General features: G+C 41.5%; 1 protein-coding gene across 2 annotated transcripts; it reads left to right on the forward strand.

Moving 5' to 3' along the window:
* The first annotated feature begins 589 nt into the window (after positions 1 to 589).
* Positions 590 to 62,013, forward strand: ACTR3 (actin related protein 3). 2 transcript variants are annotated; one of them, XM_020779617.3, is made up of 12 exons: positions 590 to 775; positions 37,742 to 37,797; positions 44,070 to 44,194; positions 45,619 to 45,729; positions 48,712 to 48,807; positions 50,470 to 50,577; positions 53,815 to 53,958; positions 54,539 to 54,712; positions 55,852 to 55,944; positions 57,690 to 57,815; positions 60,069 to 60,152; positions 61,080 to 62,013. In XM_020779617.3, exons 1-12 carry the CDS (start codon positions 732 to 734, stop codon positions 61,173 to 61,175), a joined length of 1,257 nt encoding a protein of 418 aa, XP_020635276.1. In that variant the 5' UTR covers positions 590 to 731; the 3' UTR covers positions 61,176 to 62,013. The 2 variants fall into 2 exon arrangements, with proteins under 2 accessions (XP_020635276.1, XP_078233319.1); XM_078377193.1 differs by lacking the exon at positions 590 to 775 and adding an exon at positions 2,239 to 2,388.
* The last annotated feature ends 65,795 nt before the right edge of the window (positions 62,014 to 127,808 follow it).

The raw sequence follows: 127,808 nt of genomic DNA on the forward strand, positions 1-127,808 counted from the left end.
AGTGCCTGGAAAACGCCACCATAACTTAGAATTTACTTGATCACACATGAAAAAAAATGAACTTTTTGTTATTTTTGTTCCCACAAAGTGACAGGGGCCCGTCCATGGAAATAAAGAACAACGTCCCGAAGTTAAAGCCTTAAGGTTACTTTATTAATTCATTTAAGATATTTTTACCCCGCCTTTCCCCTCGAAAGGAGGAGTCATCAGAATAAAGCGAGACAGCGATCCGCGCCCTTTCAGACCAGCTGCTTCAAAAGAGAACCTTCTCATGAGGAAGCAGAGTTCAAGCAAGCTCGGGTGCCCGCCCACTGCAGTTTTTCCTCAACCGCCCGCTTCCTGAACAGCGAACACCACCCTGTGCTTCAGTTTGACGCGCCCGCCGCCTCTTCCTCTTTCCGTTTCTCGGAACCCCTCCCTCGGCGGGCGCTTAGGGTGGGACGGAAGAGGCGGCCATCTTGGGCTCGCTCGCCGGGGCTGTGCGTGCGCCTGTGTGTGCGAGCGGGCGAGTGAGCGAGAAGGGGTGGGGGGGAGGGAGGCAGGCCGGCTGGCTGGCTCCAGAGGTTGGAGCGAGCAAGCAAGCAAGGAAGGAAGGAGCGAGCGGCCGGCTGCTTTGCGGAAGTGGGTGGCTTCACTCCCCCCGCCCCCCATAGTGGAAGCCGGAGAGCGAGTCCCGCGGGTGTCCTCCGCACCTTTCGCCCACTCGTGCCGTCTCTCTGGAGCCGAGGAGGATGGCAGGGCGGCTCCCGGCCTGCGTGGTGGACTGTGGCACCGGGTGAGTGGAGCCGGCAGCGGGAGGGAGGATGATGAATGGGCCGGCCCGCGGGGAAGAGGAAGCGGCCAGGCTGCTGCTTTTGGGCTGCTGCTGCTGCTGACAGTTTGCTTGCAGGCAGTGGAGAGGGCGGGGAAGGGGAAGGTGGCCGGCCGGCCGGGCAGCCAAGCCTTGCCGTTTCCCTTTCCGCTGGCCTGCCCGCCGGGGGTAGTCATTGCCTTGCTTTACCGGGCCACCCCCCCTCCCCACCCACCCATAAAAAGAGGCTTAGGTGCCATCTGTTCTCCTGAGTGCATTCCTTCCCTCTTCCCTCGCCTCCTGTCGACCCTGCCTCTCCTTTTTCCTGGTTATGCTCCATTTATCCTCCCAAGTTGGGAAGAGGATCTGTCTGTCTGGGGAAAGGGCTGGGTGGGTGGGTGGGAATTAGATAAAGAGGTGTAGACGTCTGTACCTTCCTGTGTGTATATATGTCCGTCCACCCACCCAGCCTCCCACGCACATAATATAGGTAGGTGTACTGTATTTGGCTGATAGCCCCTTCAGTCAAAGAGGTGTTTCTCCGGCTTCCACCTTCGGAAATCTGGCTTTGTTGGGAGGAGAAAGGAGGGGAGGGGGTGTCACACCCTGAACCAGAGCAGCTCCCTTCTCCACCTTCCACTTCTCAAGATGCGAGAGGAGCCCCTTTATATTCGCTCTTTCGAAGCCCGGGCCTCTCTTGGGAGGGAGGGAGGGTTTATATACGCCTGTCTTTCCATTATAAAGTCACCGCGGTTGCCGTCTGAAATCTGTCGTTAGCAGATTTTCTAATTCATTGTGTGCTTGCAGGGTGGTCGGTCGAACATCCTTGCACTCAGGAAATAGGGGAGCCTCTGAAAAATGGGCGTTTACTCCCCACACGAGTATTCGCTGCTTCCTCGGCTTCGGAGAGATCTCTCTGTATTTTCCATTCATTCCATTGGCCTGATAATTTCCCTGCATAGCTCTTCCAAGGAGCAATGCTTCCTCATTTTTTAATTCTTTTTTTGTTTGTTTTGTTTTTGGACTTGGGGATGTACGCTTAGGCACAGAATAAAAATCTGTAGATCTTTTTTAAAATATATATATTTAAATACATATATATATTTCCAAATCAAAGCTGGGTAAATTGTAATTTTTAATATATATATATATATGTACATCTATATATATAAAAATTAGAATTTACCCAGCTTTGATTTGGAAATATATATATATATATGTTTCACAATGGTGGCTTCCAGGAGCAATGCCATGATTTTTCCGTATGTGTCATTTATTCAGCTTTACTTCTCTCTGTGTGGGTGAAAAAAAAAAGAGTCCACCCTCTGGTGAGCAAGCGCAGAGGAACTTCCTTAGTTTTGTCAAAGGCGCTTCCTCCTTTCGGGCTTTTATACCTTATAAGGCAGTTTTCGGTGTCAAACTTTAACCAAATCCGTTTTAGAAAGTACTTTTCTTATTTAGCACTTGCCAGTTGGTGATAAGGAAGAACATAGTAATGCTTGATTGCTAATGTTTGTCTGTAGAAAAGAGCTTTTTGAAACGGTGGCAAAGGTTCTTTTGGCTGTTCTTTTCAGCAAGCTGTGAAGAAAGCGTTGGAGGTATAAATGTTGGAAGCAAAGGCTTCTTGAAATGGGGCTTTGTTTTGTTTTTTGGCCCTTTGTGTCAGTGCCTTAAAAACAGAGTGTGAGGGAAATTAGTTCTGCGTTTGCATTTTGTTCTGAGGTATTTCAATACATAGATTATATTTACATTGCCTAAGACTAAAATGGCAATCTCCTAAGGCTGACAGTACAGTATAGCTTAGTAGATAAGCAAATATCAGCCTTTATTTAAAGATGGTTAATTACACTCTCCTTTTCTTGTTCGAAAGAAATTTACTTCTTGATTAAGTTTACCTTCATAGCACTCTCTTTGTAAATCTGACCTTGCCCTTCAGTCTAAAAGAAAACATCCCTGTCTAGATGAGGGGTGGCGGTGGTGGGGACGACACTGGGAGGCAGTTGATATTTATGGAGTACAGTGTGTTTCTGCCACACAGAAACTGTAATGAGAATACTGTGTTTCTTTACTTTTGTGCTGTCACACTTTTAGGACATGTCCTGGTGTGGTAAGCCTATGATAATTCAGTGTAATGTACTTCATAATGACACAAGACACAAGTCACATTTTTCTGTTTTGAAAATGTAATGTTGCAGAGATTCAGATTTATGCAATTGTAGGAGGCCCCTTTTTCTTCTCTGGGGATATACTGTCAGTTGGAAAGTTAATGTTGTGTGTGAGGGAAGCAGAGAGTTAGCCACATGAGAATTGAGATAACTGTGCAAATCTGTGGTTTTAGACTATAATTTTCAGAATTTCTCAGGCTGCCTGGGGAATTCTGGGAGTTGTAGTCCGAAAGTACAGAAATGCACAACTGTCTATGAGGCTTAATTCCAGATTCCTCCAAGGGCCTTTTCAGTGAACATGGTATTCTCTGACCACAGAGCATGCTGTCTCTTGATTAGCTGCTATGATTTGAATTTCAGTGCCTAGTTTTCGAGAAACTAGTTTATGAAGTGGCAAGCTTTATTTCCCCATGTGCTTCAGTTGTTTCAAATTTTCTCCTGACTTCTGTGACATGCTTTGTTGTCTAGAGAATCCCCCCCCCCCCAGCACGGGACCTTCTGTACATATACTGTATATAAGTCCAATATACACCAAACACATATTGCTCATCTGACTTTTATTATATGTGGGTTATTACATTCTGCATTTGTCTTCCTTGTAGATGGGGACTGGTTGCAGGGGTAAAAATAGATCATTGTTTTGCTGATACATTATGCAATGCTGACATCTACATATGCTGTAGAAAACACCTTTCTCTTTCATGAATGTGTGAATGGCTTTGGAAATTTAAAATGAGCTATGAAGGCTTGTGTACTGACTCATTGGTGATCAAGATTATTTGTGGTAGTACACAGTTGCAGTTGCAAAAGCGTGCTTAAATCTCCAGTGAGACAGTGCACTTGTGACATAAAGCTGCAGTACCTGCCTGTTGTTCATAAGACACATATCTCCATTTTCTGCACTAAAGACCGAAGTACAAAAGTAGTGCGGCCTTGTGTCCACTGGATCATAGTAAGCTAAATGTGTTTCCATGTAACACACTGTCAGCTAGAAAGTGAATCAGATTGGTTTACTTCAGACATTGCTCCAAACTAATGACTGTGCTAATCATGGTTTGAGTCTTTTTATTTATTGGTAAATCCTGGTTTAGGGTTTTTCTCTCCCCCTCTCCCCTTGCTGAGTACTGTATGTCTGTATGGCACAGGTAAGTATGATAGCTCAGTTTAGAACCCCTGCCAAATGAATAGGCCCATTGAATCACTGGGGATTTGGTGACTCAACTCTTTTTATAAACTATTGATTTAGCAGGCCTGCTCTAATTGCAACTTAGTACTGGATTCCAGCCAGTAACTTTATCATAATACTCAAGTAATCATTTTTTGTGGTGAAGTGCATTTATAATTCCATTGATCAGGATATCTCTTTTTAAAAAACTATAATACTGTACCATATTTTAAAAATGATTATCTTAAAAAAAGCTTAATATTTAAAACATATTGATATGTTCAAAATGGTAATTTTTGTTTCAGATTTTGTAGTTTGTAAAGATATGAAGTATTTCTTTTGCTACATATAACATGGTGTAAACATTCCATTAAATAGTTTTGGTAATGTCATATATCATGTCATGTGTAGCATAAGCATCACAATTCTGTGCACTTGAGAAGCACTGAGATTAGGTACATGGATTGGTGCCCAAGTGTTCAGGTCTAAGTTCTCATGTCATCAGTGCTTCTCTGGTACAGAGAAATTGGTACAGAATTGTGATGTTCATTGTTGTATAGAATAGATGTTTTTTGCTAGAGAACAAAGGGAATTTGGATATAAAATTTAAATTTCCTGAAGTTTTCTTCCTCTGCAAAGGCAGATTTAATATTTTCTGTTCAGTGTGGTGAATGCTGTGTTTCATCAAGCTTTATCTGTACAGTTGAGTTCATACAGCTTCCCTTGAGAGCAGTCCTGAATGAATTCAATTCCTAAGAGTGTTTGTGTGAATATACTGGAAGAATCAGGCTGCTTTTATTAGTGTTCTAGTTTTTTTTTGTAGTTTTTCTGTAGTTACCAATTATAAGTGAGAACTACCATAGGAGGGTCTTATATACTGTATAGGTTTTGGATCTTTAGGTCTCATATTTTAAGAGAGAAGTTATTCCATATAAAAAGAGACATGTCTATTTTTCAAACTACAATATGGACCATCTAACAAAAATCTGAGAGAGAAGGTGTTGGGTGAAATCTTTTTGTACTTATCTGCTGACCAGACAGATATTCCTTTCCCTCAGATCTGCACTGGAGTGTTGGAGAACCATCAAAGCAGATTATGGGGAATGTGAGCAGAGGCAGGGGACAAGGGAGGGAAAAGATACATTAGGAAAGATTCCTTATGTAAACAGTGGTCAGGAAACATTAGATCTAGTATTGATATCATATGAATTTCTTAGTTCAGAGTCCTGTAGCATAGTTGTCAGGTACACAGAAGACAAAACAGAACAAACACCACCCACAACTTTTAAATACTGTATATATTATGCTGTATATGGACTGTAGATGAATTAACTTTTGCTGGTTTAAATTCTATAATAATCATTTATACTGTTAGTTCTACAGTGGAAACTTAGGAAATTGCCACTTTGTTCAGTGTTAAGACACAAACCATCAACTCCTTAAGCCATGTTGCATGCTTGAAAATATTTTATTGGATGTGTTTTACGTATGATTTTTTTTAGATGAGCTACAGTTTGTGCCAGTGCTGAATATTGTTTTGCTTGGTAGTAAGAGATGACCCAGTGCTGAACCCTTTGTTGTCAATGAATAACTTCTAGCCTGTGCCAGGTTTTTGTTAATGAGAATACTTATGGTAGTATAGCTGGCTGAAAGCACTGGATGCTTGTGTGGTATGTTGGATTTGGTAATTTGTAAGCTATCTTCAGCTCTCAATTTATTAAAGAGAATTGTGTAAGTAGGATAACGCCTTATCTTACCTTTGTCCCTGTTTTCTTTCCTTGCCAATGGCTATTAATAGTTAATTATAAAGTTTCAAGTTGTTTAAGCTACTGTAATAAAAAAATTATAATAAAAGTTACGTCATTTAACCAATATGGATTTTAACTGGATTTTTTGATCCATACTCTAGTCATATCTACAGTAGACTGAAGTCAAGGTATGTTGGGTTAGTCCTAAGTCCTGTTGATATCAGACTGTTTGCTTTAGGTATGACTAAATCTGAATTCAAACTTTTATGTTTTATTTACTGCAAAACCAGAAGAAATATTACTTTTCAGTATACAGTGGATTTGAAAATGCATTCAGTGACTGAAATGACTCCAGTTTTAAAGTGTTACAATGTTGTTGGATAAAGAAAAAGAGTTATTTGTTTAAGGATTTCTAACTATATGATACAGATATGGTGGTAGTGGTAGAATACAATAAATCACTTTAAAAGAATCCAAAACAATTAAGAGCTCCTTAAAATAAAAGTTTGAAACAAAACCATGGTTTACTGAGTCCGAATCTGAGTGTGCAACCATGTTTTAGTTGGGTGTTAAAATGTTGGCATCGGTAGGGCCTCCCAAGGGGATGACACTTCTCAACCAGGGTGTCGAAGGCCCCCTCTCATCTAGCTCCACAGATGTACTGCTCCCAATACTTGGACCTGGAGGAGGGACATCCTACCATGATCAGGCAGGTAGATATGGGGGAAGTAGTCTGATAAATATCCAGGTCTCAAGATGCTCATGGAGTTGAAACTAGTTACCAACATCTTCATTTCTATGAACTGGAAACATATAGCGCAATTTCTTTAAAACTGTATCATACAGCTTCTGTATGATGCACTTGCCTCCAATCTAGCTGTTGCATATTGTGCTAGCTGTATCCTCTGTGTCAGCTTCCAGGGTGTCTCATGTAGAACACATTGCAGATAATTTTTTAAAATTTCTTTAAGTAGTGCCATTTGTGTCTTTTCTCCCAATGAGAGGACTTAAGGTGGCTCACAATGCTGAAAAAAGTAAAATTAAAACCACAATAAATTATACAATTAAAAAGCAATTAAAGTATAATAATTAAAATACATTGTGATTAAAATATTTTAAACTTTAAAAACAACGCTATTTAGCTAAAAAGCAGCATGCAAAACTCAGTTATTAAAAACCTGTCTGAAAAGATGAGTCTTCAGCTGTCAGTGATAGGATAAATGGGAGCGGGGCAATTTAATCTCCCAAGGGAGACTATTCCACAGTCTGGGTGCTGCCACATATATGGCCCTCTCCCACGTCCCCATCAATTGTACCTGCAATGGACTATGAGGAGGGTCCCTTCTGAGGATCTTAAGAGCAGAGAAGGCTCATATGGGGAACTACGGTCACATGGAGAGATTAATTCTGTACCTATGATACAGCATTGATATCTAGTTTATCTTGGCTTTTAAGTACTATGCTCTAATTAATTGTTACATTATGTGCTCCCACCAGACAGGCTGTTCTTTGGTAGGGTATATATTGTGTGTCAGAACACTCTATTGATCAGTGGCTTCCTTCTGACTTTGGTTATTTAGCTATACTCAGGTTGAACTGTATTTAATAGGTGTGCATTTTGAGAGTATTCTGTTTAAATTTTTTAACTTCACACATTGCACGGATTATAACTCTTGTAATACTACTTTTCAAATTGTGCATAACTCATGTAACTAAGCTGTAGTATCTTCCTGTGATGACTAAGGTTAGTGTGCATTTGGAATCTGCACATCTCGTTATGTGGGAGGGAGTCACGTATCCCAATAGGGGAAATACAAGTAACTTGTACTTCCACTCTCTTGCACATTATGCAAAAATACGAGAAAAACTATTTTAAGATGACATTATGTATTTCTTCGATGGTTGTTAGATCAGTCTGTACTTCTGTATTTTTTAAAAAAGTTTTGCATCTAGCAGCTTGACAGTAGCAAGAATAATAATCACATGTCATTGGAAGAATTGAAATCCCATCACAAGTGGTATGATGACAGGAATGTGGGAGGTTGTCATTATAGTGAGGCAAATCATGTGAACTTTTAAAAGAAAAAAGTAATTCAGAAGAAAGTTATTGATAATGCTCTTTAGAATTCTGGAATGGCAGGGAAGAAGTCACGATAGATGGGTATAATTTTTTTTAAGATAGATGGCAGTGGAGTTGAATGTACAAAGCATGCCTGTAATGACATACATCAAAGTCATATGGAAGCACAACTGGTTGAAACAGAAGGCATAATTTTAATTCTTTTATAATAGTCACCCGTTGCCACAGAATGGTTTTGATACTACAGCTTTGAAGTCAGTATTATAAAAGTATAAAACAAAATAGGGTTCATGTGCCTTTTTTTTTCAAAGAATCTGATTTCACATAAAAGATTGATTCAGTGTGAAATTCAGTATATGTACACTCTGTACAAGATTCTGTACTGGTTGACTGAAATTCTTTTGGACCAAATCATGCTTAACCTGGATAATCATTCATTTCTTAGGTCATTGTTGGCAACGTTTAATTGTCATTAATTAGACTTTCATATTCTGCAGTATTATTGCATGGCTTGTGTTTCAGCTGTGTTTTGAAGGTCCTGTCAGATTAGTGTGTCTACATGAAGGTTAAACAGGTGACCAACTAATACGCTTTGTTGATAGTGATAAACTTATTGCTACTTTCTAAGTGGAAAATTAGAAATAGGGATGTGTAATTTGGAATTTTTGGAGTACAGATTTCATAATTTTCCATTCTGGGAATTCTGCCTGACAAACACCTAAGGTGGCTGACCTGGGAGAAAGGCCTAAGCTGGAACACCTTGGGGCCTAGCTAAACCTAGCTCCATTCAAGCTTGATGTTTGGGAAGGAAGCTGCTTGAGAAAAGCTTCTTTTCTGAGCACGAAGTTTAGATAGAGCTAGGCCTAACTAAGCCACAAAAGCTTCCAACTTAGGCCTTTCTTCCAGGGCAGCCACATTCAGATATTCATCAGTGGAACTCCCAGAATAGAGAATTTTATTTGTACTCCAAAAATTTCAAATGGCACATCCCTGTTTCAAACCTCTCGCTTAGTGCCACTTGATAAGTTTGTCACTATTAACAAAATAATTATTTGGTCACTTGATTGATGTGTTTAATAGTCTTCATGTGTGTGCCTTGATTTCATAAGGGCCTTCAAAGTGCAGCGCAGTACAGTGGTGCCCCGCTTGACAATTATCTCATTAGATGAGGAAATTGCTTAATGATGAGTATTTTGTGATCGCTATAGCGATCGCAAAACAATGTTTGTATGGGTTTTTTTTTGTTTAACGACAAAAATTGCTTCGGGAACCAATTTTTCACTTAACGATGATCAAAACAGCTCGGGTTTTCAAAATGACCACCTGCTGTGCAAAATGGCTCCCCGCTGTGTTTTAGGATGGATTCCTCGCTATACAGGGACCGGAAAATGGCCACCCTATGGAGGATCTTCGCTGGACGCTGAGGTGTTTTGCCCATTGGAACGCGTTGAACCGGTTTTCAATGCATTTCAATGGGTTTTTTACTTGACGATTTCGTTCTGCAGCGATTTTGCTGGAATGGATTATCCTCGTCAAGCGAGGCACCACTGTATTGCTTTAGAAAAAAATTGCAGAGGCAATAACTGTGTTCAAATAATTATGAATAAATCTGCAAATGTAATCAATTTTCAATGCAGCATTAACTGCTGTAGTGTGTATGTGCTCTTATTAGTTCTACATTCATCCAGCCCTTCCTGTAAGGAACTTAGGGTTGTTAAAAGCTCACTATTTTACATACACAGCATTCTTTGAAAGAAATAGATATGAATGTGGTAATTGGGTTTATAAACCTAGGTCTCTCAGTCTTAAGTCCCAATAATAAGTCCACTGTGCGATGCTGAATTGGTTACAGAAAAGTATGCCAGAAGGTGCATTAAAGAAGAAGCATTGTGGCAGTGGTAGTATAAGTAATCTTATTCCAAGTGGGATTTCTGATCATGTAGCATTTCTTAGTTGCAGCTTTTTAAACTCATGCCTTCTGTGATACTTCAACAGCAACACTCATTTATGCCCACTAGGATTTTTATGTGGGTTAGAAATCGAGGGAGATTTGTATACTAAGAAAAATGTGAAATGAGACAGAAGTTTGAACAGTGTTTTAAATTGTTCCACTAGTTGGCTCTCTGTAGCAGTGCATCCTTGCTTTATTATCTTTCCTAATTCTGGAAGTGATGTGTGTAGAACAGTACCTAGATTTGTACCTAGATTTGTAGTGTAGAATAGTGCACAAACTTTTCTTTCTTCTGCTGTTCAGTGACTTGTAGGAGAATACTAGCTTTGTTCTTCTTTACTGCCTGTGATACCAGTATTTATCACCCTTTAAATAAAAATTGTGGAGAGTGTTTCCTGTAAAATGCAGCTATAGTGGTGCCTCGTATAACGAGTGCCCCGTTTAACGACGAATTCGCATAGCGATGACAAAAATGCCATCGCTTTTGCGATTGTATAACGAAGGTGCCTATGGGGAAAAATCGCTTTGCGATGTTTTCCCCATAGGCACCATTTTCCCCCAGCTGAGTGGCGGGAGCCTCCAAAGGAGCGCTCCCGCCACTCAGCTGGGGGAAAATGCCTGCGGTGGCCTTCGAAGGACCCTTCCGAAGGGTCCTTCTGAGGCCACCGCGGGGGGAGGGTGGGGGGATCCGATGCCTGTCAGGCATCCTGGGCTCGGATCCCACCTGCCGCCGGTTACCCAGCCTTGGGTAACCGGCGGCGGGTGGGATCCAAGCTCGGGATGCCTGAAAGGCATCCAGATCCCCCCACTCTCCTACCCTCCCCCCGCGGCTTGGATCGGACCCGCGGGGGCTAGCCCTGCCATGGCTGGACTCCCAAGAGTCCAGCCATGGCAGGGCTAGCCCCCGCGGGTCCGATCCAAGCCGCGGGGGGAAGTTGGGGAGATCGGATGCCTGTCAGGCATCCTGGGTTCGGATCCCACCCGCCACCGGTTACCCAGCCTGAAAGGCATCCGGATCCCCCCACTCTCCCCCCCCCAGATTGGATCGGACCCGCGGGGGCTAGCCCTGCCATGGCTGGACTCCCAAGAGTCCAGCCATGCCCGGGGTAGCCCCCGCGGGTCGGATCCAAGCCGGATCCAAGCCGCGGGGGGAAGGTGGGGAGACCTGATGCCTGTCAGGCATCCTGGGCTCGGCAGCGCGGGGCGGCGGGGACAGGGTGGAGGGGTCCCGAAGGCTTCGGGATCCCCCCCACCCTGTCACCTTCGCTGGCAGCCCCCCCCCCCGCCGCTTTCCCCAGCCTGGATCGGGCTCCTGGGAGTCCGATCTCGGCTAGGGAAGGCAGCGCGGGGCGGCGGGGACAGGGAGGAGGGGTCCCAAAGGCTTCGCGATCCCCCCCGACCCTGTCCCCTTCGCTGGCAGCCACCCCCTGCCGCTTTCCCCAGTCTGGATCGGGCTCCTGGGAGTCCGATCTCGGCTAGGGAAGGCAGCGCGGGGCGGCGGGGACAGGGTGGAGGGGTCCCGAAGGCTTCGGGATCCCCCCCCGTCCCCTTCGCTGGCAGCCACCCCCCCCCGCCGCTTTCCCCAGCCTGGATCGGGCTCCTGGGAATCCGATCTCGGCTAGGGAAGGCAGCGCGGGGTGGCGGGGGCAGGGTGGAGGGGTCCCGAAGGCTTCGGGATCCCCCCCACCCTGTCCCCTTCGCTGGCAGCCACCCCCCCGCCGCTTTCCCCAGCCTGGATCGGGCTCCTGGGAGTCCGATCTCGGCTAGGGAAGGCAGCGCGGAGTGGCGGGGGCAGGGTGGAGGGGTCCCGAAGGCTTCGGGATCCCCCCCCTGTCCCCTTCGCTGGCAGCCACCCCCCGCCGCTTTCCCCAGCCTGGATCGGGCTCCTGGGAGTCCGATCTTGGCTAGGGAAGGCAGCGCGGGGTGGCGGGGACAGGGTGGAGGGGTCCCGAAGGCTTCGGGATCCCCCACCCACCCTGTCCTCTTCGCTGGCAGCCACCCCCCGCCGCTTTCCCCAGCCTAGATCGGGCTCCTGGGAGGGAAGGCAGCGCGGGGCGGCGGGTACAGGGTGCATCCCGAAGGCTTCCAGGCTTTTGCCTGGAAGCCTTCGGGATCCCCCACCCACCCTGTCCCTGCCAGTTTTTAGTCCATTGGAATGCAATAACCAGGTTTTAATGCGTTTCAATGGGCTTTTTAATTTCGCTTTACGATGTTTCCGTATAGCGACGTTAATCCTGGAACGGATTAACGTCGCTATACGGGGCACCACTGTACTTTCTGTTGAAATATATCAGCCATTTGATTGTGCCAGTGTCAGTTGCAAGGCAGCTGAACCCTTGAACAGGGGAGAAAATCACTGGCATCAGAGGGATATGAAAGGTTCTAATGCCTGCAGGACTTCACATGCTAACGTTTTTTGAGTCAGATATTTCATAGGCCCTGTCCTTCTGTTCCACCAAACCCACACAGACGATACAGCTCATTGGAGACCTGGAAGCCTTTTTCTGCAGACTACGACTCAAAGAATTTTTCCACAACAACAGCCAGAATGACAACACTCAAGCCTTGGCCTGCTCTCCACAACAAGAGGAGGAAATATCCCAACAGCATAAGGAGGAATTATATACTGCCACACCTATGCCACAACACTACAAAAAGAACTCCACATGGACTCTCCCAGACGTTTGAAACAAAAAACTTGATATTTACACTGAGTGCTTTTGCCTGGACTGTGATAATCAACAAGAAACCAGACTTAACATATAACCTCACCCAGACAGAGTGTGCTGCTATACACAGCCTCAGAAGTAATCCCAGCATAGTGATCAAAGAAACTGACAAGGGTGGTGCTATGGTTGTCATGGACAAATCAAACTACACACAGGAGGCTGAGAGACTGTTGTCCAGCACTAAATTTTACCAGCCCCTAACCTTGGACGCAATCACAAAATACCAAAAAGAATTACAGAACCTCATGAAAGACCTCCCTGGAGACATATGTGAACAAATCCTGCTGAACACACTACAGGAACCTGAACCAGCAGCCTTTTATCTATTACAAAAAATACACAAACCAGGAAACCTTGGTAGACACATCAACATCATTAGAGCGGGGGTATCTGAGTAGTTGGACTCCATCCTCAAACCTTATGTAACCAATGCACCTAGTTAAGAGGTACTACAGACTTCCTAAGGAAACTTCAGTCCACACACAACCTTCCTCACAACACCATCCTAGTTACAATGGATGTTGAGGCTCTCTATACCAGTATCCCAAACAAAGACGGACTACAAGCTATCACAAACACCATCCAAAACAAGGAAGAAGCCCACACAATCACCACTTTCTGTAACTTTGTACTGAAACACAACTGTTTCACCTTAAAAAACCTACTCCAGATCAGTGGAACTGCAATGAGCACTCACATGGCTCCACAATATGCAAACATATTAATGGCTGACCTGGAACAACACTTTCTCAACTCCACTGTATTTGAGGTACATTGATGATCTTTTTCTGATCTGGACCAATGGAAAAGAATCTCTAGAAAAATTCCACCAGGATTTCAGTAGCTTTCACCCAAACATCAACCTCATCCTGGAACAATCTATGCAACAGGTATATTTTCCAGACACCACTGTGAGACTACAGCATGGACATCTTAGCACAATGCTATACTGGAAACCCACCAATTGATAAACCTACTTGCACTCTTCCAGCTTCCATCCTGAATACATAACAAAATCCATTGTGTACAGCCAATCCGTTAGATACAATTGCATCTGCTCTGACCCATAAGATAATGAGTCCAAAATCAAGGATCTATAACATACATTCCTGAGACTACAATGCCCACCCCATATGATTAAGGAGCCAATCAACAAAGCAAGACACATACCTAGAAATAACTTATTGCAAGACACAACTGGGAAGACAAAATGATAGAACATCACTAGTTGTCACAGTCCACAATTAAGACTGCTCACATGCATCCTGATTTCCAACCCATCTTTGACAAGAACACTTCACTCTCCAAAGCCCTTGGTGGGAGACCTGTACTTTCCTATGGACAACCCACCAAACTCAAACAAATACTTACACACAATAGAGCACAAAACAACAATACAGGCAGGGGGACTACACCTTGCCACAGACCCAGATGCCAACTCATCTGTTCTGGCAACACAATCACGGGTCCTTACAATGCCACATACAACTTCAAATGCAGCTTCACTTGTTCCTCAGCTAATGTGATCTACATCATATTTTGCTGACAATGCCCCTCTGGGTACATAGGACAGACAGGACAATCTCTACAGAAATGGATCAAAAGCCAAAAATCTAACATCAGAAGTCACAACACACATTATTGTACTGTTATCCACTGCCATTTTCTTCACTGCTATCATGCCCATCACAATGTTCTAAGGTAAAAACTATTCCTTACATGAACATATATGATTGATCTGCTAACTTATTTCATTCTTTTTTATCTCCTTTTGGAGTTTACTGCATCTTCAGCTCCCCAACCCCCCTTTTCTTCTCTCTCTACCCCCACCTCTCATCTCTGCCCAGACCTGATGTCTGTTTTCTGTCTTTCTGAAGTATATTTACAACATTTTAAAAGCAAACATAAGTCTAATTACTGCATGTAACCAGTGAACATTTAGAATGTGAATCTGCTATTTCATATATGTTTCATTTCATTCCATCTCTTAACATTTGACAAAGTGTGGATGTGTCCACAAAGCTTACATTAAAATACAATAGTTAGGTGCCACATGTTTTTGTCTTTTGTTTGTTTGTTTGTTTGGATTTTGCCTGATATACCTTTCTTAGAGTTAGAGAAAACCTTTTAAGCCATTTAGTCTACTCATTTGCTTGATAGAGGGAAACCATTAGCTAGAGCCACTCCAAGCAGATGATTGTCTGTTGTATGGTGGCTGAAGTACTGTACACTTCTTCCTTGAATTGCACAGGTCTGAGCAGCATGGTTTTAGTTATACTGTACATGGATTCCCCCCCCCAAAAAATAAATGAATGAATATTTCAATAAAGAAATAAACACTCAATAAATACTATGCCCCGGTCACCTCGAACCAAGGCCATGAGTTCAATACTAAAGGCATATCATAAGGGTCTTATAACCTCATTATACACAGTATGGAAAAGATTGTCAATGCTATGGAAGAGAATCCTGACAAAGATAATTTTGTGTGCGCGCGTGCACGCCCCTAACCCCAGTGTTGTTGAAGGGAGAAGTGCACTGTCCATTAAAATACACAATTCTTACGTACTTCTTTGTTTGTATCAGAAGTGGCACAGTTCAAGGAATTGATATATCAGATAATTTTCACCCGGTTATGGCATCAAAAACATTTCTGGCAGCTAACATCAACTCTTTCATGGTGAGGAGCATACAGTGGCATAGCTGTGCAGTTATGTGTTCTTCTCCTCACAAAGTACTCTGTCAGTGCAAAAAAAAATACACACCCTATTTTCTTAGAGACTTCCAGGTAACCCAGATCTCCATGTGATTGGAGGTTGGACTTTTCTGGGATTCCATCCGTTTTAAGAAGTGGGAGTTCTTTTCTTCTGGGTAATTAGTTTTGCTGTCAAATTATTTTTGTTGTATTTTTTCTTCTTCTTCTGATGTTCATCTGAAATAAACTGCCTTGTACCTTAAGTCTACTAGACCTAGTCCTGCCTTTGGGGGCAGTAGAAAATGGCCCTTCAAGTATGTGAACATTCTGGTGTGACTTTCCTCAGGCTTTTCTGTGCTAAACATGATCAATTCCTTCAACTGCTTGACATGCAGCGTACCGTATATTCCATGCCTCAGATTTGAGTTAACCTCTGAACACATTCTAGTTGTCCTTGTACGTCTGAAAATGCGGTGCCCCAATCTGGGAACAGTACCGTAGTTGAGATGTAGCATGTCCAAAACAGAGTAGGACCAGCGTATCTCACTTGCTTGGGACTGTGGTTATGTTAGTGTACTTTTTTTTACGGGTGCATCACACAATTGCTTCACATTAATCTGTGGTTCAATGGCAGTTCTGTGATCTTTTTTTAGATGTACTGTCTTGCTGCTAAGTCATTTAATAATAATTTTGTGCTTTCAAATTGATTCCATTTTATGGTGACCCTTTCCAGGATATTCTAGGTGTAGAGTATCGAGACATGGTTTACCATTCTTTTCTTTTGAATAGATTCTCGAATCATGTAGTTTGTCAAAGCCCACACAGGCTGGTTCTTCCCCTAAAAGCACCGTGATTAATTGAGCTCCTAATATCTGACTCTTTAGCCAAGTGCCCCAACTCATTGACCTATCTTGTGAGCTATTTACTCACCATCTTATACACGTGTTCTCCTTAGCAAGGAGAATAAAAAAGGAAAAGGCAGTGTGATAGCTGCCTTCAGATTTTGCAAGGTTCTCATGAAGAAGATAGAACATGTTTGTTTTCTGTAGCTCCAGAGTGTAGATAAATGGATTCAAGCTGCAAGAAGGGAAATTTCACCTAAATATTGAGAAGAACGTCTTGACAGTAGGAACTGTTTGACAGTAGAATGGATTAGCAATGTTTTTTTTCAGGACTACAGATATCATCATTCTTAGTTTTGGGAGTTCTACCTACCTTAGTAGGCCATTCAGACCATTTCAAATAACCTACCTTACAGGTACTTTCTCAGTAAGAAAGTTTCCAGCTGGCACTGGGGCAGGAAGAGAAAGCTTAGGCTAACCTTCAAAGCCTGCTAATTTAGGCCTTTCTATGAGGTGCAGCAGGGACATGGTGGCGCTGCAGGTTAAACTGCAGAAGCCTCTGTGCTGCAAGGTCAGAAGACTTGGAGTCGTAAGATTGAATCCACATAATAGAATGAGCCCCTGTTGCTTATCCCAGCTCCCGCCAACCTAGCGGTTCGAAAGCATGCAAAATGCGAGTAGATAAATAGGTACCACCACGGTAAGAAGGTAACGATGTTCCGTGTCTAGTCGCGCTGGCCACGTGACCACGGAAGATTGTCTTCGGACAAACGCTAGCTCTATGGGTTGGAAACGGCAATGAGTTCTGCCCCCTAGAGTCGGACACGACTGGACAAATTGTCAAGGGGAACCTTTACCTTTACCTATGAGGTGCAGCACTTTGAGGTGTTCAAAAGATGCCAGAAAGAACTCCCAGAATGGAGAATTGTAGCATTTGTAGTTCAGAAAATATGAAGATTTCATTTCAAGAACCTACTGCCTTCGAGCTCTGCCGTTTTTGTAATAGAAGATAGATGGTCTCTAGAGCAGGGGTGCCTAACCCCGGCCCGCAGCCGGTCTGTGGCCTTTGCAGGACCAGGCTGTGGAGACAAATCTCCCATCCCCTCACAGGCACTTCCCCCATGCACATACGGTCCACCCAGCTGCACGCACAGGTGCCCTGCCCACCCACACGTGCATGTGAGTGTACCCCACTCACCCATGAGTATGTCACGCCCATCCCCCCACACACATGCAATTGCACCACGCTCACCCGCAAGCACACCATGCTCACCTGCACATGTGCACGAGTGCGCCCCTCACCCACGAGCACGCCATGCCCACCTGTGAGTGCACCCTGCTCACCCGCACATGCACGTGAGTGTGCCACGCCCCCATGTGAGCACCCCGCATGCGCATGGACCCCGCCCCCAACCAGTCTGTGGTTGGGAAAAGCTTGGGGATGCTTGAGCTGTGGATTTGCTGCTTTGGCAGGTGGTTGGACAGGGCTATACAGTTTTATGATTGTTTGCAACTTGATTTTTCATGGATGACATAGAGGCGCTTTGTATTAATCCATGAATACTTTTGAAAATATTCTTTGTGTTGTGTAAGAACCTGAACAATCAGATGCATGTTTTCCTGTTCTAAAGGAAGCTTTATTTACTTGAGTAAGGAAAGTCATGGATAGAAACTGACAGCTGCACATTGTCAGTTCACTGATAGAGGTGTCCTGCAATGTTTTGTATTGAAATGTGATGGATACGGTGTTAATAAGGCGTGGTGTTTTTTTCTGTTTTAAGTTATATTTTGTAATTAGAGTAACTTAAGATTTATGGGTTTTATATCAAACCTATTGAGACTTTAACTTTCGTACATACTTGTTGTCCGTTTTCTGTTGTAATTGCAATAGTTATATTTCTCTATCTTTATGTAGCAGTCTGTAGCAGAATCATGTCAGTTGCTTTAGTAGCAATCATGATTATCAAGATCTACCAAGATATATTTGCATACAGAACTCCTTGTTGTACCATAACAGACAGAATCAAATCAGTTATACTAGAGAACAGTGATTGTCTAATTACTTGTGCAATATGATAGCTACACACTGAATTGGAAACAGTAAGAATATTTTAAGGTTACAATTTTCTCAAGGGACATAACCTGTTCCTTTTAACTTGAGCTTAGCAAGAAGCTGAAGTAAAACCGAGAGCTGGTGTCTGAACAACTCTTATGATTCATACATAAAGGTTTATTTCCCCTAGTGTGGTATCCATAGATTTAATGCTAGCTTCTATGATGTACACTTCTCCCTTGAATTGCATGGGCCTGAACAGCATGGTTTTCAATAAATAAAAAAAATATTCCAATGAATGAATGAAAATTCAATAATCAAATATTAAATAAATACTGTGCCCCTGGATACCCTGAACCCCAGGAGTTCAACACCGAAGACGTCAGAGTGGTCTGCTTGTCCCCAAATTCAGCCTCTGGATCAGGGGATCAGGACCTTTAAGATTCATGACATATGGTGCTATATGGAAAGGATTGTCAGTGCTATGGAACAGAACCCCAATAGAGAGAAACTTTCTCTCTCTCTCTCTTTCTTGCTCTCTCTCTCTCTGTGAATCGTTGTACTGTATATTGATTTTGAAGTACATGGGGTTCCAGCGCCCCTAACCTTGGCGTTGTTGAAGGGAGAAGTGTACTCTCCAGTAAAATACAACACCATTCTTACTTTGGCAAACTGTGGGAATCAGCAGGATTTCATGCATGGTGCCATTGCTTGAAATGATGTACCAAGGTGTAAAGCCATTAGTAGGAATATGGAATTAGTGCATTGCTGATAACAAGATTTGCTCTGTAAGTAGCATGATTGTTTGCTACTATAAATTGAAATTAAATTTAGAAGGTGTGTCATTCTAATTCATGAACAAGTTTAATTTTACACTGTGACTTGAAATACTCTTTCTACCCATTGCAAAACAGAGTTTGCTCAAAATTGATTCTCAGAGGAAAATCCTCTTAAGTATGTTTAATTCAGTTTCAGATTCCCAACCCCCTGGCCCTTAAAAAAAATTGAATCCATGTTTAAGATGAGTATCATTTCCCCCTTGTCTCTTCTTTATTTACTTAATGGCTTGATGATCTTACTACAGCTCTGTTTAATTTTAGGTTTAGCTCTTCCAATAAGAATACAGTAGTAGAGTTGAAACAATCAGGTTTAGTACTGAATGGTCAGTGTCTGCCAATAATTTTATTTTGTTTCATGACTCATTCGTCTGCATTTTTGCTAAAGTAGCCAAAATTATTTTTAGATATGCTGAGATGTACAATTTGAGTTTAAACTTTATTGGAAAGACATCTTAGCATTTTCTTTCCAAACTTCAGGATGTAGTTATATGGAGTGGTTCATTTCCTGCATAAGATACTAAGCAGCAGTCTGAAATCTTGAATGGTCTTCTGTTTTGTTTTTGTTGTTGTTGTGTGGTATATTTTCTAAGTCTCTTGGCATTGCTTGACCTCTGTGTTTTTTAATTGAACTTGACACTTTTGAACTAGGATTTTGATCCTGTACATGTGTGACGAGGTTCGTCTTTGGCCGGGGGGGGTTGGGTGGTAAAGGCGGGAAATAAACGCGGGGGCGAGTTCGAGTCTTGAAAACTAACAACTTTATTAGCATGAACACTTAATTCCACGGGATCGAACGGATCCTTCAAAACATCATCGGTTAACAGGGCGTACTTCTTCGGCCTAACCACAGGCTGACCCATCTCATCATCTACCATGGGGCCGGGCCAAACCGCTCGCGATCCGTCGGGGTTCTTAAAGGTGCACTCCGGACGGCGCAGATGGTCCCACAGCAGGGGTGGCGGGCCCAATCCCCCTCCAAGGGTTTCTGTTGGAACTCGGGGCCCGGGCGGATAACCCTCCGTCCCCCACCATGGTAGCCCACTGGGAAGACCGAAACCCTCCATTCTAAGGGTTCGTAGGTCCTACCGCGACCGCAAGTTATGAGAGGTTCAGGCAGCAGTCCACCTCCTTCCGGTAGGCTCTGGGTACCTGGGGACCCGTCCGCTAAGCTCTTGGCATCTTTCAACCAATCTGTCTGCACCCCTCTCGTGGTGCATCTGCCCAGCTCGCCCTCTCCCAGCCAACTGAACTCCCGCGCAAAATCTCCTTCCCCTTTCACCTCCTCCCACATGATCAAGTCCATCTCGGCTCCGCCCTCATCCACCAAGCACACTTCGGTAGGCCTTCTCTGTAGCTCTTCCTCACTCTCTATTTCTACCAGTATCCCTTCTGTACAGCCACTCGCGTCTTTCGGGCTTTCTTCTTCTGGGGACGGCACACTGGGTCCCACTCCTTCACACGCCCCCCTCTCTGAGTGGGCCGTCCTCCAGGGAAGGTTCTCCTTTTCCCTTTCCTGTCGAGAGAAATAGTCGGCATTAGAGTGTGCCTTCCCCTTCCTATACTGTACCTGAAATGAGAATGGTTGTAAACTGAGATACCATCTGGTCAGGCGGGCGTTGGTATCCTTCATGCGATTAAGCCACTGTAAGGGCGCATGATCTGTCACTAGTATGAACGGAGCCCCTAACAAATAGTACCTTAGGGCGTGCACTGCCCACTTCACCGCCAAGGCCTCTTTCTCGATTGTCGCATACTTTTGTTCCCGACTACTCAACTTTTTACTTAGGTACATTACCGGGTACTCCACCCCATCTCTCCTTTGAGATAAGACCGCGCCAATCCCCCTGTCAGAGGCATCCGTCTGTACCCAAAAAGGTAACTTGAAATCCGGAGCATACCTAGAAGGTAACGTTGCCAAGATCTCCTTAAGCTGTCTGAACGAGTGCTGTTCTGCTACACCCCATATAATGCCTTTCCCTTTCCGCTTCCGCGTCAAGTCCGTGAGGGGAGCTGCCACCTCCGCAAAATTGGGCACAAATTGTCTGTAGTATCCGGCTAGCCCCAAAAATTGTTGGACCTCTTTCTTATTTTTGGGTACCGTCCATGATACCACTTTGTCTACCTTATCTGACACCGGTTGTATTTTGCCACCTTCCACCTGAAACCCTAAGAATTGTACCCCTCTTCGCGCGATCTTGCACTTATCCGGATTCACTTTCAGCCCTGCCTTCTCAATCTCCCCAAGCACTTTTTTTATGTGTTCCAGATGTTCTTCCCAAGACCTACTATAGATCAAGATATCGTCGATGTAGGCCCCCGCGAAATCCCTAACCGGGGCTAAAACTTGATCCATCAACCTTTGGAACGTTGCGGCGGCGCCATGCAACCCGAATGGCATTTTTTTGAATTGATACAACCCCTGGGGTGTCACAAAGGATGCTTTCTCTTTGTCCTCCTCCCTTAAAGGAATCTGCCAATAACCTTTAGTAAGGTCAAGCGAGGTCAGATAGACTGACCCGCCCAATTTTTCCAAGAGGTCGTCCACCCGGGGCATGGGGTATGCGTCAAATTTGGAAACTTCATTCAATTGTCTAAAATCCACACATAGACGCATCTTCCCATCAGCCTTTGGCACCATCACTGGGTAGCTACGCCATGGGCTCCGCGAGGGTTCTATAATACCCAGGTGCAACATTTCCTCAACCTCCCTACTGATAGCCTCTTTAAGATGGTACGGCCAGGTTCTGTTCCCTGATCTCGTCACAACCCCCGCTGGAGTGTGTATCTCATGTTGTATCAGCCGAGTTTCACCAGGTACCCCTGAAAACAAATGCTGGAATTCGCTCTCTAGCTGCAATAAGTCCTGTTGTTGTGCCGCAGGTAAGGTCTCATCAATAGGTAACCGGCCCTCTATCCGTCCCCAAGAATCAACTTCTGGCCCAAACTCCTGCTCCTCCACTTCCCCCCACAACGCCTCTCTTTCTTTCCACTCTTTAAGGAGGTTGACGTGGAAGATACCCTTCTTCTTAGTCTTGTCCGGCATATATATTTCATAGTCGACATCTCCTATTTTCTGTACCACCTCATACGGGCCCTGCCAAGTCGCGAACAACTTGGCCTGTTCAGAAGGCATCAACAACAGAACCTTTTGCCCTGGGGCGAACTCCCGCGCTTTCACTTTTTGATCGTATCTCCTCTTTTGCCCGGCTTGGGCCTGGCCAAGGTTGGCCTTGGCCAGTCCCACTGCTGTTCTTAGGTGTTCCCTCATTTCAATCACTTGTTGGATAGTGATCCGCGCATCATCTGGACCTTCCTCCCACCTTTCTTTCACCAGGTCCAGAATGCCTCTGGGGTTCCACCCATACATCAGTTCGAACGGAGAAAATCCGGTAGAGGACTGTGGTACCTCCCTTATGGCAAACATTAAAGGGGCTACTAACAAGTGCCATCGCCGGGGTTTTTCCATGACCAATTTCCGCAACATGCCTTTCAGGGTCTTGTTGAAACGTTCCACCAAGCCGTTACTCTGAGGATGATACACGGCGGTGTGAATGGGTTTCACCTCTAGGAGGCGCCACAATTCCTTCAAGGTTTGGCTCATGAAATTCGTGCCTTGGTCAGTAAGTATTTCCTTGGGGAACCCCAGCCTTGTGAATACCTGCATCAACTCCCGCGCTAGCACTTTGGCTGTGGTCGACCTCAGGGGGACCGCTTCAGGATACCGGGTGGCGTAATCTATGATCACTAATATATGAGTGTGCCCCCCTTGTGACTTGAGCAGTGGTCCCACAATGTCCAATCCAATCCTTTGAAAGGGATGATCCATAAGAGGCAATGGGATTAACTCAGCCCCCATGGGTGGCTTCCTTTGGGTTTTCTGACACTGTGGGCAAGTTTCACAGTACTCTTTCACCCCCTTCCGCAACTCCGGCCACCAGAATCGCTGCTCTATCCTTGCCCTCATTTTCTCTTCTGCCAAATGTCCTGCCAAGGGAATATCATGAGCCAATTCCATAACTTTCGACCTCCATTTGGAAGGTACCACCAACCTTCTACTTGCATCCTCATGCACATAATACAACAGGTTGTTATCCATTTCCCACCCCCTTTGTCCTCTTACAATGGTTCCCGATGGCTGAGCCGCCAGCAGGGGCTCCCGCAGCGACGCGTCATCCTGCTGCATGGCTCTCACTTGTTCCCGCGACGTTTTCTGCAAAAAATCGGACTGATCCTTACTATCCTCCTCATCCCCTTGCAGCCCTTCCTTAATCGATCCCACATTGCGGGAGCCCACCCAGTCCCGGCCAAGCAACATTTCACGCGTCAGTCCTGGAACGACCCCGATTTTCATATGTCTCTCGTCGTCCCCTACTTTCACTGTAGCCCACATAGTTTGGTACTTTTTAAGGTCCCCGTGGATGCATCGCACCGATAGTCCTCCATCCGTCTTATCGCCCGGTAGATCTCTCACCAGGGTCGTCCCACATCCCGTGTCTATGAGGGCTCTTTTCTTCACCCCATTCACCCAAGCGTCTATTTCCCATCGTTCCGAGGTCGGGCCCTTAGTCTCTACCGCGCGCGTTAAGCGCCCCACCCACGAACAATCAATCCCGGGGCAATTCCTTTTCACGTGGCCCGGAACCCCACAGGAATAACAGACGATCCTCCCCTCTTTGTTGTCCTTCCCTACCACTCCTGGGGTATAGAGGGGCCGTCCGTCCTTGCCCTCTTTCCAGCCCGTGCCCGGCGCGTAAATCCTCTGATCGACCGTAATAGGCCGGACCGGCTTGGGTGCAAACGGCTCGAAACCTTTTCCGCGCGCTCTGGCCGATCCGCTCATCTCCGTGCCCGCCTTCGCAGTAAGGTTGGAAGTTGAAAGCGAAACTTCTCCACCTCGTGGTCGCTGTCTCTCCGCCCACGGGGCGGTCACTTCCTTGTTCGCTTCTTCCGTGTTGCTGTAGTCCTCCAGCAGCGTAATCGCCCTCTCTAGCGTTTTGGGATTATTCTTCTGCACCCAGTTTCTCGCGCCGGTTCCTAGGGACTGTACGAGCTGTTCAAGTACGACCGCATCCACTAACTTCTCACCATCGTTTTCGGCTGGTTTCAACCACCTCATCGCGTTAGCTCTCATTCTCTGTGCGACCGTACGCGGGTGGGTTCCTGGCTTCCACTTCAACTCCCTTAGTCTCTTTCTATAAGTTTCCTCCGTTAAGTTCAAGGTGTTCAAAATAGCGTTTTTCACCGCGTCATACCGCGTCGCCTCCTGGACTCCCAGGGTATCAACCACCTCCTGTAACAGGCCGGTGAGACACGGTATGAGCACCAGAGTCCACTGGTCCCGTGGCCACCCCGCAGCCGTGGCCACCCTCTCGAACGTGTGCAGGTACGCCTCAGGGTCATCCGTGGCGGTCATCTTCTGTATTCGGATTGGGGCCGGTCCCGCCACTAGGCTGCCCCTGACGCTAGCCAGATTCCTGCCGCCTCTCTCCTCTTCACTCCCTCTCCCGCGCATCTGCCGGGCCATCAAGATTTGCTGCTCCGTCAGGTTTTCTATAAGTCGGGCTTGTCTCTCCATCGCTTCTCGCAACCGGTCCACCTCTTGGTTTCCCGCCATTTCCGTCCCCCCGGCCCCACGTTGGGCGCCACTGTGACGAGGTTCGTCTTTGGCCGGGGGGGGTTGGGTGGTAAAGGCGGGAAATAAACGCGGGGGCGAGTTCGAGTCTTGAAAACTAACAACTTTATTAGCATGAACACTTAATTCCACGGGATCGAACGGATCCTTCAAAACATCATCGGTTAACAGGGCGTACTTCTTCGGCCTAACCACAGGCTGACCCATCTCATCATCTACCATGGGGCCGGGCCAAACCGCTCGCGATCCGTCGGGGTTCTTAAAGGTGCACTCCGGACGGCGCAGATGGTCCCACAGCAGGGGTGGCGGGCCCAATCCCCCTCCAAGGGTTTCTGTTGGAACTCGGGGCCCGGGCGGATAACCCTCCGTCCCCCACCATGGTAGCCCACTGGGAAGACCGAAACCCTCCATTCTAAGGGTTCGTAGGTCCTACCGCGACCGCAAGTTATGAGAGGTTCAGGCAGCAGTCCACCTCCTTCCGGTAGGCTCTGGGTACCTGGGGACCCGTCCGCTAAGCTCTTGGCATCTTTCAACCAATCTGTCTGCACCCCTCTCGTGGTGCATCTGCCCAGCTCGCCCTCTCCCAGCCAACTGAACTCCCGCGCAAAATCTCCTTCCCCTTTCACCTCCTCCCACATGATCAAGTCCATCTCGGCTCCGCCCTCATCCACCAAGCACACTTCGGTAGGCCTTCTCTGTAGCTCTTCCTCACTCTCTATTTCTACCAGTATCCCTTCTGTACAGCCACTCGCGTCTTTCGGGCTTTCTTCTTCTGGGGACGGCACACTGGGTCCCACTCCTTCACAACATGCCTCCTCAGGTTTAAGCTATTGTAGTTAATTGTAATTTATAATACTGGAGAAAATATGCACAATAATTGCATCCTGAATTTTTAATTTTTAGGATATATTCAAACCTATTACTGGTAATATGTGTAAGTAGTTTTTTTTGTGATTTGCATTGGGATTTGAAGGCAGCCTTGTTCTACTTTGACTTTGTTTATTGGAGGTAAATAACTATGATGAATCAAGCCAATGTTAAAATGGCAAATATACATTGCCTAGAGTGGTGTGCCCTGAACTGCAGAAAGCGATTGTTATTTTAATATAATCTTAATATTAATTCTTCTTAAAGAATCCAGTCATGGAAAATCTTTCAGATTATCTACATGAGAAGGAGTGTCCTTTGATATTAAAAAAAAACTGCTGAAACTCACCATCTGCAGTATTTTTGGCAGACCGTAATTTTTGTAATGCAGCATTAATCTATGAGTATCTCTTGTTCGTGATCACATTTATTAGTACCGTGGAGCTCTCTTTTGGCCTAATCCATGTTCATGTGCTAGTAAGAAAAACAGTACCTACCAGCATATTAATAATTCTGTATCTACCGTATTTTTTGCACCATAAGACGCACTTTCCCCCCTCCAAAATGTGGGTGGGGAAGTCAGTGCGTCTAATGGTGTGAATGCAGCAATTTCGTCGCTGCTGGCCCCATGGGGGGGAGCGTCGCAAGGGTCCGGGTGAGCCTTCCAGGACCCTTGCGAGGCTCCCCCCCCCACGGGGCCAGCACCGGCGAAATTGCCAGCTTCCAGGTGGGGGGAACGTCGCAAGGGTCCTGGGAGCTCACTCAGATCCTTGCGACGCTCCTCCCACCCACGCACCGGCCAGCACTGGCAAAATCGCCAGGTTCTGGGAGTGTTTTGAGGCTTCCCAAGCCTCAAAACACTCCCAGAACCTGGCGATTTTACCCCCCCCCGGTCCCATGGGGGGTGGGTGGAGGGTGGCAAGGGTCCAAGGGAGCCTTCCAGGACCCTTGCCACCCTCCCCCCACCCCCCCGCGGGGCCAGCCCTGGCGAAATCGCCAGGTTCTGGGAGTGTTTTGAGGCTTCCCAAGCCTCAAAACACTCCCAGAACCTGGCGATTTTACCCCCCCCTGGTCCCATGGGGGGTAGGTGGAGGGTGGCAAGGGTCCAAGGGAGCCTTCCAGGACGCTTGCCACCCTCCCCCCCCCCCGCGGGGCCAGCCCTGGCGAAATCGCCAGGTTCTGGGAGTGTTTGGAAGCTTGATAAGCCTCCAAACACTCTCAGAAGCTGGCGATTTTAAACCCCCCCCCCCGCTCCGTGGGGGTAGGTGGAGGGTGGCAAGGGTGCAAGGGACCCTCCCTTGGACCCATGTCACCCTCCCCCCACCCACCCCCACGGGCCCAGGGGGGGTAAAATCACCAGCTTCTGGGAGTGTTTGGAGGCTTGGGGAGCCTCCAAACACTCCCAGAACCTGGCGATTTTACCCCCCCTGGTCCCATGGGGGGGTGGGTGGAGGGTGGCAAGGGTCCAAGGGAGCCTCCCAGGACCCTTGCCACCCTCCCCCCACCCCCCCACGGGGCCAGCCCTGGCGAAATCGCCAGGTTCTGGGAGTGTTTGGAAGCTTGATAAGCCTCCAAACACACTCAGAAGCTGGCGATTTTAAAACCCCCCCGCTCCGTGGGGGTGGGTGGGTGGAGGGTGGCAAGGGTCCAAGGGACCCTCCCTTGGACCCATGCCACCCTCCCCCCACCCACCCCCACGTGGCTAGGGGAGGTAAAATCGCCAGCTTCTGGGAGTGTTTGGAGGCTTGGGGAGCCTCCAAACACTCCCAGAAGCTGGCGATTTTACACCCCCCCGGTCCCATGGGGGGGTGGAGGGTGGCAAGGGTCCAAGGGACCCTCCCTTGGACCCATGCCACCCTCCCCCCACCCACCCCCACGTGGCCAGGGGGGGTAAAATCGGGAGCTGGCGATTTTACCCCCCCTGGTCCCATGGGGGGGGTGGGAGGCTCCCTTGGACCCTTGCCAGGCTCCCACCCACCCACCCCCACGGGGACAGCGGGGGCAAAATCGGGAGCTTCCAGGACCTTTTCTGAGCCTGGAAAGGCTCAGAAAAGATCCTGGAAGCTGCCTATTTTGCCCCCTCTGTCGCTCGGGGGAGGCAGGGTGAGTCTCCAAAGGGTCCTAGGGTGTGTTCTAGGACTCTTTGGAGACTGACCCTGCCTCCCCTGGGGGCCAGAGGGGATGAAATCACCACCTTTGGGGGCTCTTCTGAGGCTTGGGAAACCAGAAGAGCCCCAGAAGGTGGCGATTTCACCCCCTCTCGCCCCCGAGGGAGGCAGGGGGAGGCTCCAAAGGGTCCTGGAACACACCCTAGGACCCTAGGGTGTGTTCCATAAGATGGACCTCTCCATAAGGCTCACCAAATTTTAGGAGAAGAAAGCAGATAATTTTTTCCTGTTTTCTTCTCCTAAAAATTTGGTGCGTCTTATGGAAAGGTGTGTCTTATGGAGCGAAAAATACGGTATTTTATATGTCAAGACTTTTATTCCTTCCACTGCACACTCCAGTATCATTTCTGCCCTATGTGCAGCCACTTGTCCATATCCTGGCTTCATATTCTCCCTACTCCCTTTGCTTTACAGATGTAATCACTTCAGTTTCTTAAGTGGCTACCAGACTTCCCTTGTTTTCCTGTTCGCTTGTGTCCCAGGCCCAGCTGGGAATGTTCTTCATCCTTTCACCTCCATGACATTCAATCACATTTTGCGGCTAGTCTTCTTCAACTGTGTGGCTCTGCTTTTATTTGACATATGAAACCCTCCCTTTTCTTCCTCTTCTGTCCCTCACAAAAATTATGTTTACTTCTGTTCTTTTTATTCCATAGTGGAACTGCTGTCTAGTCAGTGTTCCTTTTAATTTTCAGCCTGACTGGGTGGGGCTCTGTGTCTCACACACGATTATGACTAGAACCAAAGGGGCTGAAAACGACTGCTATTGATGCATGGAGGAGGAGAAAAGGGTGTGTGTGGCGGTCAGAGTTATGCATGCAGGCATGCAGCTTAGAGGGAACTTTGGTCCTAATGCATCCTCAGTTCATTCTTTGATCCCAGTCTCCTTTCCTTCCACAGTGATATCTGCAGCATTTCAGCAGTTAATTTCCATTCCCATTTTACAGGCCGAGATCCTACTTCGTGCTGGTCAAGCAAAAAAGTGTGGGAGTGGCAAAAAGAGAGGGAAGAGGCTTTGGCTGGTGCAGTAAGCTTCAACTGCATCTGGCAATGGCTGGTGGAGGAGGAAGAGCTGTGCTGAGCCACCCAAATGGCACAACAACCAGCCTTATAGCACCACCTGGCTGTTCTTTTATCATCTGTAAACCATTTATACGAGGAGAAACGGAATGCCTCCTTGCAAAAGCAAGGAAAACTATGCACATAGCAGGAGGCTGCATAAGAGTTGTGGCTTAATAGATTTCTCACTGTGATGGGCAAGTTAAAAAAAAGGTCCTTACTGTGGAGAGGGTAGAGCAAGATAATGATTTTGTCATGATTTTATATATCTTGATTCAGTCATTAATCCTAATGGCGACCACAGCCAAGAAAACAAAAAGACTTGAGACTAGGAGCAGCAGCAATGAAGGAATTAGAAAAGATCATCAAATATAAGATGATTCATTAGAGACCAAGACCATCCACACTCTTGTTTTTCTAATCACTATTTGTGGGTGTGAAAGCTGGACAGTTAAGAAAGCCGACAGGGAAAACAATGAGTTGTTTGAAAGACTTCCAGAAAGATGAGCAAGTGGGTCCTAGAGGAAATCAAGCTTGATCTATCTCTAGAGGCAAAAACGTTGAAGCTGAGGCTGTCCTACTTTGGGCACATAATGAGAAGGCAGGATTCTCTGGGGAAAAAAAGATAATAATGCAGTGCTGCCTCGCTTGACGACTATAATGCGTTCTGCTAAAATCGCTATTAAGCGAAATTGTCGTCAAGCGAAATTAAAAAACCCATTGAAATGCATTGAAAACCATTCAATGCATTCCAATGGGCGAAATACCTCATTGTGCAGCGAAGATCCTCCATAGGGCGGCCATTTTCTGGTGCCTGTATAGCGAGGAATCCGTCCTTAACACAGCGGGGAGCCATTTTGCACAGTGGGCGGCCATTTTGAAACCCGACGATCAGCTGTTTTTAGATCGTTGTAATGCGAAGAATCAGTTCCCGAAGCAGGGAACTGATCATCGTGAAGCGAATTTTCCCCATAGGAACATCGTTTTGTGATCGCAATAGCAAACGCAAAAACCCGTCATTAATGAGGTAATCGTTAAGCGGGGCACCACTGTACTGGGAAAGGTGGAAGGCAGCAAGAAAAGAGGAAAACCAAACATGAGATGGGCTGATTCTCTAAAGAAAGCCATAGACTTAAGTCTGTAGGGGCTGTGCAGGGCTGTTGATGACAAAACATTTTAGGGATTGGTCATTCATAGGGTCACCCTAAGTTGGAAGCATCTTGATGGCACATAACAACAACAGTAGTTTAACCACATTTCTTTAAGACTGTTTTAAGTTTTTCAGGCTTCATGTAAAATGTTAAGAATATATCCAATAAATTCAGTTTGAAATACAGTGGGCCCTCAGCTTACGAATGGCCCTAGTTGCGAACGTTTCGGATTATGAACCCGATCTCATAGGAAACTATAGACCCTACTTGCGAACACGGAATTGAGTTACAAAAAAAGAAAAAAAATTGCCCCTAGTGGTAGGATCAGATTAAGCAGCTTTGCATTAGTTCCTATGGGAACTAATGAATCGACTTGCGAACCACACCTTGACTTAAGAACCAAAAACAGCCGGAATGGATTAAATGGTTTTCAGTGCATTCCTATGGGAAATGCTGATTTGAGTTACGAACTTTTCAGGTTACGAATGGACTTCCGGAACGGATTAAGTTTGTAAGTCGAGGGCCCACTGTAGAAGTATGTAATTTTGTTGCTTAAAGCAGAGTTCCATTATTGACCTTAGGCAGAATTCTGTTTGAACTATGCAGGGATCCTGAGATTTGCAGTCTCTCATTGCACTAGTGTAAGCTATGTTCATTCCAGCAGGGTAGTCTCTGGCTGGTGTAGCAGCAAGCTGGTGATCACACAGAATTCCACTGGTAGGGTGCAAGTATCCCATCAACTCTTAAAAGGATTCTGCTCATTTAAGAATTTTGTACATCATCCAGTTGATCACACTCTTGGAATGGCTTGCAGATATAAAAATAAAAACAATTAATAAAATTACAATTATGATTGGAACAAATTGGCTGTGTAGTCCAAGAATGTTGAAATGTTGAAAACCAGCAATAGAACAATGGAAACCATCAACAGCATTTTATAGAACTTCAGGGCTGAAAAGGACTATTTGGAATAAGTCCAGCCCCTGTCAAGAAGGTACAGGGGTAAATTGAACTGCCAACCTCTGGCTCCAGAGCCAGATACGTAAACCATGGAGTAAACCATACATAAACCACTATCCAATGTTAGCAGTTAGCATATAAGAGTGAGTACCTGTTTGCAGGAGGATGTCTTAGCATGACTGCCGGTGAGGCTGCTACCAAGCAGATATCTCTTGAGGAGGTATTCCATAGATTTGGAAAAAACATTTTTGTGGTAGCCTCCTGTCACATTGTCTTGGGGGACAGGCAGCACACAGAGAATACCTAAAGCTGATTTCAGTCACCAGTGATATATATTTCATTTAAAAAACCAACAAGTAATATTTCTTTTAAAGAAAACTTTGTATGTCCCACTTTGAAGCTGGTTTATGAATCCTGGCTTGCTTTAATCATTATGCCAGACTTCAAAATTCTGTCTTATTCTTGGTTTGTTTCTATGCTTCACTTCACCTGTTGTCAAGTCACAGATGTGCAAGGCAAAAATGACTTTAGAAGACTAAATTGTTTTTACTTTCTTTTTCCAATGACATGAATCATAAGAATCTTGTCTACTAAGTCTCTCTACATGGGCCCGTCCATGCATTAAATCATGGATGATGCAACGGTCATTATTATAACTTTCTGTTTTTGGTGGTAAGAAAAGATCACCAATGGGGAACAAGGCCTCTTTATGGCAATACCTAGGAATCTGAGGATGGCAGGTAAGCTTGTTTGGCTTTTGTTGATATTTGCCAGATATCTTCAAGGGAGTTTCAAGCCCAATTTTTGCAATTCCAGCCAATGTGAAGTGGTCTTTTCATGGCAAGACTGTGTTTCAGATGCTGTCTGCATACTGGTTGAGAGAATGGGGAAATCTAAGTAGTTGTTTACCAAACAAACGGAATTGTTTAAATAAGCCATAGTTATAGAGCCTGTGTCCTGAGCACACTCCTATACTGCAGCGAGTCCTGGACCCTTTGTGCACGGCAGGAGAGAAAGCTGAACACCTTCCATATGCGTTGTCTCCGACGCATTTTTGGTATCACCTGGCAGGACAAAGTTCCAAATAGAGTAGTCCTAGAACGAGCTGGAATTTTCAGCATGTATACAATATTGAAACAGCGCCGTCTACGTTGGCTTGGGCACGTCGTGAGAATGGCTGATGGTCGGATTCCAAAAGATCTCCTGTATGGAGAATTAGTGAAGGGAAGTCGCCCCCGAGGGAGACCACAGCTGCGTTACAAGGACATCTGCAAGCGGGATCTGAAGGCCTTAGGAATGGACCTCAACAGATGGGAAACCTTGACGTCTGAGCGTTCAGCCTGGAGGCAGGCGGTGCATCATGGCCTCTCCCAATCTGAAGAGACACTTGTACAGCAGACCGAGGCAAAGAGGCAGTCCCGAAACAAGCAAAACCAGTGAGCTGGACGGGACAGATTGGATTTGTCTCCAGTGTGGAAGGGATTGTCACTCTCGAATTGGCCTTCTCAGCCACACAAGACACTGTTCCAAGACCTCCATACAGAGCACGATACCATAGTCTCTCGAGACTGAAGGATGCCTACAAGAATTACTCCACTTTTATGAGGAACTCTTGCTGACTGAGTGTTATATGAACATTCAGCATTGTCATAAGCATGGAAATAGTGGACACGCCTGGTAGTTGCTACTGTGCAGATGCAGTTAATAAAGCCTTTGTAGTTACTCATTAAAATGTATCCAAGCTACATTTGACCCGTCAGTTTTTCAAGTGTAGGTATATCTTTCAATTACAGATTGGGTAACTGTTTAATGTAAACCTCACTGAGAAGTTTGTTTCTGGGGGAAACAACCAGTTCCTCAACTCTATGTCCTCCAAAAGTGCATTTTTCTGAATTCACTGTGTAATGAAGACAGGATTGTTATGCAGGCTGAGTGTTCTGTAAGATCCAGTAGAAGCCCAGACCCACGGTCTGAAAATGTTAAAAATATTAGGAAAAAATGCTAGAAATACACATTTCTAAAGATAAAATTACCAGAATTCACCACTAGAGGAAGCCATAAACCACGATATGTATAGTGTTTGATAGCAAATATATTTCTATGATGTCATTACGAGAACTGGCCACTAGAAAGAGTGGCCAGTTCATTATTTGCTATTAAAATACATTATTTGCTATTAAAATAATGTTCAGTATAATCCCCTTTTTTCAGCATTCACAGGGGGATTTGGAACAGATACCCTGCAGATATGGAGGTCCTACTGTACAAACACTTTTAAAAGTAAACTTAATGTTGATTTTCTAAAATCCATATTTGTGGAATTGCATTTTCTTTCCAGAGAAGAGTTCTTGATTTAACACTGTAACAGGATTGTATACATTAAGGCATATTTCAGAATCTATAAATCACAATGGCTGAAATCCTGTTGGTGTTGACCTAAAGTTTCTCTAATTTGCTGCACCTGATGAGATGTGCAACCGAGGCACACACCACTATATCCTTAGTTAGCCAGGCAAGTTACCCAAATATTATATGGACACTCTATTTTTATAAATTTATTCATGGTTTTATATCAGTCCCATTGCATAATTATTTCTCTTGACTAGATTAAATTTAAGATAGGCAGTTCTTTGGTCTCATGTACCCCTGTTTATTTGGTTTGGGATTCACTACTACCACCATTTGAGTTAACATGTACTATTCTTGACAATTCTTGTAATGAAAAGTTGTTCTTTAAATGTCTACTTACTACCATATATTGAGTGAATGTAGTACCATACTGCAGAATTCAGCACACAACAAGCCCAGTGTAGTGTCTTGCGTCATCACACTTACATTAATGACAGTTCTGGTTACTTAGTTATTCCTGAACTGATTTACTGACATCCCTGGACTATTCCATAATTAGGCTCCTTGCTTGAAAGAAAATCTGCCATAGCTATACAAATGGTGTAACATTTGGAAGTAAATTGCCCCATGTTTAAGAAATCACTGTAAATATTATCAGTTGCATGCAGAGTCACACAATTCAATGTGTAACAGATAATATTTATGGCGATTTCTTAATTTAAAGCGATTTGCCTCCAAACATTACACTGTTTGTATATTGCCGGTGTAACTTGAAAGAAAATTTGGATCAGAGAATTCATTTACTAGCTGGAAGAGATCTTCTTCAAGTCATTTGTATCTCAGTCTTATTTGGAATTGGACATTCCTAATACCATTAATTTTCATGGGCCTTTGCTGATATGAATTCTGAATATCTATCTGTTTATCTATCTGTTTATCTATCTGTTTATCTGTTTCTGTCTGTCTATCCATCCGTGTATCCATCCGTGTATCCATCCGTGCATCCATCCATCCATCCATCCATCCATCCATCCATCCAACCAACCAACCAACCAACCAACCAACCAACCAACCAACCATCCAACCATCCAACCATCCAACCATCCAACCATCCAACCATCCAACAAACAAACATGCCACCCACTCTACCCAAAGGTCATTGGGTGGCTCACAACAATTAAAACATAATTAAAATACAATAAAAAGATAAAACAATTAAAATACAATTAAATTATAATGATGGTGTTGGTTTCCTCCAACCGTTCCCTTATTAATTTGTTGTACAGAGAATTTATTTTATGGCTACGAGTTTTCCATAAAGGGCTTCCTATTGTTTTTGATAAAGATGCTTGTTGGTTTTTACTGACAGAACAGTGATGATCAAAAAATCATTGGACTTACATTTGCAGAGCCTGTGTTCAAGTCTCACACATCTACTGTGGATTCATTTTGTGGATCTGTGCACATTGCTGTGTCTCAGTCTTGATTGAAAACTGTAAAAGTGGAAATAGCACCAACGTCTTTTATGATTTTTTTAGGTAGTTAAAAAAATCTTTATGATGCTTTAGTTGAATGAAAAGGATTATAACATTAATTAATGAAAGTTGAACCCAGGTAATCATTCTAATGTTTAAATATTGTCTCTAAAACTGGGTGGTATGATGTTGGGCTACAATTCTCATCACCTTGTAGGTCTCTAGTATAGTCAGTAGTGATAGCTTATGGGAGTTGTAGTTCAACAGGTCTATACATCCACAAGTTCCCTGCAATGACTCTGAATCATAAGTCATGCATATATTAAGCCATGAAAAACACAAAATTTGAAGCAGGAGATGGCCAGAAGAACACCTGAAGTTTTGAAAACGGGGGTTTCAGGGTTTTATTTTCCCTTGGACCTATTTAAAAGGTGAATTGTGCTTCTGGAGCTATCTTCTTCTTCGTCGTCGTCTTCTTCTTCGTCGTCGTCGTCTTCTTCTTCTTCGTCTTCTTCTTCTTCTTCTTCTTCTTCTTCTTCTTCTTCTTCTTCTTCTTCATTTTTTGGCTAGAAGAAAAGACTGAGATCTGCAGAAAATTGCCACAGTGTATGGCATGATCTCCCTGCCTGCAGAACATTTTAGAGCTACAGAATAATTTGGTGGAATGTTTTGTAAACCTTTTGATTTACAATATTTTTCGTTAATCCTGGCTTCATTATCAGAACCAGTGGCATATAATTAAAAAGATTAATTCAAGGCCCCCCACTAGTAGTATTTGTACTGAATTACTCCAGATTTGATCAGCTCTCACTCCTTGTTGCAGCAGTTAATATTTGATCCAATAATGTTTATTTTCTTTCTCCACTGTTGAGGTCCTACTCTCCCTTCTGGTCTAGCACATTGGTAAACTTTTTATTACTCAGTGACAGCCTGTGGATGATGCAGCTGTTTTCACAGAGCTTCTTGGAGAAGAAAGTGCATCACCTAAGCATTTTGAAGATCTTTAGAAAGGAAGTATGGCAATACCATGACCCTACTTTTTTTAGTAGCATAGTTAAAACAACTAAGTCTTCTGTGCCCCCTTTATGTGTTATAACCTGAAGAAATAAAAGAATGAAACAGAAAGGAACGAAGTACCCAGGCGCAAAGGAAATTGCATTGATTGCCAGATGGCGAGAGCAAATTGGATTCTGAAAAATATGATACAGGAAGGAATTTTAAAATCTCCCTAAAAGCCTCAGCATGTAATTAGGAAGTATGGCAAATGGGAGAAGGAAGACCAAGACCAATCAGTAGTTCAGCAGCTGATAAAGAACAGAAGTTTGAAATTAAGAGAGTTGAGATATTTTGCAGAGATTAAGAAGAAATGAATTGCCAAATCTGTGTGTGACTATTAAAATTGGTGCTTTGCTACATGTTAGAGCACTAAGTGTGACTGCTTGAATTTGAATACGTCAAGTGGGTATAATTCAGCAGAGAGAGGTTAATTGTTTATAGCCTAAAATAGCTGTACTCTGTGCTTGAAGCTTGGTTTATATTGTGCACTATTTAAATCTCAAGAAAATCTAGAAATGGATGGAATGTGAACATTCATGTTCAAAATATAAGTCTTTTAGATATTTCTCAGCAGTGGCCTTGCTGAACACCACTACAGAAGAGAAGCTTTTGTGCTTGTGGACTAAAACATTGACACCTTTGACGGTTCTTTATGAATTATTGTACAAGAGAAAAGATATTTGGAAACAGTAGTATGGAGGTGGGGTGAACATGCATATGTGTATGCTGTCAGGTTGGAACTGACTTATGGCAAACCTAATAGGGCTTTCAAGGTAAGTGGAATGTTTAAAGAGTAGTTGTACCAGTTTCACCCAGCAAACCCTATGAGTTTCCATGGCCAAGCAGGGATTTGAACCCTGTTCTCCAGAGTCTTAGTCTCTCACTCTATCCACTACATCATAGTAGGAATCAGATGTGCATGAAGTGTGATGAATTTTGAATTTTTTTACTGGAGCTGACCAGGAGGCTCAATAGGCAGGCAGGTTTAAAGTGGAAAAGTAAAGTAAAATATAAAATGTTGTCTGCTCTTGTGCTGTTGCTGTTTTGGATTATCTAGAAAAATACCATTTTTTTATAAGATGCCCCCATGTATAACCCCCCCTCCCCAATTTTGACCCTTTTGAGCTCGAGTGCCCAGATCAATGGGCACCCTCCGGGCCGGCACATCCTCTGGAGGGCAGCCAGGGGGTGCCTTTCCTCCCTCCCCAAATATAGCCCTTCACCCGGACTTCCTGCACTGTGCTCCGCTGCACTCGCTCTACTGTGGCACTGGAGTCGCAGTCAATGGGCAGCAGCAATTTCGCACTGAGGGGCGGCCGGGGACAGCTCCTCCTTCGCCTCCACCTCATCTTGCTGCTGCTGCTGCTGCTGCCTTCTGATCACCGCTTCCAGTGCCACTCACAGACTCCCTGCGGGTGGAGGGAAAAGGCAGCAGAGGGAGCTTGAGCTGAGCCCTTGGCAGCGAGTGGCGCCGTACTCTGCACCGGGCTGGCATGGGCAGCAGCATTGCTCGCATGCCCACAGAGAAGGCTATGTGTGCCAGCTGTGGCATGTAGGTTTGGCTTACTTCCATGTATAAGGCAACCCTCAATTTTAACTCTGTTTTAGGGGAAAGTAGCATACATGGAAAATATGGTAATATTGCACTGTACAACCTAAATTTTAATAGACTGTATCCCAGAACTTAGAAATCAAATTCTTGTAGACTGTATCCGAGATAACTTAGAAACAAATGTCAGAACATTTGACATTTGTTTCTAAGTTATCAGGAAGGTAATCACATTTTACTTATGAAAGTACTGGGATTAGTCTGGTGTCTGGTGATAAAGATTTATGGTATGAACTATTATGCATGATATGCATTAGTAATGAATATTTTTGTATATCAGCATTTATGTGACTTTGATCTGTTGTTTTTTGTTAAGTAATTGGTAAAGTTACTTACTGATGTTGTTTTGTTTTTACAGGTATACCAAACTGGGATATGCTGGTAATACAGAGCCACAGTTCATCATTCCATCATGTAAGCTTTCTTTTATTTGTTTTAAGCAGACATATTCAGTTGCTCTGCATCATCAACTAATTTTAGACCATGGTTCCAAGAACACATATATATTTTTTACATTTCATTGAAATTAAGATATCCTCAGTGTGGTGTATTTTTAATGGAAAATGGGAAGCTGTTCAAATTTCGATGAAGACATTTGATTCCGCTCCCTTTAGAATTTCCAATAATAAATAACTAGTGCCATTAATTTTCTGTTCCTATGTAAATTTAGATGGGAGTAGGCATCAAAACATGCAAAAAAATGGATTATGTACCATCTTTATTTTAAATGAATTGTTAGAAAGGGAGATTCATGCAAATGAATCATTGGTGATTTATTTGTGCTTTCAAATAATGCTAGTAATGTGATACTTTATTTCTTCACTGAAGAAGTAGAATAAAGTGTTTTTTTTTTTTTGTTATATTCATGATATCTGATGACAGAGTTCAGTCTAGTTTTCAAATGTTCCCTTGGAAAATATTTGGTGGATTTCATAAGCCCTTTTTTGGGCTTTTCATTAAAGTCTGCTTTTTTTAAGTGAACATTGCTCTGATTAGACTGTTGAAATCAATTAACTTGATCTTGGAAATCTGTTGTCTCCTGACCTTTTCAGTAACATGGCACTACGTGACTGATTAGTTCAGCCATGTCCTAGTAGGAAGTTTAATTTCACTGATTAGTAAATAGAAGCAGCTGCAATAAGATCAAAAGGAGTTTAATGGAGAAAACATTATCAATTGGCAGGATCCAGGTTACGACAGTGTTCTCTTTCTCTAAAGTACCAGTCCATCCTTAGAGGTCCTGCTGTGTGCAGCCTTTTCACACAGTTGTGACATTTAGATCCATACTTGGGAAAGTTATTATTGAAGTCTTAATGAGCAATAGATTTTCTTCTAGGCGTCTCATTAATACTCTTTCTTTTCTTTGGGGAAGGACGAATCACACCAATTTCTTCTTAAATCTGAAAAGAATTGCTGTACAAGGGTTTGTTATATCAGGTGATAAAATGAAAGCATTTATTGCTCTACCATACTTAATGTAAAATTTATGAATGAATATGCTAATTGTAATCTCATGTTGCAAAGGCAGACAAACTGACTGACTGACTTTATTATGGCCAGTGACCAATATCTGATGTACAAATAAACCATAAGTACATAAGATATGTTATTCCAAGGATCACATATTGTAGTGTGTGGCCCAGTCTAGAGTTATTTAAATTTCATCTTTATTAGACAACTAGTATTTTAAAAAATGATTCCAAGCTGTTACTGAAATGAAAATATTTCAATATTTCTGTAGAAATCAACATGTTTGTCCCAGTTCTGACATGTTTTTGACATTTGTTGGTGTAACTCCAATAACAGATTCAAATTTCTTGTTTTGTTCTCCCCCCCCCCCCCCGGGCCAGTCTCCTTGCTGTTTGTGTCGACTTCTCTTATAACCTGATGCAGATATGGCACTGTCTAATTTGCCAGCCGCAGGTGATGATTTGACTTAACCATGGCTTCCTCTGACCTATTTGGTTTGGTCATGGCTTATGCATTCCAGGCAGAATTTCTAATCTAGAGATTTCAAGTTGGGTGGCAGCTGTAGCCGTTCAGATGCTAATAGACTGCAACACATGTCAGATTTATCCAGGGTAGTTAGTTGTCAGGGATACTGGCTTACAGTCCAGCAATATTAGGACGCCAACAGTTAACTCACCTCTGGCATAAATAAATCACATGCTGCCAAGTTAATTCCTCTGAGGGTTCTCTTGGGCTGTGTAATTTGTCCAAAACCATGCAAGTCTGACTCTTTTCCTTCAAGATACAGTGAGGAATTGAACTTCCAAACCCCGGCTTCAGCTCAGTGACTTACCCAGCCGGCACCTAAAGAGGACAATTTCATATATTTTTTTTCTCCCCCACTCCACATGCCTCTCCAAGTATTCTTAACCCCAGTTGTTCTCTCCTTCTTTCCCACAGCCATCTTCTTTCATCCCTCCCTCCTGCAGCACATATGTTCATTTCCACATAAAACAGCTTTCTTCTCTTCTCCTCCTCTCCTGTATTCTTAGTTTTAGCAATAACAACAACTGTGTGAACTGGTTGTTGTGGGTTTTTCAGGCTCTTCGGCCGTGTTCTGAAGGTTGTTCTTCCTGATGTTTCTCCAGTCTCTGTGGCCGGCATCTTCAGAGGACTGGAGTAGGAACTCAGTCCATGCTCTGTTGAGTTCTCTGGAGAACTCCAGTCCTCTGAAGATGCCGGCCACAGAGACTGGCGAAACATCAAGAAGAACAACCTTCAGAACACGGCCAAAGAGCCCGAAAAACCCACAACAGCCATCCGATCCCGGCCGTGAAAGCTTTTGATAATAAACTATGTGAACTGTACCTCTCTCTCATAACTCTTAATTTCCTTCATAGCCTCCACTGCCTTTTTCCCTTAGCGGAAGAGTCTTTTTTCCTCTTTCCCCCAAACGTTTGTTCCTCATCACCTTACTTAGTTCCATTTTCTCTGCTCCCTCTCATCATCAGGTGAGGGTCTCCAGTGATGTGTCTCAGCCCCACAGTTCAAGAAACCCTGCTAGTACTTTGAATGGCAGTATTTTAGGAATGGTGTTCTTTTCCGGCTAGGGATGAGGGTTTATCATTTCAATTTACTGTAGATTCTGCTGTTTCTTATATGTAAGCCTTTTTACTATACAAATGGGCTTTTATATGCATTTTGAGGAAATTGATATGCCCAGATCTTTGAGATATTTAACTATCTTTCTAATGCTCAGTACTGAGTAGTCATACACATGGCATTGTATGTAGTCTAGTGTATCTTTTAAAATATTACTCTTAAAAGTCTTCATTATATTTTCTTTAGGTATCTGACTTGTAAGACTTTAAGCTAATGGGCTTTAATCACTATGAGTCCTTAGATTTGATGCAGGACAAATCCCTCTATATTTGTTTTCAAAGTTTTTTATTCATATGCAGCACAGTTCCAAACCAGCCACTTATGTTTTATTAATAATAATAATAATTTATTGTCATTGTAAGTATATACACAATATACCCATATAACGAAATTCACAGACACCCAGAGACCAGACACATGCACACACATAAAATTCCCCAAACACTCTCCACCTACTAAAAGTCCCCCACTAAAAATACAAACATCTACACCGCAGGCCAAGTAACACAGTTCATTGCTAGAACAGTTCCCATTTTTTAAACTCTATAGCAGTGATGGCGAACCTTTTTGAGCCCGAGTGGCCAAACTGCAAAAACAAAGAAACAAAAAAAACCAGTGGGCGGCAGCGGTGGCGGCGGAAGCAGGAATCCCAGGCAGGGAGGTGCCTCCAGACCCCACTCCAGATCTGCCTCTAGTCATGCCCAACCCTGCCACTACCTATAGCTTGGCTGGCCCACCACCACCATCACCAGCTGCTCCAGATCCTGGCCCGCCACCTGCCGGGGCGCTAGCACTGCAGCTGGAGCTGCCTCCTCAGGTTTGGCTGCCGGGGTAGCGATCCAGCGACTTACGGCTCATGTGCCCACAGAGATCCAGCTGTGGCACACATGCCATAGGTTCGCTATCGCTGCTCTACAATAATCTTAATAACCTACTTTTTTTGGGGGGGGGGTACTCAATTGCAATTTCCATTTCAAACTATCAAAATACACCATACTTTTAAATCACTGTTGTTTTTCTTTTATATTTTATATTTGCCCTATAATGCCTATACAGTAATTATATAGCTTATATATGACAGTGATTCCGATTTGTGCACCCAGAATTGGAAATCTGTGCTAAGAACATAAAGTGCTCTAGTTAGAGTAGACCATTGGTCTAGATGGGTGGAGTATAAATTGAATTATTATTATTATTATTATTATTATTATTATTATTATTATTATTATTATTATTATTATTATTATTATTATTATTATTATTATTATTATTATTATTATTATTATTAGTATTATTAGTATTAGTATTATTAGTATTATTAGTATTATTAGTATTAGTATTAGTATTATTAGTATTAGTAGTAGTAGTAGTAGTAGCAGCAGCAGCAGCAGCAGCAGCAGCAGCAGCAGCAGTGTTAGTGTTAGTGTTAGTGTTATTAGTATTAGTATTATTAGTAGTATTATTAGTAGTATTATTAGTAGTAATTGTAGTAATTATAGTAATAATAGTAAATGAAATTCAGCAGTATCTATCTGCCTCTGGAATGATTATTTCCCCCCTGCTAGCTCCCTGTATATGTGATCCCTCAAAATATGCTCTGGAAGTTTGGGGACTTTACAGAACAGACATGTGTGGGAAGAGGAAACAAAAATCATGGTGCATAAGTGGAAGCATTGCATAAAACACTAATGATTGTTATTTGATCTGACTAGATCAGATCTGTCAACCAGTGTCTCAGAAGTCTGCCTATGCCTGGATTCTTGGTTCTAGGAAGACCTTGTTTGCCCTGTAGATTAGTATGTGTCCACTTGGAATAAATGTCTTCCTGTATTGGCATTTTAATTACAGGTTTATGATTTGGGTGACACAATGCCTTGCTGTTGCATATTTTTGACAAAGAAAAATGAGTTCATTTTTAAATGTGGGAAGGCACCTTCAAACAGTGCCCATACATTTTATAATTAAACAGTATGTTAAAATGTGCCTAAAATTTGTAAAAGTGAATTTGCTGAAGAAGTAGGTTGTAATTCATGAAAGCTCATACAGATGTGATTAAACAAATCTAATAGTTTTAAAGGTGCCACAAGCCTATTACCTTTTTTGTTTTGGTAACACATGCTAAAACAAGCTAACATAGCTAACTCCTTGGAAATTGTCCAAAGTGTCCATTGTGTCGCATTATATAACCTCATCATTGTTTCTTCTGATGGAGACTCTCATACTATGTTTCATTTGCGCAAGGAAACATTCTTTAGTGAATAGTACAAAGAAGGGCTGTCCGAGTTCCTATTCTCCCCATGCTTCCTACCTGTAGCAGAGATAATCTGTTATAATGAGTGGAATTATTAGAAGTAGTTCTATTGCTTTTTGAATTGGAATATTTTCTGGAAAATTTTCTGATGCTCTAAACAGAATATATGGTAATTTAGCGTGTTCATTTGACTTGTATTTTGGACGTTTTATTGCCCGAAAAGCCCATAGATATTTTAGCTGATATATTTGATCAAGGGAAAAATATACAGCACAGATAATAAGGTTTAAATATTAGATTCAAGCAGATTCAGAGATTTATGTGAAAATAATTTTTGTTGGAATGCTTTGCATTTCTACAACACATAGTTTTCCTTATATTTTTTGTTTAGAGTTAAGGGAGGAAAGCACTGAAAACTATTGACACACTAATCTAGCTGTGTGTGATATGCTATGGTTGTTCATTCATCTGCTCCCACAGACTAAGATCTGAGATCATTGGAGTAACTCCAGTTTCACTGTCCTTGTTTACAGTGCCATTTGGACAGCTTAATAAAAGATTCAAGCAGTTCTGATACAGAACCATGTGAACAATGTTCTCTTTTGCTAAATTCTTTTTCCGTTTTCAAGAGACACTTACCATGCACAGTAGGGTTTTTTTTTAACATGGAAGATTTTCCATAGAAAAATTCAGAACTAGAAATATTACATTAAAAAGTTCTGCATTACATCACTGGATAGAAGCTGTTAGTGCCTTTGAAAAATAGCTTTCTCTAATTGGCCCAATACTGCCATTTTCTAGTTATAATCTGTTTTTTCCCTTTTGCATTTATAGTCCAGTTTCTCTTTGGGAAGGGAATAAAATTCACATTTAGAACGTGAGCTACACAGATTTGTGGAGGAATAGAGTGAGTGCTTTCTATATTTTTAGTACAAAAGGAAGTCAATAAAATTAAAAATTTGGAGCTAAATAAGACCAGGAAAGCTTTGATAGAATAATAAAATTCTAGTAGCTTACTAGATGGAAGTGGAGCCATTTAAGTGTAATGAAGTTACATATATGGTATAGAGTGCTTTCTCATTACTATAAGATCAGAGAGCTCTTGTTTGGTTTATGTAACAAAAGCAGGCTGTACTTGCATTATGCCAGAAATTGGCATTTGAAATGCAGGCTTTCTAGAGAGTTGGATTGTGGCCCTGCTGAACACAGGAACAGAAATTTCTTCCATTGTTGGCAGTACTGCCAGCAGAATCTATGTGTATTTTAAATGGTGGAGACAAAATAGTGCCTATAGTTTGATCGTATTCTATTCCTTGCATTGCAGGTATTGCTATTAAGGAATCGGCCAAAGTTGTCGATCAAGCACAAAGAAGAGTTATGAAAGGTGTGGATGACCTAGACTTCTTTATCGGGGATGAAGCAATAGAAAAACCAACATATGCAACGAAGGTATTTAAAAGTAAAAGTGTTCATTCTTAAAAATAAAATGCTGTATCCTATGGATTTTCCTCTGTTTGAGACAAGCTATACAAAGATCGAATAGCAGGCTCACCGTCTTTGGTCTAAGATGTGTAAAAACAGTATACTAGTGCTTAAACTCAAATCTTCAGATAAAATTAAAAGATGTATGAAACAATGCCTGTTTGAGAATTCAGGTTTATTGTTTATGTTTCTGCCCTGTTAACTCAGTAGAAGAATTTCTTTCAACACCTTGAGTGTCCTTTCTTTTTGCGTGAGAAAATGCTGTGGTCCTGTAGTTATTGTACTCCTTGACATATTTCTTTGCAATTGGGATGTACATTGAATATTTCCAGTCTGTGGACCGTTGTTTTATTTTCCATATTTGTTGGCATATTCTTGTTACAATGTGTTGAGTTCTGTCTCTATAGCTTGAAATAGTTCTATCAGTATCCTGTTTACTCATGATGATTTGTTTCTTCCAAGTATTCTGATAGCAATTTTCACTTTACTTCCTACAACTGCACATTTTTCATCATAAGATTCTTCTTTAAAGGAATCTGTCATACAAGCATTTCTTTTGTATTCTTCAATATGTTTTTTATTTTTTCATTTTGTCTTGATCAGATATGTGTTCCCCTGTTGGTCTTTTAACGTCTTCATGTAAATTTAAACTTACCTTTGATTTCTTGGGACTTGTGGAAGAGTTGTGCTTTTGTTTTTGCTGTTGTTCTTTTTTTATTTCTTTGCACTGCTTTGCACTGTATTTTCACTTTTGCTTCTCATCTACTGTTAAGAATTCTAAGCGTTTCCTCATCTTTCTATTCTTTTCTTTTAATTACAGGAGTATTCTTTTTTCATTCTTACTCGATAAAATATCTGGTTTCCATAGTTATTCTCTCTCTCTCTCTCTCTCTCTCTCTCTCTCTCCAATTGAGTTTAGTAATGCAATTCTAAAATGTTGAACCTAAGGCTATTCTACTTTGAGCACAGGCAGGATTCTTTGGAAAAGAACCTTTAAACGGGGTGGGCATCTAAAGCAGTATTGAGATTACATTAAAACAGCACACATACTAAAACAGTGTGAAGAATATTAAGCAAATAAACTGCAGTATTTCCAAGTTTAAAGAAACTGGCAAACAAAAATACTGAGAGCATTGAAAATATAAAGATTTGCTGCTAGGAACAGTATTCCAAAAGAAGATAGTCTTCATCATCAAGATGCTGCCTGCCCCTCTTCTCAGTGAAGAGAAGAGAGTTCTCTAACCAAAACAATCCTATGTTGTTATAATGCTCCATTAGGAAATTCAGCACATCTTAAAAGCAAGTAGTTACTGCGCATGCATTTTGGAAATGAATATTCTCAAATATAATATTATTAAATTGATTCGGCTCTTCTTAATTATTTTTAATAGTGGCCTATCCGTCATGGTATTGTTGAAGACTGGGACTTGATGGAGAGGTTTATGGAACAAGTTATCTTCAAATATTTAAGGGCGGAGCCAGAAGATCATTATTTTCTATTGGTGAGTACAACCTATCTTTTATTTTTAAGTTCATTAATATGATTATTACTGCTGCTACTGCTACCATTTGGAACAGCACGCTCTCGGAGCATAAAATTGAGTAAAGGTAGTAACTTGCAAGGCAGATGTGACAAAAGCAGTTGTTGTTTTCATTGTCATTATCATAAAAAACAGCGTATGTGTTCACCTATCAACAAATATTACTTCTTCAGCTTATGATCTTGTTCCGTTTATGATGCAGAAATTTAAATAACATATTTAAAATACGAGGCACAAAGGCAACTAGAAAATAAAAAGGAAGCATAAGACTCCCTTTCTAGAATATAATAAGTCACTTAAAAACCTGCTACGGCTAAAGAAAATTTGTGCTCTTGTTCTTTTAAAACCAAGTCTATAAGGAAGGTGCCAGTGTCGCTGCAGAGGTTGTGCAAGGTGGTAGCTATTGGTTTAAGTTGTTTTATTTTGTAATTGTTAGATAACCCACAGAGTTTCTGTGTGAAGTAATTCGCTTCTTCAATTTCTCTTTCCCAACTTGCACAAGCTGTCTGAATTGAATAATGGTGTCTTGGCAACTGCATTTTAGATAAGGATTTTTCCAGTGATACAGCAGAAGTATATGTGGTCTTTGAATAGAACTGGGTGTAATGAATCAACTCCTGTTGCTTAGATACAATACTGACATTTTGTTTCTTCCAATTTTATTAACGGAATTGTTGGGCTATAGAACTCTTGAGGTTGACATTTGAATGTGGTGGGCCCAGAATATATGTGGCACATAAGTTACATTTCAAAACCATATTCATTGTTTAATTCAGATTAGATTGGGAAATGTCTTATTATATAGGAGTCCTGCTTAGTTGAAAACTGGGACTGCATTAGGGAGAAGTAATGCAGAGAAATGCATCAGTTATTTGCATGACACATTAATAGAGAATCTTTTTGTCTAATAAAAGGTATTCTAAGTATGAGAAGTCATCGTCTTGAAAATAGTGGATGAGATGCTAAACATGTTTACTTTAAATTGTAATTGGGTTATGATAGAATGCTTCCGCATAAAAAGAGATTGCTATGCATGGTAAGATCTCACGTTGAGGAGAAGGCTAAATTCCAGACCTTCTCCCTTGCACACAATACTTTGTGTACTAGGTGTCTGTGTAAAGTTACTCAATTAGTGGAACTTATTTGTGGTCTGTAGTGGCATAGTAAATTCAGAGTACAATTGCAGGCCTCTAGAAGCAGCATATTTTGCTTTGTTAGCTTGGAATGTTCTCCTAAACTCCCACCCCTTTCATAAAATCAAAATGGAAAGTAGCTGTCCTGGCAGTTTTGGCTTTGCATTTCCCCTCCTTATGTTTCAAGAGCATTTGGGATTATGTTTGGATTTAGTATGGCCCTTGGCGGGTGCTGATCCACAAAATCTGGACTTCAGGCTCGCCAGAATTGCCTTTCCCTCTTATAATTGTATGATGCAATAGGCACATGTACAGGAGCCTAAAATTTGAATATGTACCTTTTTGTGATAATCCTAGTAAGTACAGATTTAATACAAAAATACTACCTTTATTTATTATTTTATTTATTTATTTGGCTTTTACCCCGCCCATCTAGATTCAAACGAATCTACTCTAGGCGGCTTATAGTCCGAGCAATAGAAAAAGAAGAATTAAAACAGAAAATATTTTATTTATTATTTATTTTATTTATTTTATTTATATCCCGCCCATCTGGTCTGGTCGACCACTCTGGGCAAATAAATACGCAAACAAAAAAGAGAAGTAAGGAAAGTCCATGATGGGAAAACACAGGGAACTAAGTGATAGAAGGGGGGAAGGCCTGCCTGAAGAACCAAGTCTTCAACTTGTTCTTAAAATCTCCCAGCGAGGGTGCCAGGCGAATCTCAGGGGACAAGATGTTCCAGAGGCGAGGAGCCACCACTGAGAAGGCCCGGTTTCTAGTTCTCTCCCTCTGGGCCTCTCTCAAGCCCCTTAGCCACCCAGCCTATCTAGATTGGGTGACACGAGTAGAGCTAGGTGGGAGCAGGCGCTCTGCCAGATATCAAGGTCCTAAATCGTTTAGGGCTTTATATGTAAGCAGCAATACCTTGAAGTCAATGTGGAAACAAATGGGCAACCAGTGTCAGGCCTTAAAATATTTCTGTTACCTTAAAGTATTTCTACATTTTACTAATCTGAAACATGTGATATGAACTTAGAAACAATGGGGAAGCAAAGAGAATTTCTATTGTGAAGAGCCCCCATGCTAACTGTAATGGTTTTCCAGGGTTTATTGGCACCAGAAAACTTGTTTGGCAAAACAAGGAAATATGTGTTTACCTGCTGAATTTGTATTATTTAGCTCACTGAAGGTCACTGTTCTTCAGTGACTTCCCTTGATTACAACCTGCATTTTAATATGTAGAGATATAAAGGTATCTATTCCTAAATTCTGTCATTGGTACTTTGCTGCCTAGATTTTTAAAACTGTAATATCCATGAGACATTCCTTAAAGTTTTTGCTGCCCAGCAGACAGGTGCAGGGGATGATGAAACAAATAAGTTGGCACTGAAATAGCTTTAAAATGCACAGTTACATCACCTGGAAGGTCCACTTGTTAATTTGGGGATTTTTTTCCCCTCATGATGAAATCTAAGGAGGTTGTTGTGGGTTTTTCGGGCTGTTTGGCCGTGTTCTGAAGGTTGTTCTTCCTAACATTTCTCCAGTCTCTGTGGCCAGCATCTTCAGAGGACAGCACTCGTGCTCTCGATCTAAGGAGCTTTGACAATCTGTTTCAAACTTCCTAACCCTGGTCTTGATTAAAGTACAGCAGTGTCAAGATGCAGAATTGTAACAGGTTCCATAAAAATGTGCCTCAGTTCATCTTCCAAGAGGTTGTATTAGAAAATGTGAAATTATATTTTTAATACCTGAATAATTGCATTGCATCATCTTTAGTTGAATTGATAATATGCTTTTGTTTTGCAGACTGAACCTCCACTAAATACTCCAGAAAACAGGGAATATACTGCTGAAATTATGTTTGAGTCATTCAATGTTCCTGGGCTTTACATTGCTGTTCAGGTGAGAGATAATTCAGTTTATAGCTGGGATGAGAGTTTTTGGTAGTTTTGCTTAAATGATAAGCTGTTCTGCAAAAACTGAGATTGGGGATTGCTACTTGGTGTTCTTATATGCTATATGATCCAAATGACCATTACAAGGATGTGGCCAATGCGACAATTGCTAAGAGAATTCACCTAGTTTAAGAGCTTGGCGTCCTAAGATCCATGTGCAGTGTTGCATCTGCAACCAAATGTTGCTACCATTTGTTAACATGTTCACTTGCTTGTGAGAAGTGTTTCATGCTTCTCTCTTCATTTTTCATTACCTTATAAATACGTCAGAATTGGCATGATGGCACACAATTATTATTGTAGATAATGTGTGTGTGTTTTGTGCTGTCAAGTCAGAACTGACTTACAATGACCCTAATAGGAAGGGTGCAGATTTACGAGTTCCACTCCCCCAGTGAGTTTCCATGGCTGAATGGGAATTCAAACTCTTGTTCTCCTGAGTTATAGTCCATCTGTCCACTACACTGCACTGGGAATCGTTACCAAATCAAACTGGTACAGATTTTATGAACTTGCCATCAGTTTTGGTAATTAAGAATATGCATCTGACGTGCTCTGTCAATGTCTAGTCTCACTAAGAATATTTTAATTGAAAAAGTACTTTTGTAGGGACTGTATTTCATCTCAAAACAGGGTTTTCTTAAAGAAAACAAACACGTAATGCCTGGTGTAATAAAAATGAAAAGCAAAACCATTTTCTTACCAAGGACAAAAGCAACACTGGCACAAAGAACATCGTTTTTATTTTTCTTAGTTTTGATCTGTAATCACCTATGAAATAAGATGCACTTTACTTCTTAGAATAAAGTCCTGATAATGAGTCACTCCTTATAATAATGTTGCCATGGAAGTCTGCATATAGGGTTTACAGTAAAGGCTATTTTTGCTGCTCCTTTCCAGTAAACAGCTATCTTCAAAGATTCTCAGGATTGGGAGAGGGGCAGTATGACCTTTCTGGGCCCAACTCTACAGTAGAATCTTAATCCTGAGTGCATTAGGTTGTGTCTGTGCTTTTCCATATGTACTTCATCTTTTAAAAAAAGTTTTTTTACAGTACAGTACATTTTTGCTTAAAAACAGATTTCTCACAGATCTTACCATTGCTCCATATAATGTCTTTGGTTGTCATACTAGAAAAGCGGAACAGCAAGAGGGCCACAGTAACACTGTGACTTCTGCAGGAAGAATGACTGTAGGAGGCACCTCTCACATGCTGAATGGAGCTGTGTTGCAGTATTTTCTGTGTACAAAAATAATATGTGGAACATATGTTTCCAGTCATTTTAAAATTATGATTGCTTCAGTTGGATAGTACCAATATCTCTCAACTTGCATATGGAGAGTGTCCCACAGCAAAACTTCAGAATAGGGATGGGGAGGGGGGGGATTCGGTTTTCTTGTCAGTTTATAGAATTCTGCTGCCAGAATGAAGCAAGAAGAGCAATATTCCTTTTTTATTGTTTTCAGTTTTAATTTTTGGTTCATTTTCTTCTATCACCAAGTGCAATGTAACCATTTGCATAGTTTTGTCTCATGTGGTAGTAGTATTGATGCGTATGCTTCTAGAGTGGTTGTAAAGTACTAAAGCTCAAATTGTTTCCTGAATAAGGCCGTCCTTGCCTTAGCTGCATCTTGGACATCAAGACAAGTAGGAGAACGAACACTGACTGGAACGGTTATAGACAGCGGAGATGGTGTCACTCACGTCATTCCTGTGGTAAATAAATGTTAATATGACTTTGGTTTGTTGAACTTGAGTGGTAGTATTCAGGGACTCTCCCCCCCCCCAAAGAGTGCATTTAACATCAACTTTTAATCTGTGTTTCCCCCCTCTTGATGAAGGTAAGAGAAATTTGCTGTTTTATACTGTCTTTATGGTATATGCAAAAGCCCATCTTTAAGAACATAAGAAGAGCCCTGCTGGATCACGCCAAGGGCCCATCTAGTCCAGCTTTCTGTATCTCACTGTGGCCCCCACCAGATGCCTCTGGGAACCCATGAGACAACTAAACCCTTGCAAGTGCTAACATTTTGAATTTTTGTTCAGTTTGATTCTGTTGTTTTTAGAGAAGGCACATTGAGTTCTGTCTCTCTGGAAGTAATACTGATGTGGCCACCTCCATAAATGAATTGAGAGGGCAGAAAGGAGTTGCTTCTTTTCCCTTCTTGTCTTCCTCGTCCCTGGTTTATGTTCAAAGATGAGAAAAAGGAGGAATATGTTTGTGCCAAGCTGAATAGTAGTCTGAATCAGTATAGCTTGCCACCCTCCCATTTCCCTGTAGATGATTACCTATATTGCTGCCACCTCCATACTGTCTCAGCATGGCCAAGATTTCCCTGAATAACAGTGGGTGGATGGATTTGATTCTTTTAAGAGCATTGCTTGATTCAGTATGGTGATGGAAGAAGGAACAGCTGGGAGCCTTGATTCCCCTTGATTCCATCTTTATTCTGCCTTTCAAACTAATGAGCTGTAGTTGGTGATACAGAACAGTGTTGTAAAGAAATGAATGTTTTATGGCTAGTAATAATCTTGTGGAGTACCATTTTGTGTTGATACACAAATTTTGCATTTTATTCTTTTCTATATGAAGTCTTACTGGCTTCTCTTTTTAATGGACTACAGCCAAATCTTCACTACCTTTTTCATAAGGATTGATATTATTACTGCTGTGATTGAGGCTTTATAGCAGTTTTCTTGAGCAATAAAATATAGTGGAGTAGTTAATACAAATATTCAAATAGGCCTTTTTTGCGATTAATCTGAGTGTTTGAATTTTCATGTACTTTTCTTTCCATGTTACCCACTCCTTATTCATTCTTTCACAGAAATATGTTTCAAGTTTTTTTTTGTTGAATTATGTTTAATGAATTGCATAATACATCTGTGTTGGCTTTTCGTACTGTTGTTTAGTTATTAAGTCGTGTCCGACTTTTTATAGAAATATCCAACTTTTCATACAAATATCTAGATATATGGCTTTTCATAGAAATATCTAATACACAGCTTGATAGTAGATTGTCATAAACCACTGTACCTCTACAATATGTTAGCTGTTCTTTCTTCTGTCTCACTGGCTATTAAAGATAGTGTATCTATTTCTAAACCTATTCAGTATATTAAATATTGGTGTTTTGGAAATTTAATAAAAATTGCTTAGTACTAGATATTATCTGGCCTAGCTTTCAGTACTGAAATAATAAGGCTTCAGGATACACAGGGTTTCAGGATAATAGTAAAACTATTTGAAACATTTTGTATTGGTATCTTTTATGGCTATATCTGTTATAGAAATCTCTTTCGTTTGGCTACAGTATTAGGTTGTGTGTGTGTGTGTGAGAGAGAGAGAGGGGGGGGGGAGAGGGAGAGAGAGAGAGGGGGGAGGGGGAGGAGGAGGGAGAGATAAAACTAAAATAATCACAGCCAAAGTACTGCTAGAATCCCTGATTACATGAATACAGAGATTCTAAAATATATATTAAAAAGATTTATTTTAGAATCTCTATTCATGTAATCAGGGATTCTAGCAGTACTTTGGCTGTGATTATTTTAGTTTTAGTTTGAAAATTCACCCTTACAACAGTAAGTTAAAGAATGAATTACCTGAAAGGCAGGAGTTTAAGACCTTGTGGAGAAGGGGATAGGGCACAGAGGCTCATTTTGATGGGCATCGTCTATCTCCCCAGGGCTGCTAGAGTTCCACATTGTCTCCCAGTAGATGGGAGAGAGACCATAATAGAGTGTGATTTCCCAGGAAACCAGAAGATCAGAGATACCATGGAGTCAAACAGGAGGGAGTGTTGGGTGAAGCATAGAAGGAGGCAGGACGAGAGGGGAAAAAAACCTGGGAAAGAAGGAAAACACAAACAAGAAGAAAGCCAGGGGAAAGATTTCTGGGCAATGGAAAGTACAAAAGTGGGTTTGGAAATGATAGCGGGGGAGAGTATCAGAATCAGAGACAGAAAGAAAATAGGTCCTTTCCTTGGAGGGAAGAGGGAAGGATGAAGAGGAAGTTTGGGAATATGCGGTAGAAGATCCCAGGGAGGAGGTATACCATTTAGATATTGAACTCTCAGAAGACCCCAAGATCCTGAGAGAATTGGAGTTTGTAAATAAAAATCCAATAAGACTTGGAACTGTGGGAATATCCCCAAGTCCATGAGTCTTCTCTATAAATACCCATGAACTTGGGATATTCACATAGTTCCAAAAGAGCTGCCAGAGAAACACCTTAATTGTCAACCCCCTCATAAGCCATTTTACTGGCAGGAGAGGGAAGGGGGAGAGAGGCATTGTTTGGCTCAAGAACAATGGCTCCAAGGACAGTCCTTTCAGTTAGACAAACCCTGGTGAAAAGAATTGCCAAGAGGAGCGAAGATTTAATCTTAATGTCCAGGAGAGAACAAGGGACGAGAATGCACAATGTCCACAGCAAGGTGTTCCTATAAACTAGTAGTTCCCAACCTTGGGTCCCCAGATGTTCTTGGACTACAGCTTCCAGAAATCCTGGCCTGCACGCTAGCGGTGAAGGCTTATTGGATTTTTAGTCTAAGGACATCTGGGGACGCAAGGTTGGGGACCACTGCAATAAACCATATCTGTGCAACACTTCATGCTTTAGGCAAACAAGATATATGGCAACATCCCTGAAAATATATCCTTCACCATTAAAAGGGGATAATGGAGATATGTTTAGAGTTGTTGGTGATTCAGTTCTGGGCCCCCAAATAGTGAAGAGAACCGTTTCAGATAATGTTGGTGTTGAAGTTGTTATGAAACCTATTTCGGATTTAATGAAGCCCGGTTTGCTGCCAGGTAGTTCGTTCGCTTATGCAAAAAAGTGTTTGACTGTCTCTCTGAGAACTTTTGCACCAGTTTTACAAGCAGTTTTCTACTGTGTGAACATTGAAGTTTACTCTTGAAGTTCATATAAGGCATTTCTTGTACTTTCAGGCTGAAGGTTATGTGATTGGCAGCTGTATCAAACATATCCCAATTGCGGGACGAGACATTACTTACTTTATTCAACAGTTACTAAGAGAACGAGAAGTAGGAATACCTCCTGAACAATCACTGGAAACTGCTAAAGCAGTGAAGGTATTGTTTTAAAATTGGTATCGCAGCAATTTATTTTTTGAAAATGTGTATTGGGAATATGTTATGGGAAGGCAGGAAATAAATTGTAGTAAATGTATTTTTATTTTTTTTAAAGGAAACTAAGATGCTAACTTTGTACTATCAACTAACAATCTTCTAATTTCTCTTCTCATGAAAGGAAAAATAGTATAGATCTAAAAAGGTTTGTACTTGTTCTACATAATAAAAAGCTGTAATTACTTTTCTTGACATTCTTAGTGGATTTTTCCCTTGAGCAAATCTATTATTACTGACAGATTTTAAATTCTGAAGTATATGATTGTGCAATGTTACTATGGCAATGGTACATTTGAACTTATGTTTTTTTTACGTCTCCTGGAAAAAAAGATAATCCTAAAACATTTCAGGCTGTCAGGACTTTAAATTTTTTTGTCTTGTGGTGCATAAAAATGTATCTGGATTAGCAGCATCATGTGCTAATTGCATAAACTTAAGTAGTACTAGCTCAACAGTATTAAGACATTTAATTCATGTATTGTATCTTTGTGTTCAAAGAAGCTTTTATCCCTCTGCATTTTAGGAACGCTTTAGTTACGTTTGTCCTGATTTAGTAAAAGAATTTAACAAGTATGATGCAGATGGTACAAAGTGGATCAAACAATATACTGGAATAAATGCAATTTCAAAGAAAGAGTTTACTATTGATGTGGGCTATGAGAGGTTCTTGGGACCAGAGATCTTCTTTCATCCTGAGGTAAGTTGGTACAGATTGCAAGAACATGCTAGAAGCAATATTCCTGGTGTGTTTTCTCAGAAATAAGTGCTGCTGTGACAAATAAGGTTTATTTTTCAGCAAGTGAGATTTAGAAGTATAACCTTAGCTTCATAATGTAGGCCAGATTGTCTTATGAATTTGGTTGTAAACTTAGTCCCTTTGAAGTTGAAATCAAGTGTCAGCGTTTTTGTAAGTCATAAGAACTGTAGCATTCACTTGAAGCCAGTTTTCAGAATGTGGTTTGCTAAGGCATTTTCCTTTCGTCCTACTAATGTTCAAAAGCAGAACAGAGGGATGTCTGGCTGTTACCATTTAAAACCCACAGCATGCTTTATAGGAAGTCTTTTCTGCTCACATTTCAATTGGGTATCAGCAATTTTTTGTGTGAACAGAGAACAGAAATAAATATTTCCAGCTGATAGCCGGTTTTTCACACTGAATTATACTGCTTGATTCAGTACTTGGCATCTGAAATGTGTGGGTGGACTCTGAACTGTTCAGTACAATGTAACAGGGACAAACAGCAGGCAAAGTGGAAAGAAGAAAGCAATTTAGATGATCTGGATTCTCCTTAACTCCTCTTTTTAGTGGATTACGTTGAAATAGAGTTCTGTTAATGTATCAAATTTCTCCTGTCCTTTCAGACCCTGCCATATATCCCAAAATGTACTTTCTCTCCCCCTAGGAGTCAGTGTAGCAGACATAGCTATGTTATTACTGAAAAGTTATTATGTTATTATTCAAACACACTGTCCTTTATATAAATCCAATTGTTCAACCTGTAGCCCTAGGGTTGGATAAGGACCCTGGCTGTTCCCTTAGTGATACCCAGTACCAAGCATTAAAATATAATTATTAAGAATAAATACTGATTTTCAATTTAAACGTATTTTCACATTTTTTGTAAATTAAAATATACACATAGCATTTGTCACACATTTTATCTGTTAATTTTTTGTACTTGAGAATGTCAGAGTAACTTGTCCTTGCCCTTAATCAGTCAAAGATAGGACTGATCCTACTAGTACCAGAGATCAAAGCAATTTATGTGTTTTTCATAGTCTTGTGATCAGATTCTTGAACCTCAGTTCCATACTAATGTCTGCTTTTCTTTTTAGTTTGCTAATCCAGACTTCACACAGCCTATCTCAGAAGTAGTAGACGAAGTTATTCAGAACTGTCCCATTGATGTTAGACGTCCATTATATAAGGTTGGTAAAACTGGATAAGTTGTGTGTAAACTTCTGTCAACAAACGGCGCAAGGTAGGCTTGTCTTTTCCTAAGGATATCTCTGTTAAAACAGAGCTATATGTCCTTCATTGAAAGCCCTCAAAATGAATGCCATACAGTTGGTTGTCTAGTTCCGTATTGGCTTCACTGAAGAGCAGTGGCACTCTAGGTGCTTCAGGCAAGAGTTCTTCAAGTCCTGTTTGGGGATGACAGTTAATGGACCCGAGACTTTTCCCTGTTCAGAACATGAACTTTACAATTGAGATATGATCATCCCCCCAAAATTTAAAAACTAAATCCTCAGATATTACGTGCCTTATGGAATGAAAAATGTTTATTTATTCAATTATTCATTCTATTTATATATACACCGACTCATAGTGCCTAGTACACTTTCTTTACATATAAGTGAAAGTAAAATTTGAAAAGATCGTGTTTTTGCTGTGTTACTTCTTGAAAATAAGATTTAAGTCTGATCAAATGCAAGCTGGTTGTGCAGAATGATTAATTTTGTATAGGTTTTATCAAACTGGTGCCTTCCAAATGATGTTGCCATATAATACCCAATGCTCCTGGCCATTGGCCATGTCGGCAGTCCAAAGAGAGAGAATACATCATCCACTGTCCACTGCTTTTAGAGTCCTGTCAGATTGCAATCCCAAGAGAGAGGTTAGATCATCCACCATCCACAGGGTGGGATATAGCAACCTTTTCCATCACCCTCTCAAATTTTCTCTTCTTTTTTATTGGTGTTTATTGTGGGGGGGGGGAGGGAAAAATACTACACCCAAACATATTACACCAAACTGAATCTGGCATAATTTGTGGCTATGGAACTCCTCTGCTCTACCCAAATAGCACTTCCGCCCTATCCTAATTCCTTCCTGCTAAGCCTGGTTTAAGATTGCTCTGTCATACAGCTAAAATTGTATATGCCAGTAAGTGGAAGATGACAGAGATCCCAACAAAGAAGGAATTTATTGAGAAGATTTTGGAACTAGCAGAAATGGATATTTTGACAGATACATTAAATGACAGGCTGGATAATAATAAATGGGAACCTCTTTATACTTGGATGAAATCTACATCAGTTTAAGTAGAATAGATTAGATCAATACTATGTTAGAGAATATAAGATAAGATTAAATGAATGGAATATATTGTAATAAATCACTCTTGTTGCAACAGATCATAAAGTAGAAAAAATAAAATAAAAATATTTTTTTTTAAAGTTTGTCATAAACATTATTAATAGAATAAGCTTCCAATTGAGATATGTCAGGATTCTTCCTGCCTGATATTCAGAAAATTAGTGAAAACAGAACCATGCAAAATTGCCTTTCAATAGAATATGCCCTGAGTGCTTGGTTTGTCTGAGAACAATCCTGTTAAATAGTTCCGTGCTTTAGTGGAAGCATATTTTGAAGATCTAAATATAGTTATGATTGATGATTTTCAAGAAAGCTGAAGTGGAAAGAAAGCTGTTCTGGAAGCTGCTTTACATCATACCTGTTACAGGGCTATAAAATTCTCAGCAAGTCTGAGTATTTTGGTTTGTAAATTGCTGGACTGTTGAACCAGATACACTGAGCTGAGCTTGTTTTTCTCTTGCAACTCTTTCTGTCATTGCTCTGTATTTGCTCATTTTTCTTCTGAAAAAAAAAATCATTTAACCTTCAGTGCTGTACAGTATAAGCAATTTAACTTTGCCCAATTTTATTTCAGAATATTGTCCTCTCTGGCGGCTCAACAATGTTCAGGGACTTTGGTCGTCGTTTACAAAGAGACTTGAAAAGGACTGTTGATGCCAGACTGAAACTCAGTGAGGAACTGAGTGGTGGCAGACTCAAGGTTTGTTTGTTAGATCATTCATTACTAGAGCTTCCCTGCCCCGCCTCCTCTGGGCGCTGCCTCTGATTGGGTGCCCACCACAGGAGGTGGGGCTAGGAACCGCTGAACACATGGTTGGCTGAAAAAAGGAACTGACACAAACTGCCACACTGGCAGTTTGTGCCCATCACTCTTCATTACATTATTGTGGGTTATATGCATTAATTTACCTATTTGGAATAGAAGTTGTCGATGAAGTCTGATGCATTGTGTTTTGCCATTCTTGGAAAGCATTCACCAGCTTTTGGGAGCCATCCTAGTTCAAGTTTCTTATTTTTTTCCTGTCTGGCGTCTTGAAATATTATCCGCAGGGTTGATGAAGAAGCAGCTTTTGCCAGAAATGTGAGGAAAAGATGCATGTGAAAAATAAGAAATTAATGCATTTGAAACATGGACCCTGATAACCTTCCATCTGTTTCACAGCATCCTGTCTTCCTCGTCCTCCCTCAATTTCTTTTTCATTTGGTTCATTCAGTTTCATTTTTAATTGACTTAGTCATTATTTTGCTTCCTAGAATCATTTACCAGTATGAAGTGAGAAGCTTCTCTGTAGGTGTTTTTTTTTTTTTTTTGGACAGAGTCTCTTTTTACCTATTGTGATGCTGGCTTAGGACTAAGTGAAGAATTGTCTTACTTAACTGAGTAGTTCAAAATGAAATTGCTCTTAATTTTTCATTTATCGGCGCCCTGATCCTACTGACTTTCTTATTTCGACTAAGGAACACACACAGAGAGAGATGCTGAGTTGCTCTGAAGCAAGAGAATCTGCCATTTTCCCACTGTTTCATTGGGCTTGATTATACCTTTTTTAAAAAACTATTATTATTTTTTGGTGCTGTCAATCATTCATACTTTACTCTGAGGAGATACTTCAAAGTTAAGCATTGTGAGCGAGATTGCCATGGAATTTGCCCGATCTGCTCCGTGGCAACAGATATAGGCAGCCTTCAGAATTACCTTTCCTACAGTAGAAATTACCTTTCCTGCACTCAGAGGGAAGACTTTCTCATTTTCCATGCTGTATATAATGAGAGGGTACATAACAGGACTCATTCATCTGATGCCTTGTTTTGAGATATTCTTGTCACGGAGCAAGTTATTGGGTTTTCTGGCCATTCTGGACAGCTACACTGCCCACTTTTTCTGCTGTGGCATTTGCCACTGCATGACAGCAAGGGTGGCCAACTCGTGCCTTATTTTGAGCAAAGGCTCCTCAAAGCAACGCATTGGACCTGGCAGGTGCACTGTGATGGGCAGATTGTGGCAGCAGCAACCTTTAAGCCAGAATTAATACAACCAAGAGTATAGATCAGTTTCTAGTTTGCCACAGTAAATAGATAACAAAGTACCTTTTGGCAGTTTGCTTAGCAAACCACTTTTTGTTAAATAATATCCTCTTGATAAAAGGAAAGCACTTTTCTTCTTTAAGACATAATTTCAATGCCATAGATTCTGTTATCTGCATGTCAAGAAGTGCTTTCCATTGGCAGCTGTCTTCTGTTCCAACTTTGCTGTGTGCTTTGCTCTGCTCTGAGTCATACAGTAGATCAAAAATATCTAGAGGTGTAAGAGAGTGACTGCTTTGAGAAATATGCGAATGTGATGAGATTTGTTAGGATTTAGAAAGGTGGGCTGAGTAATTTAGGGAACAAGTAATTGCTGGATGATTTCTAACTCTATTGCCATGGAAATGTACTGAACAATGTGGCATTTCTGGAGAAGAGAAAAGTTCAGACACCCGTAGCATAGAGAACTGTTTGTAGAGGAGAAGATGGGGCACAGCCTCTCAGTAAGCCAGACTGTTTCATAATATCTAGTCAAATACTATCCATTTTGGTGGAGTGCAACTTTCCAAGGCCTCAGGGAGGGCCATCCTCATTACTTCTTATCTGATCCTTCTAAAAGGAGACATTCCCCATAAAGGGATTGAACACCAGGGCCTTCTCTGAACAAAAAACTTAGACAAAACACTTTTGAAATACTCAGAAAAAAACATTTCTTTTCTTTGTAAGTTAGAAATGATTAAAACTGAGAAACACGTTGTATTCATTTTTTTGGACAAATTGTGGCATATATTGTCTTTTAGACGCTTACTGTATTAATTCATGTCATTTTATTCTTTGGACCAATAAATATTGATGTACAGATAGTCAAGATGTGTTTGCTACCTCAGTTTTTTATATTTACATGAATTTTTCTTTCTTTCTGTTGTAGCCCAAACCTATTGATGTACAAGTTATTACACATCATATGCAAAGATATGCTGTCTGGTTTGGAGGATCAATGTTGGCTTCCACAGTAAGTTCATTAGAAAGAGAGGAAATCTGAAATTATTTTTTCCCCACTGCTGTTAACCTTAAGGACTTTAAATATGTCATCTAAGCCAGTGGTTCTTAACCTTTGCTACTCGGATGTTTTTGAACTGCAACTCCCAGAAACCCCAGCCAGCACAGTTGGTGGTGAAGGCTTCTGGGAGTTGCAGTCCAAAACTCCTGAGTAACCCAAGGTTAAGAACCAGTGATCTAAGCCCCTTTTAAAAATTTTTTTGGTGGATTCACTTTCAGCAAATGAGCATAGGATTACATCTAGCCTTTATGGAATTCAGAGGCTAGGACATTACAGGATGAAATGCAGTGTGTGACTTCACAGTAAGCTGCCTAGAGTGGTCTTAATCGACTAGATAGGCAGGATATAAATAAAATAAATATAAATAAAAATTCATGCAACAGAATGTTCCCTTCCTGTCTTCTCCCAACCCCAACCTCCCACAGTTGCTCTGGAGAGTCCCCAGTCTAGTGGGGTAAATTTTGAGAAGGTATGTAGGTGGTTTGGGAGAACTTCTGTTCTCAAGAAAACTTAACTAGATAGCATCTATTGTACAATTAAAAATCACTTTATTTTATTTTTTGGATACTGCATGGAACTTTTAGACTTGTCTAAACTTTGTGTCACTTCTGACCATAATTTAGGAGTCTTAAACACACAAGAAGAGAGCCTTTTTCTTTAATTATTGCTTTATCTGTTTTTTCAGATATTCAAAACATTTATCTTTATATGGGTGGCTGTGTCTTCTGTTAAATAGAAAATGGCAGAAGCACAAAACTGAGATTTGGGGTTTTTTGAACCAAGTATGTCTGCTTTTCTAGTAAGTTACAGGCTCACCAGAATAACAGCAAAAACTGCAATGCGATAGCTTGAGTTTTCCCTTTTAATTCTCTTTTTCAGCCTGAGTTCTACCAAGTATGCCACACCAAAAAAGATTATGAAGAAATTGGTCCTAGCATCTGTCGTCACAATCCAGTTTTTGGAGTTATGTCTTAAATCTGACCTTCCATGGGTCAGGTCTGGCGAGACAGGGAGATGGTCTTTCTCAATACTTGTTTGTCTGGATGGCTGGTATTAAGATAACAAAACATGACTTGAAAGTAAGAAAACAAAACAAAAAGACCAAACACAATTAAACAGGAATATTTTAATAAGTGTGTCAACATGCAGATGTAGTTGGAAGCCAAAATGATTCAAAGTGGTTTTTTCTTTCTTTCAATTGAATATTTGAGTCTGTGCATAAACAAAACAAAAGAAGTGGGTTTTTGTTCTTTCTGTGCCCTGATATTTTGTATATTAATGGAATATCCATGATTTGATGGGATTTGATGGCGTGTAGATAGTCAGCTCTATAATTCTTCAATTGTACTCTTAATGTGTACAATGCGAGAGCTTGTTTATATTTCATACTTTTTTATACATTGAGAAAAAAAATATCAGTGAAGGAAAAAATGTAATATTTGACAAGAAATTTCCAGTGACCAATCTGCAGTAAATTTTAAAAAAGAATGCCCACCTTAAGCTTAATCATTTGATTCTCTAGTAACCTCAAATTATGATGAATCTTAAATTTGGGTTCCGCACACAGTGCAACTTGGCAAGTGCTTTTGGAACTAAGGAGCTAGTATCTTGGATTAACTGATGCCTGCTAGTGCTTTCTGATTACTCGGTGCATTTTCATTCTGTTTCTTGCTTGGGGGGAGGGGAGTAAAGACACAACTGTTGGACCAGTATTGCAGTTCTGTAGTGTCATTTCTGATTACAAAGAAATATTCCAATTATCAAAATGGGTGTATTCCGCCATTCCAATAAAGGCACAAAAATTCTTTTTTCATGTCTGTGTGGGGCTTTTCAGTCTCTTTGATTAATCATTTGTTGAAGTCTGTATGATCTGCAATGGCAATACATCATTCCTTCATTCTGGAAAGACAAGGGGAGGGTACACATGCAGTGGCACAAGAGTGGTGCCAATATGTCTGATTGTAGTTACCAATTCATATTCAGGTTTTAGCAGCACAGTTTTTAGGGCTTTTTCATCATGATTATTTTTTCTAAGAAAGCTGTGCACACTCTTTGGGTCTTGTTTCTCCTCCTTCTGGTTTGGAGAGTGAAGCATGCAGGAGCTGTGTTCATTACATACCTGGTAAGTGCTGGTATGCTAGGCTGAATTCGTAAATATTTAAAATGAAAAAGTTCACACTGGCTTATTGTGGTACATATGAAGTGGCACACAACTGCCATCTTGCCCCTTAAGAGAAGACCACCCTGGGTCTAAAATTCACTCTCTCAGCATTGCAGAGCCAGGGTGGAAAGACATATTAAAACGTTTGACTTCTTTTTATTGAAATTGGACAAGTTTTAAAAAATTTAATTTTGTACTGACTATCTTTGTATATCATGCCAATTCAGGAATTCCACCTTAATATACAGTATGTTGTGAACAGAGAGCTGTGATATCTAAAGCAGAGATTATGGTTAACTGCAGGGGGGAAAAAGCTAAGAAGATAAACCAGCTTGAAACCAGGCTTTCCTGATTGCTTATGAATGCTAGCTTGTTTGGGTATATCTAACCATAATTTCTGGTCAGAGCATTGCAAGAAGCTTCTCTGTTAGTTTAGCCAGTTGTTTGAAAGGAAAGCTGGAACAAAGGGGCAGCGTACAGGAACATGCAGGTCACTGTGGTTCATGAAGACAGGATTCCTGGCCTGTTATGTGTTATTTGAAAGATTCAAAATCATTATGGTCTATGCCCATGAAAGTTTGATCAGAAATAAAATCTCATATTGTGCTATAGCCTCAGCTTTTTGAACTAGCCTATATTTCATGTGCATCTGTGGTTTTGAGTTGTGCAGTGATCTGATACAAAGAAAGAAAGTGAAATTTGCTCCAAGAGACATTTCTGCAGGGCTTTGGGTATCATCTTAGCTGTAAAGAAATTAAAACATATAGTATTAGGTACAGCAACCCATTATTCTTGTGTTCTGATATTTGCTTTGCTTGCTTGTACAAAAAATAATAATTAGAAAAATGGACTACAATCATTGACAGTGTTTTCATGATTATTTAAATCACTTTGCCTGCACGAACCCATTGTACAAACATTAAGACTAAGATTTTAATGTGTTCCAAATAATCTGTACTAAAATGAACTCAACTCAGGCATTTTGTTTTCAAAGCATGTAGAAGGATTTGTGATTACAGTTATAAAGTGCCATCTGATGGGGGATTCTTGCCTTGTGAGTATTGCTGATGTCAAGGAACTTTTGAACCATGCACATAAGGCAGTTTTTGTGTTTTTACAAATTGTCAGTGTCAGCTTGTTAGGACTGAGATAGCAGGGAGTAAGTTTAGAACTTATGTCCTCACTGTCTTCTCCTTGCTTTGAAAATACAACACACAAATCAGGCCTGGATTACTACTTAGTCTGGGTATTTTGGAGGAATACTTTTAACTGAGTGTACTTAATTAAAAGGAGTTGATTATTAATTTTTAAGTGAACACAGTTGCAGTGAAATACTTCAGTAGCATATCTTGTAGAATGCGATTCCTGTGGACTTAACAACATGATTGTATTTCCAAGTCTACTAAGGAAGTTGTGTGGATTTCTGGTGTTTAAAATAAAGTTCACTGTGAAGAAGGATCTGAAAATACTGTGTCCTGCATAACAGTAATAAAAGATGACAAGTTGAATTAGCTTTTCATGATACTGATGAAAGGTGATGCTGCAAATAATAAGGTGGTAGATACAGCAGCTTTTGACCCTACTCCGGGAGGCAGTGGAAAACAGGAGGGCCTGGCATGCTCTGGTCAAAGGGGTCATGAAGAGTTGGACACAACTAAACGACTAAACAACAAGATACAGCAGCTAAGTGTTAGACAACTTATATAATGCAAAATGTTTTAACCATCAGGATATAACATTTAGCTTCTAATAAAAGTTGTTTTTTGCTTTCCACAATATCTGTTGCTAAGAGAACATTTTAATCATAGCTGCACATCACTTTGTCAACATCGGAGTGGATCATTTACATGTACAAATCCCCTACATCTTGATTTGTCCTGATATGGAACACTACTGATCTTTTGATCCATTGCATTTTATTTTCTTTGTAATATTGGCATGCAACTTGAGATACCTGGTGTATTCATATACAGTCTTCAGCCCCTGCTGTAGTGCTGTGCCATTGGAATGACCTGTACAATGGGTTTATAAAGCATCCTGGAACAATTAATGCCATGGCTGTTTTATAACTTCACATGATTTTGGAATAGGCATTACAAATTCCTTAAAAGAAACTTAATGCATAGATACAGTGCTTTCCAAATTAGGATGTGTGTTATCCAGATAATTGACTGCACTCCTACAAAGTTGACATTGGGTGTCTCTCTAGAAGTAATGTTGCCTTTTTTTTCTGTGTTGATAAACAAGTACAGCTGATCTTTGGCAAAATATTTTCTTCAAATAGATGTCCAAAATTCTGACATGGAAATTTTCCACTAAATTGTATATTTCAAAATTGGCCTTGTCTGTGATTGTTGATTTGGTTCAGCAGTAAAATTATTTTGGAAGAGAGAATGAAATCTATAAGCGTTATCTTCTTAAACTGCTATTATGCTGTGAAACTAAAAGTATGTAATAATTAGTAGGAGAGTAAAATATTGAGGCAGAATTCAGAAAGACTTTTAATGTTCTCCAGTATTCTGAATTTTTAATTTCTGAAAGAAAAATACTTGGAACTCTTGTTTTTTTAAATAAAAATACTGTTTTATTAGAAAATGTTTTGGTTCAGGTATGGTGATCTGTCACCCTTTTCTCTCCAAGTCCTTTCTGCTGTCTACAGATCAGTAAGTTGGATTATTTCAGTGATTTCTAAAATGTTAACATTCATACTTCATACATTATGCCTTCAGAGACATATTATTAACAGATACATTGTCTAAACAGATATGTATTTTGCTGTGATTTTGAATCTCAACCAGAGCCAGAGAATCTCTCCTATTTTTATTTAGTAACAAAACAATTTTTTCCACATTCTGATCTGTGACAGGAATGATCATGGCAACCTTAATGAAGTTGCCTGCTTGTAAGCAAGGATTGTTCATGATTAACTTCCACAATATCCATTTTCTCAAATCTGGTAAGTCGTACGTGGCATGTCAATAGCACTAGTATCTTATCTTGTGTCACCATTTTTGGCTGATGTTTTAATGGTTTTCAAATAGAAATGAACACATCTTCCATTTCTAATGATATATATGGAAAGCAATTGAAACAAAATTCCAAGTTCTGAAACACTGATAAACCTGTCTTGGTTTGCAACTTCTATTTTTACATTATTTCCCATCATATCATGCCTAATTGGACAAACAATGTAGTGATTTAATGTTTAGGGATGATCTGGTTATCAAAGCCTGGATCCTTACTTAATTTGGCATCTCTTGTTCTGGTTTCAGAGAGGAAAGATTTGATTCCATAGCACGCAGCCAGTACTTTTTTGTTTCTTTCATCCAGGTTTACTAGAGTGCAAGTCTCTGCATTGAAAGCAAAAGAGCTTTTTAGCTGGTTTTTTCAAGTGAAACTTAAACATGAATTTGTGGGAGGCCATTCTACAATAACCTGTTCTGCAGCCTGATCTATGCATCGACCTCTTGGCTCTCAATTACATTTTCTGTTTTTATTATCTTTCTGGATAATAGTTTAAATTTTAAACAGTGTAAATCTATGGAGTGTATAATTCTAGAATGCTTGCCAACTTGATTTCAGTTTTGTGTTTAACTTTGTTGTGTTTCTTTACATGTCCTGTTTGAAGGGAAGTATGGTTCAGCTGTGTTACTGTTGAAATCTCTGTTGTTGTTTTAACATTTGCTTTGCATACCTTGTTCGTCTGTCAAAACAGAACCCTCAGACTGCATAAGGAAACTTCACTTGTGTAAGGCTACCACCCAAATATTTTGGGCAGTTATGTTTCTTGAGCTAATACATCTACCTCAACAATCCAACCAATTTTGCAGTCTTATAAATCTTGTGGTAAATTAAAATTTTATTAGGCTGTGCTAGAAGTGGGGAAATCCAGGATCATTTTCTCAGATCCAGAGTCGTCTACTGCTTTTTAAAAAAATGTTGTTTGCTAAGATAAATTGGGAGACAGTGGAAGACAGGAGGGCCTGGTGTGCTTTGCTCCATGGGGTCACGAAGAATCTACAACAACGAAGATAAATTGAATGAGTGGTAACCTGATACTTTGTTTTAGAGGAGAATTCCTTGTCTACAGTTTGCCCAGAGCTCCTTTGTATTTTTGCAATTTTCAGGAGCAGGGTCTTACAGATGGAATTGTTGCATATGGAGGGTCTTCCTCAGTGTAGACTACCAAAATGCATCAGTTCAAATTTTGGATAGTTTGAAAGTTTTTATTTATTTCTTAAGTGCTTTTAAACTTGCTGCTCTTTTTTTATGTTTTGAGCTATTACAATAACAATTTATGCCAACTAGAAGCAAGTCATTCTGTATCCACCGAGACTATGTGAAGCTGTGTTCTAATTCTACTCTGTGTAGGAGTAACCCCATCAAACTCCTTCTGAGCATAACATTGCAGTGCTCATGTATTAACATGGTTGGTATTTTGCTGTTGGTGAAGGTGTTTTTGTGCTTTTAATATTGTCTGTCTCCTCCTACTCTTAATGTTTCAGATGGCTATTTTATCTTGTTAATTATGTTGTACATTGTTTTGGTGCCCTTGTAATGGAAAAGTAGCTTACAACAATTTAAATGGGCATAAATCTCTTAATGCAAACCTTGAAGAAATATACTGATGAACTTGTCAGATTCTTAAAGAAATTACTGTACAGGCCTATGTATGGATTACTGATTTATGAAAATGGATTTTTTTTCAGGGTTAGTACCAACAGGAAGACTATATGAGATGCTGGTATAGCGTTCTTCCTGTGTCTGAAGCAGCACTGGAATAAACCAAGAAGGAGGCAGCGTTTTCCAAATTTTGTTGCTTCTCCCAATGAAAATATTGGCTTCAGGGTTAAGGAAGTTCAAGCCGTGGTAGGAAGGAAGCTTTATTGCCATCTAGGAGTCTGTTGTCAGTGGCAGCTGAGGACTAGGACCAAGTGTGGAATAGAAATGTTCACAGTTTCAGCAGGTAGTGGAGACCGGTCTCCACTCCATTTGAAGCGAGAAGACAATATGTCAGAGTAGATACGGCATTGCGTACATTTAAACACAAAACACAAACCCAAATAGCCAGTGTTTAAAAAAAAATCCTGTTCACTGCAGGTAAATACTACTCTTTCAGTGAGAAAAATTACTCTTCTGAATATTTGCATTGAGTTCATATCCCTGGTTGTCACCATGCAGTTTTCTTCTAGTGCAAGTAGGAGATTCAATGTTGATCTAAATTCTGTCATCCAGGCCAAATGCCACTGAGGATCAAAGATACTATAGAGTTACAGTTTTTCGTCTTGTCAGATTTGATAGGACTCATAGTCTACAACGTAGCAAGCCCTGGGTTGCAAGAAGCTGCTCCACAGTCTCATTGAAGATATTTTTCATATTGATATTTCCATTCTCATAAATATAATTGATACACTGTAGAAATATACGTAACTTACATGAGTGTTTTCAGGATGTTTTTTATTGCTGAAAAATACATGGTTGAGATTGAAAGGATTAAAAACAAGCCTAAGAGAAGAATTTTGTTCCAGTGCATCATTATATGTTGTAAATTTTACTCGTAGTTCTCATGAAGTTTTAATACATCTAAAATTTTAATTTGATTGGTATTGCTTGGGCTAAAGGGATTTTTTTGTCAATTTGCAGATGCACACGCTATACGAGAGACTCAAATGCAACAGTATTTTTTAAAAGTCAGACGTTTATTACAAACACTACAAAACAGAATGGAATACTCTTTGCCTTTTTGAAATGGCGTGTTATGTGTATGAATCAACTTTTAAAATGGTTAAAACCCTGAATATGAATACTATATTAGCATATTATCCATTTCTCTGCATAAACTTAACCAAAGAACCCAATGCTTAGAGGCAACAAGGCAGCAGTAAATGGAGGGATAAGCCTTCAATCCTTAAGTATTTGACTTGAGAAAGCAATGGCAACTATAGGCAGAGCCAGCCCTACTGTTTGACATTGAGGCTTCCATCTCAGGTGAGAACTTCTGTAGGAATTATGGTTGCCCACTGTGACAAACCCAGACCTACTGGGATCTATCACACAGTTACTAAGCTGCCACCAACCATTCCCTATAATAAGTCACACAGACCAGGGATGGATTTTTAAACAACAAAAGAATAAGGTTTATTTTAAATACAAACAGGGTAAATAAAACAATCAGGTGAATAAAATAAAGTAACGTGGCTTATTCTCACACACACAAGCATACAGTTTGGTTCACCTAGAACCTTTAACTTAAAGCACAGACCCTGAACCCATCAGTTCTGGCTAACCCACAGACACCTGAACTTATCAGGTTGGTACTCTGACACACAGTAGTACCCTGTCAGACACCCAGACTCCCACAACAGCTTCTTCTTCCCCAGCTGCTGCTTCGTCCCAACCCAGTGTCTCACAGTCTGTCTCAGCATCTACTCTTCACCACACAGGCATCACATATTTATACAGTACAGCCCCTCCTCCTGATGTCCCGCCTTCCACTCCCCATAGGATGGAACTTTCCCTCCAAACCCATGACAGACAGGTAACATCAGTGCTGTTATGTAACACCTCCCCTCTTTAAAAGTTGTTTTGTAGGGGGAAAGCTAAAAGTGCTTTTCACCAAAAAAACAACCTGCATAAAATACACAACAACATTTATACATACCATATAATACTTACATATACTTACACTCCAAGTTAACCATAGCAAATATGCATTTAAACATTTTACCATATACAGTACATCAATTTACCTTTATTAATACCAACCAAATTCAAAACCAGGTACATTTAACTTTTGTCATCATTATATACACATATAGTCCATGTTTCTTTCGCCGTCTTCATTCTTCAGGTCTTCTTGATAAGGCGTCAGCAACACAGTTCACTGACCCTCTGACCACCTTCACTTCAAAGTCATAGTCCTGTAAGTTCAAAGCCCACCTCATAAGTTTGCTATTGTGGGTTTTCATCGTCTTTAACCATTGCAATGGTGAATGGTCAGTACACAGAACAAAATGTCTTCCCCAGATGTAAGGCTTGGCCTTCTGGATCGCGTAGACTATGGCCAAACACTCCTTCTCCACGGTTGCCAAATGTCTCTCACCTTTTTGAAGTTTCCTACTCAGGTAGGACACTGGATGCTGGTCACCATTCTCATCCTCCTGGCACAGAACTGCTCCTACGCCGCTGTTAGACGCATCGGTGTAGATGATAAACTCCCGGTCGAAGTCTGGAGCACGCAGGACAGGATAGTTGATTAACGCCTCCTTCAACCTCTGGAACGCCGCCTCACAGTCGCTGGTCCACGGGATGCGGTCATCAGCCTTCTTCCTCGTCAGATCGGTCAGCGGAGCCGCAATCTCGCTAAACCTCGGGATGAACTTTCTGTAGTAGCCCACCAACCCAAGAAATGATTTGACCTTTTTCTTGGTGTTGGGTCTAGGCCAATCACGAACAGCTTCTATTTTGGCCTCCAGGGGTTTTATCACTCCTCCCCCTACCATGTGACCCAAGTATTTTATTTCTGGGCTACCCAGCTGACACTTGCTGGCCTTTACTGTTAGCCCTGCTGCACTTAACCTCTGCAGCACTAACTCCAGGTGTATCAGGTGATCTTCCCAGGTATTACTGAAGATCCCTATGTCGTCAATGTAGGCCACTGTAAAGTCACTGAGCCCTGCCAAGGTCTGGTCCATCAGCCTTTGGAATGTGGCTGGTGCATTTCTGAGACCAAAGCTCAGGACTCGAAATTCATAGAGACCAAAAGGGCTGCAAAAGGCAGTTTTTTCTTGATCCCTGGGATCAATTCTTAATTGCCAATATCCCTTTACCAGGTCCAATGATGAGATGAACCGACAACCCCCTATGGTTTCAATCAGGTTGTCTAGCCTGGGCATTGGGTAGGCATCAGGAGTGGTTACACGGTTTAATTTCCTGTAATCAACACAAAACCTAATGCTCCCATCAGGCTTGTCCACAAGGACTATCGGAGAGGACCAAGGACTAGAAGAGGGGACGATTATGTTCTCCCTCAGCATTTCGTCCAGCTCCTTCCGCACCTTGTCCTTATAGGGTCCCGTTACTCGGTATGGGGATACTGCCTGCGGGGGTGCATCCCCTGTGTGGATCCGATGCATCACTCCCTTCACTATCCCCGGCTTGTTGGAAAACACCTGTTGATATTTACTAAGCAGCATTTTTAGTTCTTGCTGCTGGTCTTGGGTGAGTGCAGGACTGATCTTTACCTCCTCTGGGTTGTATTTTACTTCCCCTCTACCCTCCCAGAAGGGTAATTCAGCTTCCTCACTCTCAGCTGCTTTTATAGCAAATAGAACCCTCTGTTCCCCTCTGTAGTAGGGTTTTAGGGCATTCACATGAACCACCCTCCTTGCTTGGTTCTCCTCCTGCTCTATTAGGTAGTTCAGGTCTGACATCTTGGAAATGACCCTATATGGTCCTGCCCATTTGAGCTGCAGTTTATTCTCTCTGCAGGGCCTAAGCCAAAGCACTTCCTCCCCTGGGTCAAAGTGCCTTTCTCTAGCTTTGTGGTCATACCATGTTTTCTGTCTGACCTTCTGAGCTTGCAGGTTTTCTGCTGCCAGCTCTAGATTTCTCCTTAGGTCATTCATCAAGGTGTCTATGTAAGTCACAACGTCTTGTGGGTCATCCTGGGTGATCTGCTCCCAACTTTGTTTGATCATATCAAGGGGCCCTTTCACCCCTAAGTGTGCAGCAATCATGTCAGAGTGACCCCTTTGTAAGATCATGGGGCGATACTTTTCAGGTACCACCAGCTGACTTCTAATCCCATCTCCCCCTTTTGAGATATTCCTCAGGGTCTCTCTATATAAAATCCCCTTTTTCTCCAGAAATCTCACTGGGGTTTCAGGTGTTAGCTGGGCGTCAGTCACCTGTTCAAAACACTTTTGGAGAGTGGCGTCTGCCTTTTGCTCCTGTCCAAATCTGCTGTCTGTGGTTAAGGTTTCCACCACAGCTTCTGAACTCCCCTCTGCTTCCGTCTCTGGCTCATCATTACCCCCCTGAACTGTCCCTGTGGTGGCTTGTGAGCGTGTAATCACTAGCACCCGTTTCACATGTTCAGCCAGGTCATTTCCCACGAGCACGGCTGCTGGCAGAGTCGATGAAATTGCTAGGCGCCAAGCTCCCCTCCAGCCTTGAAAGTTGACAGGTACCTCAGCTACTGGCAGAGAGATTACCTGCCCCTCAATCCCTGCCACCTTCATGCTCTCATTTGGGATTATAAACTCCCTAGGGATGATATCTGGATGGCACAGGGTTACCTGGGAACAAGTGTCCCGCAGCCCCCTATACTGACGGTCAAGTATTCCTACGTCCACCCCTGCTGTCTCAAACAACTGAGAATCTGTTTTTATCAGCAAGCAGCGCTTTACCTCCACCAGAGGACCATTTTCCTCAGCCTGATCAGCAGAGGTAGCTGTTCCAGACTGAGTAGCTATGGCAACAGGCTCCCTCTGTGACACTGAGCCTTGCTCTTTCTGGACACAGAACACAGCTTTTGGCTTGGTCCCACTAGAATTCTGAGGCACCATTCCTTTTAGCTGCTTCAATTTCTCACACTCTGAGATCAGATGACCCTTTCCCTGACAGAAATAGCATTTTCTGGTGTATTTTGATTCTCTCTCCTCTTGTTTGGGTTTTCCCTCCAAATTCTGAGGGCTTGGTTTCATGCCTGAGGGCTTCCCTTCACCATGGGCCCCTCCCCCTTGCTGGCTTTTCCCTGGTCCCTGAGAGTACTTGCTGTAGGTTTCTTTGGGTTTACCTACAGATTTCCCCTCACCCAAGGGCTTTCTTATTTGGGAGATAAAATCCGCGATCTCTGCGGCTGCTGCCACAGATTTCGGTTTCCTTTCCCTCACCTGGAATTTCAATTCCCCATGCAGGACTGAATAGAACTGTTCCAGGGCTATCAAGTCTTTAAGCTGTTCATAGGTCTCTGTTCCCTCCTGCGACAGCCATTTCTCAAGCAGCCTCACCAATTGGGCCCCCACTTGGGTAAAAGTCTGTTCTGGCTTCTTGGTGAGGGACCTGAACCTTTGTCTCAGCTGCTCTGCATTTATCCCATGTCTTGCGAACACCAGTTTTTTAAACTCTGCAAAATCTTTCATCCGTTCCTCAGGCATCTCGGCATAAACCTCAGCCAGGCTACCACTGATTAAAGAACGCATGATGGTCATCTTCTCAGTTTCCCTCACTGAGAAGTCCACAAACGCTCTTTCCACTAAGGAAAAGAACACCTCAGGACAATCTCCCTTGTGGTACACAGGGAATTTCTTCAGGTCAGCCTTAGACAGTTGGCCTCCCTCAGAATCCCTATTATTATTATTGTTCTGGTTCATCATTTCCAGTTTTCTTAATTCAAACGCCATTCTTTCTTTCTCCAGAGCAATTTTCTCTCTCTCTCTCTCTATTTCAAATTGCCGCTGTTTCTCTCTTTCCCTTTCCTCCATTTCCCTCACCCTCAGTTCATGCTGTTGGGCTAGGAGTAATTTTCTGAGTTCTGGGTCCTGCTCTCCTGTGCTGTCACCTTGCACTGAGCCAAATTCATCCTCAGAACCTTGGTCAATCTGGGGGTCTTTCACTTCACCCATGTCTGTTACTTGACTTCGAGTCAAGGGCATAATCCCCCCTCAGAACAGGCTGCCTTAAAAGTCAAGCCTCAAAATAAAACGACCACTTTTTTCCTTCTTGCCTCAGAACCAGCTCTCCTAGAGATTGCTGCTGTTCTTCAGCACTAAATTTGCAACAGTATCGAGTCAGAGCCTACCCCCCTCTGCTGGGCCTCTCAGCTGGCAAGCTAGCTCACTGTTGCTACGCAGTTTTGCCTCAGCGTTTTCCCGCCAAAATCAGGCTGCCTCAGAGCACCTTAATCTAAGTCTCCCCAGTTGGCACGTTCTTCTACTAGTGCACCTCCCCGTGAGGTACACCTAGAAGATTACCTACGCGCCTCAGACTGTCCCTGACTAGACCCCCCTTGCTCTGGGCACACTTGCCAAGGCTTTGCTGGACCGCTGGACAACTGGACCAGTCGTATCCCACACGCTGGACACCAATCAATGTGACAAACCCAGACCTACTGGGATCTATCACACAGTTACTAAGCTGCCACCAACCATTCCCTATAATAAGTCACACAGACCAGGGATGGATTTTTAAACAACAAAAGAATAAGGTTTATTTTAAATACAAACAGGGTAAATAAAACAATCAGGTGAATAAAATAAAGTAACGTGGCTTATTCTCACACACACAAGCATACAGTTTGGTTCACCTAGAACCTTTAACTTAAAGCACAGACCCTGAACCCATCAGTTCTGGCTAACCCACAGACACCTGAACTTATCAGGTTGGTACTCTGACACACAGTAGTACCCTGTCAGACACCCAGACTCCCACAACAGCTTCTTCTTCCCCAGCTGCTGCTTCGTCCCAACCCAGTGTCTCACAGTCTGTCTCAGCATCTACTCTTCACCACACAGGCATCACATATTTATACAGTACAGCCCCTCCTCCTGATGTCCCGCCTTCCACTCCCCATAGGATGGAACTTTCCCTCCAAACCCATGACAGACAGGTAACATCAGTGCTGTTATGTAACACCCTACTGTTTGACATTGAGGCTTCCATCTCAGGTGAGAACTTCTGTAGGAATTATGGTTGCCCACCATTTCCCTTCAATCTAAACTAGCCTGCCCTGCTGTCAAAACTGCGAGATCCAGGTATGGCAAGTAAAACTTACCTATTGCCATTGTTGAGTAAAATTTAGGCTCCAGCTGTACTCTCAGTGGGCTAATATAATCAAATATGCAGCCAATTACATCTACAGTGATTTCTTAGTACAGTTTGCCTCCAAATGTTGCACCATTTCTGTGATGCCAGTGTACCCGGGTAAGACGATTTGTTCCACAAAGTGCTAATACAGTCCTTGGAAGAGTCTTCAGCTTTTACAATGCCATTGTGGTAAGTAAAATGCCTGCTTCGAGACACCTAATTATGATTTAATCCTGTAATAGCAGGTTCAGGAGTACAGCCTAAAAGATGAGATCCACCATGTTTTTATTAATTAGCTCACTGGATACCAAATGTTGGAGGAGTATCTGTTTCTGTAAACATACAGAGAGATGTTTGCAAAGTGATTAGAGATGTTAGAAAACATTTTCAAGTAAGTCACTCCTATGTATCTTATAGGTAAAGGTAAAGGTTCCCCTTGACATATAGTCCAGTCGTGTCCGACTCTATGGTGTGATGCTCATCCCCGTTTCCAAGCTGTAGAGCCAGCGTTTGTCCTTAATGTATTCGCAAAGGCGAATACATTGTCCTTAGACAGTTTTCCATGGTCATGTGGCCAGCGCGACTAGACATGGAACGCCATTACCTTCACACCTAGGTGGTACCTGTTTATCCACTTGCATTTGCATGCTTTTGAACTGCTAGGTTGGCAGGAGCTGGTACAAGCGACGGGAGCTCACTCCGTCATGTGGATTCATTATGACTGTTGGTCTTCTGACCTTGCTGCACAGAGGCTTCTGCAGTTTAACCCGCAGTGCCACCACGTCCCACAAGTCTTATACAAGTCATTTATTGTAACTCAGACACAGCAAAATCCAAGTTGAAATCCTAGTGCTGCCTATAGCCTTCCTATCTTGAAAATACATGTGAATTATATGGCAAATCCACTAAAAAAATTCAAGGTAGCAACATTTTAAGCACCCTGTTTTTACAGTTTCTGACCTTGCACTGAGACCTTTTGTTGTGCTATAAACAATACATGTTTGCAGCATCACTGAGTGCAGGCCCAAAATATTGTTTTGATTTCTTTTATTGAACTAGCCTTTCTTTGGAGCTAAGGCAAACATGGACTTCTAGTGCTTTTGAACAAGATGACAGGAAGTTTAATGCACAGAATAGGAATACAGAGAATGCGGATTTCAGTCCTCTTCGTGCCTTACAGTCTAGTTGGGAACAATGCAACCGTATTCATGCACTGTATTTTCAGAAGGTATTGAGCATCGGGAACGTGTGCTTCAACCCCATCCATTCCTCTACCTACCTTATGTTGATGGAAAAGATTTGCAAAGGACCTTTCGCTGGGTTCAAATGGATTCTGAACTACATTGGAGCAGGAAGCTCTATGACAGCAGTCATTGTAGTGTGGCTACAGCTCATTTGCAGACATCCAGCAAAAGGAGGGAAGCCCCTAGCTCTTTTTCCACATTTTGAAAACACAACCGGATAGAGCTTTTTGTTGGCTAAATGATAACATCTTGAAATATTAACATTACCAACAAAGATTATGATGTCTTAGTACAAGATCTGCTGTGGTGTCTTCAACTAAACTTTCATTTGGCTAGCCCTGTTCAGCACTGCCCTGCCTGATGCCCCTTGCAAACAAATATTAAAGTAACTTTGCTTGATGAACCAACTTTACTTTTAACACAAATAAACTTTTTTCAGAATGGTCTCTGTGTGTGACCTGACTTTCCTCAGGGCAGCAGGAAATGGGTGCTTCTCTTGAATACGTCTTGCTTAAGTAGCAAAATATTGTATACTTGTACTCTTTTGTATTAATGTACAGTGGTGCCTCGCTTAACGATTACCTTGTTAAACGATGAATCCGCTTGATGAGGTTTTTACGATTGCTATAGCAATCGCAAAACGATGTTTTAATGGGAGAAAATCGCTTTACGATGATCGGTTCTGTGCTTTGGGAACCGATTTTTCGCTTAACAATGGTTTTAAAACAGCTGATCGACGGCTCTCAAAATGGCTGCCTGCTGTGCAAAATGGCTCCCCGCTGTTTTTAGGATGGATTTTTCGCAAGACAGGCTGCCCTGTGGAGGATCTTCACTGGACGATTAGGTATTTAGCCCATTGGAACGCATTGAGTGGTTTTCAATGCGTTTCAATGGGTTTTTCACCCGCTTGACGATTTCACTCTACAGCGATTTCGCTGGAACGGATTAACGTCGTCAAGTGAGGCACCACTGTAACTTGCAATATTTTGTTATTTGCTTGTTACATATATCTTCACGTTCAGACTGAGACACACCGAGGTCAGCCAGTTTTTTTCATGGCCAAAAGAGGGTATGAACCACTTCTCCTAAGTCCTATCCCAACACCTTGGCAACAATATTGCACTGCTCCCAATATGGCATCCCATTGAGCATAGAAGATCTGAATCTAGTTCATAGGTAATTTGCATGCGCAACGTAAAGTGTGGATAGGTCCTGCTACTTTCTTTTTATGATCAAAATTTCACAATCTAATGATGGGAATGACTTTCCTGAAATAATGGTTACAAAGTAGTTACAGGGAAACATGTAGTGAAGTCAGTGCTTTGTGCAGGTGATATCTTCCATTCATATTTTGTGGTGTGGTTTCTTACTGAGCATCCTTGAAAAGAAGGATCCCTTTTGTTCATGAATGGGATCAAGATCCACTGCAGCGTCCTGCTGGTGGAAGTGAAAGAGGTCATTTTGGGCAGTTTGCCCCTTCCCTTGAACTTCCTCTACATTCCTGGAATGGCCCTGGTCCCCCAAAGCACATATTACAGGATGCTATTGTGCATTTCAAAACTCTACAAGTAATGTGACCTTGAACTGCTTCAAATTTGGCTCTTGTCTGCTGAGTGTTTTGAGACCTTCACTGGCTATGACCCTGAGCTATTTTGACCCTGGTTGAATTTATAGAGAAGATAATTGTCCAGATTTTGTTTTGCTCAGAAGAGAAACAGATAATGAAAAGGGCCAGATTAGAATAGCTGCAATAGACATTCCTGTTGGTCCTGTCTGAATAATCTGAGCAGTCTACATCCCATTTAATAGTGAAACAAAACAAAACAAAACACACACACCAAAAAACACAAAACAAAACTCTTCTGAGCAAATCAGCAGCTGAAAAAGGTAGAGGACAAAATTTAAAATATGCCAGATTGGTCTGAATGATGTCACACTAGATTACAAAGACATACTTTGGTATTTAAATTGAATTGAATTGAATTATTTATTTACTGGCCAGGTATGTAAACCATACCCGTAATTTAATATGGCTACCGGCCACATTTAAAAACATTACACACACACACACACACACACACACACACACACACACCATAAACAGAAAATTCACAAGACAATTAAGAGCAAATTCTACAAAAACCGATTGCCTCAACTCCCAGTTGCGTCAGATGGTTACAAATTCAGCAGTTTGATGGCACAGGGAAAAAAGCTATTTTTGTGCCTCGATGTTTTAGTATACAGCGTCCTGTATCGCCGACCAGAGGGGAGAAGATTGAACAAGTTGTGACCAGGATGCCGTGGATCTGCCGCGATCTTTTCCGCTCTCTTTTTAACCCGTGCAATGTACAACTCTTCCAATGATGGCAAATCAGCTCTGATTATTTTTCCAGCAGTTCTGACAGTCCTCTGAAGCCTGTTCTTGTCCAGTTTGGTTGCCGAACCGAACCAAACAGTTATGGAAGAGCAGAGGACAGATTCAATAATGCCTCTGTAAAATTGGACAAGCAGCTCCCGAGGCAGATTGAATTTCCGAAGTTGTCGTAGGAAATACAGACGCTGGTGAGCTTTTTTAATGATGCCATCGATGTTAATTGACCATTTCAGGTCCCGAGAGAGTACAGAGCCCAGGAACCTGAACGACTCTACTACAGAGACCGTGCTGCCTAAGACGGAAAGTGGGAGTATACAAGGGGGGTGTTTTCGAAAGTCCACTACCATCTCCACCGTTTTCTGTGGGTTGAGCACTAAGCTATTACTGTTGCACCATGCGACAAGATGTCAACTTCCCATCTGTATGCCGACTCGTCACCGTTCTTAATAAGTCCAATGACCGTCGTATCATCTGCAAACTTTAGAATCTTAACAGAGGGATTCGTGGAAATAGAATCGTTCGTATATAAGGAGAAAAGTAATGGGGAAAGTACACACCCTTGGGGGGCTCCCATACTAACTGTACGGATATTAGATGTTGTTTTCCCCAGTCTCACTTGCTGTTTCCTATTTATCAGAAAGCTTTGTATCCATTTACAAACAGAAATGCGTACCTTTAGTTGAATCAATTTAAGATACAATTTAGATGGTACAATTGTATTAAACGTGGAACTGAAGTCGACAAAAAGAACCCGTGCATAAGACCCTGAGGAATCCAGATGTTGTAGGATGTAGTGCATAGCCATATTGACAGCATCATCTACTGATCTGTTAGGCCGATATGCAAACTGAAGAGGGTCCAACAAAGGATCAGTGATGTCCTTCAAATGGGTCAGCACCAATCTCTCAAAGACTTTCATCACTACAGATGTTAAGGCGATGGGTCTGTAGTCGTTCAGTCCGCTAATAGAAGCTTTCTTAGGTACTGGGGTAATAGTGGAAGTTTTAAGACATGTAGGGACACTACACAACTCCAACGAGCTGTTGAAAATCCGTGTTAGGATAGGCACTAATTGTGCAGCGCACACTTTCAAACAGAAGGGAGTCACCCCATCTGCTCCCGGAGCTTTCCTAACCTTTTGTATCTGAAGAAGATCACGCACATCTTTTTCGCAAATCACCAAGGAAGTAGGTTCCTGAGATAGAGGAACAACAGTAGTTGTTTACCGCAGGTGTAGATGATGGTGTTTCAAATCTGCAGTAAAACTCATTTAGGTTATCTGCCAATTTCTGGTTTTCCAGAACCGGGGAAGATGTTTTCTTATAACCCGTAATGTTCTGTAAGTTCCTCCAGAGAGTAGCAGAGTCATGATTTTCCATTTGTGTCTTCAACTTGTCACTGTACGTTCTTTTTGCCGCTCGAATTTCCTTATTCAGTATATTTCTAGCCTGATTATACAGGGTTCTATCTCCGTTCCTATAAGCTACCTCTTTTGCATGTCGAAATTTCTTAAGCCTTGCTGTAAACCAGGCTTTGTTATTATTGTAGATACGCACGGTCTTAGTAGGCACACATAAGTCTTCACAGAACTTAATATAAGATGTTATGGTTTCAGTAAGTTCGTCTAGGTTATTAAAAGGAAGGCATTTAGTTTTGTTGAAATGTGAATATTCAGGAAAGTTTTCGAAAGTGGTTTTCTTGTCCATCTCATGGCTGCCAAGGTGAAACTATGTAGCAGAAATCAGCTTTCAGTGTGGGCTGCATAAGGACCATCACGAGTCTGCACAAGCCTGTTTAAACAGAATCCCAATTTTGATTTGTATGGGGTTTTAAAATCTGTTTACATTTTTGTCTGCCTTTGCTACAGGCTTTTGTCTAAAAGCTCAAGATGGTATGTACTATAACAAAAACATTTTATAACAGCATAAAAGCAAAATATAAATGTAGTGTCACTGAAAGTGAAACATGTTATAAAAATCAGCAAAAGAGAAAACTTCAAACACACCAATGACCAGAATTTATCAATTGCAGTGTAGTCCTGATGTTCATGTTTACTCAGAAATAAAGGCTTCCCAATTCAGTGATATACTTCCAAGTTTCTATAGCTGGTATTTGATATAGCTCCTAAATTGTAAGTTGAGACAACACTATAATGATGCCATTATAGAAAAGATTATCATAAACATTATCACCTTAGAACTGCAAGGCTGGAAGGGACCCTATGGATCACTGAGTCTAGCTTCTGTCAGGGAGGCACAGTGGGGAATTGAACTCCCAACCTCTAAACTACTGAGCTATAGTTTCTTAACTGTTCTATCACATTTCTTATTTTATTGGCAGATGGCTCGTCCAACCCTACTGTCAGAGAAAAGGAGGTGGTTGTCTCAAGCACTACATGCTGGGAAGGGGCAGTAATGGGCAACATTATATGTGTGTAATGATTCACTGTCTAATTTTCCACTATTATATTAACGGTCCCATGCTGAGCAAACTATTTGCTATGATTAGCCTTCTATAAGCAAATCACACCTATCTTAAAAACATGCAATCCAAAGATGTCCACCAGTCATCATCCACACAGGGTAAGCAAATGATGAAAGGAAATGGTATAAGGTGTCAAATATTATGGCTTGAATTGCCCCAGATGGCCATATAGAAAATAGTGGTAAACCAGGGCCTTCAGGGTGAACTGGTCTGCAGCATTGAAGTTTTAGTTTGTTATGGTGGTCAGCATCCTTCTCTTGTGGCCATCTGTGCAACATACCCTTGATCACCTGAAAAAGCTCAGCTGGATGGCTATGTGCAAATGCAATGGTAGCAGAAAAGAATTGCTTCATCACTGCCATGGAGTAGCCTTTTCCAAAACCTGCTCCAGGTTTTTCACCATCATCACTCTAGTTTCCATCCTCCTCATTTCCTCATCCCCAGCTCCAGCGTAAGCCAAGAAGCTAGTTTGGGTGCACTTTGTAGGGCTGGGGACATTTAAGAGTCATCATGTGAGTGGCCTTGGCCATTTCCCCATTCCAGTAACTGGCCAAGGCATTGACAGGGTCATCTGCCAAGAGCACAGGAAACTCCCCAAGAATTGTCAGAAAACCATTTGGATCATCTGTCTCCTAGGGTGACCCATTTTTAATGGTCCTTTGCCCTTATAGAGGCTCAGACTTCTAACAAGTTCAAACCCTGTCAATGACAACAAAACTGCTAAGAGTTCCTCCACACCCAGATCATCACCATCCTACCCTGTATAGAAAACAGGGTCAAGACCTTGCTCTGTAACATGAGTGAGATCAGATACCACTTGGGACAGCTCCATGGTTGTAATGGTTGCCGTGAATGCCTGAGCTGCTCCTGGGAAACTGGTCTCTGCAGTCCCCTAACACAAGCCAAGGTGACTGCAACACCACACCTGAGACCAGCTCATCCAGTTCACACAGGAAGACTGTTGTGCAGTGGGTGGGCAGTACACCAATGGAATCCCTGTTCTGTTCTGGATTTCAATAGACTATTGCAACAATTCCAGGTCTGGCCTGCTGCTGCACAAAGACATCAGATGGATAACCCCCAGCTTCATCCAACCAAGTCTCTGTAATGCAAGTCAGGTCTGCATGTTCATCCATGATCTAATCACGGATATTACCTCTCTTACTTTTTTTTCACTGACCTGGCATTTAGCAACAGCAACTTCAATCCAAGGGCTATCCAATTTGATTTCAGAGACTGTTGAGGGTGGGGCAACCAGCACTCTGTTTTCTATCCCAACTTCCTGCCATCATGATACCTCCTACAATGTTCCAGAGGATTGCCTAGTCTTTCACAGAAGCTTTTTAGGAGCCTGGGGAAGAGGATGGTGGTGTCAGAGAGAAACACCTTTCTTGTGCTTTCTCAAGCCACCATACCCCAGGAAAATGCTTCAAAGCACAGGAACCTTGCATTTAAATAATAATTTCTATAATTTGGAATACAAAACTAAAGAAAATGTTATGCACCATCAAATTACTTATGACAGTCCTAATAGGATTTTTGAGGTACACGAGATGTTCAAAGAGTGGTTTACCATTGCCACTTCCATGTATTACAGCTGTAACAGAAATGTTCCTATATTATGTCAGTGAAATTATGGCAATAATCTTAAGATTCTTAAAGTGATTTCATCAAGGCAATGGCAGCAATCTATTTACAGACCTGCCTGTTGGTGGATTTTAATCTAGAGCTTCCATTGCTGCGCAGGAATTTAAACTTAGGTTTTCTGGATCTGACACTATCCACTAAACCACATGGGCTCTCCAGAGCAGAAGATGGACTTACTCTGACTTACTATACTATTTTGATATGAAGTGCTTAAGTAAATACATTAAAGAAATCATCAATACATCATTGGTATGTGTAAACATGATGACATTAGAAACCATTATAAAATAAATGCTGTTCCCCAGCATGATTGCCTATCCAATTATGGAACATCAAAATAGTGTTAAACTCAAGTGGGATGGGACAGTAATTGAATATTGGCTGGGATCCTGATATCTCTAAGGGGAACTGTGCTCGTGGAATGATCCTATATGTGGGAGGCCATTTTAGCCCATTCCTCTCCTCCCATCATGTAGGCGCCATGGATATTATTTTTCAAGAATTGAGGCACCATTCGAAACATTGTGGAAGGTGCCATGCAGTGGTGGTTCAGGGTGCAGAAGAAAAGCCCTCTCCTTATCAGTTCCACCAACATGATCTTCTGCTAGATGAAGAGCCTGGCCCTTTCCATGCATGGGATGGCAATTCAGAATCCAAGCCGGGAGATATTAGAGGAGTGGAAGATGACTTTGTGGATGATTTTGGCTTTGAATGAAGAAAAAAAGTATTGTCAAGCACCCAGTGTATACCTACTTCTCTTGGAAAGTATTGGTAAGCATGCCATATATACAGTATATCACAGAAGTGAGTACACCCCCTCACAGTCCATAAATATTTTAGTATATCTTTTCATGTGAAAACACTGAAGAAATGACACTTGGCTACAATGTAAACCAGTGAGTATACAACCTGTATAATAGTGTAAATGTGCTGTCACCTCAAAATAACCCAACACACAGCCATTAATGTCTAGACTGCTGTCAACAAAAGTGAGTACACCCCTAAGTGACAATGTCCAGATTGGGCCCAAGTAGCCGTTTTCCCTCCCTGGTGTCATGAGACCGTTAGTGTCAAAGTGTGAAGGGGGAACAGATGTTATCGCTCTCGCTCTCTCAGACTGGTCATTGGAAGTTCCACATGGCACCTTATGATACTAATGAACTATCTGAGGAACTGAAAAAAATAAACTGTTGCTCTACATAAAGAAAACCTAGGCTGAAAACCCTGAAACTGAGCAGAAGTACAATGGCCAAGACCATACAGTGGTTTAACAGGACAGGTCCCACTCAGAACAGGCCTTGCCATGGTTGACCAAAGAAGTTGAATGCCTATGCTCAGCGTCATAGCTAGAAGTTGGCTTTGGGAAATAGAAGTATGAATACTACCAGCATTGCTGCAGAGGTTGAAGGGGTGGGGGTGGGGGTCAGCTTGCCAATGCTCACACCATACGCCTCACACTGCATCAAACTGGTCTCCAGGACTGTCATCCCAGAAGGAAGCCTCTTCTAAAGATGATGAACAAGAAAGCCCACATACAGTTTGCTGCAGACAAGCAGACTAAGGACATGGATTTCTGGAACTGTGTCCTGTGGTCCAATGAGACCAAGATAAACTTACTTGGTTCAGATGGTGTCAAGCATGTGTGGCAGCAACCAGGTGAGAAGTACAAAGACAAGTGTGTCATGCCTACAGTCAAGCATAGTGGTGGGAGTGTCATGGTCTGGGGCTGCAGGAGTGCTGCTGGCACTGGGGAGCTACAGTTCATTGAGGGAAGTATGAATGCCATCATGTACTGTGACATACTGAAACAGAGCATGATCCCCTCCCTTTGGAGACTGGGGCGCAGGGCAGTATTCCAACATGATAACAACCCCAATGCCGTGTACATCTGTGGCAATATGTACACATCATCAAAAGAATGTTAAACATTAGTACTATGGAAACAGTGCGAAGTTAGTCATTATGACATTCTTCATTTTAATTTGCCAGCTGTTTCTGTAGATAAAGGTAGATTTGGGGCCGAGAAAGCTCACAAAGAAATAAACCTGTTAGTCTTTAAAGTGCCACTTTATTTAGTATTCTCCTTTCTTTCTCCGGTAATTTTGTGGACATGATTTTCTGAAGTGAAACACTAGCAGTTTCTTAAATATCCACCAGGTGGTACTTTCCTACAAGGAATTATTTTTCTTTTCCACACTGATGGAAGTTCTGCAAAATTGTCTCTTACAAATACTTGTTCACCGTGTTTTTACTTCTTGAAGTAAAGTAGCCCACCCCTTTTCACAGTGACTAGCACTTTATTTATTAAAAAGAAATATTCTAGAAGCATTTTAACTGGGGAAAAAAAGTATCTTAGTAGTTGTCTATACTTACAGTCAGTAGAAAAATAGGGAAAATGGAGTCTCCACACGTGAGACCCCCTCCATACTTCCCGCATGCTTGGAGGTCAGGAAAGGAGAGAGGGGGGAAGGGAGAGAGAGGGAGGGAGAAACTAATAAACAACAGAAGTGAAGCAAACAAACAGATAGAAATGAGGGGCAAACTGGAAAAATTACTGTTGACCAGAAAAGAAAGGAGAATTCCTTTAGGTCCTAAAAGCTCCCCCCCCCCAATTGATACCCATTATCAGAAAGTATTCAAGATTGTTATTCTCTCCACATGTATTAGATGCATGTAACATTAGAGCTTGTTGGCTTTCTTGCAGTTGTGGTTATTAAGGTGGGGGCGGAATGGTCTGAAGGGCTATATTATCAATTTGTGGGATATCTGTGGGAGATCTCCTTAAGGAATCCTGGGAACAGCTGAAACCTTTCTAGTCCAGGGGGAGGCCATGAATGCCTTCACTGGAAATGGCAGTCAGACTTCCTGCTATTCAAGTGCCCAGGTCACACCCACAGTGCTGTCATTCCTTTGTCAGACAATGCTTGGATCAATTGCCCTATGCAGCACTAAGCATATGCAGCTGTAGCCAATAAAGTTATCTGGTGTATGTTATTCTCAAAGACCCAATCATAGTATATTGCTGCTCGGGTCCACAAGAGATTATTCTTCAATTTGTCTTAAACATTAAATGTGAAGAAGTTATACTGCTGTATCATAGCAAGGGAGGAGAGAATGGACTAAATCAGAATTAGCTGCCTTTGGTTACTGTTCCCTTTTTGCTTCACTTTCTGCTGGCAACCCTGCTCTACCAGTCATGATGGGCACCAACCATCCCTACAGGCTACTCATCTTGTTTTTATAAACGGACGAAAGAAAGGCAAAAACGGACATGTGCTGAATCACAGTTTTGAATAAACATTTAGTATAAGACAGTATAAGAAGCCAGTCTATTTTGGAACTTCCTGTTGTAGATGCTAGAATTATCTACTGTACATAGGGATACAGCATTGTTTAACGTTGAACAGCATCATGGTGTACGTGTAATTGTAACACAAATGTTCTTATATCGGTGAAGAAGAATAATAAGACAATGGCAATCTTGAAATTTTCAAGATAGTGACATCATCAAGACGGTGACAGAATTCCATTTACAGATCTATCTGCTGGTGGACTTTAATCTAGAGCAGTTTAGATTAATTTTGGATCCTAGATATTTTTGGATTTGAGCTACTACCATTTCTGTTGTTTTTGGTAGATCAGTTTGATTTCCTGGGCTAAGTCCAGTGTCGTGTGGTGAGAATTCCACGTGTGCAACTGGAGTTTCCCTCCTCCGTCTTTCCCCACACATTGCTCTACAGATCCCACCTAGAACATTGCTTGACCCTTCAGAGTCAACTTGTGTGCAGGAGGGCAGTAAGTTAACGGTGTCCACTCCATTGATGGAAGGACATTGTTGGACACAAAACCTCTTTTTGATGCCATTTTGGTTTAGGATGATTCTTGCTTTGTTTTGTTTAGTCAGGGCTTTTTTTTCCTGTTAGAGGTTTTATTATGAAAAAAAGAGATACATTTTTCAATGACACACAACAATTTGTCCACAAATTACATATCTCCGCATATTCTCTCTAAAACATAGAGAACCACTGCTAGATTTTATACTGTCCTATTTTCTTCCTTTTAAATAAAAGTGAGCTATGGAGATCTTGTGATTTGAACTGATTAGCAGTGGCAAGGGAAATGTTTACCTTTTTCTTTCTGTTTTTTTCCTTCTTGACCATAATTCCATCTGCCCACCTTCAGTCTAAATAAGCAACTTTCATAACTTTTGTAACCTAGTTGAAGTGGCAGTCTGAAACTCTCTTGTCCTCCTTATTGTGTAGAGGTCTTGGCAGTAACTGCTCCTTGCATAGAAGCAACCTGCAAAATTTCTCCACTCTATTTATGGTGCATTTTGGCATTTTTGGCAAGCAAGTTCTCAAGCTGTTTCAGAAAACACAAGATATTTCAGATGCTTTATGTGATAAAAGATTTTAATAGAGACAAAAACAATTCAGAAAACGTTGCTTTATTCAGTGTGTGAAAAATGACAAGGTTTATGCATTTTTGTTATGCAACATAATCACCATCTCTTTTGAAGTTGCATCCTTTAGAGTTGACATTTGAAGGTATTTCAAGAGAACAACCTAGATACATCCAATTTGTTAAGCCAATATTATGATGAAACAAGTATTACAAGCAACAGAAAAGCAGCATAAAACTTATTTCAGCAAAAGCTTCAAAGGAAATATTTGTATGTCCATAGCAGTAATCATTGCCTCCATCCTGTTGTTCTGAAAGCTGTGGATGATATAAAACCTATCAAGCGAAGTTTTCACTAAAGTCTTAGCTTTCATACAGTTTTAAGCATGGAAAAGCTGCACGTATGCAAGACATAGAAGTCTGATCTCTGCTTTTGGAACAATGTAGGCCTGATCTCTTGTAAGGTCCCCACATGGTTTTTGCTAATGATCACAACATGACTAAAGTTTCTTAAAAGGTGGAAACTTTTATTTATTTATTTATTTAAAATATTTCTATCCTAGTTTTCTCCCCAAAAGCTTCACGATCTGTCCTTCCAATGAGCACTCAGGGTTGATTTCCTTCAGAACAGATAGGTTTAATCTCTTTGCAGTCCACAGGACTCTCAAGAGTCTCCTCCAGCACCACAATTCAAAAGCATCAGTTCTTCGGTGGTCAACCATCTCTCACTTCCATACATCACTACTGGAAAAACCATAGCTTTGACTATGTGGACCTTTGTTGGCAAGGTGATGTCTCTGCTTTTTAAGATGTTGTCTAGGTGTGTCATCGCTTTCCTCCCAAGAAGCAGGTGTCTTTTAATTTTGTGGCTGCTGTCACCATCTGCAGTGATCATGGAGCCTAAGAAAGTAAATCTGTCACTGCCTCCACATCTTCCCTTTCTATTTGCCTGGAGGTGATGGGACCAGTGGCCATGATCTTAGTTCTTTGGATGTTCAGCTTCAGATCATTTTTTGCGCTCTCCTCTTTCACCCTCATTACAAGGTTCTATAATTCCTCTTCACTTTCTGCCATCAAAATGGTATCATCTGCATATCTGAGGTTGTTGACATTTCTTCTGGCAATCTTAATTCCGTCTTGGGATTCCTCCAGTCCTGCCTTTCGCATGATGTATTTTGCATATATGTTAAATAAGCAGGGAGACAATATACAGCCTTGTCGTACTCCTTTCCCAATTTTGAACCCATCAGTTGTTCCATATCCAGTTCTAATTGTTGCTTCCTGTCTCACATATAGATTTTTCAGGAGATAGATAAGATGATCAGGCACTCCTATTTCTTTAAGAACTTGCCACAGTTTGCTGTGGTCCACACAGTCAAAGGCTTTTGCGTAGTCAATGAAGCAGAAGTAGATGTTTTCTGGAACTCTCTGACTTTCTCCATAATCCAGCACAGTGGTTCTTAACGTGGGCGATAATGCCCCCCAGGGGGCGATTTCATTTTTCAGGGGGGGCGGTAGAACGAAAAGGGGCAGTGTGTGGGCGCTGGAGCAGAAGGGGGCGGTAGGGGGGCACTGGAGCAAGTCAAACCTATGAAGATGGCTGCAGCCTTTTTACAGTGTGCATGAATATATATTTTCTTCCAATTTTAATTTAGTTTCAGACTTTTTGTCTTGAAATTTTTAGTTCCTGCATTTGTTTTTATGCCCTTTTTATATTTCTTTTTGCCTCTTAAAATTCACTTGCAACTAAATCATTAAATGTTACTTTTTGGGGGGCATTTCATTTTCTTGGAATTAAATTTTGTTTTCAGTGGTCATTGAATTTAAGTGTCTTAAATGAATAAATGAATAAATGAATAAATGAATGAATGAATGAATGAATGAATGAATGAATGAATGAATAAATAAATAAATAAATAAATAAATAAATAAATAAATAAATAAATAAATAAATAAATAAATAAATAAATAAATAAATAAATAAATAAAAGATATCACCGCGGGGAGGGGGGGCGATGATAACTTCCTCAATGGCTCAAGGGGGCGTTTCTTTCAAAAACCACTGATCCAGCACATGTTAACAATTTGGTTTCTAGTTCCTCTGTCCCTTCGAAATCCAGTTTGTACTTCTGGGAGTTCTCGGTTCACAAACTGCTGAAGCCTACCTTGGAGGATTTTGAGCATAACCTTGCTAGCATGTGAAATGAGTACAATTGTATGGTAGTTGCAGCATTCTTTGGCACTGCTCTTCTTTGGTATTGGGATATAGACTGATCTTTTCCAGTCCTCTGGCAACTGCTGAGTTTTCCAAACTTACTGGCATATTGAGTGTAGCACCTTAACAGCATCATTTTTAAGATTTTAAATAGTTCAACTGGAATGCCATCACCTCCACTGACCTTGTTGTTAACCATGCTTTCCAAGGCCCACTTGACTTTGCTCTTCAGGATGTCTGGCTCAAGGTCAGCAACCACAGTATCTGAGTTGTCTGGAACACCCAGATCTTTCTGGTATAATTCCTCTGTGTATTCTTGCTTGCCACCTCTTCTTGATGTCTTCCTGCTTCTGTGAGGTCCTTATCATTTCTGTTCTTTATCATGTCCATCTTTGCATGAAATGTTAACATCTCCAATTTTCTTGAACAGATCTCTGGTCTTTCCTTTTCTGTTATCTTCCTCTATTTCTTTGCACTGTTCGCTTAAGAAGGTCCTCTTGTCTCTCCTCACTATTCTTTGTAAGTCTGCATTCAATTTTCTGTAACTTTCCCTGTCTCCCTTGCATTTTGTTTCCTTTCTCTTCTCTGCTATTTGTAAGGCCTCGGTGGAGAGCCACTTTGTTGCATTTTCTTTTCTTTGGGATGATTTTTGTTGCTGCCTCTTGTACAATGTTACCAGCCTCCATCCATAGTTCTTCAGGCACTCTATCCACCAAATCTAGTTCCTTAAATCTGTTCTTCACCTCAACTGTGTATTCCTAAGTGATTTGGTTTAGATTATACTTGAGTAGCCCAGTGGTTTTTCCTACTTTCTTCAGTTTAAGATTGAGTTTTGCTACAAGAAGCTGATGATCAGAGCCACAATCAGCTGCAGGTCTTGTTTTTGCTAACTGTATAGAGCTTCTCCATCTTTGGCTGCAGAGAACATAATCAATCTTATTTCGGTATTGCCTATCTGGTGATGTCCATGTGTAGAGTTGCCTCTTGTGTTGTTGGAAAAGAGTGTTTGTGATGACCAGCTTGTTCTCTTGACAAAACTCTATTAGCCTTTCCCTGCTTCATGTTGAACTCCAAGGCCACACTTACCCATTGTTCCTTTTATCTCTTGACTCCCTACTTTAGCATTCCAGTCCCCTATAATTAGAAGAACATCTTTCTTTGGTGTCAGTTCTAGATGGTGTTCTAAGTCTTCATAGAATTGGTCAATTTGAGCTTTTTCAGCGTCAGTGGTTAGTGCATAAACTTGGATTACTGTGATGTTGAAAGGTCTGCCTTGGATTCATATTGAAATTTCACATTTCTTGAGACTGATAATTTGCACTTTGCAGAACATGTTTACCATTGTTTCCCCCTTTACCTTCTTTTCCTCCCAAGAGTATAATCAAATAATTTTCTGAATAACCTGATTTTTTCTCCTCTTCAATGTAGTATGTTCCCTGTGCAGTAAGTTTGTTGATGACTAAAAACTGAATAACATTGGGAGCTAATATAAGACAAATCACTGCCTCTATGAACTGTAGCATTCACCAAAGTGGCTATGGATGTTGCAGCTAATCTTTTTTGTTTCTTTTGTTTTTGTTCCACATTGCTGAAATTCAGACCAGAGAAATGCCAATACAGATTTCTAGATCCACCTACCAATGTCTGTAAAAAAGAGAAAATGTGAATTTTTTAGTTGTGATTTATTTGCAATACTAATAACTCAAAGATAGCTCCCTCAAAGAATAAGCATTTGCTACTATTCTACCTAAGGTACCCCATTCTCATGGCGTCACCTTCCAATACTGGTTTTAACTCCATAAGCCTTAGACTTTCTCTTTTGCAGCCATCCATTTTCAGCCTGTTCCCCCTCCCCCTTCTTGACAAGTTTAACAGATAGCTGCTTAACAGCTGTCCTTGTAACACGGGCTGTAGATCACTTGTTGATTCAGCTACAGTAAGATTATAAACCACAGCATTTTTCTCCCATTGGAGCAGTCCTTGATACTTCAGGCTGTGGATAAAGAGGCAAAGCTATAAAGTGGTGTCTGGAAGAAGATATAAAAGCAAACTAAATGAAGTTTTATATCACAGCTTTTTATCTTAATAAAAGATGGGAATTGGCCAACAAACAGCATCTGGAATTAAAGGAGTGCATAAAATTGCCTTTTTAAGTGTATAAATAAAATGCCTTTATATTTATTAGCAAGGGAAATGCATGCCAGATGAAATGACAGGCAAACTTCCTGGTTAATAACTGGGCCATGGAGCATTATGGTCAATATAATTATCAAGACAAGAGGCAACAATGATTCTGATAATCACTTAACTCTTATTAAATTATAGCACTGCACTTTTACAGCAAGCAATAAAAACTCAAGTGCTCACCTGTTGACCAGGCTTTTGAATTATTGGATAATTAATTTCATTAGATAGTACTTCTTCTCCCCTGCCTCTATTTCGTGGATAATATTAGCTCAATTCGATGCAAGAATTATACACTGCCATTATCAACAGAAACACATATCGTCTGAATAATAGAATCCATCCAATAAAAACTGACTCCATGTGGAGTTTTCTGTTAAGGCTTTTAATGGCTAAATAATGTCCTTTATCAGCCTCTTGAAGTGAACATAATTAATAAATTCCTTTTAAAAATAGTGCAATTGAGTCAGTCCAATGGACAGCCTTTAGACAGATATTGCAAAAATTTAAAAAGCTCGATTGTGTCTGGTCACAGTTCATTGTAATTTATACATGCTTAAACCAACTGGAATGAACAATTTAAAACATACTAAGCTCTGCCTTGCATTGTCTCTATGTCCCATCAAATGCAACATATAGTAGGAGATCCTCTCTGATATTCAAACTAATGTGAAAAAAAGTCTATCATATCACATTTATGTTTGCATGGTTTTTACAATTATCTTTATTTTCTTCCTTCTGGAAATTCTTCTGGCTACCACTATCATCATATTCTCAGGACAGTTTTGGAGTATTTGCATTGCCATCCAACTGTGTTTGCCTCAAGCTAAATGAAATTGTAGAAAAACATATTTTGCCACAGTTGTTATGGAACCGCTGCTTGGGTCCCCCGATTCAATAAATCACTTCAAAAACATGCTGTGCCCAGCTTTGGGTATATATACAAGCATGAGATATATTTACACACCTTACCATTGATCAGAAATGGTGTCACAGATACTGCCCAGGTGTACTGAATTTTAAGGATGTTGTTTGTGTAAGTACTTTCATTTTGACAGATATAGAGTCTGGGCTTTGGTTACATTTAGAAACAGGGATATTGCCAGAGTTATGCATAAAATTAAGGAAGCCTTCCCAAAATATGGTTTGGTTATTGTACAATTTTTTTTAAGCCAGGTCCCACCAGCACCTTTATTTGATAGATTAGCTGCCACTCATCTTGAATTTGTAAATAGTACTTAAATTGATCTCAGCAGGTTGCATTTTCTTGTAGCCAGTTAGCGCCCCTGGAATGGAAATTGAATGACACAGCTTCTATCCATGATATTAAAGATACCACAAAATTTGTCTCTCAAAAGTCTGAGATGTTTAACCGAGATAAACTTATTCTGGTCAGCCACCTATTGTTCAAAAATAAGTTTTATAAAGATTAGATTACTGAGAAATTATTTAGACTAGAGCATAAACACTTTTGTATTTTGGATGACTGCTTGAGAGGGCAGTAATGTTATTGCGCAGCACAGCAAATCAAGATGCTATAAGGCAATTCTAAAAATGAGGGCAGCCCAAACAAAACATTATAACTCCAACACTACACTTTGGTACTGGTTTAACAGACAGCCTGCTCTTACTCTGTGTAAAATTTGGGAAAGTTTGGGCAAAGGGTTTTCAAATTATTATTTTTTCAACAAACCTTTTCCCCCCATGTAGAAACAAATGACCTTAAACATCCCCAGATTTAAAACAAGTCAAATAAATTGAAAATAGTAATTTTGGTTATCTTGAAAGAGAGTGCTTGGCCTCACTCATTGTTTTTATTTGGAATCCAGGCTGCAGGGACTGAAATGTTGATCCTCAAAAAAAAAAAAAAGCTTTTAAAAGAGTAAAACAACCAGTTTGTTATAAGACCAAACATGTGTGCAACAGGCTCCTTCACACTGTCTCCCCAACTGAATTTTTTTTTAAAAAGGGGTATCGGAAAGTCCCCTTGTGCCCTTTAGGGAGAGGGCAATTTTTCAATATTTTAAGATATCACAAGCACTCCTGAACAATAGATTTTTCCTCCTAGTAAAATCCCTCAATTTTTACAGGAAATATTTCAGTGGTGCGTAGGCATTGTGGAAGCAAGTGTAAGTCCTCCAAGGTCCAGGAAGGGCATGTGTTCTGGAAAATGCACACCCCTGCTGTAAATAAGACATAAATTATATAAAGCTGCTAGATGGGATGGTTTATGTGTAGAAATAAAGTGTAACTGCACTCCCCTAATTATCTCAGGAAATGGTCCTGATACGCCTCTTTCACTAGTTTAATGATCTAATCGGCAGCTGTTACACAGGTTCCAATGCCTCTGGGATCACAAGTTCACCTAGCACCCCCTCTAAAGTTCAGAACAAGTTATCACAGGCAATTTTTAGTTGACACTTTGTACTTGACAGTTTTATTGAAGACAAAACACACCAGGGTTCTGTCAAGCATGAAAAGGCCTGCACATGTAGAATTAGGTCCCTGTCAAATTGACAGCAATGGCCAGCACAGTATTAAAGACTGAGACTCAATACTGCACAGGCGTAACTTTTCTCACCTGATGAGTTATATGTTTATTTTGCACTCCCTGTAGGTCCCAAGATACATTTAACTGAAGTCAAAGCGGGAGATGAAGTTTCTGTATAATATGAAGAACAGTTATGCACTGCCATCATTGAACATTTCTGCAGTAATGATAGAAATGATCTAAGATTCTCTATTGCAGGTGTGAGGAGGTGTTTGGAAATGTTTCCTTCCATTTTTGATTAACCACAGTTCGTAATTTCATCCAAATGGAACAAGCTGTGTTTAACCTTCTTGTTTGAAACAAATAAATTTCAACCCATGAGCAATGAAGCTGGTTACTTCTACAAACCTTAATTGAGATCAACCATAGTTTAGGGTGTAATACTAAACTGTGGTTCATAAAAACAATAAAGAAATCTTCTCATCTCCACTTGATACTCATATCTTTTGGTCCTGTCACCTATACAGGTATATTTGACTAGGACCCAAGAACGGCCCTTCTTGATGGTTGACCCCAGGTTATGAAATATCTTTCCGCATGAGGCTAGGCTGACTCTTTCTTCTATTTCTTTTTGGTGGAAATTAAAAACAGTTTTATTCCAAGAGGCTTTTGTGTTTAATATCTAATTTTAACATAACTGGTGATCCTATGTCCACTGCCAACAAATCATTTTAATTCATTTTAAATTGCTTTTCTCTTTCTTAATTTGTTTTTATATGATTATTTTAATACTTCCTTGTTTAATAATTTTTAATTGTTCTTTTGTATGTTGTTTTTAATTCTTCTCTTTTTTTGTCTAATAATTTGTGAGCCATCTTGAGTCCTGCTGCCAAGAGAAAAGAGGCATAAGCATGAAACAAATATATAAACATATAAGGGAAGGGGATATGTATGAACCTAAGGTTCATCCAAAGCTTGTTTCCAGCATGATAAACCACAGCTTACCATGATGTCCAAATGTAGCTACAGTGCACCATTAAAGTAGTAAATTCGAAGAGATTTTAACATATAAGTTAGCTGAAGTTTCCCTTTATTCTGACAGTACGTCATAGCCTTCCATTTCTGTAACATACTGGGGTGAGTGACTTGTGTAAGAAATGTGGAATGGAATGGGGTTGTTAAACAAGGCAGGAGGGGAGTACATTGATCAACTCCATTAATCAGGCTACTTACAGCTGCCAATGTTTGATTAAAAGAGCCATAAAAATGACAATGGAAGGCGATTCTGCTTGGTGCTTGTCGTTGGGTTACAACAGAGACGGATAAAACTATCCATAATGCATTTTATCAGCAGCCCCCCCCCCTTATCAGCGGCACACAGTTGCCAAATAGGATGAGAATTCTTTGTACTAAGTACCTGAAGGCAGAAGCAAAAATTAATAACAGACGGGAAGAGAACTACTAAGTCAGAGAATTTTATTTGGGGGCTTATTTTTCACAGCTGTTGCTCGCAACAGGTTTATCTGCTGGATATGGTGCACAGTGCAGTTCTAATGATAAGATACCCTATAGGAGGCTTTTATCAGAAAAGTATGAGAAACTTGACATGCATTTAGTTAATTATTTCTCACAGCTTCCCAGTGGGGCAAGAACGTTTTTATTATCCCAATTCTGGATATGAGTTAAATAATGCCATTCACAGACACAGTTTGTTTATGTATGGCTAAACACCAGGTGCCAGAGCCACCCTGGATTTGTCATCTGTCTCAGCACTCTGCTAGACCATGCCAACAGGTTGGGAATGATTCCATAAAGAAAATTCAACCTTTCACACGTCGCTGTATAAACGTGCTATTGAAAGATGAAGCATTTGTTTGGATTGGATTGTCAAGAGCACTTCATTGTTGCTGTCCCCGCCATGACAGTTCTGAGGAAGTAGTACTAAGGCTTGAAATCTTTGAGGAAATTATGCTCATGGTTGAAATGCTTTTCCATAGTTCTGATGGCATAAGGCTAATGGCATAAACTTTTGCCTCAAGTTAAAAAAATCACTGTAGATATAATCTGTTGCATACTGACACATGCAATTTGGCCCGGTAGATTTCTTAATCTGATGCAATTGCCCTTCCTAAATTATGTTGTTAGTGTTACATCAGCATGACTACACAAGAGAATTTTTGCCATTGTGTCAAATATAATGACTCTGTTATATTTTTCAAGATGATCATATTGTCATTCATATGAAAGTAAATTCTATTGAGCTGAAGAGGGTTTGTATCAGAGTAGACATACACAGAATAGCTGTGAAATACCATTTCATATAATATCAGTATATTTTAGAACTGCATCAAAACTTCTAATATCTTAGAACTGCAGAGCTGGAAGGGACCCTATGGATCATCAAGTCCAGCCCCTATCAAGGGGGCACAGTGGGGAATCGAACCCCCAACCTCTGCAGACAGAGACCTAAACCACTGAGCTATGCAGTAGTTCTATAATCTTAGAACTACAGAGCTGGAAGGGACTCTTCTATTTGTGTGTGTGTGTGTGTGTGTGTGTGTGTGTCTGTGTCTGTGTGTCTGTGTGTCTGTGTGTGTTTGTTTGTTTGTGTGTGTGTCCTTCTATTATATTTAATTTTCCACTAGACGTTTGCCTTTTGAACAGCAACACGTCTGGACTTGGTTCTCCATATGAAGACAATGGTTCTCCGTATGTAACAAGAACAAGAAGCTTTTGTTCTTGTTCTTGTTACATACCATGAAATTGCTTCTTATTTAACAGTGACCCTAATAGGATGTTTGAGATGTTCAAGGAGTGGTATACCACTTCCCTCCTTCATGGATTGCTGCCTTGTCGTGGCGAAGGGGCTTGAGTAACTCAGAGAAGTTATGGGCTATGCCGTGCAGGGACACCCAAGATGGACAGGACATAGTGGAGAGTTCCAACTAAACGCAATCCACCTGGAGTAGGAAATGGCAAGCCACTCCAGTATCTTTGCCAAGAACGCCCCATGATCAGGAACAAAAGGCTAAAAGATATGACGCTGGAAGATGGGCCCCTCAGGTCAGAAGGCGTCCAACATGCTACTGAGGAAGAGTGGAGGACAAGTACAAGTAGCTCCAGAGCTAATGAAGTGGTTGGGCCAAAGCCGAAAGGACGCTCAGCTGTGGACGTGCCTGGAAGTGAAAGGAAAATCCAATGCTGCAAAGAAGAATACTGCATAGGAACCTGGAATGTAAGATCTATGAACGTTGGGAAGCTGGAGGTGGTCAAACAGGAGATGGCAAGAATAAACATCGACATCCTGGGCATCAGTGAACTAAAATGGACAGAAATGGGCGAATTCAGCTCAGATGATTATCATATCTACTATTGTGGGCAAGAATCCCGTAGAAGGAATGGAGTAGCCCTCATAGTCAACAAAAGAGTGGGAAAAGCTGTAATGGGATACAATCTCAAAAATGATAGAATGATGTCAATACGAATACAAGGCAGACCATTCAACATCACAATAATCCAAGTTTATGCACCAACCAGCATTGCTGAGGAGACTGAAATTGAACAATTCTATGAAGATTTACAACACCTTCTAGAACTGACACCAAAGAAAGATGTTCTTCTCATTCTAGGGGACTGGAATGCTAAAGTAGGGAGCCAAGAGATAAAAGGAACAACAGGGAAGTTTGGCCTTGGAGTTCAGAATGAAGCAGGACAAAGGCTAATAGAGTTTTGTCAAGAGAATAAGCTGGTCATCACAAACACTCTTTTCCAACAACACAAGAGGCGACTCTATACATGGAAATCACCAGATGGGCAATATCGAAATCAGATTGATTATATTCTCTGCAGCCAAAGATGGAGAAGCTCTATACAGTCAGCAAAAACAAGACCTGGAGCTGACTGCGGTTCTGATCATCAGCTTCTCATAGCAAAATTCAAGCTTAGACTGAAGAGATTAGGAAAAACCACTGGGCCACTCAGGTATAATCTAAACCAAATCCCTTATGAATACACAGTGGAAGTAAAGAACAGATTTAAGGAACTAGATTTGGTGGACAGAGTGCCTGAAGAACTTTGGATAGAGGCTCGTAACATTGTCCAGGAGGCAGCAACGAAAACCATCCCAAAGAAAAGGAAATGTAAGAAAGCAAAGTGGCTGTCCAACGAGGCCTTAGAAATAGCAGAGAGGAGAAGGGAAGCAAAATGCAAGGGAGATAGGGAAAGTTACAGAAACTTGAATGCAGACTTCCAAAGAATAGCAAGGAGAGACAAGAGGGCCTTCTTAAATGAACAATGCAAAGAAATAGAGGAAGATAACAGAAAAGGAAAGACCAGAGATCTGTTCAGGAAAATTGGACATATTAGAGGAACATTTTGCGCAAAGATGAACATGATAAAAGACAAAAATGGGAAGGACCTAACAGAAGCAGAAGACGTCAAGAAGAGGTGGCAAGAATACACAGAGGAATTATATCAGAAAGATTTGGATATCCTGGACAACCCAGACAATGTAGTTGCTGACCTTGAGCCAGACATCCTGGAGAGCGAAGTCAAGTGGGCCTTAGAAAGCCTGGCTAACAACAAGGCCAGTGGAGGTGATGGCATTCCAGTTGAACTATTTAAAATCTTGAAAGATGATGCTGTTAAGGTGCTACATTCAATATGCCAGCAAGTTTGGAAAACTCAACAGTGGCCAGAGGATTGGAAAAGATCAGTCTACATCCCAATCCCGAAGAAAGGCAGTGCCAAAGAATGCTCCAACTACCGTACAATTGCACTCATTTCGCACGCTAGCAAGGTTATGCTCAAAATCCTACAAGGTAGGCTTCAGCAGTATGTGGACCGAGAACTCCCAGAAGTACAAGCTGGATTCCGAAGAGGCAGAGGAACTCGAGACCAAATTGCTAACTTGCGCTGGATTATGGAGAAAGCCAGAGAGTTCCAGAAAAATATCTACTTCTGCTTCATTGACTATGCGAAAGCCTTTGACTGTGTGGACCACAGCAAACTATGGCAAGTTCTTAAAGAAATGGGAGTGCCTGACCACTTTATCTGTCTCCTGAGAAACCTATATGTGGGACAGGAAGCAACAGTTAGAACTGGTCATGGAACAACTGAGTGGTTCAAAATTGGGAAAGGAGTACGGCAAGGCTGTATATTGTCCCCCAGCTTATTTAACTTATATGCAGAATACATCATGCGGAAGGCTGGACTGGAAGAAACCCAAGCCGGAATTAAGATTGCCGGAAGATATATCAACAACCTCCGATATGCAGATGATACCACTCTGCTGGCAGAAAGTGAGGAGGAATTAAAGAACCTTGTAATGAGAGTGAAAGAGGAGAGTGCAAAAAACGGTCTGAAACTCAACATCAAAAAAACTAAGATCATGGCCACTGGTCCCATCACCTCCTGGGAAATAGAAGGGGAAGATATGGAGGCAGTGTCAAATTTTATCTTCCTGGGCTCCATGATCACTGCAGATGGAGACAGCAGCCCTGAAATTAAAAGGCGCCTTCTTCTTGGGAGGAAAGCGATGACAAATCTTGACAGCATCTTGAAAAGCAGAGACATCACCTTGCCAACAAAAGTCCGAATAGTCAAAGCTATGGTTTTTCCTGTCGTGATGTATGGAAGTGAGAGCTGGACCATAAAGAAAGCAGACCGCCGAAGAATTGATGCCTTTGAATTGTGGTGCTGGAGGAGGCTCTTGAGAATCCCCTGGACTGCAAGGAGAACAAACCTATCAGTTCTAAAGGAAATCAACCCTGAATGCTCACTTGAAGGACAGATCCTGAAGCTGAGGCTCCAGTACTTTGGCCATCTCATGAGAAGAAAAGAGTCCTTGGAAAAAACCTTGATGTTAGGAAGGTGTGATGGCAAGAGGAGAAGGGGACGACCGAGGATGAGATGGCTGGACAGTGTCTGCGAAGCAACCAACATGAACCTGACACAACTCCGGGAGGCAGTAGAAGACAGGAGGGCCTGGCGTGCTCTGGTCCATGGGGTCACGAAGAGTCGGACACGACTAAACGACTAAACACACACATACCACTTCCACCCCATAGTAAGTTCCCCTAGCTAAGCAGGTATTTGAACCCAAGTCTCCTGAGTTCTAGTCCAATTCTCTCTCCATTACACCACGTTGACTCTTTCCTAGATAGGTATGTTTCTGAATTGGCGTCCTGTTCCGTGAACACAAGGGAGCCACAGTAACTAATGTAACTACTTCCGCGATCAAAAAAATGTCCCGAGTAATGTGATTTCCAGCTGTATTCATCTGTGATTTGTTGCCACAAAAACAAGCAAGATTCTTGTAGCATCTTAACGACTAATAAGCTTCATTTGGCCTTATACAATGACTCACTTCTTCTGATGTGATGGAAGAAGTGGGCTATCATCACCAAAAGCGTTCAGTAGTCTTCATCAGGCTGTAATGTGTCAGAGAACTGTCTGCACAAATACAGATACAGTCAAAAGTTGTGCAAGTTCAGTAATAAGGAAACCAAAGTAATACTATTCTTGTTTCAAGTACAGCATGCTTTAGCGAAAGCCCAACTTATTTGTACAGTTTGAGGTGTTTGTACATGGCTAACTGCCTCCAGCACAGAAGTTACAAGCTTTGGTTGATAAATGGTATTTGGGGACAGGACATTATATAGGGACACCATCTAATGTTGGCAGCTTTTTGCCATCCTGCAAAATTATTTCTTACAAAAGAAATATTTTAGAGGAGAGATGGATGGGTGACTCTTGGCTGGAAGAAGCCCACTAATTAGGAATATAATCATTGTGTCCTGTCTAGCCAATTCTGACTTAAAGCAACCTTTTCCAGGATTTTCTAGGTAGCAACTACTCAGAAGTGGTTTGCTGTTTTCTTCTTCTGGGGGTGCTGTGGAACTGAGCCGCTTGCCACGGCTACACAAGTTGGCTTTTCTCCTGGGAGGTGAATGGAATGGGATGCCCTGTCTTCAACAGCCCTTCACACCTTTTCCAAACACAAGCCTGTGGCTTTCTTTTATTTGTTACCCAGTGATTTTATCCTACTTCTCTGATATGTGGTTTGTCATGTTTCTGGATGCCTTTGTCCCCCCCCCCCCAAAAAAAAGACTATGGTTTTTGAGATAAGGTATGCTGGGGTGGTGCATAACTTGCAACACCTAACTTAGGGTGAACGCTACTCCATCACTCATCCTTGTCTTCAGAATGTGTACAAGGTCTACACGGTTTGTTCCTTTTTGTATGACAAATTGTAAAGTTCTGACTTCAGAACCTCCAGCAATTCAACTCTGAAAGTTACACAATTTGTGTTACATTTTTTTCACACACCTAGCAGGGATTTTGTCTAATATTTTTCTTTATGGTTCAGAGTGCATTCCAGACTGTTACTCTGCCTTTGCAAAGGAAATTACAGAGGCTAATGAGAGGTTGTGGGTCATTTTATTCCTCATTTTTGAGCTATCTGAGTCCTTCCTCCCTTGAAATTATTGTATATTTCATTGATGTAGCCCTAGCAAGGTGTTCCTGTATCCTTAATAATCCTTTTTAAATCCACAGTCTGAGCAACTTCCAATTTATTATTCTCTTGGTATTTAATGAGGCATCAAATGAGCTTGCAATATTCTGGTTGCATATATGCTGGGAATACATCTCATCTTTTGGCACAGAGTTCACTAGAACGAGCTCAAGTTCTGAAATAATATTGGCTATAGTGATATCTTGGCAACCACAAGAAAGACGGAAATGATTTGGCACTTTGATTTAGACTGCAATCTTAAATGTCTTTCTTGGGGAGGATGGCCCTTTGAATACCACTGGACTGACCTCTGAGTAGATGACTATAGTCATCAGTGGCCTGTGGACCAAACAAGAGGCAGCTCACCCTGCAAATGCAGAGCAAGGCACCTTCCTCTACTTGGAGCATGAATGGTACCTGTGTAGAGGACTACACTGCTGGAAGTTAGACAGTATGTGTACATACAGCTACAAACATTGAGGCCAAAATCCTGTTGTACAGTTACACTGTTGGAAAGAAGCGGTGTAACTTCCTTGGCATGCAACCAAGAATCTAACCCGGATCCCATGGATTGGCAACATTTGCTGCTGTGAGTTAAGCCGTCTCCCTTCTGCCAGTGAAATGACACAACTCAGTTTTGCCCTTGGTGTTTGAAGATAGATTCCCATCCTGTAAAATTCCGGAAGATTGTGTCTAATTTGCAGCAGGAGGATGTACACATGGATTATGATAATAAAAAGCATCACAAGCAGAAAAATCCAAGCAGGGAAAGATTAAAATGGTGAACTAATGGGGTAGACACAACTTCCTACAGTTCAAAGAGAGGTCTGTTAGCTTTCCTCCTCCAACTCTTCCTCTTCCTTGTACCCTGATCCAAGTAGTGCCATCTCTAAATGAAATGAACAACCATATGACTATCTATTTGAAAGTTAAGGACCAGATAAGGTATCCGGAGATTGACAGAATATGCCATAGTAATTAGTTTGGCATTATTGTTTTTGCTATCTTTCATTGTACCTTATATGTTCATTTCAATGGCATCTGGACAGGAAGGTTAATAAATAAGCAAAAGCTGAAATGTCTTCAATATTGTGATGCTGCTTCTATCTCTGTTTCATCTAACCTAGCAGAATATTGCTTTCAGAGATGAATGGAGTATAACAGAATAGTATGTGTGCAATATAGCTCAAGGCTAGTAAGGCTAGCAGGAACAAGGCTAATTATTTTCATACTTGTACAACCCCAGGACAGGATTTTGGCATGAGCTCATTCAAAGGCATAGTGCATAGCCCTGTTATTCTGTGTGTAACTTTTGTACCTATATCTATAATGCCCAGGGAAAACCATCTGTATAATCGGAAAATGGAGGAGATTTGATCATCTAATTTCATGGGCTGGGGCAGGATCTTTCATGATCAAATCCTGTAAAAAAGAGTTAAACCATAGAATCCTTATAATGTGGATCACAGGCAGAGAGCAGAAGAAAAAAGCGTGAAAGGTCCTTGCAAGGAAAGAATAACTGAGTAAATAGATAGTTTAGCTGGCAATCCCTTTCAGTAGTTGGCCATTCTGATTAGGTGATGATGTACCAGCGGAATCGCTCCTGTTATCAATTCTTCAGCATTTATTTCTGGGTTGTTTTTTTTTGTTTGTTTGTTTGGGTTTTTTGGTTATCTGTGCTTTCTAGAAGAGGAAAAGAGTCTGAAAAAAGAGATTGTTCCAAACACAAGTTTATCATAGCCTGATTTCCATCCTTTTTAGCAGAATTTTCAGAAGACTGGGCTGACTATCCGCTATCATCTGATTCAAGAGTGTTAAGTGAGCTGGGGCTTACAGTCAGGTTGATTATAGACATAGTAGACTCTGTTTGAAAAAGTTCAGCAGTACCTTTTGAACCAAATGTGCCCCATATATTTGATGATCTATAAAGGGAACATATCTGTAAATCATACTGAGCAGTTCAGGAGAAAGTAGTATCTGCAGTGCGAAACAAATAACAAGCACTGAATAGAAATTGTTTGGGAAGAGTGAAATATGCACCAGCGGCTGTTAAATAGAACTTGCCTACCAAAATCATTTAAAAGTAAAAAAAAACAACAATGATAGAAATGAATAACATTTCATCTAGTGCCATTTTCCATCTCTGGAAAAACAGTGTGCTGTCAATATTTCACAAAAATATTGCATAGTGAACTTTCTGAATTGATTACTGTTCCAACTGGAGCTTTCAGTGGCAGATAGTTTAGACAAAAGTGTTTGGACATAATGAGTTTGAAGAATGGGCAAGTGGGAAACCGGCAAGAATCTAGTTGTGCTCTCAGGCAGCTCCTATCTATCTTCAATGGTTTTTGAGCAGGAGACATCCTTGATTAGCCTTGTCCTAAAGGAAAAACCACCAATGTGCTGGTTACTTCTGTGCTTGACTCTTCTGTCATAGGATAGGTACCAATGTAGTGGTAGGAGACCTTAACTGTCTCTCCTAATACTTTTTTTTCTTCACTCCTGGTTGACATACCTGAAATGCATTTGATATAAAATTCAGAAGACTTTTTAAAAAATTCTAATCCTAAAACCTTGGATTTCAAAGCTTTATTTGTAGAGTAGGTCTCAGCCTAAATAGCATAAAGGAAAAAAAAAAACACAATGTCTCGTGACTATAACTGTTCAATATTAAGAGTTGCTCAAGTTGCTTTGAAATTTAGAAGTGGTGCAAAACCAGCACCTTTGGCACTATTGCGGAGTATTATGTAAAGCAACAGAAGCTATGGATGAAAACAATCTAAGCATAGGTTGATTGTGACTGGAAGAAGGGTGTGCAGAGACAGCCAACTAAAAATAGCAGGGTGAGATGGCCCCCTAATTCTGATCATGAACCACTGCTGAAGCTTGCAAAATTATTCATCTATATAGCATCTGAACATTTATTTGGGCAAGATTTATGAAGTTTTACCCAAGCACATTTTTACTGTACACACTTTCTTATTTGTTTCCTTTGCTAACCATGAAATGACATTTATGTTGTAAAGCTTTTATATATCTACATGGAGATGAACAATTCTGCCCCGGCTTCTCAGAAACTGTGGGATAGGGAGAGGCTTCTGGTGTGCAACCAGTGCAGTACAGCAGAAGTGGGGTAGGTCTACCCATCTGGGCAACTCCTCTCCTCTCCTGATGGAGTGAGTAAGATCCATAACCAAAGTATCAGTCAAGAGATGTCTAGGATGAAAGACATCTGATTTGTTTTAAGTCAAAGAACTGAAAAGACATTTCAAGAAGAGGACCATCTTGTCTGTTGCAGCAAAGGCAACAAAGAATTTTCTGACACCTTAAAGACTAGCACATATTTATTTGGCTCTGGTGATTTTGTGGACTGCAGACCACATCTTTGGATGCATATGTCAGATATATACTGAGGTTACCTTGAGGTACTGCTGACCTTGAGCCAGACAACCTGGAGAGTGAAGTCAAGTGGGCCTTAGAAAGCCTGGCTAACAACAAGGCCAGTGGAGGTGATGGCATTCCAATTGAACTATTTAAAATCTTAAAAGATGATGCTGTTAAGGTGCTATATTCAATATGCCAGCAAATTTGGAAAACTCAACAGCGGCCAGAGGATTGGAAAAATCAGTCTACATCCCAATCCCAAAGAAGGGCAGTGTCAAAGAATGCTCCAACTACCGTACAATTGCACTCATTTCACACGCTAGCAAGGTTATGCTCAAAATCCTCCAAGGCAGGCTTCAGCAGTATGTGGATCGAGAACTCCCAGAAGTACAAGCTGGATTCCGAAGGGGCAGAGGAACTAGAGACCAAATTGCTAACATGCGCTGGATTACGGAGAAAGCCAGAGAGTTCCAGAAAAATATCTACTTCTGCTTCATTGACTATGCAAAAGCCTTTGACTGTGTGGACCACAGCAAACTATAGCAAGTCCTTAAAGAAATGGGAGGAGTACGACAAGGCTGTATATTGTCCCCCGGCTTATTTAACTTATATGCAGAATACATCATGCGAAAGGCTGGACTGGAGGAATCCCAAAACGGAATTCAGATTGCTGGAAGAAATATCAACAACCTCTGATATGCAGATGATACCACTCTGATGGCAGAAAGTGAGGAGGAATTAAAGAACCGTGTAATGAGGGTGAAAGAGGAGAGTGCAAAAAATGGTCTGAAACTCAACATCAAAAAAACTAAGATCATGGCCACTGGTCCCATCACCTCCTGGGAAATAGAAGGGGAAGATATGGATGCAGTGATAGATTTCACTTTCTTGGGCTCCATGATCACTGCAGATGGAGACAGCAGCCCCGAAATTAAAAGACGCCTGCTTCTTGGGAGGAAAGTGATGACAAACCTTGACAGCATCTTAAAAAGCAGAGACATCACCTTGCCAACAAAAGTCCGCATAGTCAAAGCTATGGTTTTTCCTGTAGTGATGTATGGAAGTGAGAGCTGGACCATAAAGAAAGCTGACCGCCGAAGAATTGATGCCTTTGAATTGTGGTGCTGGAGGAGGCTCTTGAGAGTCCCCTGGACTGCAAGGAGAACAAACCTATCAATTCTAAAGGAAATCAACCCTGAGTGCTCACTCGAAGGACAGATTCTGAAGCTGAGGCTCCAGTACTTTGGCCATCTCATGAGAAGAGAAGACTCCTTGGAAAAGACCTTGATGTTAGGAAAGTGTGACGGCAAGAGGAGAAGGGGACGACCGAGGATAAGATGGCGGGACAGTGTCTGCGAAGCAACCAAGATGAATTTGACACAACTCCGGGAGGCAGTGGAAGATAGGAGGGCCTGGCCTGCTCTGGTCCATGGGGTCACGAAGAGTCAGACACGACTAAATGACGACGATGACCCTCTATGCATCTGCAGAAGTGAGCTGCTGTCTATGCAAAGCTTATATATTCACAGCTGGCAGCTTCACATTTTCTTCATTTCAGCAGTATGTAGGGAGAGTTGTTTCCTGGCTTCTGTTACTAAAGGGCTGGGTGTGAGAAAGCTTCAGCTGATCCACTGCATATAAGCAATGGACCAGGATCTTTAGCTATGCCTTCTGCCCAACGCTGCAACATAGCAGAGGGCTCCTTGTACCATGTTCAGTTGCTCTTCCTCCTGTTATTACAACAAGCATGATAGTGTCTGGGATACAAGGAACCAACAGAGTGCTTTTGTGCCCACATCTTCATGGCTTTTTTCATACGTTTATTCAATCAATCTGAGAGTCAAATGACATCTGTGCACCACTTGCCATAATCTTTAAAGTGGAGCCAACAGCTAAGGTAGCCGGAGGATTCTAGAAGCAAAAAAAAAAAAAAAGCTCTGCTTTAAACTAGATGCCAGGAGACTTGAATAGTGCCTCTGTATCGTTTTGGCATCCTACAAATGAGGGTGTTTTGGGTTTTATTTTAGCCTTCTGGTAGCTGTTTATTTATCTCTGCAGAGTTTTAGTTGTGTTTTTCCCCAGTTTGATTTGCAACACATCTTTTAATTAAATATTGTTCTATTGCAGGAGCAATAAGGGGCTAATTTCTATTCATATTCATGGGAGAAGGGAAAACTATTCCACAACTGAGAAGGCAGAGATGCAATGTCTGTCTCCTCTTCAGCTGACTAGATGACCTAGAGGTGAAGACATTTGAATTGAAAATCAATTCCAGTTAGAAGCCAGGAAGAAAGATAGTGTCCTCATCCAGGAAACAAATTAAACAAGAGAAAATGGGGTGGTTTTTTCTTTTTCTTTTTAGATGGTTTAGAAGTATTCGGACTGTCAAATACAAATATATATATATATTTGTGGTATCAGAATAAAGATGACCAGCTGATTAATGGAAGCTGATGAGAAAAAAGAGCAATATTGACCTTTTTATCTAGATGGGACCAATTTGTATGGAAATGTTACTGAGCTGTTTAATGGCGCAGATTTACGAAGTGAAGCACTGTCTCGTCCACTATTCTGTACATTTTGCTAAGAAAGCCACTATACTGGGACACTTTCACACCGATTTGTGGAGATAAGATCACACTTTTTTTGGGGGGGGGGGAAAGACAGCGCAAAAATATTATACCCTTTCTACAAGCTACATCCAAAGTTGTAGTGGTTGATTTTCATTTCTGCAATGGGTGGTTCGTACAGTAGGACCATCGTATCGGCAGAAGATTGGTTCCAAGCCCACCGCCCTTCTACGGATGCTGAAAAGTATGGGAATAGAATGCTATATATCAGTGGTCCCCAACCTTGGGCCTCCAGATGTTTTTAGACTACAACTCCCAGAAGCCTTCACCACTATTTCTGCTGGCCAGGATTTCTGGGAGTTGAAGTCCAAGAACATCTGGAGGCCCAAGGTTGGGGACCACTGCTATATATAGTATAGTCTCTGGTTCCTTCTAGTGGCCAGTTCTGGTAATACACCTTGGAAACATATTTCTGGGGTGTGTGTGTCATTTCATATTTTGAGGCAGTAGATAAGTGAAACCCTGGGTACTGATTCCACAAATACTGCGATCCCACAGTACTTCCTCTTCTGCCATTCTGAAGCACTTCATACTGGGAAGTCCTCCTCTTCTCAGGAGGACTTCCCAGTCTCTCTGGAGCAGATCTGGAGGATGATGGCAAGAGAGGAGAATTTCTTCTGAGGGTGGAAGGACACCATCTAAGGCAATAATTATTTAAAAAGTATATCATGAATATTAATTTCTTTACAAAGTTCTTTTCTCCTTTTTTATTACTCAGTTTCTTCTTAAACTATGCGGGCACCATATGGAAAACAATTACCCATTCCGATCAAAAGGAATGCATCTGGAAAGCAATTTCTCCGCAGTTTAGTGTGCAATTTAAAAGCAATAATCAGCGAAACCTCATTTCCTCTTCCCTTGCACCCAAATCCTGAAATATCTTTGCAATGCTTGGAAAGAAATGAAGTCTCAAAACATTAAATCACAGCAGGGTTTACTTCTCTTTCAGATCAACTCCTTTCAAAGCAAGCTCATTTATAACAAAGAGAATGTCCAAAAGTGTTATTCTTTCTAATGGAAGAAAACATTGCTTTGAAATTAAAGGGAAAGTGTATATATATATATATTTATATTTCTTTAGCAGAAATTGAATCAAAAGTTTCAGCAACATGAAATTGGTAATGGTGAGATTCAACATTATAATGGAAATGAAAAGGGTGAAAGAAAAGCCTTGTGCTTCCAGAAGGATATTTTTCTCAGTTCTAGTACAGTAATTGGCAGTGTTAGTGACTGGATATGTAATTATGAATGTATACAATTTGTCATTATATTATATCCTACAGATGTCTTCAGTAAATCCCTGCCACTCAGCTTGGTGATGGGATTTGCCGGAATACAGTCCAGCCAGTTTTTATGACATTCAGTTTTGTTTGCACTGCATATCCAAATTTGTCACGGACACCAGTTTGTCTCCTGAAAAAAGATAGAAACCTCCTTTTTTAATATCCTGATGGGTCATGGATCTATTTTTAAATTAAAGGCTCAGAAGAAGGTGATATTATTGCCCATTTCTGTTTATAGCAGCCTGCACCAAAGATCTGTGTATTTTTAAAAATATATCTTCTGTTCAACTATTGAACTAATCTCTTTAAAGAGACATTATGGTGATCATAAACCAGCAGTCAGGTGCACAAAGTGTTTGCGTGTTTACAGAAGACTCTCTGTCCACAGGTCAGTTTTCTTAGCTACCCCTTTACCCTTTTAATGTTGTGACTGAATGGCAAAAAGATACACTTAAACAGCATCTCCACTTGCATTTTGATAAGATAAAAATCTAACTACAGAGACTGCCCGGTCTGTTGGTGATACATGTCTGCAACTGTCTCAGTCTGAGGTCACTTGGCAGAACAAGACTCCCCAGACAAAAGATACTTGGCTTCTGAAATGCTGAAGGCCTGGTTGGTAAGAGAGACAATGTCTACACACTGCTCAAGGGCAATGATGTCATTGGAAATTTGGAAATGAAGTTGCTTATCATGATAATTCACATAGCCATCCCTTGAAGAACATGTGCTCTGAAACTTGGGCAGCTGGATCAGCCAATATCAACAACTGAGGAGCGGGTCTTTTATAAAGTTAGTGGTTCTTAATTGCCCAAGAGCAAACTGTTCTCTAATACTTTGTGTTGCAACAGATATAATTTGCAAAAATGTACAGCTACAAACTCAGGAAAGCAAGGAGGACTATTAATGCTTTTTGAGAAGAAAAGAATCAGAAGCTGTGCAAAGAAAAAGAAGAGGAGAGAGAGATTCTTAAGGGATTTGAAATGGTGGATATTAGGAGACCAAGCGGTCCCATTTGAGCTTTCTTCCCCTCTCTCAAAGCCCTGAATACCAAGAAAAGGTGAAGTCAGGCACACTCTCAAAGGAAATTAAGCAGCTCTCTGTGCCTATTTATGAAATTCAAAAACAAGGGTGGGTGATACTTTAATGTTTTGTGTCATCATTTCTGCCTTATGGCAACTTTAATACTGTAGCATTTTCAAGGTATGTGAGACCTGTAAGGTCCGGTTGTATGACTGCTGTCCTGCAGTGAGCTTCTTGGCCAAACAGGGATTTGAACCTCAAGACTCCTGAGTCCGTTTCTGACATTCCATGCTGTACACCACAACGTTAGGCCAATAAAATCTCATAAAAATCTCTTGAGTCCTGCAAAACTGTTAATCTGGCTGGCCTCTTCGGAGCTGGGACCGGGTAGAAATTTAAAAGAGAAAAAAAAAGCCCACCCACTGAAAAATCACTTTGGCCAGAAGTGGAGGCTAGGCTATTGAGAGAATTGAATTTATGAAGTTAGATCCTTGTTTACAATAGGGGTTTTGATCAGCGAACATGTCTAACCAGCCCTCTTACTTTTTTTTAAAAAAGAAAAACCTCTCTCTCTCTCTCTCTCTCTCTCTCTCTCTCTCTGTGTGTGTGTGTGTGTGTGTGTGTGTGTCATTTGTAAGAAGTGAAGCAAGCCAGACACACTCATGCAACTACTGGGGCATGGCAGGAAGGCAATGGCAGGGCATGTCAGTCCTGCAGGAACTTCAGATGTGAGGCTTAGTCCCAGGAGCAGACTCTATGAAAGTTCCGTTCTAACCACTCCCCTGAAATAACTGGTTGTTATGTACCTGCCCACATATGTCAACAAAACTACACTGACCTCCTTTTTATTTTCTTTCTACAGATATGGATTTTCTGTGAGCTGTATGTAGAAAATACAAGGCACAGGGCCTTTCAGAGGGCTATTGAGCGCTATGCTTGGTTGCTTTCTTTCTTTCTTTCTTTCTTTCTTTCTTTCTTTCTTTCTTTCTTTCTTTATTTATTTATTTATTTATTTATTTATTTATTTATTTATTTATATCCCACCCTTCTTTCAGTACTGTGTCCCAAGGTAATGGCAGCCACAAGCTCGTGCAATATGTGAAGCTGTAATGCATTTCTGCTGACCTTACTTACAGTTATCCCTAACTATAGTACTTGAATTTATTAGTTTCAAGTAGCATACGGAAATTAAATGCAAAAATGCCATCCCTTTTTGTGAACCATGTCCTCCTTTTGGAGGTTTCTTGCCTCCCCCCTTTGGCAACAGATCTGTGGCCACCTTATAGTCAGGCGCTTTAGGGTCAAATATCTCAGAGTAACGGCAACTAGAGAGCAACGCAAAGCACCACCCCATAGGGCTTAAAGCACCTTCTGGGTGGTTTGCAGTTTAATTACACAGGCTACACATTTTCTCCCCCACAGCAAGCTGGGTCCTCAATTTACAGACCTTGGAAGGATGGAAGGCTGAGTGAACCTCAGGCCAGCTACCTGGGATTGAAACTAGGTTGTGAGCAGAGTTTTGGCTGCAGTGCTGCAGTCTAACCACTTCACCACCACTCATCTGGTGTCACAGGAAGGACCCCTGTTGAGCTCTGCGATGGATCACATATCTCCTGCTACAATAGCATTGAAACAAAAGGGCAACTAATGGGCCTTGGGATGAAGTACTAAATTAGATTTTTATTTTTATATGGTGTACGGTGTGTGTGTGTGTGTGTGTGTGTGTGTGTGTGTGTGTGTGTGTGTGTGTGTGTGTGTGTGTGTGTGTGTGTGTGTGTGTGTGTGAAAACTAATAAAGGACAGAATCTTTAACCTACAATATTTTTTCTTATAATAATAAAATATTATATAATATTTATAATAAAATATTTGATCTGTATATCTGAAGGAAATGACACCTTGTGTTTCCCCCAATTTCTGCAGTTTGCCTCCTGTGCCTTCTTCCCCAGCAACTCAGATTATCATGAGGGATGCTTGTGGCATTCTCAGTAAAAGCCGATGGCAGAAATAGCAACCATCTCAAGGGACTGTCATCTCAAGCCCACAAGTGTGGTAAAGCATAATGCACCAGGAATGTTCATAAGTACATCACATGATGTATATGGAGACATTTTAGCATTCTCATGGATATGTAGGAGGTCTTTTCTCCATCAATAAAAACTGAGGGTGAAAATAGCAGCCCTCTCATGAGAATATCACCAGATACCCACATACTTGGCAAAGTGCCATTCTTTATTTATACACATCAGCAATGCACATGGTTTTCTTCTCCCTGTTGTAGTGCTGAAAATAATCCTGCAAAGTGGGATTTCCTGAGAGACTGGTTGAAAGTTGCCAAGTAAGCTTTGTGACTAACCTGGGATTTGAACACGGGCCTTCCTGGTCCAAAACCAATACTAACCATCTTGCAATACAGTACTTGCTCTCTCACTGCCTACTTTAATCGGTGCTGCCACAGCTGAAACAGAATGGTAGTAAAGCAATGCAACAACTAAGGTGCTTAATTTGAATCAAACGGAAAAGAAGCAGTAATTTGCCTAATACGATGTGGATGCTGCTCCCTTCACCTTCCTGTGGTACCAGAGGCCATGGAGTCTCCTGGCAATAAATCCATAGGTTTCAGATGGCGGAGAAAACTAGTGGTAGGCTTTATTGGTTTTAACTGTGGCCTTGCAACAGCAATGCCGTCCTCTCTCACATCAGTTGACGCTCCATGAGGATGAGCTCCAGGCACTAGTGCCTCCCCACAGGCAGTGTCTTTTCAGTTAAAGGCCCAGTTAGACCTACTTGGGGCCCTTGTTGCCTGGTTGGGGGTAAGCAGTAGATCTGTAGTTGGTTTTAGTCATTTTAGGAATGGTCAGTAAAGCTGGCTGAGGGGAACATGAGGGGGCTCTCTTGCTCCTCCTGAAGCCTCCACTGCTTCTTGCACTGGCACCACTGGGTTGGGGGGTAGGAGCTGCTGGCCTGGTCAGACATTGAAGGAACCAGGTAGGAGTAGCTCGCAGGGATCATTCTGGAGGGGCAAAGATAGGAGTCCCTCCTCTTTGACCTTGTCCCTTAGCTACTGAGACCTCCATGAGGACACCCCTCCACAGATCCACCTCCAGTTTGTACTCCACCTTCCTGGTGGCACAGACTCCACTCCTCCATGGCTTCCCCACAGGACTTCTCTCCTGAGGTTTCTTTGCTAGCCCCTTGCTGTCCCAGACGTTGCAGCCCTCCTTGCTATGCTTTGGTGATCCCTGCCTCCTTCCTGCCTGCCTCCTTTAGCCTCTGAGACTGTTCCTCCTCCATCATCTCCTGGTGCTCTCCCAGCTATGCGCTACCACCTGGCTTCCTGGTAGGACTCTTTTCCTCCTTCTTCTATGTTCAGGAGATGCCATACTTCCTTGTCCCCAAAGGAGTTGTGCGACAAAGGCAGATGGCCCATCCTGAGTACTGGCAGTGCCATCCTCATATATGGAAATGTGCATGTTATGCAACAATAATTTGCATGCTATGCATATGAAGCCACCCAATTTTGTAGACCTGTAATACGGCAAGCTTAAGAGTGGCTTTTTTGGTGGCCACTTTCAGGCTTCCTTTATCCTCTGCCAAATAAAGCTGACCTTGGCCTCTTCCTGCTGTCCTCCTGCCATTAAGTGACAACCTTTTCTTCAACCAGGCTTTGGCCAATTTAGCGGGATTGCTGCTGAAGGGGTTTCAAGTGGAGGAATGCTGTCCTTTCTTCATCAATGTGTTTTTAATAGTGTTTTTCAATTTTGCTTATGTTTTGATTGTGTTAGTATTACTTGGATTTTATTACTGTTAATAAAAAAGAGTGCCATTTGGTGGCACAGAAAAGCGGGCTATAAATCTGAATAAATAAGCAAGTAGGAAGTTGTGGACTGAATAACAACTGGTGTTTCTTAATTACCAACACTAGTGATGGTACTTGTTTTCCAGTTTGAAATTGATATGTGAAGACCTTTAGAAGGGTTTTTTCTTTAAATGTTTAGCAGTGACAAATTTATTTTTCCTTCATGCTATCAAGTTGGAACCAACTCATAGCAAACATAATACAGTGGACCCTCTATTTACAGAATTAATCTGTATTGGAACAGTGGCTGCAGGTCGAAAAGTCTGTAGGTCGAGTCTCCACTGACCTACAATGCATTGAAAACCGATTAATCCCGTAACCAGCCGTTTTTGTTCCATTTTGGTTCCATTTTGGTTTTTTTCTGGTCTGTAGGTTGATTCTCAGGCTGCAAGTCGAACCTAAATTTTGCGGCCCGAGAAGTCTGTAACTCGAAAAGTCTGGAAGTGGAGCCGTCTGTAAGTTGAGGGTCCACTGTAGGGCTTTCCAGGTAAGTGAGATATTTGAGGAGTGGTTTTACCAATTTCACACTCCCAGTGAGATTCCTTTGAACTCAGGTCTCCTCAGTTCTAGTCTGTGACTCTACCTCTATAACATACTGGATATCCTAGTGAAAAAGTCATAGGGCAAAATTCTATTCCTTTTTTTAAAAAAACCCTCTTTTCCAATTTTGCAATCAGTGTGCGACTGGTAGTGGAAAAGTAGGACTGCTAGTGGTGGAGAACACACATGAGTATCCCTTCTGTAACTGATTAAGGGAACACGATTCTGCCCATATGTATTTAATGTTGGGATCCAAGCCGTAGAACAGCGGTCCCCAACCTTTTTCAGACCACATACTGGTGGAGGGGTGCAGGTTCCATGCGCGGTCGGTGTGGGGGTACCCCCCTGCTCACAGGGGTGTGTGTCATGCTCATGGGTGGGCATGCCATGCTTTCAGAGGGGCATGTCACTCTTGCGGAGGGGTGTGTTGCGATTGTGCACATGTGCACAAGCGCGACATGTCCACTTGTGAGCACAACATGCCCACCTGTGAGCACAACATGCCCACCTGCAAGTGCGACACGCCTGCCTGTGGGTGCAACACACCCACCCGCAAGTGTGACATGCCCACCCGCAAGTGCTACATGCCTACCGTTCGTGTGTGCGAGGGGCAGAGATCCATGTCTGCGGCCCAATTCAAGGAAGCCCATGGACTGGCCCCGGGCTGCTGACCGGGGGTTGGGGATCCCTGCCATAGACTATACTGGTGATAAAGAAGATGCTTTAATATTATAGTGGGGCCATGAGATGTTATGGAAATAATTTCATAAAGCTTATGGGAACAAGGACCACAGGTTGAAGTTATGTAGTTTTGCAGCAGTTGGGAGGAAAGGGTGCAGATCATCTACTCATTTTTTCTGGGATTTTTTCCCCAGGCAACTTGAACAAATATACTGTTCCTAAGTGGCTGCATGGAACTACTTTTAGTACAGGCAAGATTGCAATTACAGATGTGTGTAGTGCAATGTCAGCGAACTTAACAAATCCAGCATTGAACTTGTAATAGTGTCCACCTTACACAGCTGAAACACTTAGGGGCTGTAAAAAGAGGTGTGTTGTCTGGAAAGATTTAGGATTATGGACTGGAGCTTTCCCAAGTGTATTTCAGGGTAAAATCAATGACTATTAATTATGGCAGTCGGTGTATATTACTGTGGGAGGATGTCCCTAAAACTTCCCTTGTCAAAGCTGGAAGGAGTAGATAAGAGAGTGTTTTGCTGATGCTCTTAAGATACTGGAACTATCAAGTACTGCAAAAAGTATATTGGGTTGGGTAGGCAATCGGTATGAGCCATTTGGCTCACAAATGGTTATAAAGCATTCAAAATTGTCATTTTAGTTCTTTCGGTGAGATAAAAGTGCTTATGAAATATGGGCTTTCTATAAACCATCCACATTCTAACCCTTATAAAACAACAGCTCATATAAGTTTCAAATTCATATTTATAAACTGTAATTTAAGCCAATCTACATCAGTAGATGCTGATTTGGAAGGGATTAGATTTTGATGGTGAAGTTGATGAATTGCATTGATATAAGAAGTGGAAGTAAGTAAGGTGTATCATAATGGATATAAAGAAAAGACGATGAAAGAAAGAGCAGGCCACCCCCAACTTCTCTTTTGTGGTGCTTCCATGTAGAAGACAATGGTGGAAGTCCTGTGTGATGAGTCACACTAGAGTAGGCCCACTGAACCAGTGGGGATTTGATGAGTCAATGCCTTCATTAGTTCTATTGATTCAAATGAGCCTACTCTAACTGTGACTTGATATGCTGAAGTAAGTTGCAACTAGAATAGGCTCATTTGAATGAAGGAATTTACAGAAGGGGTGACTCCTCAAATCTCCACTGATTCAATAGGGCCCATTCTAATGTGACTTACTACACTAAGCCACAGGATTTCAGCCACTGGTTAACACCGTGTACGCCCACCAGTTTGGAATATCAGAGTTCTATCATGTCAGGTGAAGTGTCCAATTGAAAATGATCAAATCATCATAATAAGACAATAGATTCATTTGTTTTCATGTCCTACATGTACTGTTTCCCCAATAATGAAGCTACAGTTCTCCTTTGCACTCTCCTCCATACGGGGTTAGATCCAAAGAAATATATAAGTAAAAGAGCTGATTCCCTCCTCCCTCTGGCCTCTTACCTAGAACTTGGAAAGATTTGTTGGAAGGTTGGAGAAAGCTGCTAGATGGGATAGGATAGTAACAAGTAGGTATTGATAAAAAACATGGTGGAAGCCTCTGTGGGCAATAGTTAAGGGGTGTGCATGTTCGGCCTGGATAAGATGAAGAACCAGAGAGAGAGAGTTAGGACACAAAGATGGAGATAACAAAACCCAAAGAAATCATGGGATTTTGTATTTCTGGCTATAAGCCCTCATTGTGTGAAATCCAACGCTTGAACTGAAAGTTTTAAACTATGCTTTCAGTAAGTTGACAAAAAAAACATCTGCCGCTAATTGAGGGAGTGGAGCAAACTCGGAGGTTAAGAAGACCCTGGTACGAGGATCCTCCTGAACAAAGCAGATTCCACACCTGTCCACTAAGTGATGGAAGACACATTAAGCATTCCATACTTCACAATAGGTGATAAGGACCATATATCTAAGGGAAACAAAGAAACATCTAATGTGCATGCCAAGCTAGCAACCTGTCTAAAAAGAATATAAAAAGAAGGGTCCGGGCAACCATATTTTGTCTGCTGAGACCAAAAGGCTTTAGGAACGAACTACTTTTTTTGGAACTTGGACAATGCAAATAAAGAATTCTTCTCTCTTTGGTGAATATGTATGTGGTGTGAATGTGTTGAATGCATGAAACCCCTTTTATTAGAATTGTAATCAATAGGTAATAAAGTATATTCATTTTGCATTTTTAAATGTGTCTTGTGAGGTCCTTTGCTGTTTAATATAGATATATGGTATTGCTCTTCTTGGGATACAAAATATCTAGTGGTCACCCTTTTGTGACAAATACGCCCCTTATCTATCTATCTATCTATCTATCTATCTATCTATCTATCTATCTATCTATCTATCTATCTATCTATCTATCTATCTATCTATCTATCTATCTATCTATCTATCTATCTATCTATCTATCTATCTATCTATCTATCTATCTATCTATCTATCTATCTATCTATCTATTTATTTATTTATTTATTTATACCCCGCCCCTCTAGACCATGTCTACTCGGGGCGGCTTACAACATAAAATAGATCTATATAATATATATATACAGTCATAAAATACAATTTCTATATTAATTAAAACAATTAATTAAGAAAGGATACTAGGTTGGGATAAGATAAGAAAAAAGAAATGAAAAGAGTTAGCTGACTGGAGGGAAGGCCTGCCTAAATAGCCAAGTTTTTAACAGTCTCTTAAAAACACCCAGCGAGGGTGCCAGCTGAATTTCTGTTGGAAGGGTATTCCACAGCCGAGTTATCTTCACCTGACTCAAGTATTCTGTCGTTCTCCATTTTGTCTCCACATACTGTACGATTCTGTGGGGTTCTCCAACCATCAGGGTGGACTGGCGGAGTAGGGAGAACGACTTTTGGCAGCTTCTGTATGAAGACCTTTCTCTGGAGACAACCCCAAATATTGGGTTATTACCCTTTCCCAACCAGCTACGAAAAGTTTCATCTGATGGAGGTAGTTTGAAAGAAATGTATCTTTAGCTCTTCTCACCCACCATGCATGAGCTGGGCACACATGTCTTGAAATAAAATCATTATTGAGCTGCTGGTCAAGCCCCCAGCGTTGGAATTCAAGGCAGGCTCCGCTTCCAGTTGTCCTTGCACTGAGCTTGGATGCATGACAATGGACATGTGTCCCAATCACCTGGAGATCCTGCAGGTGAGCAATGAACCAATGGATAGGCATTTGAGTGAAGGGTTGCCTTGAAGACATGATGCTAAGAAGGGGAAAGTGGCATGGGCAAAGTCCTGTTTCAACATATGAATACCCTACATTTAAGCAATACATGAACTGGGCTTTCGAGAACGGCAATTTTGAATCTTTTTGCATATGTCCTTCTCTCATTCCTAAGCTGCCCCAGACAGCCATGTACTATTTAGCCTAGTTCTTGAACTGAAGTGCTGGCTTTCTGGAAAAGATGCTTTAAAAAAAGGGGGAAAGAAATCCCTGGAATGTGAGTTATAAATATAGTGCTTTGCTTTAATACTCAATTGAGTAATTCTGTTCAGACTGGTTTGACTGACTGAAGATAATCCTTTTTGGTTTTGGCTTCATATTATTCTTTTGCAATGGATTAGATGGCCTGCTTCTCACAGGGTGAGGAGATGAGGGGGCATTTGACATTAATCAATAAGGTTTTAGATGGTACGATGACACACTTTTCAAAGTTTTCAGAGCACTGCTTTAGAAAGTTTAGATACATGTTGTATACTACCTAGGAAGACTTTTAAACCACAGGTGGAAGCTGATGTCTTTCAGAAAAATATGCTCTGATCATAAGGATTCTCTCAGCTATGGTCTCTGTGTATAACTTCTGGTAAGAGGTACAAGATGTCTCAAGACACCAGCAGATAGGGAATATAAGCAGGAAGGTACTGTTGCTGAGGCTCCAATACTTTGGCCATCTCATGAGAAGAGAAGACTCCTTGGAAAAGACCTTGATGTTAGGAAAATGTGAAGGCAAGAGGAGAAGGGGATGACAGAGGATGAGATGGTTGGACAATGTCATCGAAGCTACCAGAATGAATTTGACACAACTCTGGGAGGCAGTGAAAGACAGGAGGGCCTGGCGTGCTCCGGTCCATGGGGTCACGAAGAGTCGGACACGACTAAACGACTAAACGATGACTGTTGCAGTTAGAGTCTGTTGTGTTTCTGGAAACTTGGGCAATGCACTAGGCCAAGCTGCTCATGTCACTTAGCAGGCTTTGTACAGTCTGGTATGGCATCAGACTGTAAATCCTGATGGTGCGTGTGTATGTGCGTATGTGTATGAAGGCATAAGGCTGAAACCCTCTGTGCGTAAGTTCTGTAGCTTAAGATGATGAGGTCATCAGGCGGTGCAATCTTTTGAAAAGTAAACATTGGTCCATCCTACAAGGAAGCCCCTCTAATCCCAAGTAATCTTTTCCATTCTTGGGAAGCCATGGAGACCAAGGACAGGAGGGGGGAAGTCTTTAACTATGGCCGATCACAGCCACTGGGATGACTTCATTCTCCTATCCCTGAGCCCATACAGGTTCTCAAAAACTGAAGAGGATCACTCAGGACTCATAAGGGTTCAGTGACAGGAGGGGAAAATATTTATTTTTTAAAAAATTTGCCCTTATTCTGCAAAACATGTACAAACAGGGTTTCAGCTTATTGAGATGAACCTCTGTCTTCTGGTGTGTCTGACAGAAGACCTTGCACGTTTATCAGTTTCTAGTCCATTCCTGAGCTCAGTTTCATAAGTACCTAAGTCCTATATGGGTACTTGAGTAATATTTTTCATTTACTTTTATTTAACATATTTTACCCTGCATTGCTCCTAAAAAAGGACCTGAGGTGATTTACATAATTAAAAACAGAACACTAAAAGCTAAATATAGTAAAATATTCAAATATTTCAACAATAATGACATTATATTTAAAATATTAGGTAGAAGCATGAATAAAAACAGATTTAGAAGCAACAAAATACAAACCATCCAATTTCAAAACCACCCCTAGACAGTCAGTTAGTAAAGACTATCTTCTGCCACATCAGTGTGTGGTTTCCAATCAATGTTATTTATACACGAAAGTGACCCTGCCAATTGAAATGACAGACAAATGGCAATTGGCCAGAAATTCCCCTTGCTGAATTGTCTCCCCATGGAGGCTAAGGTAAAGGTAAAGGTTCCCCTTGACATTTAGTCCAGTCGTGTCTGACTCTACGGGGCGGTGTTCATCTCTGTTTCCAAGCCGTAAAGCCAGCATTTGTCCTTAAACAATGTATTCGCGAAGGCAAATACATTGTCCTTAGACAGTTTCCGTGGTCACAACTAGACACAGAATGCCGTTACCTTCCCACTGTGGTGGTACCTATTTACAGTATCCACTTGCATTTGCATGCTTTCAAATTGCTAGGTTGGCAGGAGCTGGGATAAGCGACGGGAGCTCACTCCGTCGCGTGGATTTGATCTTAGGACTGCTAGTCTTCCAATCTTGCAGCACAGAGGCTTCTGCAGTTTAATCCACAGCACCACCACATCCCATGGAGGCTACCTGGCACCAATTCTAATGTCTTTTAGGTATTGAACAAGTACCTGTTTAAATACTTAGGCTTTAAATGTGTTTTTCCTGTTTTCGTTGCACTGTCTTTCAGGGCTCCTAACATTTCTTTAGTGATGATTGTTGAGCTGTGTTTTACACTAAACACTCAGAAAGTTTTTAACCAAAGGATCCTATAAGGATTCCAGTGTAAAATACACAACAATTTATGTATCACTTATATTAAATGCAAGGTAATCATGTGTAAAAGATCACTGCTGAAATTAAATTAAATTAAATTAAACACAATATATCTCTGTTTCCTCTGCCTCATAGTTAGAATTAAAAGAAATGAAAGTAAATAGATAGCAGAAAAGGGAAAAGGAACTGCAGTACATTCAAGTGAAATAAAATCTAGATCTATCAGTCCTTTTCTGGAGTGTTAACAGGAGAGGTCCTTCCATGACTACATGGTGCTATATGTTGTTTGGAGATATAGGTTATACAGTGGTGCCTCGCTAGACGATTGCTTCGCTTAACGATGAATTCACTTTATGATGACTTTCTTGGAGTGATTTTGCACTTCGCTTAACGATGGTTCCTATGGGTGATTTTCACTTGACGACGACGATTCGTTTCCATTGGAACGGATTATCCAGTTTTCAATGCATTTCAATGGGAAACTGCGTTTTGCAAGACGATGTTTTCGCAAGTCAGCGATTTTCATGGAACGAATTAATATTGTCTTGCGAGGCACCACTATATACAACAAAAATGTAATGAAGGTTAATTATAGTAGTGTAAGTGTTTTCAAAGCATGGAAAGAGCATAGCCACAGGGGGATTCTGAGAGTTCTGTACTATCTACAATACATGACAGCAAACCAGTGTTACAAATCAAGAATGTATAACAGGGATGAGACAATAGTAGGTATCCAGATGGTGCTGGACTACATTCCCCATCATCCCTCAACACTGACTAGCTTCAGTCCAACAATAAGGAGGTCCATACTTTCCTGAGGAGGATGGTGTTTAAGATGCTCATGCCTTATAAAGTTCTTGGTTCCAAATTCACTTTGATAATCTGTGGTGCCTAATGAGAGAATTCTGCTTTTGAACTTGGAGTTTAACAATGTAATAGGTTTTGTAAATGGAAATCTGGGTCTTTAAAAAAAGTAATCTTGACTACTGAACATGACCATCCTCCCTAATTCTCTAATAGGCTTTTACTGTCCGACTATCCAGATTAACTCAAATACATGATATCTTCAGACCCCATTATATTTAATTGTATCTGATATGCATTCATCTATTGAAATGCAAAGTATAATACTACATCCATGCAAGAAAGGCTAAGAGCCTCGAGAACAGATGAATTTCAAATTCTAATGGATGCAAATTGATTTAGATGTCACTGCAAAGATACTCAAGGCTAATAAAAATTACAGAGGAATGGAGGATGACATCCTTTTACATTTTTAAAATGCTGATATATATTTGTCTTGATGAAATCTGGAATGCCAGCTATCTTCTCTGCCAAAGGGAAATCAAGGCAATTGGTGACTTAACTTTTACAGATTTTTTTTAAAAAAGCTATTTTTCATCAAAAAAGATTTGATGCCATTACATATATCTATATTCCACAAGCCCTTGTAATACATATATAGGTTCCCTATTTCTGCCTGCTTTTCCTTTTCCCAGCTTGATGTCTCATTCTGACTACCCACATTTCTTGTGCTCCCTCTTTTTCTAGTTTAATAAAAGTGACAGGATCTATTTTTCTCTCTCATACAAATTGAATTTTAGTGCAGATCTCTGTCCACTAGGAAAAGCACTGCACCTATTTCCTATCAGGGAATATTAAGATTGGTGTATCGAAAGGGGTTGCCGTGGTGTTTGCCTCTGCTGAAAACTCCTCTCGGATGTTTGTATCAAGTAACACATGTTGTGGCTCTGAATTCAGTTTTGATTCATTCTTTCTTCTCTCCCTTTCTCTACGATGTAGGAAAACCTAGGAGCTGTCTGAATAAAATAGTGGTTTAGATATCTGGCAGTGGAGCCGGAGGTTGGGAGTTTGATTCTCCAAGGTGCCTCCTGCAAGTAGAGCCAGCCTGTGTGGCCTTGAGAAAGCTGCACAGTTTTAGTACGAAGAAGGGAAGGGTAAACCACTTGGTTTTCCAAGTAGAGTATTCTCTACTTGCAAAACCCTAAAAAGATAAATGATTATTAGTAAGAACTTAGCCCAGTTTCTTACGAAGCTTCTGAAACTCCTGCTAGTACAGCAACATGGGATCATGCCATACAATCATATACAAAGTACTGCTAGCGCAGAAGTGTTGATCATCATGAAGAAAACACCATCTGCTTTTTTGTTGTTACATTGTTGTTGCTACATGCCACAATATTGCCTCTGACTTATGGTGACCCTATGAATGAGTGCCAGGGTCCTGTCACCAACAGCTCTACTCAGCTCTTGTAAACTGAAGCTTGTTGCTTTCTTTATGGACTCAATCCACCCCATGCTTGGTCTTCCTCTTTTCCTATTGCCTTCAACTTTTCCTAGTATTACTGTCTTTTTCTGTGATTTTTGTCTTCTGATGATACCTTTTGCTTCCACAAGAGCTGTGCTTACACAAGCAACATGATCCTGTATTATTATGTTAGTGGACCTTTCTGCTTGCTGCTGCTGCTCCAGACATTTCTTCAGGGAAAACCATGGGCTGTTGGATTTGCCTTGTAATAACATTTTACAGTTTCTTGATTTTCAGTGGGAGTCCAAGTTTTGCATTTATGTTGTTCCAGTAGTTTTGCAGCAGCCTGTCCTGGTTCCTCAACAGGGTAGCCCATTTGTCACCAGATGTCCAGGGGCCCTAGCATCTGTTTCGGTCCTTGTTGACCCGGGCGATGACCAGTCTGGTAGGGACTTCTATTTATTTCCTCTCATCATAATTGATGGTTGGTGGACACAGTTGGTCCCTCCACCTCAACGCCTGTGCCCATGGAGGGGCACATCTGGATTATTGACACAGCAATTCCAGGGGATGCCAGAGTTGAAAATAATCCTGCCTAACAGCCTTTTGACCCAGATTGTCAACTTTCTACCTGTAATTTAAACAACTGAAACAATATTGGTAGTAATACTTTGACTATGCAAGTTTAGTTTTAAAAATATACATTTTCCTTCTTCCCTCACTCTTTCTGAAACTGACCTTCTGCAGCAGTTTTGCCCCTGATCTGGAGGCAATCCTAGGTCTCAAAGTATGAATGCAAACTTTTACTGCCTCTATTATAGAAAGAGGGACGTGGTGGCGCTGCGGGCTAAACCGCAGAACCCTGTGCTGCAGGGTGAGAAGACCAAGCAATCGTAAGATCAAATCCACGCGACGGAGTGAGCGCCTGTCGCTTGTCCCAGCTCCCGCCAACCTAGCGGTTCGAAAGCATGCAAATGCAAGTAGATCAATAGGGACCACCTTGGTGGGAAGGTAACAGCATTCCGTGTCTAAGTCGCACTGGCCATGTGACCACGGAAGATTGTCTTCGGACAAACGCTGGCTCTATGGCTTGGAAACGGGGATGAGCACCGCCCCCTAGAGTCGAACACGACTGGACAAAAATTGTCAAGGGGAACCTTTACCTTTACCTATTATAGAAACCTCATTTTTGATAGCTGTGTGGAACATTTAGGAAAAGAGAAGAGAAAGAAAAAGGTTGTTGTGGTTTTTTTTTTTTAGCTTATTGAAGAATTCTCTGACAGAAAAAAAAGACATATAAAATTTAGGATCTCAGTAAAGTCTGCACTCTGCATTTGATGAGGTTAAACTTTAAATAATATGCAAAGAAAGCTGCAGCAGCCATATTTCCATCAGGTCTCCAGGGATTTTAAATCCTGATTGCATGCTAATCCCTTTTATGATGTGTATTGTCCCCTCTTAGTCTTTCAATTGTATGCCAGGCGAAAAGGACTGCAGTGGAAAGGATGCAAACCTGAGAACATAGACTCTTGAACCTTGGCTACCTGTTCCCAAGGAACATGGCCACATGTTGTCTTTTAGAGAATACAGTTCTCCACATGCAATGCTTCCAGAGGGCAATCCTTTTGAAGTGCAGTTCTGTCCAAGTCTGCCTCACAGATAAAGAAGCAAGCATAAGGAAGGAGGTTACGGACTTAGGGTTGCCCACCCACACCCAGCACCTGAATAGGAGGATTCAGCAAGCACGCAGGTCACTTGGTTCTTGTGTTCCCCACTTGCCTGTGGGATGCATTGCAATTCTGTTTACATCGAAATAGATCGAAATGTAATTATAGAAATAATCTGAATCTGTAACACAAAATTAGTGCATGCAGTTTCATGCTGGCTCATATCCTCTTTTTAACCTTTTTGGTGCGGTGGACTTTGAGGCAGACACAGGCTGTTGGGGTAAAACTTGGGCAACAACTTTATTAACTATTTAAAATAAATCCCCAATCTACAAGGGGGCCTGACGTAGTGTGATACTATCTCCAAAGCTGGTGTAGCCTTTACATCCGGATCATCAAGAGCAAGGTGAGTTCCTATTTCTGAATTGTGCTGTCATCTGTACAGCACATATTAAGGTGCCCGGTGATAGGGTTACCCCCAAATGCCCCAGCCCACCGAGCCTCATGACCCTAAGTGCACTGCTGCCCGGGAGGTACCCCCACGGAGAAACCACCTCTCCTCAGCAGCCCTATTGGCACCACCTGACCAGGAGAATGAATATTTTTGTACCTTGGATCTTCCATGAACTCACCCCGATTCTTCCCTTCACACTACCCGCCACAGCATGGGGCTATTTATGTGTCCCAAACCTGCCAACACAGCCAAATATTTCAGCCCAAAGGACCCCTTGTAGGTCCTTCAGAAAAAAGCCCAAACCTGTATCAGACAAATGAACCCCATCACTTGTGTACCATTCCGGTGGGCGAACTCAATGACAAGATGCTTAATTACCAACCACAACCTAGCCTTCATGACTCTGGTTACTTCACGATGCACATTGTGCCATCCACGGTCAATGCATCTAGGATCGCAATCAACCTTTCAAACCATTCTCAGAATTCTGCTTGACCATATCAGCTTCAAGCTGGAAATTTGACCTACATGGTCTGCAAATCCTCAGTCGCCTGTAATATCAATCAGTTGTCAGTTCTCTGTGCTAAGTCATGTCCTACCTGGTGAACATCAATAAATCAGGGGGAGCCTCATTCATACTCTGGGATAGCAGGTCCTTCAGCTGGTCCTAGATCATGCCCCTTCACCCCTTCCATTCCACCGTGGCCTGAGCACCAAGCCCTAAATTGTGGCCCCAACCTGTTTGCAAAACATACTTCACCGCCCAAGCTATAGAACTGTGGCCACACAAAACAACTTGCAAACGGCTGGCGACTGCCTGGAATCCTGAAAGAGAAAACAAACACTAGCATCTATTGAGGTAGAGAACTTATATAAATTTTGAACCTCTCGGAAGACCACCTTCCTAATTTCTTTATCTGGTCTTTTCTGTGTCAAAAGCTGCTGCTGTAGATGCTGCACCTATTCTCAATGAGTGGATGTCAAATTTCCATCCCACAACTCCTGCCTTGTGCAGCCCCTAGGAAGTGACAGTCCAAAACTGTCACCTTATGAAGTGAGAGCCACCCTATGGTAAAATTGATCCCTTGCTGAAATCCCTCTTATCTCAATATAAGCAGATAAAGCTCTAACCGGGCAAAGTTCCTCACTGAACTATGTCCTAAGCTTACCACCTGACCTTTTCCTAATTGATCCCTCTTAGATCGGTGGAGATGGAGCAAGACTCTGTCTTCGGAGACCAATAAGTTGCCCATCTGTAAAGCTGTTTTGAATTGTCTAGCTTTTCCTTCCTTTTGTTGTTTAGTCATTAATTCGTGTCCAACTCTTTGTGACCCCATGGGCCAGAGCACGCCAGGCCGTCCTGTCTTCCACTGCGTCCTGGAGTTGGGTCAAATTCATGCTGGTAGCTTCGACGACACTGTCCAACCATCTCATCCTCTGCCTCCCCATCCTCTTGCCCCCACACTTTCTCAACATCAGGGTTTTTTCCAGGGAGTACTCTCTTCTCATGAAACGGCCAAAGTATTGGAGCCTCAGCTTCAGGATTTATCTTTCCAGTGAGCTCTCAGGGTTCATTTCCTTCAAAACGGATAGGTTTGTTCTCTTTGCAATCCAGGAGACTCTCAAGAGTCTCCTCCAGCACCACAGTTCAAATGCATCAACTCTTCGGTGGTCAGCCTTCTTTATGGTCCAGCTACCACTTCCATACATTGCTACTGGAATAATCATAGCGTTGACTATGCGGACCTGTGTCGACAAGGTGATGCCTATGCTTTTTAAGAATCTATCTAGGTTAGTCATCACTTTCCTCCCAAGTAGCTGGAGTCTTTTAATTTCGTGGCTGCTGTCACCATCTGCAGTGATCAGGGAGCCCAAGAAAGTAAAATCTGTCACTGCTTCAATATCTTCCCCTTCTATTTCCCAGGAGGTGATGGGACCAGTTTTTTTGATGATGAGCTTCAGACAATTTTTTGCACTCTCCTATTTCACCCTCATTAAGAGGTTCTTTAATTCCTCCTCACTTTCTGCCACCAGAGTGGTATCATTTGCATGTTGGAAGTTGTTGATATTTTTTCTGGCAATCTTAATTCCGGCTTGGGATTCGTCCAGTCCGGCCTTTCTCATGATGGATTCTGCATATAAATTAAATAAGCAGGGAGACAATATATAGCCTTTTCATACTCCTTTCCCAATTTTGAACCAATCAGTTGTTCCGTATCCAGTTCTAACTGTTGCTTCCTGCCCCACATATAGATTTCTCAGGAGATAGATAAGGTGGTCAGGCACTCTAGTTCCTCTGTCCCTTCGAAATCCAGCTTGTACTTCTGGGAGTTCTCGGTCCGCATACTGCTGAAGCCTACCTTGGAGGATTTTGAGCATAACCTTGCTAGCGTGTGAAATGAGTGCAATTGTGCGGTAGTTGGAGCACTGTTTGGCACTGCCGTTCTTTGGGATTGGGATGTAGACTGATCTTTTCCAGTCCTCTGGCCACTGCTGAGTTTTCCAAACTTGCTGGCATATTGAGTGTAGCACCTTAACAGCATCATCTTTTAAGATTTTAAATAGTTCAACTGGAATGCCATCACTTCCACTGGCCTTGTTGTTAGCCAGGCTTTCTAAGGCCCACTTGATTTCACTCTCCAGGATGTCTGGCTCAAGGTCAGCAACCACACTATCTGGGTTGTCCGGGACATTCAGATCTTTCTGGTATAATTCCTCTGTGTATTCTTGCCACCTTTTCTTTATGTCTTCTGCTTATGTGAGGTCCCTACCATTTTTGTCCTGGTTTTTCCTTTTCTATTATTTTCCTCTATTTCTTTGCACTGTTCATTTAAGAAGGCCCTCTTGTCTCTCCTTGCTATTATTTGGAAGTCTGCATTCAATTTTCTGTAACTTTCCCTGTCTCCCTTGCATTTTGTTTCCCTTCTCTTCTCTGCTGTTTGTAAGGCCTCATTGAACAGCCACTTTGCTTTCTTGCATTTCCTTTTCTTTGGGATGGTTTTTGTTGCTCCCTCTTGTACAATGTTACGAGCCTCTATCCAAAGTTCTTCAGGCACTCTGTCCACCAAATCCTTAAATCTGTTATTCACATCCACTGTGTATTCATAAGGGATTTGGTTTAGATTATACCTGACTAGCCCAGTGACTTTTCCTACTTTCTTCAGTTTAAGCTTGAGTTTTGCTATAAGAAGCTGATGATCAGAGCCACAATCAGCTCCAGGTCTTGTTTTTGCTAACTGTATAGAGCTTCTCCATTTTTGGCTGCAGAGAATATAATCAATCTTATTTCGGTATTTCCCATCTGGTGATGTCCATGTGTAGAGTCGCCTTTTGTTTTGTTGACAAACAGTGTTTGTGATGACCAGCTTGTTCTCTTCAGAAAACTCTATTAGCCTTTGCCCTGCTTCGTTTTGAACTCCAAGGCCACACTTACCTGTTTTTCCTTTTATCTCTTGACTCCCTACTTTAGCATTCCAGTCCCCTATAATGAGAAGAACATTTTCCTTTGGTGTCAGGTCTAGAAGGTGTTGTAAGTGTTCATAG

The sequence above is a fragment of the Pogona vitticeps genome, chromosome 1 (genome assembly GCF_051106095.1).
Source record: "Pogona vitticeps strain Pit_001003342236 chromosome 1, PviZW2.1, whole genome shotgun sequence".
In the NCBI taxonomy this organism is placed as follows: Eukaryota; Metazoa; Chordata; class Lepidosauria; order Squamata; family Agamidae; genus Pogona; species Pogona vitticeps.

Excerpts from the sequence above, each read along its gene's own strand:
- ACTR3 (XM_020779617.3), top strand. The coding sequence starts at position 732 with ATGGCAGGGCGGCTCCCGGCCTGCGTGGTGGACTGTGGCACCGG. Across the intron at positions 45,730-48,711 it reads AAGATCATTATTTTCTATTG|ACTGAACCTCCACTAAATAC; the intron begins GTGAGTACAACC and ends TTTGTTTTGCAG. Across the intron at positions 48,808-50,469 it reads GGCTTTACATTGCTGTTCAG|GCCGTCCTTGCCTTAGCTGC; the intron begins GTGAGAGATAAT and ends TTCCTGAATAAG.